Source organism: Patella vulgata, chromosome 6, assembly GCF_932274485.2.
Source record: "Patella vulgata chromosome 6, xgPatVulg1.2, whole genome shotgun sequence".
Taxonomy (NCBI): Eukaryota; Metazoa; Mollusca; class Gastropoda; family Patellidae; genus Patella; species Patella vulgata.
In genome coordinates this window covers 1,117,597-1,261,775 of record NC_065884.2, presented here as the reverse complement: position 1 = coordinate 1,261,775, position 144,179 = coordinate 1,117,597, and the positions used below count along the sequence as shown (strand labels likewise).

At 36.8% G+C, this 144,179-nt stretch overlaps 3 protein-coding genes across 8 annotated transcripts in view; 2 read left to right on the top strand and 1 right to left on the bottom strand.

Annotated features, from left to right (window-relative positions):
• Positions 1-5,173, top strand: part of LOC126824823 (sodium-dependent glucose transporter 1A-like) — a 9,583-nt gene extending 4,410 nt beyond the window's left edge. For 3 of the 6 annotated variants that reach the window (XM_056101912.1, XM_056101914.1, XM_056101913.1), the window contains exons 3-4: positions 15-300; positions 3,634-5,173. In XM_056101912.1, the coding sequence (XP_055957887.1) occupies positions 15-300; positions 3,634-4,736 (1,389 nt within the window). In that variant the 3' untranslated portion in view covers positions 4,737-5,173. The remainder of the gene's footprint in view (positions 1-14; positions 301-3,633) is intronic. The other 3 variants (XM_056101916.1, XM_056101915.1, XM_056101917.1) reach the window with 3 other exon arrangements.
• Positions 5,174-39,988: 34,815 nt separating this feature from the next.
• LOC126824168 (uncharacterized) lies at positions 39,989-41,300 on the top strand. Its single transcript, XM_050553351.2, has 2 exons — positions 39,989-40,033; positions 40,571-41,300. Exons 1-2 carry the CDS (start codon positions 39,993-39,995, stop codon positions 41,298-41,300), a joined length of 771 nt encoding a protein of 256 aa, XP_050409308.1. The 5' UTR covers positions 39,989-39,992.
• A 5,251-nt stretch (positions 41,301-46,551) lies between these two features.
• On the bottom strand, positions 46,552-131,519 carry LOC126823501 (von Willebrand factor D and EGF domain-containing protein). Its single transcript, XM_050552385.1, has 18 exons — positions 131,364-131,519; positions 93,951-94,145; positions 93,063-93,221; positions 92,763-92,783; positions 91,988-92,244; positions 90,571-90,657; positions 84,797-85,138; positions 82,819-82,904; positions 81,396-81,459; positions 78,552-78,734; positions 69,037-69,257; positions 65,512-65,758; positions 62,924-63,079; positions 58,330-58,513; positions 55,663-55,853; positions 55,030-55,293; positions 53,987-54,101; positions 46,552-49,231 (listed from the first exon to the last, which is right to left on the bottom strand). Exons 1-18 carry the CDS (start codon positions 131,413-131,415, stop codon positions 49,218-49,220), a joined length of 2,838 nt encoding a protein of 945 aa, XP_050408342.1. The 5' UTR covers positions 131,416-131,519; the 3' UTR covers positions 46,552-49,217.
• Positions 131,520-144,179: the final 12,660 nt, after the last annotated feature.

The following is a 144,179-nucleotide window of genomic DNA, read 5'->3' as shown; positions in this document are numbered from 1 at the left end:
TTCTTTTGGTTTAGGGTATTCAATTTGGTCAGAGGGGTCCATCATTCTTGGATATCCAACTAATAACTAATACTAATGTGGAGAAAGCTTCCACGTTTTTTACTGCTGCTTCTGTAGGCTATCTGTGTGGTTCCTTACTAGGTGGCGTGCTGTATGACAGATTTAACAAGACGCTTCTACTGTGTTTGATTTTAGTATTCATGGCTGTCACGGTCGCCGTACTACCACTGTGTTCACCATATGGTCTGATGCTGGTGATCTTCTGGGCTAATTCGTGTTTTATGAGCGGATTGGATACAGGTAGGAAGCGGGGTAGATTAATCAGATACAGGAAATAATCATTGATGTTCGTCAAACTTTTTTTAAATCGATGGAATTGGATTTATTAAATTTCATATTTATCGCCCGAACCGCTACACCTATCATTTTGCACTAAGAGATCAGTAGAAATGGCCTCATTAATAAATTAGTAGCTTACGCCCGACAAATAGTCAAAATATTGTATTAATAATAATAAAACAATAATACATATTTTGGTCGATATGTCTATCCATACAAGCAAAGTTAAAACACCGTTCGTTTTTTGTTCTCCTGGGGTAAACGCGACGAGATCAGAAGAATCAGTGAGTACATCGGTGACGTCTGGGCGCCATAAAGGCAGAAGCTATCATCGAATTTAACTGTCCTGTTTATGTTCATCATGTCTATTGTTTTTATCAAACATCTTGGGGTTTGTCTGTAATGTCACTAAACATCACAGAGTAAAAATAACCAAATCTCTTTAATTTCGTAGTTTTATAGTATATTCGGTCACAAAACTACTGAGAATTATCACATACAATCATATGTTAGTTGTGTGTGTGTTTCGGGAATTTTTAAAACTTGATTCATATTTTTAAAACATGGATAAACGCAGCGTGGAACGGCCCGGACTGAAGTGAAAGACGGCAATAATTGTGACGGTTTACGAATTGGTCTAGGCTGTAAAGGTTTTTACTAACTTTAAAACTAATCCACCAAATACTTGTAGTTTCGATTTCTAGATTTGAAAGTAATTTTCATACATCTTAATATGGGCCATTTGAAAATGTTAAAGTGCCACACCCTCCTTTGGATAAGGCCTATTTTACTCAACATGATTTATTCCCCCCCCCCCCCAAAGAATTCTTCTAGAGCTTATTACTGTGTGTTTCTCTTATTTATGTTATGTTAATAAAGTAAGCTTCCATTAAAATATAAAATAATAATTTAAGAATATTAATATTGAATTTCAAATAGGCCTATAACGTTTTCCAATTATAAACAGATTTGAGCGTTGGTTGTTTTCCAAGATTAAATACTCTTGGCTCTAGCTCTTTTAGGAACTGTATCTGATCGGACTATGTCCGCTGACAGTTTCTATCGCTTGCTATATAGCTGCAATATGAAAATAACATATGAATCTAAATTTATTTTATTCAGTAGACTTGCGGTATTATAGAATGTAAAAAGAACATGTGCAGCTAGTTCAGACTTAATGGGTAAAGCTTACTTTTAAAAATCACAACTACACGTAATTCTAAAATTACAAAAATACTGTTATGCTATTCCCCTTTTACTGGTAGGCCTTAATCCGGCGAATAAAATATTTGCTGAAGCACTATCAATAATTTAAACCATTCAGTAATTCAAAATATAATTTTAATCTACATGTACTCTGTGATTATCTATTATGCTGTAATGGTTAACTTCAGTTTGTATGGCAGATAATTCCATAATAGAATACAGTATAAATTAAATTTTCTATTTCTAAATAATCAGTTGACAAAAAATCACAAAAATAAAAGTAACTCTGAACACAGATCAGACCTAATGGCATGGCTATCTAGAGCAAACTTCAGATTTATAATAATTTAATATATTCTTGTGCAGTAGTGTAAAATGGACAATTTCATAGTATCGTGGGGCCTATAAAGGCCGTCAAAATATTACATGACACCCAGAGCAATATGCAAAATATTCATTATCAAGATGTTTTTGGTTTATACTTGTTTGTAAAAAGAGAAACCAATCAACTCAAATAATGTTTATTGAAAAATGTTATAGGCATATTTAAAATAGAATTTTAATATCTTTAATTATTTTATTTTTTACAAATGGAAGCCTACATTAATTAATAGAACAAAAATCATAAAAAGCACACGGTGAGTCAACGTTGGAGCCAAAGGTATTTTATCTTGGAAAACAACCAACGGCTCAAATCTGTTTATTGGAAAACGTTATATGCCTATTTGAAATTCAATTTTAATATTCTTAAATTATTATTTTATATTTTAATGAAAGCTTACTTTATGAAGATAACATAAAATAGAGAAGCACACAGTAATAAGCTCTAGAAGACAAAGGAATTTTTCTTTGGGAGAAAAATAAGTGATGTTTATGTTGAGTAAAATAGCTAGGCCTTATCCATAAAAGGGCGTGGTACATTTTGACAATTTCAAATGGCCCATTTTAAGGTGTATGGAAATTACATTTCAAATCTAGGAATGGAAACAACAAGTATTTAGTGGAATAGTTTCAAAGTTAATAAAACCTCTTAAAAATCGACAGTAATTTACGGCCTTAAATAGACCAATTCGTAAACCGTCACAAATGCCGTCTCTCGTCTCAGTCTCACTTCCTTCATTCCGGGTCGTACCACGCTTTATGCATGTTTTAAAAATATGAACCATGTTTTATAGATTCCCGAAACACACACACAACTAACATATTATGATTGTATGTGATAATTCTCAGTAGGTTTGTTACCGCAAATACTATAAAACTACGAAATTAAAGAGATTTAGTTCATCGATATAGATATTGTAACGTCGTTGAGCGAACTGTCAGTGTGTGTTTATTACAGACAATTCCCAAGATGCATTGCGCGTCACTGTGTTACTGTGGGCCGTAATGCGAGTCGCCACTCTGTGTATTTTTACTCTGTGTGTCTACTCTGAAGAATATGTCTCGATCACCTAGGCCTATATAGTCTTTGTCTGGACGGAATAAAAACCGTTGTTTATATGGTAACCGGGGGGGGGGGGGGTGGCTGAATGGTTAGCGTGCGCGCGCTGTATCATACAGTCTGTCATTGAGTCGACTGGCGTGGTTTCGAATCCCCAGTTGTACGTGACAAGGAGTAGGGTCGCCTGTCCAACCTCGTGGGTTTTCTCCGGGTCCTCCGGTTTCCTCCCACTGCTAAAGACCCCTACGCGCAAGCGAATTAATGAAATAAAATTAAACCATATGTTAGTCCCGAAATGACCTAGTTTGTGTCGAGTGGACGTTAAACCTCATTTCTCTCTCTCTCTCTTTATATGGTAACCGAATGCCTGGCGGATGAATTGGGTTTACAGTTCGGGTGATGACTTATGAGATATATTTTATTTCATCAGTTGACAATGCAGTCTGCATATTTGGAATACAAGGTGAAGGTCAACAAATTGTAAGACTCTGGGGACCCGGATCTCCGAATGACCCTTGACATTTTATATTTTGTTCAAACTATTATCGTTGTAGTCGAAGTAGAGACTATATTCTGGAATAGTCGAGGTAAATAATGTTGCCACCATCTTCGTAATTACATAATCCTGTACTTAATTTGTTTTGCAGCTGGAAACGCTCGACTTATTTCTCTTTGGGGAGAAAAGGAAGGTAGGCCATACATGCAGGCCGCGTCGTTTGCATTTGCATTTGGTGGAGTGATCTCCCCCTTATTGACAGCACCATTCCTTGCACCTAAACCGGAAGAGATATCAAACAACTCATTGTCAATAGGTTTTACAGCCGGGACGACTACGCTATTAGATTATAACATCACCAATGATAATTCAACTCTAGGAAACAATATCACCACCGTTGCTGAACCTATTGAAACTAAATTAATCTATGCTTATATAATATCTGGTATTGTCACCTTACTATCCGCCATTCCTTTCATGGTGATATATTGTCGTTACAAGTCACAGAAGATGAAGAGGAATCAACACAAGAAGAAGGATGAAGACGAACTACCAAGAGATCTTCCTTGGAATTTTTTTATAATGGCCGTTGTCGTTTTAAATCTGTTCTATTTAACGTATTGTGCTGTAGAGGACACTTTTGCATCTTACTTAATGACTTTTGTGGTAATGCAACTGAACTGGAGTAAGGCGAAGGGTACGCAGGTCAATGCCGTATTTTGGGCCGCTTTTGCTGTAGGGCGATTTACAGGAATTTTCGTCATACGTTGTTTTCGACCGGGTGTAATGATATTTATATTCCTAGCAAGTTTAATTTTAAACTTGACGGGTTTTTTACTATGTTCGCATTATCAAATACACATAGGAATTTGGATTTTTGCCATTTGTATCGGGCTTTCAATGTCCGTTATATTTCCTACAGGGTTCACCTGGGCTCACGAAAACCTCCTCAACGTAAATGGTAAAGTCTCATCTATTATATTAATAGGTGCGTCAACCGGTACCATGATCAATCCTATTATTATGGGGTATTTGATGGAAGAGTTAACTCCCATGTGGTACTGTTATCTATTAGTCGGTGAGAGTGTTTTATGTCTTGCAATCTTTGTCGTTTTGTTATTTGTGGCTAAATATGTATCAGGACCCAAACGTATCATCACAGCTACCACAATAGAAGTTGAGTCACCGCAGGCAGAATCTGTTAACAGGGGCACACCTTGCATACCAAATAATATTATATCATCTGAACTATGACATTCCATATTAAATAATTTTAGTAATTGTTTGGTTATTACATAATGTGATATAAATACTATTTATTATTGTTATGTTCAAAATCGATAAATGAGAGTCTGGATGTTCGAGTGTGTCTGAGTGGAAGCGCGTGTTGCTAGGTGATTGACTATTATAGGATGTGAAAGCGGACGCATGGTGACCGGTGAGCCAAGCCCTCGCGTGTGTGTGTAATGGGGGTTGACACTCAACTTTCCTTTATTATAACGGTGAATTGTGAACTCAATATATATTCTGTGTGAATGAATATGTATGGTGAATCTTTTATAAGGTGAATTTAGACCTTTTACTTGGTCATTTGTGTGATGTGATCAAACCGTGAACTGTACTTTTCTCTGAACATTTTCCTGTTTTGTATGACATTTATTTAGTTTATAATATACTATAGTTGGAAATAATATTGGTTTGTTATTGTTGATGTCGAATCACCAGTGATACAGCAAAACTACGCCCTTAACACGACCCACGGCTCACCAGTACTATATTAGGTGAAAAACGTCAAAATCTGGTCATTTTGTAAACACGTGATCATGAAGTTAGCAAGCGTGAAGCGGTGACACTTATCTTATTGTTGTGAGAGACTGGGTGATCATGATACGTGACTTGTGGTTCGAGATGTGTGTTACGTCACTAGTTTAGCCCGCGCTCTGCACGGACTACCGGCGAGATGTAAACATGCAGATTTAGCTCAGTTCAATTTCTATCATGTACGTTTGTTTGATTCCATCGCGGTAAGGGTCTATCCAATTGTGTATGTTTATTCCAATATAACTCTGTGCTCTAAAACTCAATCTGGTTTTGTTGTTTCTGTCTTCGTCGGCATAGTTCAAGGGGATTGTGATAATTCAGTGAATCTAGGGAGGCCCGCCGCTACATGGTCCGACGAGACGGATTGAATCAGGATTCTGGATCGACACTCATTCAAGAATTGAAAATTTGGCTCAAGATACAGTCTTTATTCAAGTGTTCAGTTAGTCAAGTACAACCTCAAGAAAGTCAGTAAGAATTTTCTCGATTTATTGGACAATCGCAGGCTTATTTAAATCATGGCTGAGGAGATTATCAAACACAAAATTGCTCAAAGAAATGGACATCGAACATCGGTCAAAAAGATTATTTCAAACTTAAATGATATTTTGAAACTTGAAGTCGATGATAGTGCATATTTGGAAACCAGGGATACTCTAATTCGGTATAAATCAAAATTGGCTGCGAAGCTTGAAACATTGATAAAATTGGATGAAAAAATCATGGAAATTTCTCATGCTGACAAATTATCTGACGAAATTGAGATCGCGGATGAATTTTCTGAATATATTGCATCATACACTGCAAAAACCAATCGTAGAATTCAAGAATTAGAATCAAAGTTTGAGAATATTAGGCCTAATTCTGTCAAAGATAGCCAAAATTCGCCATCGGATAATTCGGACAAGTCAAATTCTGATGTAATTAGTGTACATGATTCTGATTCGGTTATTGGTGACAAATCTCTAACTCAAAATGTGCCTGGGTCTCAAAATTTTACTGGTAAAGCTACTCAACCTCAAGTTAAGTTACCTAAATTGACTCTCCAAAGTTTTGCTGGGGACTACGCACAGTGGCAACCCTTTTGGGATACATTCGAGAACTCTATACATAATAACCATCAGCTATCCGATGTGGATAAATTTAACTATTTAAAATCTTTTCTGAACGGTGATGCGCGTACCTCTATAGCTGGACTATCTTTAACTTCGGATAATTATTCAAATGCTATAGCCATTCTCAAACGTAAATATGGAAATCGGCAACGTATAATTAGTAGACACACTTCAGATTTGGTTAACATCCCGGTGATATCAGATGTTAACAATTATCGGGATTTGCGACGTTTGTACGATAAACTTGAGGCTAATATTCGAAGCCTAGATGCCATGGGCATTCAGTCATCAGCCTACGGTACTGTTCTTTCTTCAGTTATAATGAGTAAATTACCACATGAATTAAAGGTTGTCATCAATCGGGAAGTTAAAAATGATGACTGGGATTTAGAAGCAGTTATGGAAATCTTTGCACGCGAAATCGAGGCTCGTGAACGCACGGATGTAGCAATGCCATCTAAAAATTTTGAATCTTCAAATTATAACAATCGGTTTCGTGGAAGACATTCAGGCCAAGGAAATTACAACCAATCGCATCGTCCCATTCAAGGCACTGCCTCAGCATTTTTGTCAAATAATTCATATCCGGAATCAACATTTTCCTGCACTTATTGTAGAGGTCCTCATCCATCAAATTCGTGTAAAACCGTATCGAGTTTGGAAGCTCGCAGGGAAAATCTCATAAAATATCGAAGGTGCTTTATATGCCTAAAAAAGGATCATAACAGTAGAAATTGTAACTCTAATAAATTATCCTGTTTCAATGGCATTTAGTAATTGAACTAGAGTATACAGGTCACAATTCTATGGAATACAATTACTGCTTTTTACTGAGCGACGTTTCGACTAGGCTTCTCTAGTCATTATCAAGCTATGATAAAAAATGAAAATATGACAGGACAATATATACATGTACACCACAATGCTAAGTTAATGATGACAATCCAGGGATGTAACTTAATTACGTGTACCTAATGGTAATCTGATTTAATTGTACGCTAATAAGTAATAATACCAATTAACCTAAAAAATTGACTAATTGATTAATGGATAAGTTGTTGTGGAGTATACACAGTGATTAGTGGGTTTTAATAATACAAACGTTGCAAGAAAATGAAAATTGATGAAATGTTATCAACGACCCCTTTCACTGAAATAAATACAAATGGTAAAAGAATAGATTGTTGTGGAGTATTTACAACGATTTGATGAGGTTTTGATAATGACAACATCCCACGAAGATGAGATTTGATTTGTGTTATAACCAAAATAATTGATATGTGGATGTTGATGCGAGTGATTACACTGATATACGAAAAACCCTTAGAACAATGACTGCACAATGATCAATAGTCCCCTGAAGGTTGACAATTTAAAATATTGAGTGGTACTTCACTGGATGTTATGGTGATGTAGAAAAGCAGGGTTAGAAATATTGAGTGCATTAAATTACAATAAATTACAATTACAATAACCGCAGTTTGCGGTAGACGTCATCATGTTAGCATTTGTGAGGTAGCTCACAATCAACGGAATACGAATTCAAGCAATCTTAATCCACAAGCGTCTAACTTCAATCCATCGGGATCAGTAAATCAAAGACAGGATAATTTTCGAATCGCTCAAAGGAATAACCCATCCACTTGTATGTATAATAACTCTAAGCCTACAATTGATCATCGTTCATTAGTACTTCTTCAAACAGCGCGAGCTCAAACTTCAAATATAACTGCTCCTTCTAATAAGATTTGGGCGAGAATAATCATGGACAACGGAAGTCAGAGAACTTACATAACCTCTAAATTGAGAGACGCTCTCAAACTACAAACTATTTCTAAACAATTTGTGAGAATTAAAACATTTGGAACTATGGAGCTAATTGAACAAGAAGTTGACATAGTAAATTGTGTAATTCATAATAAAAATAATAGCTCTACTTTGATTCAAGCCTATGTCGTCCCTTTAATTAGTCATCAGTTAGAATATCACGATGTTGCTACTATTCAAAAAAAGTTTCCTCATTTACAGAATTTAGAACTAGCCGATTTTGCCGAACCTCGTTCGGATGGGACAGTTCAGTTACTCATTGGGTCAGATTACTACTGGAGCATAATTAGTGGCACTGTCGTACGGGGGGAGATGGGTCCCACTGCATTACAATCTTCCATAGGTTGGATTCTTTCAGGTCCGTGTCCTCACAATAATACGGAACACACTTATGTCACTACTTTGTTTACAAATTCAACTTTAGATGAACAGTTACATAAATTTTGGGACTTGGAATCAATGGGAATTGTAGACACCTCTATATATGACGAATTGGTAGAGAATATCGTGTTTGAAAACGGGCGCTATCAAGTAGAATTACCGTGGAAACGACCCCATTCTTTTCTCCAAGATAATTATAAACTTTCACTCAAGCGGCTAAAAAACTTGCGTCAGAGACTTTTATCAGACCCAAAGCTTTACTCAGAATACAACTCTATAATTCAGGAGCAGAAAACCCAAGCGATAATCGAACCAGTTGACATTTTAACTCCAAATGATGGAACTGTCCATTATTTGCCGCATCATGCCGTGCTTAGGGATGACAAAAGTACCACTAAAGTCAGAATAGTTTTTGATGCATCTGCGAAGGTTAATCAGAACGCTAGCCTAAATGACTGTTTGTATGTAGGTCAGTCGCTTAATCAGAAGATTCTTGATATCATTTTAAGGTTTAGGACATATCCGATCGCACTCACTGGTGACATAGAAAAGGCTTTCTTAATGATAACTCTGCCGGAAAAGGATCGTGATGTGTTGCGTTTTTTGTGGTTCGATGATTTCAGTAAACCCGATCCTCAAATTGTGTGTTATCGTTTTACTCGGGTTGTATTCGGGGTATGTTCATCCCCATTCCTTCTTAACGCAACTCTTAAGTATCACGCGGAAAAGTATATTCAAGATAATCCAGAATTTGTCAGAACATTTCTTAGATCAATCTACGTCGATGATTTCACAAGTGGCGCGCAATCAGAAGACGAGGCATTCGAACTATATAAATCAGTTAAATCAAAACTTCTGGACGGAGGCTTTAATCTACGTAAATTCAAAACAAACTCAATTACTGTTCAAACTAAAATCGACGAGTGTGAATCCAATAGCAATAACTCAGAACAGGTGGATAAATCTATTCAAGAAGATGACGAATCGTATGCGAAACTTATGGTCGGATCTCAATCGGAATCTTCGGAAAATCTGAAAATCTTGGGCGTAGGGTGGAATCCGTCAACAGATGAATTTGTATATAATCTCGGGGGAATATCTCAGTTAGCGAATTCAGTTCTTCCAACAAAACGTAATGTAGTTAGCATTAGTGCTAAATTCTTCGATCCTTTGGGGTTCCTTCAACCTCTAATTGTCATGTTCAAAATTCTATTTCGTGAACTCTGTCAGGCAAACTTGGAATGGGATGACCTTTTAGAAGGTTCTTTCCTTCAACAGTGGACATATTTAACTCGGTCATTATCTTCAGTTCGGTATGTTACTATACCGCGATACTATTTCTCGGACATTAATGAAAATATAATTAACTCAACTTTAGTGGGATTTTGTGATGCGTCGATGCATGCTTATTCAGCAGTGGTTTATATTAAAATTCAGACTTCTAATTCATGTTGTGTTCGATTCGTGGCTTCAAAAACGCGGGTTGCCCCCACAAACAAGCTTACGATTCCAAGATTGGAGCTCATGTCGGCCTTGATTCTGTCGCGGTTAATGAACACAATTCAAATTGCTTTGGAACATGAAGCGAAATTCGATAATCTTGTGTATTTTACTGATTCAAAGGTCGCGTTATTCTGGATAAAACAAACGTCTCGCGAGTGGAGACAGTTTATTCAAAATCGGGTAAATCAGATTAGAACTCTATCAGTGGTTGAAAATTGGTATCGTACTCCGGGAAAGGATAACCCCGCGGATCTGCCATCTCGAGGATGTTATTTATATCAGTTCATCGACAACCCTTTCTGGATAGAGGGTCCGGAATGGCTTAAAGGGGAACTTCAACTCAGTTCAAAATCTAGTCTTGACCCAATCCCACACGAATGCTTGGAAGAATTAAAGGCTACCGATCGGCGCGAGTTAAATCTACTGGCTATCAATCAAACTCCTTCAGGAATATCAACAATAATTGATTGTACTAAATTTAGCTCAACTGAAAAGCTTATTCGAGTAACTGGGTACGTCTATAGATTTATACGTGTTCTTAAAGCTAAAACTGAATTTTCTCGAAAATTACATCTTTCAGAACTTTGGAACGCGGAAATCGCTTGGATCAAGGATATACAATCTCCATTACCTAATCATCGGAATTTCGAATCTTGGAGGAACGACTATGGAATTTATTTGGATCAAGATGGACTGTTACGATGTAAAGGTCGTTTAGCTAATGCGGATTTACCTACAACTTCGAAATTTCCCATTCTACTCGACAAGAATCATCCGTTAGTTGAAATCATAGTTCGAGAAAGTCATGTTAGGGTAAAACACTGCAAAGAGAAGGCAACTCTAACGGATTTGAGATCGAAGTATTGGTTAGTCAAGGGTAGACAGTTCGTGAGAAAGGTGATCAATCAATGTATAACATGTCGTAAATTTGATGGTAAATCGTATAATCCCGTTGCTTCACCCCCACTTCCAGACTTTCGTGTAACCAGAAGCAAACCCTTTCAGTATTGTGGAGTGGACTATGCTGGGCCTCTTAAGATTAAAACTGATTCTACTTCTCCAACTAAAAAGGCATGGATATGCCTTTTCACTTGTTGTACCACACGCGCTGTGCACTTGGAGTTAGTGCATGACCTAACTACTACAGCATTTATCAGAGCTTTCAAGCGTTTTTCGTCAAGAAGAGGAGTGCCCCATTTGATGGTTTCGGATAATGGTAGCACATTTGTTTCAGTGGATAAATATCTTCAGACTCTGTTTGATGATGAGGATTTAATCAATTACTTCAACGGTCAACGTATCAAGTGGTCCTTCAATTTAGAGAAGGCCCCTTGGTGGGGTGGCATGTTCGAGCGGTTAGTTCAGACTATGAAAAGGTGTTTTAAAAAAAACTCTCGGAAATGCTTTGTTAACATTTGAGGAACTTACGACAGAATTGACTCAAATTGAAGCGGCTTTGAACTCGAGACCAATTTCTTACGTTTCGTCCGAGGATTTTGAGGAACCGTTGACTCCTTTTCATTTAATTCAAGGGTTCAGACGTACAGACCTGCCCGATTGCAATCAACCTATTGACTCTTACTTTCCGGATCAATCTCAAGATGAAATAAACAAGAGAGAGATCTATCTTAACACATTATTGGATCATTTCTGGAGGCGTTGGACTAACGAATATCTCTTAGAATTGCGGTCATTACACAGGAATCGGAGCGAATCTACTTCAACCATAGCAGTTGGTGATGTTGTTCTAGTCGAAAACAAGGAATCAAAAAGAGGTCTTTGGAAAATGGGTGTAATTTTACAGCTTCTACACAGTAAAGATGACTTAATTCGGGGAGCAGTAGTAAAAACAGTCACACCTCGCGGAAAGGAGAGTATCTTAAATCGACCACTTCAAGCTCTCTATCCTTTGGAAATTAGCAAATCAACTGCCTCAACTACTTCAGCTAACTCGAACGAGCAATCGACAACCGATGAATCTACGGAGCAGCTCAGTGAAGATACTACTGCTGCTGAAGTTCGACCAAAACGGAAGGCTGCGACCGATGCCAACAAGAAGCGTCAAGTTTGGTTAAAGGACTTACAATAATAACTCTTTTGTTTTCAACATTATATTTATGTGTTTTTATTTCAGATCTACAGACTCTTTGTTTCATTGCGATAGTTTTGCATTCCATTCTATTATTTGTTTTTCATGATCACCAGTTTGTATTGTGATGTTTTCGTATTTTGACGAAGTGTGTGTGAGTGTGAGAGACTGGGTGATCATGATACGTGACTTGTGGTTCGAGATGTGTGTTACGTCACTAGTTTAGCCCGCGCTCTGCACGGACTACCGGCGAGATGTAAACATGCCGATTTAGCTCAGTTCAATTTCTATCATGTACGTTTGTTTGATTCCATCGCGGTAAGGGTCTATCCAATTGTGTATGTTTATTCCAATATAACTCTGTGCTCTAAAACTCAATCTGGTTTTGTTGTTTCTGCCTTCGTCGGCATAGTTCAAGGGGATTGTGATAATTCAGTGAATCTAGGGAGGCCCGCCGCTACAATTGTTATGTACTTTCGTACTGCAGCAATTTTTTGTTTTCTACTTTTGTGTATGATATATGGTGAAAGTATTGACTATGATAAATTAACTTTGAAAATGTCAACACGTGATAGTGATCCTCCACCAGTTTTGGAACCGGTGATAAATATTGTGAATGTGAATGAAAATGATACTCCTCCAGTGTTGCAGAGTGAAGTAAACAACACTGAATCGACAGGTAACAATAATGACCCACAGGGGGCCGGTGCGGGTGACAATACAGAGCCACACGGGGCCGGTGCAAATGACCATGAACATTCTATTATAAACATTACCCCAAGTGAAGATAATTATCAATCAGTTGCCAATTTTGTGCATCCGCGAGATGACATTAGACCCCAAGATAGCATTTCTAATGTACCTAGTAATAGATCAAAATCAACAACGTCTTCAACTCTCCGATTAATGAACATAAAAAGACAATTAGAGTTAAAATATCAATTAGAAGTATTTCAAGAACAAAACAAAATCGAAGAAGAGAAGTTGACATTAGAAAGAATACGGAAAGAAGAGCAACTGAAATTAGAAAGAATACAGAAAGAAGAAAAGATGAGATTAGACAGAAAACAGAAAGAAATCGCACTTAAAGCAAAATTGAAAGCTGCTACAGATTTAGTTGAAATACAGAGTGCCGGTAGATGTAAATCTAGTGCAAAATCATCCGTGATCCCTGAACGTTCTGTGACACATAATAAACACAAAGAAAATGTTGATAAACCCTCAGCTGTAACAAATACATCCAACTTACCACAACTTGATCATACACCTACAAATATTACCATGGAATCGGTGTTGAATAAATTAATTGACAATCAAAGGGATCAAGCCTTACCCTTACATGAAATCAAACCATTTGATGGCTTAGATGTTATGACATACAGAACTTTCATTAAAAACTTTGAATTAATAGTGGAAAGGAACACTGAAGACAGTGCACGACGCCTAGAATACTTGTTGAAATACACACGCGGTGATGCGCATGAAATTATCAAGAACTGTTCTTTAATTGATCCGCCTTCACATGCATATAAAAGAGCCAAAGCATCGTTAGAAAGAGACTTTGGAAATTTACCACTTTTAGCAGCTGCTTTTTCGTCGAAAGCTGAAAGTTGGCCTAAAATCGCGTCTGGCGATCGTGTAGCTTTAAGAAAATTCTCAATATTTTTGATAAACTGTACTAATTCAAAAATTAACAATAGCGATATGAACTCCATGGATGGATTTGAATTCCTTCATATATTAGCATCAAAATTGCCAACCGCTTTACAGCAAGCTTGGATAAATAAAGTCGGTGATATTCGTGATAAAGAAGTAAGATCTCCTAAGCTCATGGACTTTGAAAATTTCGTCAGTCATATATCTCGCAATGAAAACGATCCACGAATAACAGGCCTAGGTTATCAACAGAAATCCTATCAGAATAAACAGAATAGTATGAACCCATCACATTCAAAAAGAGCCTACGCAAGTGGACTGCATCCAGTGAACTCCAGTAGTAACAGTACCTCACGTGAACCAATCAACAGAGCTTCAATACACACATGTTTAAATTGTGGTAATAACACAAACCATTCCATATTAGTATGTCGTAAATTTGGTAGTTTAAGTCCACACCAGAAATCAGATGTGGTGAAGAAAACCGGTTTGTGCTTCTCATGTTTAAACCCAGGACATATGAAACCAAATTGCCCTAATCCCCAGTGGTCAAAGTGTATGAACTGTTCTAGGTCACACCCAACAATAATGCATGACCCCACCCGTGATTCTTTTCAAAGTAACAATAGAAGTGATGTTTGTGATAAAGCAGAAAATAAACCAAAAATTACCTCCGGTTGTGCTGAAATAATAGGAAACGAACCATTAATGGCAGTGATTCCAGTTAAAATCAAAACTACATTGAACAGTTATCCGATTACAACATTAGCATTTGTAGATAATGGTTGCAGTGCTGTGTTTATTAGTAAAGTGTTATCCGATGCACTTCGTGTTAGAACCAAAACAACTAAAGTTTTATTAAAAACATTAAATTTAGAACAGTGGACAGATACAGAAATGGTGTTAGATAATTTGATTATTGGTGGTGTGAACAACAATGATTATATAGAATTACCGCAGTCTTACGTTAGAACATCAATGCCAGTGAACAAGTCAGATGCTCCAAGTCAGCAAGACATAAACAAGTATAAACATTTGCGTCATGTACAGGTGTCTGAATTGAGTGGAGAATTTTGCATTCCAGAAGTAACATTAATGATTGGTAGTAAAATGCCCGCAGCTACAATGCCTCTCGAAGTTGCGATTGGTGATATCGGAGAACCGTATGCGATTAAATCTCCTCTCGGTTGGTTATTATATATAGTCCCAGGAAAATTAAGTAATGTAAACAGTTTCAGTGTTAACTTTTGTCAACTTGACTCGCGATTAGAAAAACAAGTCAAGTCTTATTTTGATTTAGAATTTGCTGAGCGCCTTAATGATGATCAAGTGAATTATTCCATTGAAGATAAACAATTTATAGATATTATGGATAAATCTGCAAAACTTGTAGATGGACATTATGAATTAGAATTACCATTAAGAAATAAAAATGTAAATGTACCTAATAACAAATTACAAGCTGAAATGTATGCTGAAAAACTTAAGAAAAAATTGTTAGTAAATGATAAGCGTCATTGTGAATATACTAAGTTTATGAATGATTTAGAATCCAAAATTTATTGTGAACATGTTCCTATTTATGATATTAATGGTTTAGATAAACGATTATGGTATATTCCCCATCACTCTGTCAAACACCCTAAAAAACCTGATAAAGTAAGAATAGTCTTTAATTGTCTAATTGTATATGATAATTTCTCTTTAAACAACCACTTGTTACAAGGTCCAGACCTAACTAATAGACTTTTAAGTGTATTGATACGTTGGCGACAAGAATTATTTGCAGTCATGGCCGACATAGAATCCATGTTCTACCAAGTTAGGGTAGCTAAATCTGATTGTGACATGTTACGTTATTTATGGTGGCCAAAGGGAGATTTGACAAAACCCTTATGTGAATATAGGATGCTTGTACACGTTTTTGGTGCGACCAGTTCCCCTGCATGTGCAAATTATGCTTTAAAGAAAGTAGCATTAGATAATCAAAATGATTATAATCCTTTTGTCATTGATAGTATACTTAATGATTTTTATGTAGATGATTTTCTAAAGTCAGTTAGTGATGAAATTATAGGTATTTCACTTATTCGTGATGTTTGTGAACTCTTATCTAAAGGTGGTTTTAGATTAACTAAATGGATAAGTAATAGTCGTAAATTGTTAAATTGTATTCCTGAGCAAGATCGTATTGAAGAAGTGAGAGATTTAGATTTATGTAATGATTTACCTGTTAAAAGAGCATTAGGTGTGCAGTGGTGTGTGGAAAGTGATATGATTGAATTTAAGGTTGAAATTTTAATTTCATTAGCAACTAGACGTAATATTTTGTCTGTAATGAGTTCTATTTTCGATCCTTTTGGTATTGCCTCCCCATTTATTTTAAAGCCTAAAATTATATTGCAAAACTTATGTCGTGCAAAATTAACATGGAATGAACCCATTCCTTCTGAATGGAATATTAAGTGGTGTGAATGGCTTAGTCAATTAAGTAATTTAGAACAATTAAGAATACAAAGGTGTCTTAAGCCTTATAATTTTGGCAACATTGTAAATACTCAATTACACCATTTTGCTGATGCAAGTCAGGACGGTTATGGTACAGTGACATATATACGATTCTTAAATGACAGTGGTAGTGTGCATACCGCTTTTGTGTTAGCTAGATCGCGTGTGGCACCCTTAAAGCCCCACACTATTGTGAAGTTAGAGCTTTCTGCAGCAACTTCTCTTGTAAGAATAAATACTATGTTGAATCGTGAATTCTCAATTCCAATAGACCGTGAAATATTTTGGACTGACAGTCAAACAGTGCTGAAATATGTAAACAATAATACGTCGCGATATCCAGTATTTGTGAGTAACAGAATCGCTGTTATACGTGATGGATCCAATGTTAGTGATTGGAGATACGTTCCGTCTAAAATGAACCCTGCAGATTATTGTTCAAGAGGACTTGGTGCAACTGAACTCTCAAGTAAAAGGTGGCTTGAAGCACCAGAGTTTCTACATAATCCTGAAACTGAGTGGCCTGAAAATTACAATGTAAATAATGAGACTTGTGACAATGAAATCAAGGTGAACAGTGTGAAATGTGAAAATGACTGTGTGACTCAGTTATTTCAGAAGTACTCTGATTGGGTTAAACTAAAACGTTGCGTGTCGTGGTGGATGCGCTTAAAGGCGATTCTTAAACTTAAAGCAAAGAAACAGTCAATACCCGATGATTTGTGTAAACATTCTTTATCTCATGAAGAAATTGTCAATTCAGAAAGTGTAATTTTAAGATATGTTCAAAACTCATGTTATTCAAAGGAAATAGATGTCCTTAAGAACGACAGCAGTGAGAAGTGTGTGACATCGAATAGTGATATTTCCAGTTTAGATCCCATATTAAAGGACAATCTTTTACGCGTCGGTGGTCGATTACGAAATAGTAATATTCCTTATAATGCTAAGCACCAAATAATATTACCCAAAAATTGTCATATTTCGTGGTTAATTGTGAAACATATTCACAAAGTTGTAGGACATCAAGGTATGAATCATACTGTATCAGAACTTAGACAAAAATTTTGGACTTCTAGTGAAAAACTTTATTAGAAATTGTGTAACATGTCGAAAATCTAATTCCCGTGTATGTGAACAGAAAATGGCAGACATTCCAGTGTCAAGACTTATTCCGGATGAGAAACCATTTAGTAGAGTGGGCATAGATTATTTTGGCCCGTTTTGTGTAAAAGTAGGTCGTTCGGTGAGGAAGAAATATGGTGTAATATTCACCTGTCTCGCTTCTCGTGCAATACATATAGAGGTGGCAGACACGTTGGACACTGATTCGTGTGTAAGTGCAATTCGCCGATTTATTGCTCGACGAGGTTATCCAGTTGAAATATTTTCTGATAATGGGACCAATCTTATCGCTGCAAACAAAGAATTGAAATCTTCATTACAACAGTTAGATCAAAATGTGTTAAATCATTTCTCTGCTAGATATAGTTTCAAATGGAACTTTAACCCTCCTGCCGCATCCCATTTTGGTTGCATATGGGAAAGACAAATTCGTACCATAAGAAAGATTTTACAAGCTATTTTATGTGATCAGTATTTAAAAACGTGTCAAAGTGAAGAACAATTGCGAACTTTCATGTGTGAAGTAGAGGCTATAATTAACAGTCGTCCACTTACCAAAACTTCAGACAATCCTAATGATTTAGATGTAATTACCCCAAATTCCATATTATTGTATGATAATAATGTATTTTTTCACATAGGTACTTTTAGTGACAGAGATCTTTATGCTAAAAGACGGTGGCAACAGGTACAATACCTGTCAGACTTGTTCTGGAAACGTTGGACTAAAGAATATTTACCCTCCCTTCAGAAACGCCAAAAATGGTTAAAACCCCTTAAGAATATTGCAATAGGTGATATTGTCTTAGTTGTCGATAGTATGTCGCCAAGGGCTTCTTGGACTATGGGTAAAGTAGTTGAAACTTATCCAAATAAGCTTGGATTGGTAAGAAGTGTCAAATTGAAAACAGAGACTGGTTTTTTAGTAAGACCAATTGATAAGTTGTGTCTCTTGTTAGAACAAGAAAATTAGTGGTGTAATTGTAATCATTACTAGTATTAGTTATATTTATACATATACATACAAGTAAATGTCTTTGGTGAAAGGTGTAATGTGGATTTGGTGACTATAACTTACATGTAATTAGAATCAGAATTTGAATTATGCTATTAGTATTTTGTAGTTTATTTAAAGGTCAAGTGTGACAGACTTTAATATGATATAAGTGTAAAATAATATCTAGTTATTATTATTATTAACTACAGTATTCATATTTAGTGTAACATTTTGTGTTAAAGGTATTAATATTTGAATTTAGTTTTAAGTTAATAATGATGATTCATTATTTGTTTATATTTGAACATATAAGTATTTGTATCTCATTATGTATAATTCGATAGGGGCCGGTTATGTTATGTTCAAAATCGATAAATGAGAGTCTGGATGTTCGAGTGTGTCTGAGTGGAAGCGCGTGTTGCTAGGTGATTGACTATTATAGGATGTGAAAGCGGACGCATGGTGACCGGTGAGCCAAGCCCTCGTGTGTGTGTGTGTAATGGGGGTTTTGATATCGTTTTTCACGATGAATTTGATGTTGACACTCAACTTTCCTTTATTATAACGGTGAATTGTGAACTCAATATATATTCTGTGTGAATGAATATGTATGGTGAATCTTTTATAAGGTGAATTTAGACCTTTTACTTGGTCATTGGTGTGATGTGATCAAACCGTGAACTGTACTTTTCTCTGAACATTTTCCTGTTTTGTATGACATTTATTTAGTTTATAATATACTATAGTTGGAAATAATATTGGTTTGTTATTGTTGATGTCGAATCACCAGTGATACAGCAAAACTACGCCCTTAACACGACCCACGGCTCACCAGTACTATAATTATTTTAAATACATTTGTACCATCTGGGAATGTTCGTCTTGTCGAGTTGGGGGCACAACATCAAGAAAGTTACGCTTGTTTAGAATCCCCATCTTCATCATTGGTGGTGAAAAGTAAGACGTTAAACCCCATTTCAAGTTTGTTTAGATGTCATGTTGTAGTAATCTAGACTGAATACGACATACTGACCTATTTATCTCCACGAGTAGCGGTGTGATTAATTAAGATATCTTCTTATGTAACCTGGACTGAACAAGACACGCCGAACCATTTATCTCCACGAGTAACCGTGTCTTTAATTAAGATGTCATCTTATGTAACCCTGGGGCCTGTTTCACGAAATTTTAACTAAGATAAAATCCAAATTTTAGTAATTTGATTGGATAATATTAGATTGATTTTAGTGCTTAGCCAATCAAAATTGAAGTATCTACTAAAATTTGGATTTTATCTTTAGTTAAGATTTTGAGAAACAGGGCCCTGGACTGAACATGAAACTCTGAACCATTTATCTCCACGAGTAGCCGTGTGTTTAATTACGAACTATCAGACTATGTGCAGATATTTTAATTAATATGATTAGACCAGTTTTCGTAGAACAGTGGGACTTTAAACCCCTTTTCATTTCATTTTACCCGTTAATAAGACACGAATTGTTTGCCTATTGACGGAATCGTAGCATTACTTGATTGTGGGAAGAGCCATGGGCAGTTTTAGGGCGTCACATTTGTTATATAATTAATGATATGAACTGGGGTTTAACGTCCTACTGTTCTGCTCGGACTGGGCTAATGAAGACCGACAGACGTCATGCATGTGCTATAAGGGGATTTTGCCCGTACAGCAACAGGACGGCCTAATATAGTCTTATATCGAAGTCAAATTCCCAAGGGATCTTTTAGGTACACCTCGGATTTTGTCCCATCCTAACGAATATACGTTTCCCTTGCCAGACCCTCTGTCCTGCACCACTAACAACGGGGAATCACGCTGGAAAATCTCAATGAACTTTCTACAAGGATCGAACATGGGACCTCCAGGGTAGCGAACCAACCTCCAGGTTAGAAGCATCCGAAGAGGTAGGATTGTTAGACAAACATCGCAGCCTTTTGTAGCTCTTGTGTGCCATTGACCCAGAGCTGGTCGACTTTAGCGTCGTGCTTTTGTATGACAGAGTCGACTTTCCCTGTGAGATCATGGCAGCTGATCTACGGGGCTAAGGAAGACTGGGATACGCTATACAGTGCGGTATAAGGACAGTCTTTTCCCGGACAGTAACGCTATACTGCCCACTCATATCGAATTCCAAATGACAAGGTTCTTTTATGTGCACGCCAATGAGTACACGAGAACTCTTGATTTCCGGTCCTTTTAGGGACTTGTATTGTGCTTGAATTTCACAAGATTCAAGTTTTTGAATATATTTATTTGAAAAGGAATAAGAAACAACAATCAAGTGCTACAAATCTTGATACCTGTACGGTGAAAATAAAGCTTGTTGTTACGGTAGGCACTGATTGTTTATTATCCAGGAATATAAATTAGAAAGTTTTTATCAAGGCATTAAAATTAAATATATAAATATATACAGTATGATTCATAAAAAAAACTATATATATACAATAAAATATTGAAGACATTTTAAATAAATTAAACAATAAAATAAACAATAAATATATACACAGTATTAGTCCTGTAGATAAAATACAAATACGTCATCAGTAGTTTTAACTGTTGACTAGAGACAGTGTAATACGTCATCAGTAGTTTTAACTGTTGACTAGAGACAGTGTAATACGTCATCAGTAGTTGTAACTGTTGAATAGAGACAGTATAATACGTCATCAGTAGTTTTAACTGTTGACTAGAGACAGTGTAATACGTCATCAGTAGTTGTAACTGTTGACTAGAGACAGTATAATACGTCATCAGTAGTTTTAACTGTTGACTAGAGACAGTGTAATACGTCATCAGTAGTTGTAACTGTTGAATAGAGACAGTATAATACGTCATCAGTAGTTTTAACTGTTGACTAGAGACAGTGTAATACGTCATCAGTAGTTGTAACTGTTATCAGTAGTTGTAACTGTTGACTAGAGACAGTATAATACGTCATCAGTAGTTTTAACTGTTGACTAGAGACAGTGTAATGCGTCATCAGTAGTTGTAACTGTTGACTACAGACAGTATAATACGTCATCAGTAGTTTTAACTGTTGACTAGAGACAGTATAATACGTCATCAGTAGTTTTAACTGATGAATAGAGACAGTATAATACGTCATCAGTAGTTTCAACTGTTGACGAGAGGCAGTGTAATACGTCATCAGTAGTTTTAACTGTTGACTAGAGACAGTATAATACGTCATCAGTAGTTTTAACTGTTGACTAGAGACAGTGTAATACGTCATCAGTAGTTGTAACTGTTGAATAGAGACAGTATAATACGTCATCAGTAGTTTTAACTGTTGACTAGAGACAGTGTAATACGTCATCAGTAGTTGTAACTGTTATCAGTAGTTGTAACTGTTGACTAGAGACAGTATAATACGTCATCAGTAGTTTTAACTGTTGACTAGAGACAGTGTAATGCGTCATCAGTAGTTGTAACTGTTGACTACAGACAGTATAATACGTCATCAGTAGTTTTAACTGTTGACTAGAGACAGTATAATACGTCATCAGTAGTTTTAACTGATGAATAGAGACAGTATAATACGTCATCAGTAGTTTCAACTGTTGACGAGAGGCAGTGTAATACGTCATCAGTAGTTTTAACTGTTGACTAGAGACAGTATAATACGTCATCAGTAGTTTTAACTGTTGACTAGAGACAGTGTAATACGTCATCAGTTTGTATGAATTATCAAAATAATAACCAGAGACCATAGCATTATGTTGGCTAGTTTACATGAATTATAAAAATGTTGACCATCTATTATCGACTTTTTTTATTTTATCTTAAATTCATTTGATCTGTGATATATTTTACCTTTTCTTCTGATTCAGTGTCTGATTCCCTACAAAAATCTAGAGGTGTGTTACCATCTTTATTCTTGACATGTACATCTAGATGTAAACAATCAACTAGATATTGTACTGTAGATAAAGTACCATCGTAACATGCCCAGTGTAAGATGGTATGATTATAACTGTCTCTGGCGTTAATATCAGCCTGATGCCTGACTAGATATTGTATTTTATCTACAGGACTTACACTTGATCTACAACATCTAGTTATAATAACCTTCTGCATTAACATCCATGCGTAAATCATCAACTAGATATTGTACTGTAGATAAAGTACCATAATTACATACCTTGTGTAAGATGGTATCATTATCGCCGTCTATATCAGCCTGATGACTGACTAGATATTGTATTTTATCTACAGGGCTTACATCAGACATCTGACACTCAAATAACGGTGTACTGTCCCCTTTGTTTCTGGCGATAACATCCATGTGCAAATCAGCAACGAGATATTGTACTGTAGATAAAGTACCAAACCAACACGCCTTGTGTAATATGGTATTTTCACCACAGTCTCTAGCGTTAACACCAGCCTGATGACTGACCAGATATTGTATTTTATCTACAGGACTTACATCTGACATACAACACTCGAATAACGGTGTACTGTCCCATGTGTTTCTGGCGCTAACATCCATGTGTAAATAATCAACAAGATATTGTGCTGTAGATAAAGTACCTCTGTAACATGCCCAGTGTAATATTGTATCACTAATACTGGTTCTAGCGTTAATATCAGCCTGATGTCTGACTAGATATTGTATTTTATCTACAGGACTTACACTTGATGCACAACACGTAAATAACGGTGTACGGTTGTTACAGCCTGCTGTATTAACATTCATGTGTAAATGATCGACAAGATATTGTACTGTAGATAAAGTACCCCACCAACATGCCCAGTGTAATATGGTATCATTACACCAGTCTCTGGCGTTAATATCGGCCTGATGACTGACTAGATATTTTATTTTATCTACAGAACTTACAATTGAGGCACAACAGTCAAATAACGGTGTCTCGTTTCTACAACGTAATGTATGAACATCCATGAGTAAATCATCAACCAGATATTTTACTGTAGATAAAGTACCCCACCTACATGCCTCGTGTAAGATGGTACGATTATCCCTGTCTCTAGCGTTAATATCAGCTTGATGACTGACTAGATATTTTATTTTATCTACAGGACTTACACTTGATGCACAACACGTAAATAACGGCGTCAGGTCATCACCGTCTCTGGCATTGACATCTTTGTTTGCTATCTTTTTTATATCATTCAAAGTACCATTTAGACAGACATCAAATAATTGTTGTTGTTGACGTGTATCTGTAATATATAACATGTTATACTATATTTACAGTTTATCAAGTCATATTTAATATTGTTTCATCTAAAGTAGGCAAGTCAGTCATTGTGACGATGAATGCATAACGTAATATATTTGAAATAAATATCAAACTACCTTCCTTATTTAGGGTAAAAGTTTTAATACATGTCTCCAACTCATAAATTCTCTTTTTTGTCAGCTTTCTCTTCAGTTTGTTTTTTGTATGTTTCTAGTTTTTCTTCAACATATGTTTGGTATCTCCATCTTGCCTTGTTTTCAGTGTTTCCATCTATTTCTTCAGGTTCTCTAATTCCTGCTTAGTAAGGTCGTGATCTTTATGTAAGTCTTCTAGCTGATGTCTTGTCTTGTCTTGTTCTGTCATCGGATTGGTTTTATTTTTACCTGTATGATAAAATTATTTACAATTTATTACTATTACCTGTATGATATAATATAATACACGATTACACAAGACAAACCCACGGACAGTACATGGACAAATGAAATGAAATGGGGTTCACAGGTCTACATTCTATTTCAAGAAGTGTATTGCGAAACGTAGTGAACTATTAATAGTACACTGTAATGGGAGAAGGATCAAGGTTCACAGGTCTACAGTCTATTTCAAGAAGTGTATTGCGAAACGTAGTGAACTATTAATAGTACACTGTAATGGGAAGAGGGTCAAGGTTCACAGGTCTACAGTCTATTTCAAGAAGTGTATTGCGAAACGTAGTGTTCTGTCCCGACTGTTCTGTGAGGGTAATGTTGCACCGACAGCTGCACTACGTCCTGCTCTTATACCGAATTCAAACTGCCACGGGGATCTTTTACGTTGGTCCATGTGTACACGGGGCCTCGGTTTTTCGTCAATCCGAACGAATATACGTTTTCCCTTGCCATGGAGGGTCCATATTAATATACAACAATTAGTGATTCCGAAGACGCACTTGAAATTCGGCCAGAGGCCCGAAAAAAATGTATTAAATTGCACCATTGCGAATTTGAGAATAAAGTAAGTACAATATTAATATCATGTGATTCAACTTACCTTGATTGCTCGACATCTTGGTTATAGTTTTATATTTTTTATACTGGACTTAGATAGGTATCACCTGATCTCAAATTCTAGAAAACAAGACAAACTGACTAAAATGTAATTGGAATTATATTTCATTTATTTCTGATTTTTTTTCTATAAACTGAACTGTGTGTTCTGGGAGAAATGTTGGTGGAGACCTGTCCTCTGTGGTGGGGACCTGGCATGTGTGATACCGACCGGACCTCTGTGGTAGAGACCTGGCCTGTGTGGTAGAGACCTGACCTGTATGGTAGAGACCTGACCTGTGTGGTAGAGACATGGCCTGTGTGGTAGAGACCTGACCTGTGTGGTAGAGACATGGCCTGTGTGGTAGAGACCTGACCTGTGCCGTAGAGACCTAACATGTGTGGAAAGTCAAATTATATATGAAAATCAGTTAAAGTTGTGTGAGAGTGTCTTTCGATGGATTCTTGCTTCATTATAAAACGCCACTGCTCGGAAGTAAATTGATACCATATGTTAGTCTCAAAATATTTTGACAGGGTCAAGGTTCACAGGTCTACAGTCTATTTCAAGAAGTGTATTGCGAAACGTAGTGAACTATTAATAGTACACTGTAATGGGAGAAGGGTCAAGGTTAACAGGTCTACAGTCTATTTCAAGAAGTGTATTGCGAAGCGTAGTGAACTATTAATAGTACACTGTAATGGGAGAAGGGTCAAGGTTCACAGGTCTACAGTCTATTTCAAGAAGTGTATTGCGAAACGTAGTGAACTATTAATAGTACACTGTAATGGGAGAAGGATCAAGGTTAACAGGTCTACAGTCTATTTCAAGAAGTGTATTGCGAAACGTAGTGAACTATTAATTGTACACTGTAATGGGAGAAGGGTCAAGGTTCACAGGTCTACAGTCTATTTCAAGAAGTGTATTGCGAAACGTAGTGAACTATTAATAGTACACTGTAATGGGAGAAGGGTCAAGGTTCACAGGTCTACAGTCTATTTCAAGAAGTGTATTGCGAAACGTAGTGAACTATTAATAGTACACTGTAATGGGAGTAGGGTCAAGGTTCACAGGTCTACATTCTATTTCAAGAAGTGTATTGCGAAACGTAGTGAACTATTAATAGTACACTGTAATGGGAGAAGGATCAAGGTTCACAGGTCTACAGTCTATTTCAAGAAGTGTATTGCGAAACGTAGTGAACTATTAATAGTACACTGTAATGGGAAGAGGGTCAAGGTTCACAGGTCTACAGTCTATTTCAAGAAGTGTATTGCGAAACGTAGTGAACTATTAATAGTACACTGTAATGGGAAGAGGGTCAAGGTTCACAGGTCTACAGTCTATTTCAAGAAGTGTATTGCGAAACGTAGTGAACTATTAATAGTACACTGTAATGGGAGAAGGGTCAAGGTTAACAGGTCTACATTCTATTTCAAGAAGTGTATTGCGAAACGTAGTGAACTATTAATAGTACACTGTTATGGGGGGGGGGGGGGTCTCAGAACATACCCTGGTAATGAAGTCAGATAACAGGAATAATGAAAAAAACAGCGCGATTATATAGGTGGTTATTGTAAATATTAAATTACACATATCAAAGAGTTTGTATGTCATCTATCAAATATCAAACTTTCTACGGCTTAATCTAAAATTGTTTACAAAACATTTAATTAAGTAAACGAAATCAAACTATCAACGGTAGATAATTTTTAGACTAAGATTCAAACGGTTCACTCCAATCTAAACTAAATGTACAGATAAAGTTTAACTTGCCACCCAGACTTTAATCCTCTACAGGCTAGGATTCAAATGGTTCACTCCAATCTAAACTAAATGTGCAGACAAACTTTAACTTGCCACCCAGACACTATGTTCAAATTGCTGGACACGTCCCCCAGGGGCTCATTATGAAGGATTTCCTACTATTTAAACATCCTCAAGGTGCTCATTATGATGGATTTTCTCCTACTTAGACAAATGCAATATTAAGAAGGATTTCCTATTATATAAAGATATGAAATATTAATGGAGTTATTATAAAGATATGAAATAAATATATGAAACTTTGTCTGCTATATAAAGATACCTGTCTCTGTATATAATGCAAATGGTTACTTTCTACTGCCTCGTGGTCCAGACCTAGGTATATATACTAGTCACCGCTAGTTCGTTCGTTCACTTCCACCTAAGGTGATATCCTAGACGGACACAGATCACCAAATATTCCTACGCCCCTACGCCGTCACCCACGAAACAAGGGCCTAAGCTATTTTTAGTCTTCCTCTCCCTTTTCCTTTTTCCCCCTTTTGCATGGCGATTTTTGTTGACTTTTTGGTGTAGAATCGAGGAAAAGGGTTTGAAAATACATTTTCTGCCAGGTTTTGGTGAATATTCATAATTTTGATGCGGAAGGATACAAGAGTTGAGAGGTTGGTTAGGTTGAAATGTAGGGCCTGAAATTGCATATTTATTTGTCTCTACTTCCAGCTTGTGTATCTCAAGTTTTTCATAAAGAACCTCATACGTGCTTTTGGGAAAGTGGTTGCCACATGTTGCTCCATCTGTGGTAGAAAGCGTTCAACCCAACGAAAATTTGGGAAAAAGTTAGAGCCGGTCTAAGATACGAGAATTAACATTGGAGTCAATGGGGAAATCTTTAGTGATCTGTGTCCAGACAAGTCACCGCTAGTAATAGTTCAAACCTTTATATCAGTAATATAAATAGGGCGTGTATTAAACACTGTCCTATAAAATGATTGGTGGATTATTACCCTGTTACTATAAATATGTCTAGGTATATACTGGTTACCGCTAGTAATAGTTCAAACAATAATTACACTGCTACTATAAATATCTCTAGGTATATACTGGTTACCATTGGTAAGAGTACAAACAATAATTACACTGCTACAGGGACTCTTCTGGACGACCTTGACATTGAACTGTTTATAAATCTGTTTTACACGTGGACATAACTTGCGTGCGAAGTTAGAAATTCGTGATTTTTGGCAGTGGCGGGTATTCCATAAGTTAGAAATTAAGGCTTTTTAGCGATAGCCGGTATTCCATAATTTAAGTGTACGGTTAAGTTTTTCACTTGGCCAAGGAGATGTAACATACAGCGTTTGAATACCGACTTAAGGCAACACACTTGGTTAAGTGGAAAAATTAAGTATTTTTACTTAACTTGAAGAAAACTTTTGAATACGGACCCAGATGTAGTGAGGTAGCCCAGCTAAACATGGTACCCCAATAATACAAGCTATTCTATCACTCTTCCCATTCTCTTATACCCTGACTAGCATTGCCTGATATATGACAGTCTGAATTCTGAAAATGTACAATTTGAAATGAAATGAAATGAAATAGGGTTTGTTTAACGTCCCACTTTATCTGATCCATCCTGATTGAGATAAAGATATATATTATTAGTTTGACGAGGTTCGCTACATTGTATTAGTTTGACGAGGTTCGCTACATCGTATTACTTTGACGAGTTTCGCTACATCGTATTAGTTTAACGAGGTTCGCTACATTGTATTCGTTTGACGAGGTTCGCTACATGGTATTACTTTGACGAGGTTCGCTACATGGTATTACTTTGACGAGGTTCGCTACATCGTATTAGTTTGTCGAGGCTCGCTACATCGTATTACTTTGACGAGGTTCGCTACATCGTATTAGTTTGACGAGGTTCGCTACATCGTATTAGTTTGACGAGGTTCGCTACATCGTGTTTGACGAGGTTCGCTACATCGTGTTTGACGAGGTTCGCTACATCGTATTAGTTTGACGAGGTTCGCTACATCGTATTAATTTGACGAGGTTCGCTACATCGTATTAGTTTGACGAGGTTTGCTACAATTATAAGTTTGACGAGGTTCGCTACATCGTATTAGTTTGACGAGGTTCGCTACATCCGAGGTTCGCTACATCGTATTACTTTGACGAGGTTCGTTACATCGTATAAGTTTGTATACGCAAGCAAAACGTTTGATTTCCGCAAAATTGTAGCATTTTCTACATAAAAAGAACCCCTCGATATTAATTTGAGCACGAAACATTGAATGCTGCTAGGTTGCCCCGAGCTAAAAAAAATCTCGAAAACTATTTACAGTTATGACACTATATCTATATAAACAAAACCCCTTGATAATCCTTTTTTATAAACTGTCAAGAAACTGTACCTGCGTGCTATATTTCGCAAGATATATCCATTCGACTGTACGTTAAAATACACTGCTTTTGTGTACCAGCGGCGGACATATTTATTTTTGGGGTTCAATGTTAACGGAGTTATGTTTTCTTGGTCATTTAAAATTATAGATTTCTTTTCCGAAATGAATTAACCACCACTACCACTCGGGACTATACTCGTTTAAATCGTAATTTGCTATCTGACGAAATCTGCTCCATGATTCGATTGAATTTCAGATCTCCGAGCATGCGCAACGCAGCTCAGTTTTTGGATCAGCAATTCCCGTTTACTTAATGTGTGCAGTCCAATTTAAATTTATTTACGTTTTTTGTAGATATATTAGACCAATCTATTTATATTTTCTGTATACCCATAGGTCTATTTATATTGGTATTTATATGTTAATATGCCTTTGTAAATTTATATTTGATGTCCCATTTAAGAAATAATGTTCGGAAGTATGTTTATGGAAAAACCATTCATGGAATAATTAGAGTATTAAATAAATAATGACAGACTATTTTAATCAATCTGAATGACAAACTAATATGCAATAGCTGATCAAATTATGTACAGATTTGAGATGTACATTTACATTTTGAAGTTGGGTTTGAATAAGTGAATACAAACTAGAAGATACATAATTAAGAACAAAATCAAACTCGGGATCACGTTCCTTCTTGTATGATAGCATTTACACAAGAATACATATGCTGATTATATTAATATGTATTTCCTATACCTTTATAAGGACTGAAAGCGATCGATAACATTACCAAAAAAACATCACATCGTGACCAACGTCCTTTAAATCAACATGCCTGTATGTTAGATCTTCTTTCGTAACGGTATGTCGTCTATTACAACACCCTTAAATCATATACATTTATATTATGTACAGTAGAACATCTGTCTTAGCAGATATTTTTCATGAAACAGTCAATATTATCATGTCAGCTATTATACGACAGAAATACAGGTTTTCCCAAAGATAAATAGGTTAAAAATTAAGGTAATCAGCGCAGGTGTATTCACTTTATCAAACAAAACATAAATCAAATCTTACCCAAAAACACGATCTGTTACGACATTTCACAAATTGATTGATAATAAATAATACATAGTCATTATTTACCAAACACAGATATGTAATTTAGAACTAATCTGTAATAAACATATATTCTCAATTATTCCCCTTGGGACATACTTAGAGTATGTCAAAGCAAACTTTTCAAACACGATATCAAAGCAGATCTACAGTTGTAGGCGTATTTTGTAAAATAAATTGCTACCCGAAAGTTAACCGATTGGTTTAAAGAAAACAGTTATTAAATAATGATTTGTTAAAATACTCTGAGAAAGTGTCGGAATGTGGGTCTGCTGGGACGTCTGGATTGACAAATAAATTAGAAACGAAGAATGAAGAAATTGTATTTTTTACAACCGCTAAAAAGGGGTATTGAAAGTTTATTTCGGTTAGGTAGGATCAGCCAGGTCAATAATTTTTTTTTTGTAAATTTTCTTTTAAAACTGGAATTGAGTGTTCCTTACCGGCGACAGAAAAATAAAATATAGACTTTTTGGAAACTTGCTGATTTAAAACATACCTACGAAACTGGAGCCGTGCCTTCAGTGCCTCTTTCATTTCCCTATCTGTAAGTTGTAAAAGCCCATTTTCCATACCCTCTTTACTTTTCCAAAGACCCAACCCGACAATTTCTGTTGTTAGTCGCTCTTTTTTCCTAATCTCACGTTTCCCCATTTTCTATTAATTCATTCTTTTTCGCAAAAGAACCGCTAGCTTTTTTCTTTCGATTTCTTCCCGTCTTTGCCTAAATTTAGAAAGTTGATTTTTAGTTATCGTTTGAGCATTCATTAAGACCAAATTACGTTTATCAGGTGAAAGACTTTTTATTCATCAGATTTATTCATTTTATATAAAATGGTCGCTTCGTTACCAAAAATATTAGACGAGGGTGCGATCCTCATTAATCTATCGAGATGACTGAACACGGTTTCTGGTAATTTGTTGTGAGGCATGGCAGAACTCGAACACGAATGATTAAAGTCATCTCGATACTCAACTAAAATTTTTGCAATGTACTTTCTGTCGAGATAATCTTCATATAATTTTAAAGATTTATTACAATTCTTTATATGTTTACCCAGCTTTCTAGTCTTCGTCTTCAGTCTGACCTGCCTACTTCGAATACAATTGTCGTCAAACTTCACGCTGTCGTCATGTAAAGCAGTAATTATAGACTGGTGCTCTGTATTGGTTGGAAATATATTATTGATGTCTAGTACCAGCCTATTTGTAATTCTTGCAAAGGGAAGTTTAGTTATTGTACCAAGATCATTGTGATCGCCCAAACCAATGCTGGATAGTAATCCATCGTTGGACGTCATGCCTGCTGATTGAATCGATTGACAACAAATTAAGAGTTCGTCGGTCAATTCCTAAACAAAATAAAAAAAATTGTTTCCCCCTTAACCATAAAAGCCATTTGTCTCGAACAGTAAATCTGGTAAATCGACACTACTCTTCGTTTTGATTAATTCCCGGTAGCAAATTTAAAATACGAAACACTTTGTTAAATTTCCTAACTTGGCAAAACTCGTTTTAGGCAATTTAACGACGATTTCACGAACCTTACAAAATTAAAAGAACAATACCGGTTGTACTCTTATCTTGCCCAACTGGCATATTTGGGAGATGTGAAATCGTCGAAACTAAACGACAGTACTCGGTAAATAAATAGCGAATTGAAAAATAAAAACGACAATAATTTTTAGAATTTTTAACGTAATTAGCGATCGAATAATATTGAAAGACAAACGCGTGATGAAAATATTTTTAACATGTCTTTATATACCATTTAATGTTGTGACAATACCACGTGCATGGCAATATAAAGTAAATATTTGCTCCGAGCACGTGCTCCCAGTGTGTCCGAGCCAGTTTCGTCATCATTGAGAAATTCGTCTTTGCACAGTCAACGCGTCTCCAGGTATGACGAAATTTCTTAGGGGCTAAATTGGACTGCTCGGAACACCCCGATGATGCATTGAAATCGAAAGATAAAAGTTGCGAGGTTAACTACATACACGTATTTAATAACTGACCTTTAACCCTATCATCAAGTGACTCATCATCGAACTACCTTTGTAACTAAGCGCATTGACATCCTTTCCCTATCTGTTGTTTATTGTGATTCAGTGGCCTAGATACTACTAGTGTCAAATTGACATGATCAAGCAATACATTAAAGTGGATGGGTATCTCCGTATTGGTATCATACATGTATATATCTGGCCATGTGGGTGTTGGTATTCACGAGAGATCCTGTTTCCTTTTATCTCAAATTTTATAATTTACATTTCGTTAGGAAATGAAATGAAATGAAATGAAATGAAATGGAGTTTAACGTCCTACTGTTCTGCTCCTAACCTGGGCTAATGAAGACGGGCATACGCCATACAGTGTGCTATGAGGGAAATTTTGCCCGGACAGCGGCACTACGGCCTACTCTTATATCGAATTCCAACTGCCAAGGGATCTTTTACGTGCACGCCAATGTGTACACGGGACCTCGGTTTTTCGTCCCATCCGAACGACTAGACAGCTTTCCTTGTCAGCCCCTCCGTCCTGCATCACTGACAAGGGAGAACCACGCCGGAAAATCTGGATGAACTTTCTCGGCCAATGCAGGGATCGAACACCCGACCTCCAGGCTAGCGAGCTAGCGTCTTACCCACTTAGCCACGTGATCCCCCATTTCGTTAGGGAGGCGGAGTAGATGGCCGAATAGTTAGCGGGTGCGCGTTGCACCATATGGTCTGTCATTGAGTCAACTGGCGTGGTTTCGATTCCCCAGTTGTACGTGACAAGGAGAACGGTCTCCTCCGGGTCCTCCGGTTTCCGCCCTCTGCTAAAGACCCCTACGCGCAAGCGAATTATTGTAATAAAATTGAACCATGTGTTAGTCCCGAAATGACCTAGTTTGTGTCGAGTGGGATGGGAGTCTGACACACTGAACATACGGGTCTGACATATCGGATTAGGGTCTGACAACAGCGATAGAGATCTGACATACGGGACAGGTGTCTGACATACGGGGCAGGGGTCTAGCCTGACATACCCTCCTTATTCATAGTGAATCAAATATCGCTTATAAAAAATAAAATAAATGTACATATATAATTATGTACATATATTATTATCTTGGCTTGATATGGCCCCAATTCTTGGGGAAATCACTGCTACATTGAAATGACTGATAACAGACATGAAATGTTTCCTGTAGATATAAACTGTCTATGACTTCTGGGAAGTCAATTCCCCAATAATTTGCTGATATTTTTGCTTACATACCGTAAGCTCACCACATTCAGATTAGTTGAAACTTTTCACCGGAGAAGAAACACCAAGTGATCTAATCTTCTAACAAGTCAAACGACAGGTAATCATTTATATTTTTTAAATCATTTTTTTTACCATTAATATTTTATACTATTATAGTCCAGGAGTCAACGGATGTTTGCATGCAAGATTTGACGTTTCCCCTATCCTTGTTTGGGGCTATTTTTTCGAGTCGGAACAATTTCGACTTATCCATGCAAGCAAAATTATTGCCGGGTTTCAGAAGCTGCACCCTCGAAAAAATAGTGTGCCGAGTGGCCCTCTATCGGAATCCGGTGAGAAAATTAGGGATCCTTTTATGCCTGCCAACACCTCTTGGCTTCACAGGGCTATTATTATTTTATACCATTTATTATAAATCCAAAATCTAATACCTATATTTACGGTGGATCGGTGAGGTCCCGTGTACACATTCGTTTGCATGTAAAAGACCTCCTGGCAGTTGCAATTCGATATAAGAATAAGAGTAGGCCGTAGCTCAGCTGCCCGGGCAAGATTTCACTCAGAGTACACTACATGGCGTATGTCCGTCTTCATTTGCCCAGTTGGAGCAGACCAGAAGGACCCCATTAAAGTCCATTTTATTTCATTTCTGTGTTTACGGGGTTACTTCAACCCCTCGGTTACTTCGGATTGTATATTTTCGTCGAGTTTGTGGGCGCAAGATTTGATGGAACTAACTGAACGATAAAATAATCTTTTTAATCACCTACATTGATACTTTCAGTCTATAGTCGTTTATATACCGTAAAGTGTTTATTACGTGTTTCGAGCCTTCGGTCAAAACACGTATTGCTTTTTTTTGGGGGGGTGGGGGGATTAGTCAGTTTGTGCAGCCAACACTGTACATGGTGCAAACATTCTGCCAACTTAGATGTATGTTGTTTGCAGCCTTGGATCTATTTATTAATATTTGCATCAAAGATTTGCGAACGTTTTCTTCGTCATATTTTCGACAGTCAAGATAGCGTATCTCCGTCACTATGGTAGGAATAACGAACACATCGATGCCTTTACAATGGGATATTAAAAACTTTTGTGACGGTTTCCGGAAACTTCTGGAAATTACCAAGGCCTTCGAATTTTCTCGAACATGAATAGTTCTCTCCATTTTAAAAATAGACAAAAAATGATATATGGTGGTGTTAGGCCCAGATATTATCTTTCATTTTCAGAGACCTTGTTCCATAATGTTTTCAACCGCTTGGCCGCCATATTTTACAAAAAAACATTCAAATTGATATTCAGCCGCCATTTTAATATCGAATTTTGAAAACTTTTTTTGTATTGAACCTACTCCAAATGGCAACAATTCTTAGAAGGCCGATTTTTGAATTTCGATTTTGTTTACTTCCGGTTTCACTTTGAATTTTGTTCGATTTTTCAACTTCTAGATGGTGACCTAACCTTTCCATGAACCTTGACCTTTGTATGTATGATGACAATAAACAAGGTCTACTAACAATTAATATAAAAAAAAGTTCGGTCATGAAGTATAACTTCCGGTTTTTATTAAAGAGTTCAAAATGTTAACTCGAATGTTAATGTGGCAAGGCATGACGTGACGTGACATATCGAAACACGCCAGTACTTCTTAGGAGTTCTAGTTATTTATGTCCTAGCATTTCTAGCTTAGGAGTCATTCCATGAGAAAACCATGCAAAATCGTGCAGAATTGGGAAGATGGGGGGTCGGCAGATCGAGTTCATCTCGGGGGGATTTTATGGACTCCCCTGACTACTTCACACCTGTCTTCAATCAATAAAAAATCATAAGTCAAATTTTCCCTATTGTATATGTCTCATTCTCTATGAAATGGCCAACTACTTTAATTCACGGTAAGCCAGCTCTCTCTGTTTCTTCACCAAATCTTTCGCCCGCTCTCACTGGTAGCAGATTGAAACCCCCTCGAACAAAACTAGTCTCTTTGATGAGGCTTGGCATCCAATCCAAGATGGCTGTGCCCAAAAACGCACAAAATTGCGTTTTTTCTCAAGAAAATCACTTCATACGATTGAAAAAAATGTATTAAGGACATTAAGGCGCACCTTTTAACACATCACATAGCAATAAGTGATGTGAGAACTGAACGGGAGCCGATTTCTTGACGAAGCGGCATCAAACGGAATATTCCAAAAGGATGCATGATGTCACATCTAAGGAGAAGCCATACAAAGACCACGGTGTGTCACTTATAATCAGTTTATTCCTATTGGAATGGCTAAGTGAAAGAAGATACTATTGAAAAAAAAGAGGGAAGAAATTGTGTCTTTGAATTATCGATGGAAGCCTTGCGTGTGTGCTCGACCACTATCAAATTAGCAGGAAACAGTTGTGCGGTGATACTCCAGTTGATTAAGTTAAGCGGTGGGCTTCTGAAGTCCTCAAACCAGCTGCATTGAGTCTGATATAGCTGTAATACCTTTACTAAAGGCCAGCTCTCTGCTTTTTTATTAACTTACGCAGCATTACAAAATTCTTGTTAAGTTCATCTATTTTGTTCACCTATTCTATGTATATGCCGGAAATATTATGCTTCCCATAATGAGGAAATGGGCTGTCAAAAGAACAAAGTTCAGGGTAGTTCCTCAAATAAATAATATGGCAAGGGTTAAAAATTCAACTACATCATATGATCATTTTCGGAGCCCAAAATGGATCTTACTGGGCCTTTTAAAACTGAATTTGTACATGAGGACATTTCTATCAGGGGCCACCTCTCAAAATATTCTTAATATCAACCCCAGCGTATATGGGCAATTGAAAAATCTCTTGTATCGAGTCTCCGGATGATGGATTGGCTGGGACCAGGCCAGTCAATCAATCGTAGACTTGATTTCAGAAATTTTTACAAATGTTGCACCTTGCAAATACTTAGAAAATAAGTTTAGTAAATTATTTTATGTGGTTTGGTTGTTTCGGGTTACTGTTGGAACTGATGACATCTCTCCCACTGCTACATCATCTGCAGCTACTGGTAGTGCTGCTTGCATCCATCATCAATCTACCGCTACTACGTCATCTGCAGCTATGGATAGTGGAACTGACATACAGCCTCCTCCTGCAACAGCTATTGGTGGCGAAACCAGTGACAGTAGACTCGATACAAGACAATTTTCAATGGCCCATGTAGGCATGTACGTTGGGGTTGATTTCAACAATATTTTGAGAGGCGGCCCCTGATAGAAATGTCCATATACAAATTAAGTTTATAAGGGCCTGGCAAGAACCATTTTGGGCTCTGAAAATGATACTATGATGAATTTGAATTTTTGACCCTATGTCATACATTTATCTGAAGAACTAACCTGAGGCGGTGTAGGAACTTGGCTCTTTTGACAGCCCATTTCCTCATTATGGGCACCATATTGTTTACATTCTTTTGGAATATTCCATTTGAGACCCAGGCGGTAGCGATGGGCAGCACAAATCACTTTTCCATGTAGAATCGACGAATTTAGATCTAAAATCCCACTTCGTCAAGAAATCGGCCCTCATTCGGTTCTCAATTCACATATTGCTATAAATAAAATAAAACCAAGTACGAACAATCCAAACCATAAGACAGAATTCGAAGTCCTAAAACACGTTATAGGCAAAATAGTGTATTCAAGCAAAATAGTGTAATCAGCAAATGGACTGCTCCTCGTGTACAAAATACACGACAAACAGTGGTAACAGGTGTCCGGAAGAGTAAGCTTACCCTGCCTGGCGCCACACCCGCCATAGCTGCATCCAAACTATTAGGCGAAATGTCGGTAAAATAGCGTGATTGGCCAATGAACTATCGGTATGCAAAATGCACGCGATGAACTGTGTTAACAATGTAGTAGACATTATCAGGGAGATATTAATAGTATACGTGTCAATTAAATATATGTAGAATAATAGCCGAGAGAGACACGTTATATTTATCAATCAAATCAATATGACGGCCATAAAGTTTAGTGCGCAAGTGTCCTTGTAGTTGAAGCTTAGATGTCAAATGCCTCGATCTACTTAAAAAATAACGAATTAGCCGAGACACAAACACTCCATAAGCTGGTGATATTGGAATGTTACTACTAATAAATGGAAAGTTAACAATCGGAAAGTCAAAGTCATCACGTTTATCGTACAATTTAACACTCAGTTTATGGCAATTGTCAAAATCGAGACGCAGATCCAAGTAGGAAGCGTAATTGTCACTGTCAGTGGTGTTTTTAATTTCGAGCTCATCAGGATATATGAATTCTACATAATCACTAAATTTAGGATTATTAAGTGATAAAACGTCATCGATATATCGATAAGTGAAATTAAAAAGTCTGACTGATCGTTTATTACTTTTTACGAGCGTCTGTATGTAATCGGCTTCGTATGAATAGAGAAACAGATCAGCAAGCAAAGGTGGACAGTTGGTGCCCATGGGGATGCCAACCACTTGCTGATATATTTCCCCTCCAAATTCAACAAAGATGTTATCAATTAAAAAATCCAACATCTGAATTATCTTGATGGCCGTGAATTTGTTTTTGGAATCACTGTGATTCTTAACAAAATATGTGGAATTGTAATTGTAAATATTGATATCTAGCAGTACCTGATTTAGAGGAAAAGACACTGTGAATAATGTCTTTCAACCGGGCTTTTAATTTACTATGGGGAATTTTAGTGTACAAAGTAGTAAAGTCAAACGTTTGAATAGATGAGACTGAAGCAAGGGATCTAGATTGCAAACCATCAAGTAATTCTTTGGAATTTTTCAATATCCACATTTGATTTATACCACTACGAGAGTATATTTTGTCACAGTATTTTTGAATACCCTCTTTAACAGCCTTTAGTATAGTTAAAGGATGGGCCTTAATGTCCCTAATACCCTCTTTCAGTCTATGAAGTCATTTTATTGCTCATATCCGGGATATGTACCACAGTCTATGGCCAAAAATGAAGAAAAAAACACAATTTTCTGCGGTCTCGGGCTCTGCCATCATGGACTGGATACCAATCCTCATCAAAGAGACTAGTTTTGCTGGAGCGGGTTTCAAGCTGCTACCAGCGAGCGCGGGCGAATGATTTGGTGAAAAAATGGAGAAAGATGGCTTACACAGAATGGAAGTATATTTGGCCATTTCATAGAGAATGAGGGATTTACAATAGGGAAAATTCACCAACTTTGACTTATGATTTTGCATTGATTGAAGAGAGGTGACAGAGATTTTATTTTTTATATCGATAGAGGAAGTCGATTTGTGCATAAAACCATTTCGATATTTTGACCTACCCCCGCATCATAGACAATAGAGCTAGTCTTCGCAGGTGTATATCTTCTGTTTTAGTCACCATATGTTACAATTTTGCTGATCATTACTCCTCGAGAATAGATGCGACTTTATGGTCTTCACACTGGGGCACAGGAAGACCCCCACTAACATCACCAATCATCACCATTTCCATCCAAATCCTAGACTCGCAACAATAGGTGTCTGAAAATTGACCAAAAATGACCTGAAAAATGGGAAAATTGGCCAAAAATCACCCAGAGATTGTTTCTCAATAACGGTGAAATTCTGAGATCGGCCCTTTGGTTGTGAAGTAGTCTTGAGGCGTCCATAAAATCTCCCCGAGATGAACTTGATCTGCCGACCCCCACCTTCCCACCTTCTGCATAGTTTTCTCGTGGAATGACTCTTAATTCATTACTGAGAAACTCTTTATATACCGTAAAGTGTTTATAATTTATTTCCTAGTATTTTTGACATTTTTATGATTGTGAAATATGATTGTTGTAATTCAGTGTTGAATTTGTCTGCAGGAAACCACCCCAACCGTATATAGATTCCGTTGGGTAACCGTAAACACCGTTAGTTTTGAGGTCTGATATTATTAGCAGATAGGTGTTGAGTGAATTGCATACCGTATAAATATCTCGCTGCTTACTCTTTTTATTTGGTTCATTCTACTTTGCCCATTCATCATTTGAGGTTAGTCGGGGTGGAAGGTTGGGTGGCCGAATCTTTTAATGCGTGCATGCTAGATCATAAGGTCTGTCATTGAGTGAAACGGTGTCGTTTTGGCCCTCCGCCTGTACGTGACAAGGATTAGGTCGCCTTTGCAACCTCATGGGTTTTCTCCTGGTCCCCGGTTTCCTCCCACTGCTAAAGACCCCTATGCGCAAGATAATTACTGAAATGAAGTTGACCTATATTTTAGTCCCGAAATGACTTAGTTTGTGTCGAATTGACGTTAAACCCCATTTCTCTCTCATTAACTGACATCCACGCGTTTACAAAGTATATCACGTGTATCCTCCCCTCCTCGATGTTGGCTTAGAAAGTACATGGGGAGTTTCCGTCTACACATTGTGGTGCATGTGAAGGATCCCTTCTTAGTTGGAATTCGACATAAGAGTAAGCCGTGATGTTTGCTGTCCGTTCAAAATTTCTCTCATAGCACACTGTATGGCGTATGCCCGTCTTCATTAGCCCAGTCGGAGCAGAACAGTAGTGATTAATGGTGATCTGACTCCATACACTATGCCATGGATTACCCCCCCCCCCTTCTTGTTTGTTATACACCATCTGATATTTTTTACAGAAATATAACAGTCTTATATTGGACAAGATGAATAGAATGACCAAACAAGAGTCAAAAGATTTCGAGAGGTAAGAACTGATTTGCTCTGATTCATATCAATCATGGGATATCAGAAAGATGTGGTGTCCTTAAAGGCATGATGCGTCATTTAGCGTTATAGGAATCCCTTGCAACATGAATCTGTCCATCTATGTTGTCAAAGAGTAATAAGGCACTAGTTTAGCACAAATCCAATTGAATCTAAGCCAGGAGATTTTGTCTTTTTGTTTTACTTCCTTTATTAAAGTACATATTTTATTCAGTGTGTATTAAGCCCTGGGAGATTTGATATATTAGCAAAAATTATGCATCGAGTTAAGAGTGAAGGAAACACTAAAACGTGGATGTTAGAAGTTGACCACAGCCTAAATAAAACCGAAAGTCAATCGTTTGTCTGTATTTAAACCGACTAATACAATGTAGCTAGTCCCGTCAACTTTCATCTAGCTGTATGTAAACCCACTAACACGATGCTGCTAGTACCGTCAACTTTTATCTGGTTGTATGTAAACCCACTAATACGATGCTGCTAGTCTCTTATCTCCATTCATATTTTATATTTTCAGAATTTCAGCTTCCATAACTGAGGCATTGCCGATGTTGACGGAAGTAATAGACAATAGAAAGGCCTTAGTGAGAATTCTTCGAGACGAAGCAGAGAAATTGAATAAATTGGAAAAAGGCGTACAGAAAAGTGAAATAACCGGAAGCGCGGTTGGTGTTATAGGAGGCGTGATGATTTTAGCTGGGGTATTAGGAGCACCCTTCACTTTCGGTGGCTCTTTATCTCTCACATCGGCAGGGGGTGCCCTCGGTGCGGCAGGTGGCATAACTGGTGCTGGTGCGGCCATCGCAAAATCAATTATTACTCGTAACAAACGCAAAGAAATTAACAAACTTCTAGAAACAGACGAAAGGTTGATGGGGAAACTGAACGAAAAATTAAAGCTTGTTCATGCTTCTGCGAAATTAGTTTTTTCCGGAACTAAACTAGTCGCAAGGCTTGCTAAATCCGTGGTAAAAACGCTCCGCGTTGGGGATGTTGCAGCAGATGCTGCGAAAGTCGGTGCAAAAGGTCTAAGTAAATTTTCTAAAACCATAAAAAATGGTGGCGCTGTTCTTACAGCCATAGCAATACCCTTTGAAATATACAATATTGTATCCAATTCAGTAGATATTCACAAAGGTAAACAGAATGAATTGGCCAAAGAATTTAAGAGGATAGCGAATGAGATCGAAGGAACTGAGAAACATCTAAATGAAATGAAATCCAATCTGTCAAACTCTGTACAATAAACCAATCTTTAATTGCGTTATGAAAAATGCCTTGATATATTTTAAATATCCATTGCAGTATGATAAACAACCCCACTGACGTCATATTCGTCACACCGTCCGATAATAGAGACGCCATGATAGACCTACCTAATCAATCTCCCAATCTTGCAGTCCAAACTATCTCTGCTAACGGCTCATTTGACTACGCCACAAAGATTCTTGGTGTTGATGGACAATGATAAGATAAACAATACGATTTAAAACAAATAAATGATAATAATATATTTAATACATGGGCGTCACACATGGGGGGGGGGGGCCGATCCCCCCCTCTCCCCCCCAAAAAAAGTTTGGGGGGGGGGGGGTCTGAATATACTTGGATCGAACCAATAATGTGAATTACCAGATATTTGAAGCCACTGAACCAGTTCATTTCCAGGACACCTAATTAACCGAAAATGTCACACACATCCCAAACAATGATTATGGGTGAGATACAATGATCTTTGGCATTGTGCAATTATACAATGACCGTATGGGTAAGGTGCACTTATACAATGAAGAGATTGGTAACGTACAATTATACAATGCCCGTATGGCTAAGGTACAATTATACAATGACCGTATGGCTATGGTACAATTATACAATGACCGTATGGCTATGGTACAATTATACAATGACCGTATGGCTAAGGTACAAAGATCATTCGTAAGGTACAATGATTGAGGGTAAGGTCAAATGATCACGGATAAAACCGAAACAAGAGTAGGCAGTAGCTGCACACTGCCTGTCTTCATTAGCCCAATCGGGGCAGAACACTATGACGTTAACCCCCATTTTATTTCATTCAGTTAACTAACAATCTGCTAGTCGTTGCGCTCCTCTTACTCCAACATACAATTTGATATTTGTGACACCCTCTTTACACTAGCATACAATCTGATACTCGTGACACTCTCTTTAAACATACACACAATCTTATACCCGTGACACTCCTCTTTACACTAACATACAATCTGATACTCGTGACACCCTCTTTAAACTAATATACAATCTTATACCCGTGACACTCCTCTTTACACTAACATACAATCTGATACTCGTGACATCCTCTTTAAACTAATATACAATCTCATACCCGTGATCCCCTCTTTAATCTAACATATAATCTTATACTAGTGCCCCACCCCCGACCCCTAGAGCTTAGTCATAGGTTACGTATTTAGTATATCGTACCATAAAGTAATTATACAGCATATTTCTATTTTCATATACGATGGTCGTAATGAAATGAAATGAAATGGGGTTTAACGTCCTACTGTTCTGCTCCAAAACTGGGCTAATGAAGACGGGCTTAAGCCATACTGTCTGCTATGAGGGTAATTTTGCCCGGGCAGCGGCGCTACGGTCTACTCTTATATCGAATTCCAACTGCCAAGGGATCTTTTACGTGCACGCCAATATGTACACTGGACCTCAGTTTTCCGTCCCATCCGAACGACTAGACAGCTGTCATTGTCGGGCCCTCCGTCCTGCATCACTGACAAGGGGAAATCACACCGGAAAATCTGGATGAACTTTCTCGAACACCTGACCACCAGGCTAGCGAGCCAGCGTCTTACCCACTTAGCCACGTGACCCCCCTGGTCGTAATGACTACAATCACCATACAGTGACCGTAACAGTGATATAAACGTTAACATACATTAGGCAAAAATTGTTACACAATTCGTTCTTCAAGACTCAAAGACCAAACTCTTTTTGTAACTGCATGTTATTCTTCAAACGTATCAATTACAAAACATCTAAGAAATAGCTTGTGTTGAGGGGGCCATGGTCCTAGCCTTGCTTAGATCCCTCAGGTGCCAACTCCCAACTAACTTATATGGCCCCTCTTAGACGCCATCGCCTGAATAATCTCCTTTGGATTCCCTCTTATAATCCCCCTTCTAGACAAAGGATCTTACAAGATTACACATATGGCTATTGCATTATACCAGAGTTCGCGTTTAGTACAAATTGATTTACAAAACGAAGGACATTGTCTATTATGGTAATGACTAAACGAGTGCCATCTAGACAACCATGGGTGCCAGTTAGCCGACATAAGAATATTTTAATCATTTTCGCTTTCATGTATCATGATACGATAACGTATCCATAACATCTGCCATTATGAAACAAAATGTACATTGAATAAAAGCGATTTCAGCTAATATCTGAATGTGCAATATTGAATGTTCTTTTTCCATTCGGGAGATGTGGATATCTTTGTAATCAACTGATTTCCAATGCATGTAATTACATCTCGGGTTTTAAGAATATTTTAATTGTACCAGAAGGAAAAGTAATTGTATGGTTCAGTTGCAATTTCAATGAACAATTAGCGAAAGGCCTATAATTGTTCCCTATAATTACTTCTTCGAGTTATTGTACATGTGAAAGTTCTAACTACAAGGGGTATTACAATTTCACTGATCCACAAACTTGAGTGACATCCATATTCCCATAACGAAATGATTTGAACAAATATAAATATTTAGAAAGGAAAGCACGACATCAACTCTAAATAAAATTTTATAATATCCGAAAGGAGTTATCTCCCATATGCTGTAAAATAAGCTGATTACCGCCTGAACTAGAAACAAGGACAAATGACAGGTGTTTGAAATATGATAGACAATTAAACTGAGGAAAATGGACACAATACAGATAAATTAATACTTAAGAAAAGATTAATGGAATATAAACCCATGCACAATGCTATAGAAACCAATACATGACATTGCATCGTATCATAAATACAGCTCAAACATCAAAGTTCACTCCATAGGCATACGAGCAAGGCGGGTAAAGGGGGGGGGGGGTGCAGCTGCCCCACTAACTTTCGGGCAATCTGACTTTTGGGTCAAGTGAAAAAAAAAAATATTTCATCTAGTTGGCAAAATAAGGTGCCCGAAATCTAATAAAACACCAGTTTTACTTTTCTTTTAATTGAATACCACGGATTTGTACTGAATTGACTGTGGATTAAAACATTTTCGGGCATCAATTATTATTTGTGAATGCAGCTGCAACAGTCTGATTGAATGGTTGGAATTCAGGTCGGCATTGAGTGGGATTTCGGTTACAAAACCATTGGACAACATTGGAGTTGATTATCTCACGGGCTAGAAGAGCAGAAAACGCATTTGCGGCGGTTACATTTTCAAAATTTTCACCAGGAGGGCGCGGCCCCCATACTCCGCGATGATTGGTTGTTTGTTTGGGGTTCGGGTCAGCCACCTAAGGTAGGCTATATTGGACCACATTGAAGTTGCTGTATTCATGGACTGGAATAGCAGGAAAACACGTTTGCGGCAGTTAAATTTTCAAAATTTTCTCCCGACGGTCTCGTTTCCATGAACTGTAAACGATTGGTTTATTAGGTCACTTTGACGTTGCTGTGTTAACGGGCTACAATAGCAAGAAAACGCGTTTGGTCGTCAAATGTTCCCAATTTTCTTTTGTGTGTGTGTGTGGGGGGGGGGGGGCTAACACAAATTCTTTTCGGGCATTTCTGGTTCTGCCCCCTAACAGTCATCCAGCCGTACGCCAAAGATATATATAGAATTAGAAATGAAACCATGAGTTGCTGCAGGATTACAAAGATTGGTTTAGTGTCTACAATATGTCTGCATCACACACATCAACAGAATCTGATACAAGATAGTGTTCTAAATTAATGCCACACGAAGGGAGAGTAGTGATCCTCTCTACAAGGCTTTCAATAAACTTGTTGAATTTACTGTTACTTTGTTTATAAATATGCGACAGTGCATCAGGTACACACATTTGAACAGCTGGGATGTAAACAATATCAAAGTCAAAATGTTGTAAGTTATTGCGATCCACCGTTCATAAATTGCTCCACGTAATTTTTTTTTAAATAAAGCTACCACTATCTTATATAAGCATTTGCATGATAATAATCTGTACATTTGCATGACAATAATTTGTACATTTGCATGACAATAATCTGTACATTTGCATGACAAGAATCTGTACATTCGATGAAGACACGGACGATGATGATTTGCATGATGAGTTTGAATCTTCAAGGGGAATAAACTTTAAATAATGTCATAGAATTGTTAGTAGTATTCAACATTCTTAAAGGTAGAGTATGGGTTTTAAAATTGCACACAAACTTTTACACAAAATAACGTTATTTCGTAGTAAATTTTGAAATGCAAAACACAAACTTTGAATACCAAATTCAATTTGCTCCAAATCATAATTTCTTTGCCAACAAGAATTAGTACAGTTTCATGACAAGAGTGGCATTAGAAACATTAGAAACGTCAAGAATACGGTTTGATTTCTTAAAAAACACTCAAAATGACAGGTTGGGAGGTTTTTTTCAGTATATGAAATTCACAACAATAATTCACATCAACAGTAGTTCGGAAATCTAAAACAGAAATGCAACTATTATCTGCTGAAACATATTGGTGTCAGACAGTATTACATAATTATGTGATAGAACTGGTTAAACACGTTCCAAATATAATTTTAACACAGAAATCATTGCTGCGATAGATGCGTTACGCAGATTTGAAGAAAAATTGTCCTTTAATAGAATCGGACAATTTACAAAATAAGTCATTAGAATAAGTATTAATTGAACTACCAGTATCTAATATTGCACATAATTTGGTAAGGTGGAAATAAAAAAGAGATACAACAATTTACCTTTGGGTTGTTGTGGCCTTTGACGAGTTGTGGAGTTTGGTAGTTTTCCGATCCACTAAGTTTACATTTGAAGAGACCAGGGGATCTAAGTCACATTTTCCATGAACTCCAGTTCATGGCGCCATCTGGTAGCAAATTGTATAAGCTTTGCACGGACAAATCGATTTCAGGTAAAAACGCTTAAACCGACGAGTGCGAGAGAGGACCGTCCCGTGTACGCCAACAAACCAGTCAATACCCTACTCGCTTGACAAAAGGTCTCCTTGCTAATCGGCCACCCAACGTTCACTTACACCTTCGGTCGGAGCTAGCGAGAAAATGGTCGAATGGAAAGTAGGCGGGGCTGTGTTACTGTCGAATGCCGAATTATAACGTACAGGCTCCCCGTACTGCGCCACTGACAAGGGGAAAATCCCGAGGAGATTTTTGGCCAACAACGTCATAAAAGTAACCGTTTCATTTTCTTTATAAAATGACAGATACGTGCTTAGGATTAGTTTTGTTAATCAGTAATGGATAACATAAATACATGAAAAAAATTATATATTTATTAAAGAGTTCAAGATCAAAAGTTATGAATACAACTATCTAAATATATAGTTATTTAAAAAATTAAACATTAAGTTATGAAAATATGAAGAAAAAAATCATACTATAAATCAATTAAAATTTGTTGGAGATCGGAGCCTATATTAACAAAACTTATGAAAACATGTATCTAAATATATAGTTATTTAAAAAGTTAAACATTAAAAGTTATGAAAATATGAAGAGAAAAATCATACTATAAATCAATTAAAATTTGTTGGAGATCGGAGCCTATATTAACAATATGAAACGAACGAAGTCAATGCAATTTGGCTGGATTATTTTTTTGACATTACCGACTAAACTCGAAGAGGGATGATTTGATTTGGCGTTGGTAGATGGACCAGATTGGCCAAAATGGCTCAACTCAAACATGATCTTATTTTTTAAAATTTAATCTCGCTTTTTTTTTATCAAAACTAAAAGTTGCCCGAGCCATACAAATGTTTACTTAAATTAAACTAATGTTAATAGTTAACAGTGAAATTAAACCCAATTTTCAAGAAACTTCTTTAACCAAATCTTTATTATTTAACTGAATTAAACAGTAACCCCACTTTCAGTAACTTACAACTTGATTACATCTTTAATATATTTCATTCTTTTCAGGTAGAGTTAATAAACATTAATTATGCACAGATAATTAATAAAATATAATTGATAAAGTATAATACAATAACATTTTTTTCCCACAAACAATGTTTGAGTACATGTACATATAATGAATAAAATATAATAAAATAACAATTGTAAGTGCATTCGGTTCCAATTATCTATTTAATAAGATGTACTAGTGGTGTGATCATAAATTTATATACTCTAAAGATACTTTCCACACAATGTATATAATGTAGCGCCATATAAGACAATTATTATTATTATTATTATTATTGTAGGGCAGTGGTCTGGTTATATAGGCTGGTAAATATAGAAAAGCACAAAGAAGACATTGCGCCGCAAAGGTTATTTTTTGATTAACATTCATTTGGGTATTCAGCATGTAAAAACTAAAGTCTTCAAAAATTGGACATAAATTCAAGATGGCCGTCAATTTGAATTTAATATTCAAATAACGGACAAATCGTATTATGGACAGTTAGAAACATGTATCCAAATAATTCGAAGATGGAGTCAAATCATGTCTGTGACGTCATTTTGATGTCATAACGCAAAAATAGCGTCATTAGAATGCATTAATAATATAAATATGACGGCCAGTACACGAAGATACGATTTTACGATCATTTCTTTGGATATCCACTGATACATAATGCTAACGGGGGTAGGAATCAAGATAGAACAGAATATATATGACCAAAACCTCACAAAATGTGTTGGTTGATATCATTATTTCCATGGCAACAAGTGTCATTGAAATCGGACAATGACCACAACCTAAGAAAGTGCAGTCTAATACAGACTTAAATCAAACTCCTTCAAGATCTTGTGATCTTTAACATATGTTAGGTTACTTCATAATCTGAGCAATTGGGGGCTCCAGTTGGTCCAGAAACCCTGTACAAGTTCACATTTTGTACAAGGTCCATAACCTAAGAAGTTGCGGTCTGATGCACACCAAAACAGATCCTTTGATTCTTAAGATATACATACAAACATTAATATGGCTATATTGGACTACTTTCTAGATGCCACGCTCACAGTCCGCAGGCCCGGCATAACCCTCACCGTAAATTTGTGGGACATTTCACCCCCACCCAACATCTGAACTAATTGTTTTAGTAGTACCGCTACATCATGCTTCGATGTTCCTTGGTACCTATCGTGGCTCAGTGAGTAAGACGTTGGCTCGCTAAACTGGAGGCCGTGAGTTAAATTGAATGTTCCCCCCTAGTCTGTGTTGTCGGATCGCACGCAAAAAGAGGCTTCATGTGCATATTGGCGTGCACGTGAAAGAACCATTGACGGTTGGATTTCGAAAAAGTAGGCCGTAACGCTGCTGTCCGGGCAAAATTCCCCTCATAGTTCTTATATTTATTTCTAGTATCACTAACATTTCATGTCAGAACACGACGGCGAGTATTACAACATCTAGCCGTTGCTAGATTGGTCTGAAAATCCCAAGCTTTTAAGTACGCTATCTCCCTTTACCGCAGCCATGTGAATAATAACATTCCCAAACCAGAGGTCGTGATACAAACACATAACGCTGTATGTTGAAAAACTTAAGGAAAACAAAAACCAAACACACGCATACTTCATAGCTTAATGGAAGAACAGAAGTGAATTAGTTCCAGCAACTTTGACATTGAGCGAATCTTGAACCTTGCAACTTGGTTATCACAGGAAGGCATTTCAGTTGGAAATAGCGAGACTTGGTATTTGCGATATTTTTTTCTAACGTTGAATCTGAGGGGTTTTGAACTTAGTGACGAAACCTGTAAAGTATTACGTTGAAGCATTGATGACTGGTACGGAGTTAAAGCAAGATGAAGCCTTCTTTGGATACTTTTGCTTTTTGGTTATTCTGCAGAATACCCTACTTTATGATAATCAAAAGATAACCTTTCCGGTGCATTTGGTTTCGGGTTATGGCTTTTTGTTAGCAAATTTTACTAGCCAGATACCAGTCTTTGCAAATTGAGGAGAAGCTGTTACTCTTCGTTTACTGAAATATAAAAACATATACATATACAACAATTGTTAAGGTTATCTTTATACCATAGTAATGAGGATCTGAGAATATTAACCAATCATATTAGTTGTGTATACATAGACCACAAGCTCGGTAAGCAAGTCATGCAATCAGCCCTTTCGATTTTCTATACTCCACGCCCATCTCTTGTAAAAGTTGATTATCTGGCATGACAACTTCGTGTGACCCTATCGATATTTAGCGTTCCGTGAATACGATGGGGGCTACGGTTTTTATCGGGTTCTTTTCATATTCAATGTGAAGCATTGGACAATGCTAGGTAGCTGTCTGTTTGTTATTCCAAACGAGGTATCAATTAACACCGGAATTGACCATTTCTGCCGTAAATATATTAAGATATTATGGTGTAGTGCGAGGTAGAAGAATATTTCTCGGCTAGCGGAGTTTTAGCCGAGTTTTTTTAATCGCAACATGGCATTGTTCGTGTACGTATCCAATCCGAACAAGGTGAATTTTTCTTTTTCGACGTTGCAGATGCCACTCCCAACGAATGAGAACCGGACTTGTAATATCCCAAAGATTTGACCCATGCTTACTCTAATAAGGCAATTAATCTTTAACCACAATAATACGGCCATACATCTTGTTGGTGATGCACCAAAGGGCTAACAGAAACACACAGAACAACACTACAATTCCAAGTACTACACCCACTATCCATAGTAGTTTATCTTCTCTTGGCTTTTCATCTTCGTCATTTACTATTTGACATTCGGTGGCTTATCCAATTAACAAGCGGTTGCCATTCAAGATACGCCCACATTTTGCAAGAGATGGACAGAGAACAAGCTCAAAAAAAGAAGTGATTTTTTCGTACAATCAAGGGCCATAATTCAGGAAGTTACAATCCGATATGCATGAATATTGAAAGGAACCAAGATCTTTGGGTTATAATAAACATGTATTTTAAGTTACATCAAAATCGGATCAAAATTGTGTCCACTCTCTTAGAGGGTCCAAAACCTTGATATACCATATATTTACAATATTTGCGTACAGCCATTTTGTCCAGCAGTGTTGGTCCGATTTGTACAAAATTCAGACTCAACCATCATAAGGGTTTAACAGTGATATATTCAAACGTTTTTTAAAATCGGATAAAAATTGTGACATCTAGAGGGATCACATCCTAAAAACGTGACTTTTTGTACAATCAAGGGCCATAATTCAGGAAGTTATGATCCAAAATGTGCGAATATCGAATGGAACCAAGATCTTTGGGTTATAAATATGTATTTCAAGTTTCATCAAAATCGGATCAAAACTGTGATCCTATAGGGTCCACAACCATATTTTTACGCTATTTAAAAACGAACGGCGGCCATTTTGTCTGTCAATTTTGGGCAAATTTTCACGAGTCGTCCTTAGGGTGTAACGGTGACATAATAATACGTTTTATAAAATCGGATAAAAATTATGACCTATATAGGTCCACAAGCTAAAAACGCGATTTTTCGTACAATCAGGGGCCATAATTCAGGAAGTTACGGTACGATATGCGCGAATATCGAAAGGGACCTAGATCTTTGGGTTATAAACTTACAAGGTCCACAACCTTGATATACCATATTCTTACGCTATTTGAGAACGAACGGCAGCCATTTTGTCCGTCAATTTTGGGCCGATTTTCACAAAATTCGAACTCAGTCGACCCTAGGGTGTAATGGTGATATAATAATACGTTTTTTTAAATCGGATAAAAATTATGACCTCTATAGTGTCCACAAGCTAAAAACGCGATTTTTCGTACAATCAGGGGCCATAAATCGAGAAGTTACGGTCCAATATGCGCGAATATCGAAAGGAATCGAGATCTTTGGGTTTTAAACTTATATTTCAAGTTTCAACAAAATCGGATAAAAATTGTGACCTCTATAGGGTCCACAACCTTGATATACCATATTTTTACGCTATTTGAGAACGAACGGCGGCCATTTTGTCTGTCAATTTTGGGCCGATTTTCACGAAATTCGAACTCAGTCGTCCTCATGGTGTAACGGTGATATAATAATACGTTTTTTTTTAAATCGAATAAAAATTATGACTTCTATAGGGTCCACAAGCTAAAAACGCGATTTTTGGTACAATCAGGGGCCATAATTCAGGAAGATATGGTCCGATATGCGCGAATATCGAAAGGAACCGAGATCTTTGGGTTATAAACTTACATTTCAAGTTTCAACAAAATCGGATAAAAATTGTGACCTCTATAGGGTCCACAACCTTGATATACCATATTCTTATGGTATTTGAGAACGAACGGCGGCCATTTTGTCTGTCAATTTTAGTCCGATTTTCACGAAATTCGAACTCAGTCGTCCTTAGGGTGTAAACGTGATATAATAATACGATTTTTTTAAATCGGATAAAAATTATAACTTCTATAGGGTCCACAAGCTAAAAACGAGATTTTTCGTACAATCAGGGGCCATAATTCAGGAAGTTATGGTCCGATATGCGCGAATATCGAAAGGAACCGAGATCTTTGGGTTATAAACTTACATTTCAAGTTTCAACAAAATCGGATAAAAATTGTGACCTCTATAGGGTCCACAAGCTAAAAACGTGATTTTTCATACAATCAGGGGCCATAATTCAGGAAGTTACGGTCCGATATCGAGAAGAACCGAGATCTTTGGGTTATAAAATTACATTTCAAGTTTCAACGAAATCAGATAAAAATTGTGACCTCTATAGGGTCAACAAACTTGATATACCATATTTTTACGCTATTTGAGAACGAATGGCGGCCATTTTGTCTGTCATTTTTGGGCCGATTTTCACGAAATTCGAACTCAGTCGTCCTTAGGGTGTAAACGTGATATAATAATACGATTTTTTAAATCGGATAAAATTATAACTTCTATAGGGTCCACAAGCTAAAAACGAGATTTTTCGTACAATCAGGGGCCATAATTCAGGAAGTTATGGTCCGATATGCGCAAATATCGAAAGGAACCGAGATCGTTGGGTTATAAACTTACATTTCAAGTTTCAACAAAATCGGATAAAAATTGTGACCTCTATAGGGTCCACAAGCTAAAAACGTGATTTTTCATACAATCAGGGGCCATAATTCAGGAAGTTACGGTCCGATATCGAGAAGAACCGAGATCTTTGGGTTATAAAATTACATTTCAAGTTTCAACCAAATCGGATAAAAATTGTGACCCCTATAGGGTCCACACCCTTGATATACCATATTTTTACGCTATTTGAGAACGAACGGCGGCCATTTTGTCTGTCAGTTTTGGGTCGATTTTTACGAAATTCGAACTCAGTCATCCTTAGGGTGTAACGGTGATATAATAATACGGTTTTTTAAATCGGATAAAAATTATGACCTCTATAGGCTCCACAAGCTAAAAACGCGATTTTTCGTACAATCAGGGGCCATAATTCAGGAAGTTACCTTCCGATATGCACGAATATCGAAAGGATCCGAGATCTTTGGGTTATAAGCATGCATTTCAAGTTTAAACCAAATCGGATAAAAATTGTGACCTCTACAATGTTCACAAGCTAAAACGTGATTTTTCGTACAATCAGGGGCCATAATCCATGAAGTTAAGGTCCAATACATACCAATATCGAAAGGAACCGAGATCTTGGGGTGATAAACCTATCTTTCAAGTTTCATTGAAATCGGATAAAAATTGTGACCTGTAGACTGTTCACAAACAATTGTGGACGGACGGACGTCCGGACGGACAGGGGCGACGACAATATACGTCCACATGAAAATCTGGCCAAGACAGAACTCAATAATTTACCCACGAGGTTGGACAGGCGATCCTACTCCTTGTCACGTACAGTCGGGGAATCGAAACTACGCCAGTTGACTCAATGACAGACTTTATGATACAGCGCGCACGTGCTACCCATTCAGCCCCCCCCCCCCAATGATAAGACCAAGCCGCAGTACATATATGTTAACAATTTTAAAATACCCCAAATTAAGTAGTAATAACAACAATAAGCTCATATTAGACACATTTAAATGAATACCCAATTTTTCATAACCAAAAAATGTTTTTGTTTAAGACTTAATTTGTTATCAAATTATGATTCTTATTTCGCAATCAACTTTCTTCTAGACGGGTAAAAAAAAATCATCTACATTTAATGCTGGTTGTCGAATCATATTTGGGCATATGCAACCAATCAGTTAATTACTACCTTGTTGCTGACCACGAGATACCAGGGGTATAAAAAAAGACCAGACCCCGAGGTCACAAACCATTCTCAGACTAAAGTTAAGAATTTACTCAACTTTCAATCACTGTTTATGAGAAATGTCTTTGATCCAGAAACACAAAACTTTGCACCTAGTTTCTTATTGATGTATTTGATACACTAAAATAATAAACGTTTTATTAGGGGCTGTAATTTCGTTAAAATAAGGCGAACAATTTTGAGTAAGTTCTTAACTTAAGTCTGAGAATGTTTTGTGAACTCGGGATAAGAACTCGCTCTAACTGACCAGAACCTCGATGAAATTCTTAGAGATAGATGGCATTCTAGAGACCGGGAAATATTGTTATTATCTTGCTTAAAAGAATAAAAGTTAATCATTGGCCACTGAGAAAATCACATCAAAAGAAATCCAAGCGGCGGAACAGCTCAATCTTAGACGTGGGATAACAGCGTAAGGATATTGTCCATTTATTTTTTCTGGGCTTACTGATTAGTGTATATATTATTTACCTGTTGAATAGTTCCACGATCTAGAACCGTTGTTGACGGAACAAACATAACATTTATGGCTAGCATGTGGTTCACCATTTTCATAACAAACCCCTCCAGACATACAGAAATCACCCTAAAATTAATGCACATCCAGAGAAATCACCATAAAATTAATTCACGTTATCAAATCAATTGCAAAATCGATATCAAATAATTTCGGTCCCTTTTGGGTTGTTTTAATAGATAACGTGTACGGGATAGAGTATGGGCATATACAATTACCAATGTGTACAACATTGTGATAATTTATGCCAAGTTATATCACTGCATTTGTCATCTGACTCGGATTAATTCAAATCGTTCAAGGGCAGTTAATTCTTATCCACAACTTCACGAGAAAAAAAATACTCCACAACTTCACGAGAACAAATATTCGATCGCTGTATTATTTAGACTAATCGCTCTCCGGAACTGAACACTTATAAAGGTGTCGCCAATTTCAATTAAAAAACCGTAGTGTCCTACCTAAATATGACACGCACCAACGGACAGACAGGGTATCTGTATAAATATACTGAGGTCTGTAGTCTCTATCATTCAGAAAAATGTTCTTCGAATATTAATTTGGGTGGGTTGTCAACATTTTGTGAACAACTAGGTCATTGCATAGATTATCCTGTCTTTTAACATAAAATGTAAAATATCTACCCTTTCAGCTAGATAGCGTAATAAGGAAGGAAGGTGGATAGCCTTTAAACAAGATGTCGACGCTTGTAAAAAGTATCCTTCTACAACGATCATATCTATGGTTTTTATTACCCCAATTTGTCGTCACGGTTCACGTTTGTTTATAATGAATGAATTATGAGACTTATTTCGGGAAGGGACACAACTTAATCTTTTCTTTAGCTATAAAACAGTTCCATTGTATACGCGTACCTGGGTTTTTTAATGTGGTTGATTATCCTGTAAAATTTCATCAAATGCGGACAACTGTCCCAGAGTTTCGGTACGTTAAAGACTGAGTTTCAGCGACTATAAGATCTACTATTATGACTTACTGTAAAGGAACAATTGACATCTAGACCATTTATTGTACAGTATTGACATCTAGAGTTAAAAATAACCATCAGACCTTCATCACTGTAAGCTATACCATTATTAGCTACAGATATTTTGTAAACTTTCACAAATTCATTTTCTGGTTTCTCCGTTTCCCGCCGATTGCTATGATTTGGTAGGAAACAAATTGCTTCACTGATACTTTCCACATCCGGCCTGTGAATTGTTTCCTCTTCATTCTGGACTGTGTTGTTTTCAATCATCTGGAACAATCAAGGATTTTGTGAAGTAATGTTGTCTGTTTTATTCCTGATATTTTTACAAAATATTGTTTAACTTGAAAGGAGACGTTTTATGGTTATAAATATGTCTTAGGATAGATTTAGTCAATGCGGGCTCCACTATTATCTACATGCATGATGTCTTGTAACTATTTGGGTTTGACTATACGTTTGTTACCAATGATACAGCTTTATAGCTTTAGACCTTGTGACCTTGTTTATTATTTACAAGGTGCTTTCGTATCCATTTTAAAAAAAAATATGGTTTGGTTAATTCTTTATAAATGTTTTGTTTCCAGCGTACACCAGATATTTTGTCTTGTTTTCGATTTCTGTGATATGCAATTTTACCTGAATATAATTGATTTTACAAGATGTATTTTCAGTTTCTACGAAAATTCCACCAAAAACAGAAACTTCAGAACATTCATCATCTGATAAATCACAATATCCATCTTCTGAGAGATATTCCATTACAGGTGGGTCGCTGATATTCACTGAACAATCACTACCACCATAATTCTTCTCACATATACATATTCCTGAAATTGTGTTAAATAAAGAAATCTTGAACATGTCTCAATAACTCGCCACATGAAGATACCCGGTATGATGATTATGAAGAGGGAGAATTTCAGTTAATACAATGAGCTCGCAAACAGAAAAATGCACACATAAAAAATGCCATAAGATGCGTAGAGATACTATTTAAAATCATATAGAGTTTCCATAGCTGATATCGGTTGTTTATTTCTCTCCACTGAAATGTGTAACTAATTATGAATGGATTATTTTTACATGTCCAGGTATGACAATATTGAATCATATAACGACGCAATTCTATGATATGTGAAGATATTTTCAATTGTGCTTAATGTGCACATCTTTTCAAACATAACCAATATAAATCCTGAATTTATTGTGATGATGTCATGATAATACATCGAAATCTATTGTCTATTACTATTTTAGGCAATCAAACTTCTAGAAACCCAGGAAACAGTTTAAAAATAGGGGGGTTGGATGGCTGAATGGTTAGCACGTGCGTGCTGTATCATAAAGTCTGTCATTGAGTCAACTGGCGTGGTTTCGAATCCCCGGTTGTACGTGACGAGGAGTAGGGTCGCCTGTCCAACTTCGTGGGTTTTCTCCGGGTCCCAAATTGACCTAGTTTTTGTCGAGTGGACGTTAAACCCCATTTCTCTCTCTCTCCCTTTTAAAAATAATTGGAAGGTAGAAAAAGTTGAAAGGTTCTGGAAAATTGTGGAAAACTCGAGAATGTTCCGGAAAGTTCTAATATATTTCTAAAACTATATAAGTCGGAACAGACCAGTCCGAGGGCAAAACATCTGAAAATTATTTCGAGAACATTTCATAGCACTTTGTACAGAACTCTATGTTGATCGTACAAGTTTCTATTTGAGCCATGTGGACTGTGTTCTCGATTTATTACCATCCCGTTCTGTGCTGTTTGAGAGAAATTATTGTTGTTCTAATCAAAGTTTAGAATTATTTTTGTAGATTATTACCACGTCGGATTATACCGATTCAATGATTATTACCAAGATCCTGTGTAATTCTGTCAACTTTGGAATTACTAAAGCAACACAGAGAAGACATATGTAACCGACTGTCAACAAATTACTATATCAAAGCCGAGGGCGAATAAGACCTGTGAATTTATGAAACCAAGTTTTTCTAGACCAGTTTTTTGCGTAGATTCCTAATCTGGGTGGTGATCAGGCGTTTGAGGGGGCGTTTTCGAGATGATCCTAAAAGACACATTTTGATCGATAATGAGACGGGGAAAGGTAGGAAACATCGCGGAAGGCGACTTACATCAGTAGATGACACTAGAAGAAAGATTTTCTGGGTGAAAAAATAACATGGCTAGAATGAAGATTTACAATGTGAAATGGTATATGAAGCATATCCAAATGACATATGCGAGCTGTTGGTAATATCTCGCTCATATTATAAACTTTGATTTCGAATCTTCTGATGAAGACTAAGAATAAACTAATATCTAAACATGTCTCTGATTTACTTTGTTTTTGATTTACATTTCCAGATCTCTTGCAACATACCATCATAATTTAATAATTTGAATGACCAAATATAGGTACTGAATGAAAAGCTAACGAGAAACCACTTTTAAGGTCAATATTGAACCAGATGATTTCTGTCCACAAAAATACATGTTGCCCCCCCCCCCACACACACACACAATGGGAATCTTATACATATATTTATAGAGATGTTTCATCAAGTTCTAAGAAACTCATCATTTAAATCAACGTGAATTCATTTCCAGCAAATTTACTCCCCCCCCCCAACTCCACACAAGCACACACGCAACCACCCACCAGTCTCGCCACAAATCAAAACAGTTGTCCAGGGCCATCATATATACTTATTTAGAGATGGGCAGTCCTAGAAATCTATGTTTTATTTATATATAACATGGTCACCATTAATGTCAACATAATCACATTTTCCCCCAAGTAGTGTAGACATTGGAACCCCCATATCTCTCAAACGCCCACTCAAACGCCTGATCACCACCCAGATTCGGAATCTACGCAAAAAACTGCTTTAGAAAAACTTGGTCTCATAAATTCACAGCGCGGGTGGCGACCCCCCCCCCCATCTTCAGCCAGTTTTTATATTTGTACTTATACTCATTATGTGTAGATGTTATAGTTGAATTTGTACTCATTTGTTCTAATATTATATCATTATTATTAATATCATTAGATTATTAAATCTGTTGTGCAGATTTGTCTGAATGTGTAAATTACAATCAATAATCGAAGACTGTAGCATTTATAAACATCGAATTTGCTTGCAATAACTTCCCCAAAAACATCAGAGCCATATCACGCCATTGGTGAAGGCGGTTATTCGGTGGATCCTCTTTGGTACGCATAAATACTTTCTAGTCTAAAACATCAGCACGGGATCTATGGATATTTCACCCTCCCCCCACCAACGCCATGATTTTGACAAACATCTCACCTTCAACACAATCGCCTTTGTTTGAACATTCATATGGACAAGCTACACGTTTAACTTGATTAAATACAGAAGGTTTTCCTGGTTCAGTTTCTTCTTGTAAAGTTGTATTAAATTCAACCTCATGATAGCATTGGGTCTTTACTGATTCTACAGCTATGGGTGAACATCTAGCATCTCCCATAGACTGAAATACACGTACAATACATTAAAATAAATAACTAAACACATATAAACTGGTTCGGTTAACCCCATGCATGATTACGAGATGTACCCAGGGCTAACCCTCACCCTAACCAACAATCATGTTCCCTAACCTTTTTGTCATCGGCGAACTTGACGAATATACTCCTTGAGAAATCTGCATGAAGAAATTACCAAAAGTGCCATTAAGACTCGGATTTCTGCTCTTTATATTTCGTGGTTGTAAATAAAATGAAAGAGATTATGTCACTGAAGCCTTCACTTGGTAAGCGAGGAAATGAACCGTATGCACCACACAATAAACACAGACATGCTAAGTAACAAACAACAAACGTATAGATCTAATCAAGAGAATGGGTCCGTGGGCTAACTGTACGTAGCGGTTGTGCTGTACAGTAGCGGTTGCGCTGAAATGACGTGATCGGTCCAAACGATACCTAAAAAAATATTATCAACAGTAGGGGTAATAATGTGATTAGAATTTCGGAATGAGCTAAAATGACCAGTTTAGAAATAAAATTAAATAAGTGAAAAAGCAATGTATTATTCATCTGTATCATTACACACATTCTTGATATAAATTGTTTGTTATCGTAATGCTCAGCTTTCACGTGGTCTACGAATGCTACGAATCACCCGAATATTGGCAAATAATCAAAAAGATCGTAAATAGTCTGGAGAAGCTACGAAACACTAAACAGTTACAAATAGTTTACAAAAGAGTTACGATAATTCGTAGGTTATCGGATGAAAAATATTCCTGATGTGTCTAGGTAGGTTTACGTTAAAGGTTCGAAATGAAAGAATCATCTATACAAATTGAAGCGATTCAGTTACGAATGAGTTACAGATATGCCGAATTGCTTATTAATATGCTACGAAAAGTTTACGACATTTGACACAGTTCATCAAAGAATCGAATAGGGGAGCTGTTACGGACAATTAGAAAGGGCTACGAAGGGTTTACGAATTCCTGAAACGAAAGATTTTGACAAACAAAAACATTCGTGGCCGAACTATAAACAAGACGATTGTGTAAAGCAAGGCTGACACTTGCACGATTCCGTGGTACGCATTGGCACGACTCGAGTCGTGCCAGTGCACAAACTAGTCGTAAACTGGCGTGAAGGTTGCGTAAACCCGTCGTGACTGCGTGCCATGTCGGGACGAGAATTTTGAAATGTTCAAAATTTTGTTAACGACAAAATTTAGCGACCGGGTCGTGAACTATGCGCAAACTGTTCGTGAACTCGTCGGGACGATGCGGGAGGATGCGTGCCAGTGCGTGGCAGTGCGCGCCATGCCACGACTGTCATGAACTGCCACGACTAGTTCACGAATAGTTCACGACTACTGCGCGACAGTGGCGTTCTCGTCGGTGCAGGTGTATATATAGGGCTCCATCCACCAGGGATCAGATCATGTGTGTCCGGATCTTGGCGTTCCACTTCTAAAATTGCGTGTGGGTATATGATGAGGATGAGGTTGTGCAGGACACAGGCGCACATGTTGATCAGGTTGATAGTGTCGGGGTGCTGATGCATCGTCGTCAAGAAGCAACGGAACCTTTGAGACGATATTCCAAAGGAATTCTCCACGACACGTTGGTCACGAGACAACCTGTAGCTGTAAATGCGTTCTCGTAGGACCTGTAACCGGTGGGAGAATGGTTTCATCATCCAGGTTTGGAGAGCAAAGGCGTTATCCCCTACGAAGTGATAGGGCAATGGCTGGTCATCTTTAGGGAGTGGTTCTGGTTGAGGCACTCCAGCTCTGTTCTCTTCTACAGCATCATGCAGGGAACAGTTACTCCATGTTCCTCCATCCGACGCACCACCCTCTGCCCCAACATCCACATAGAGGAACTTGTAGGTAGCATCTACCACTGCCATCAGAACAATGCTGTGGAAGCCCTTGTAGTTGTAGTAGTAAGAGCCAGCATTGGGTGGCTTCATGGCGATGTGCTTGCCCTCCACATCCCGTCCACAGTTGTGGTAGTTCCATCTGGAGCTGAACCTGGCAGTAACTTCCTCCCACGCCTCTTCAGTTTTGGGGCAGCGCAGCACTTCGTCTTGTAGACCGCGATGGTGGCTTTACACACCTCGGGTATGAACTTGCAGATGGTACTTGCTTCAACCCTGAAGCTGTACTGCAGACTTGGATAGGACTTTCCAGTGGCTAGGAAGCGGAGGGTGACAGCTAGCTTGAGTTCAACTTGAAGCGGTTCCCTCATGAAGGTCGACTGCTTCTGGAGGCGAGGGGTTAACTTCTCAACCATCTCTTGGAACAGATCAGGTGTGGTTTTGAGGTAATTTTTGTAGCCCCTTTGATCTTCCTTGTGGAGTTCAGTCAGTAAACTGTCATACTGTCCAAACTCTTGCCTTTTGGTCAACCATTCCCTGACCCACACTTTCCTTTGTGTCTTTCTTCGAGGTGGGGTTGCCTTTTCTTGCTCTTCTGCCTCTTACAGCCTTCTCTGCTGCTCTTGAACAATGGCTAGAGCAGCTGCCAGGTATAGGCATCTTCTCTTCCCAGCAATGATTGTGTCTCTGACATTCAGCATGTTGTCTCTTCCACAGCCAATCCAAAAATGACCAAGGGTTGGGGAGACCCCCTTTTTATATGGTGTGCCCAAGTCGGCACGACACCGTCCGAATTGCGCAAACTCGTCGTGCCAATGTGGGAAGTGCGTAAACAATGCGCAAACTATACGTGAACTCGTCGTCAATGTTCGTGTCAATGTGGACACTGATGGACACGCATTCGTGAACTCGTCGTGAACTAGTCGTGAACAATGCGGGAGCCTCCGTTCGTGTCCCAAAATGGCACGAGTTGCCACGACAAAATCGTGGCCAAAAGTCGTGCAAGTGTCAGCCTGGCTTAAGAATCAAATAAGAATCACTCACGAACTTCAACAACCGTCTGCGAGTTATCTACGAATCGGAAAAAGTTTGGAAAGCGAGCACAAAGGATTTGTGTCCAAAATCACTTACGAATTTCAAGAACCGTCAATGATTTATCAACAAATTGTAAAATCGGGGCGATTCTTGGCATTCATAACCCACGTGAAAGCCAGGTATTACCGACCGCACAAGAAATCGAGCAACATCTTGTAGGTTAATATTAAGTAAGGTTGCCTGATTTGTCAATAATACCGATATTAATCAAGAACAGGGCAACTGGCGTTCACTGGAAGATCGGAATCCACCGGAACTGGATTGCTGGGAGAAGGACACTAAATTGAAAACATTACTACCTGTCAACTTGCTCAGGGGTCTGCCATGTGGCTCATCAAAGGTTGCATCCAAAACCACAACTAAATTAAACTGGATATTACCTAGTTTCGTGGAGGTTATGTTCCTGTTTTGTGGGTAGAATTTGTTTTTGTTTAAAATACTATGGGAGTTATTTGAACTGGCGGCCGTCTTAGACGTCATCTTGAATTACTCAAAACGCTTAAGGGTGACGGAGGTTCACCCGGCAGATTCTAAACGAGGACACCCTAAGCTACTAAAATCAACCCTAACAAAATCTGTGTAAACAATTACCATGTTCAGTCATAGTTCGGTCGGACTAATTTCTTGCTGTATTACTGATCCCGAAACTATTGATGCTGTCAATATGTAATTGTATTATGCTTTGGGGAGTAGTTTTTTTCGAAACTAACAGAATCAGTATTCCGACGTTTGATTGACGATTTAGCTTCTCGAAAGTGAAAAGCCCAAACGTTTTGCATAATGTTTATCACATATGCTTTATTAATTATCTACAAAGAGTTGGCTTGGCATAATTTGAGTTAGTCAGGAAATTACTAGAGGATATGATACATCGGGACTTTGCCGGATTTTTTTTTTATGAAACTAAATAAATATATGATGCTGCATCAATTTAATATTATATTTACTGTTTTTCTTCATATTGGAATTATATTGCTTTTATAAAATGTCTAGTTCCCTTATGGATTTATAAGTGTCATCATTAATTTAGTACGGAACATAAGTCGAACTGTGAAAATGTCGATCGCAGTATATAGGTATTTGCGGATTTGACGTTTAAGAAAATAAACCACTTCCAAATCCACACACAATTTAGTTTCAATCGCTTATCTCCCCACGAATACACTATTATAGCCTTTGCTTGATATTCAACGAACACATCAAATTGATTTCTATTGGCACCTTTCTGGGTGAAATTATTGATGTCAGTAATTTTCTGAGAGATAATCAATATTCTGTTGAACAGTCAAATACATAATCCGAACGCACTAGACCGACCGTTCTGTCTATCAAAATATGAACTGCTCCCAACCAACCCACAACTTAGAACAAAGTCTAAACACATGCGTGTGTGTGTGTTTATAAATTATATAAATTATACACAAAACAATTCCTACTTTAATATCTGCGATACAGTTGTTCATTGGACCATTTAAGTCAACCGTTGGTATATCTTTACAAATCTGTACAGCTGAAGAATTCTTAAACAGCTCTGTACAATATGATATGGCCCTTTCTTCTGTCCAACCGCTTCTCCACATATCTTCGACACTCTATAAATAGTCAATCATCATATAAATAGGAAGAATTATATTTTGGTAATATGGGGTGCCATACAAGACATTACTGAATCCCACAGGGACACCAGTTACTTTGGTGTATTCTACTAATTTGTCATCTGGATGTATCGACTATAAATTTCATTGCCCTTGTAGGATCGGTATAGATTGCATTATTCGCCATTTGTTTAGACGCTGGTATAATCTGCATTACTCGGTGAGTCATGCAGCTGGCCTGCTAATCAGCAATCAGCGGGGTTTGCTTCCTCTGTGGTTTCCCCTTGTGAAGACGGAATACCTGACAGGGAACATTGTTTAGTCGTTAGGATGGTACGTACGATAAACCGAGGCCTCGTGAACGTATTAGCGTGCGCGTGAAAAATAACTTGACATTGGAAATCATATAAGAGTAGGCCGTAGATCCGCTGTCCAGACAAAACTGAATGGCGTTTGACCTTCTTCGTTATCCCAGTCGATGCAGACAAGTAGGACGTTTAACCCCATTTCCTTTATTGAGACCGGTAAGGGAGCTCAATCTCTAATTTTTGGGACCTAAGAATTGACACAAATGAGTCGCAACGCATATAATAATATAATATGAAAGTATATAAACTGATTTACATTTATTCGTTTCCGTTTTTACTCTTAATTTCAAATTAGTTATTCCAGTCTACACTGATTGTATTTTTTGTACGTGCTTTTCAGATAAGAATATGACGTCATCGTTTAACATGACTCGTGGAATATGTCTAACCTCGTTCTTCGAGTCCCTTGTTACAAATGGCGTTGAAACGCATTATAGTACACGATTCGTGTACAATGGGCTTTTACCGTTAAGATCACTACATGAATGTTGATTTAGATTGACAGACAATTCGTGTTTTCAATGTCGAAGACTTTAGGTGATATTGAGTTAGAGACTTGGCTATATTTTAAATTAACAAAATATTGTCGCCTGACATGTAAAGATAATACATGTACACCAGTTCAAAATCTACAGCTCTCTACAAATCTCCAATAATCCCTTTTAGATCAAAGCTGAGTCGGCGTATAATTGTCCGCGTTAGCTTGATCATCAGCACGTTTAATTGCCAAATAGCTCTAACCGGTGTATTGGTCATACTCTCCGCAGTTTTTCGTTTGATTAGAGCTAATTCCACTAAACACTGCTTTAATGGAAGCACATTTCTGTTCCAAATTATGACTAGTCAATAGTCCGATTAACAACCAATACTTAACTGCGTAACAATATGATTACGCTTTACACAAAGCTCCAAATTTGGCCAAACGTGTTTACATAACGTTACGTCATGACTCACGATTTTATTATGCCCAATTAACCAGTGCATAGCAGAATATTGCAGACAAACTAATTGCGTGACAAACGAGGCTATCAAAACGGATACAATGTAAACAATACTTTATTTAGGCGAACAAGACTTTCACCGTTTTTAATACCTTAAATCACTGTAAAAAGTTTAAGGGAAGACCTCAGATTAAACAAATGGCTATCATGTTGCTGTACTACGAATAGATTTGATTGAACGGGAAGAATAGACACACTCCCTCAAAATCCCAAGTATCAGAAACCAATCCAGCAATGGCCAGAGAGGGATGTGTATCGGTGTGCGAGTAAGCTTTGTAAACAATGTTTCGAGAGGGAGAGAGAGAGAGACAGAGACAGAGAGTTGGGGTTTAAAGTCCACTTGACACAAACTAGGTCATTTCGGGACTAACATATGGTTTAATTTTATTTCAATACTTTGCTTGTGGCGTAGGGGTCGTTAACAGTGGAAGGAAACCGTAGGCCCCAGAGAAAACCCACTAGGTTGGACAGGTGACCCTACTCCTTGTCACGCACAACCGGGGATTCGAAACCACGCCAGTTGACTCAATGAAAGGCCTTATGATACAGCGCGCTCGTGCTAACCATTTGGCCATCCAACCCCCCGCCCCCACAATGTTTCTGGTAGTAGTGTTCTGAATATCGTCTAACTTATAATTGGATCCGGGGATCACGTGGCTAAGTGGGTAAGACGCCAGCTCGCTAGCCTGGAGGTCGGGTGTTCGATCCCTGCATTGGCCGAGAAAGTTCATCCAGATTTTCCGGCGTGGTTCTCCCTTGTCAGTGATGCAGGACGGAGGGGCTGACAAGGAAACCTGTCTAGTCGTTCGGATGGGACGAAAAACCGAGGTCCCGTGTACACATTGGCGTGCACGTAAAAGATCCCTTCGCAGTTGGAATTCGATATAAGAGTAGGCCGTAGTGCCGCTGTCCGGGCAAAATTTCCCTCATAGCACACTGTATGGCTATGTCCGTCTTCATTAGCCCAGGTTAGGAGCAGAACAGATTCATTTATAATTGGATCCTGTAATAATGGTAATACTCGTATTTTTGAAATAATATACATATATATGATATTTACCCGTACAATCCTATGTTTTACTTCACGGCGAAATCGGTATTCCTTTACAGACAGCTTTGTGGAACACTCCCTTATGGTAGTGTGATTCTTAAAAGCGGCACCACAGTTTCGCCTACACGTTACATCATTTGTTGCATCATTTGTATCATCTTCGTTAGGATTACAATTACAGTAAAAGTCTTGGTAGTTGAGAGAAGTGAGATTATCTAAATCATCGCTAAACAGATCTGTAATGTTACCTGTAACTCTAATGTAAAAAAAGTAGATTTGCAGAGTAAAACTGACGTGAGCGATGTTCCATTGCATTTCTTTAAATAAAATATAGTCATTGGTTGCCGGTCAAGATACGCCCACATTATTCAAGAGATGAAAAGAGAATAAGCTAAAAACAAAAACGATTTTTCGTACAATCAGGTGCCATAATCCAGAAAGTTATGGACTGAAATTCGCAATTATCGAACGGGATTAGGATCTTTGAGATATAAAGATACATTTTAAGTTTCATTAAAATGGGATAAAAATTATGACATCTAGAGGGTCCATAACCTTTGTATTACATACTTATACACAATTTGAGTACAATGAGCGGCCATTTTGGCGGGCATTTTCGTTTCGATTTTCCCGAAATTCGAATTCAACCTTCATTATGGTGGAATGGTGATATATTTAAAAGGTTTTTAAAATCGGATAAAAAAAAATTGTGACCTCTAGAGAATACACAAGCCGAAAAGACGCTTTTTCGTACAATCAGGGGCCATAATCCATGAAATTACGGTCTGATATTCTCAAATAGTGATCTCTGGATTATAAACATATATTTCAAGTTTCGTAAAAATAGGATAAAAATTATGACTTCTAGCGGGTCCACAACCTTGATATACCATAATTTTAGACTATTTGAAGCGATTTTGTCAAGCAGTTATGGCCTGATTTTCACGAAATTCAACCTCAACCATCATTAGGGTGAATCTGTGATATATTCACACGGTTTGAAAAATAGGATAAAAATTGTCACCACAGACTAAAAACGGGATTTTTCGTACAATCAAGGGCCATAATTCAAGAAGTTACAGTCAGATATGCGCGAATATCAACAGTAAGCAAGATCTTTGAGTTATAAACATGCATTTCAATTTTCATCAAAACCAGATGAAAATTCTGACCTCTAGAGTGTTCACAAGCTGAAAACGTCATATTTCGTACAATCAGGAATCATAATCTATGACGTTATGGTCCGATACTTTGCAATATCGAAAGTTTCGTCAAAATCGAATAAAACTTGTGACCTGAAGAGTGTCCGGACGAACAGGGGCGACTACATAACACGCCCACATTTTCATGTGGCGTACAAAAACAACACTTCGTTAATGGTGACCAATCGGTGACTTACCACGGCGGCTTCGTTTAAGCTGATTACGACAATGCCATATATCTCCAATATAGCATTCCCGACCCAATCATTATACTATATTTGATAAGAACACCCCTTCGATCACAGAACAAAATGATTTATCAAAAGACCTAGATCACTATCAGATTACTGACAGGGTATTGTATTATCAAGCTCCATGGACTTTATTAAACCCAAACTATGATACAAGCCTAATTGATGTTTTTAAGAAGAAAGAAAATCCACAATATGCTCAATGCTGTCGCAGGATTTTCTGAAGGATAGTCAGACGGGTGTCAAAATCCAAACACAAACAAAACTGAGTTAGGTGTCCACATTCCAGAATTAAATGTTAATAGATCAAAAAGCTTACCAGATAGATGTTCTATCTATACAGCAGAATAAAGGGCAATGTCCACAGCTCTTAACTGGCTTTTATCATGCACCATTCAAAGAGCCGTCCTTGTCTCAGACTCCCTTAGCAGCATAGAGTCAATAATACACGACACAATAACACCAAGATCAGAAATTATTCACAATAGTCGGACAAAACCGTAGAATTTACATGGATACTATCCCATTTCGGCATAGTAGGAAATGGGTCTGCAGAAAAACTTGCTCGCAAACGACTCAACTCTCAGCGAGATCCAAAATTTAAAATATAGCACACAGGAATTTAATAGCATTGATAAAACCAAAATTAAATCAGAATGGAAAAATAAGTTGGCCAAGCAAAGAATTTTAGATTCAAATTAAATAACGATCTAGTTGTAAAGAGGGAGATCAATATCCCGCCGCGCAACATAATTATGTGGGTTAATCACAAACTGAGAACTAAGGAGTTAATAACCCACCAAAACTATAAACCAGTGAATTGCGAATGCAGTCGCATTTTAACCTTTACTCACATTGTCACCGCGTGCAATACATTGGAAGAGAACAGACTCCCTGCAAGAAATTTAATGGATGGTGCAAAACTTCAATATATCCTCCAAAATGTACTCTTTCCTCTCGGGATATGTCATATATTACATTTATGAAGCGATCTCAAAATTCATAGAATCGGGCATTAACGGTTAAACTAGTCTCTCAAAATAGAGTACTATATGACTAGTCATGGACAAATACTGGTTTTTGTATGACCAAGTTGTCATCCAGATCATAGAAAACTTTAGGGACTGCAGACTATATATAAATCTAAACGTTCCACTGTTAAAGACCCATACGTGAAAGCGAATTATTGAAGTAGAAATTGAACCATATGTTATCCCGAAATTACCTAGTTTGTGTCGAGTGGGCGTTAAACCCCAAGTGGCTATCTCTCACCATTCTACCAACAGATAGCGGAAGTTCTATTCGCACATGCGTGTCTGAATAAAACGGAAACCGAAATCATTTACCAGTTGTCAAAATTTTATAACTGTACGAACAGTTTTTAATATGCAAATAATCCACGGGTCCAGCTATGTGATTTTTCAATGCGTGAACTTCGCTAACTGCAAACGTATCCTATTTCCCATGTGTTTTTTTTTTCTATCCGGACTGATGACGCCAAATATCAATCCGTAGAACTTCCTGTTTTATTATGACAAAGGGAGAAGAAGATGACCAATCCTCTCTTCTCACTTGCGAATGTTAACACCAAATTAACATACAGGAACTAATTGTTCATGATTTTAACCATTTTTCTTTTTTATAATAGGTCTGGATATGTAAATAACTTTATTGTACGTTAAGTTTGTAGTAAACAAAAACGACAATCCTTTGCTTGATGAATGATGTTAACATTTTAACAACAACGGTGATGTTTCTTGCTTTGGGGCAGTTGAGGCTATCCGACGAGTTCATGTTGATGGTGTCTTTGGCATATTAACAGCGAGGTTAGATTTTACGTGAAGATAGTGGCCTTTGTAGGTCGTATTCATGTAGACACAAGTACGGATTAGGTTGTCAACGTTTGCGACAGAAGCGGTTGTCATGCACGGAAAATTCTAACAGTACGTCACCCAGTTATAAAAATTAATAATATTCGACCGAATTGTGTATTTCCCGTTCTATTACTAAATAATATTTGCAAAACAACAAAAGAAAGGTCATTATAACTTATAATCTACAGCAAGTCAAGTCATACTTACTTCCATGACATTGAGAATTCTCTAGTGGTCCTTGAAGCTTCCCCATTTCGAAGTATTCTTTCATTTGCGTTAGGGTTATATTTATAGTGATTAACATTTCCACACAAACCGCGGGAAATGTTCACATCAGCATACGATGGTGTTATGAATACATTTGTAAAATTCCCACCATGTCTATTTATCAGGTTGACTGTTATTAACGTTGAACTTGGAAGTACAATCTGTAATTTGATAATAAATTAAGCAGATATCATGAAGAATGGCCAACAGATTTAGTGTATCCTAACTAATTAGCACGCTGTAGACCCATATAAGTAAACCTGTAGTTGATGTCAAATGTTTTATAATGAAAACAAACTGAATTTTGAATATATCAAGACATCACATGAAGGGAACGATTGGTATGTGTTGATCATAACTGTATGGCTAATTGTTGTGAGAGCACTAAAACCTTATGCGTGTGGACGTATAAAAGGGAGTATAAGTCCGGGACGTATGTATGTAATTAGTTTATATTGCTCGTGACATCAATGAATCCATACAAAATCCCCCCCTCTCTCTCTCACACACACACACACACACACACACTTTTTGGTCAATTACAAATACTAGAGATTGGAGAAATTCGTGTGGCTGTGAGTAAGGTAAGGGACCATAAATCGAGAGAGAGAGAGGGGGAGGGGGCTAACGTCCACTCAACAAAAACTTTGGGGCTAATATATGTTTCAACTTTATATCAATAATTCTCTTGCAGTGGGCAAATGAAATGAAATGAAATGTGCTTTTATGGCACGTCAGCTCCAACCGGGCTATATTGCGCCAAACATATGGTGAATATTACGAGACAGGCTAAATTATAATGCAGAAAAACATTATATGCATAAATAAAAAAAATATCACAGTTAGTAAAAATAAAATGGTGAATATTACGAGACAGGCTAAATTATAATACAGAAAAACATTATATGCATAAATAAAAAAAATATCAGAGTTAGTAAAAATAAAAATAAAATACAACTTTCATGCATATAAATATTAAATACAAAAATCAAATGATACATTTTAAAAAGTCTAACACTTTACCATATAAACCCGGTTGGGCAAACCTGTGATGTAATGACTGACAACGGAAAAAATTTGATATAATATCTTTGAAATGCTTGCACTCAATCAAAATGTGTTTAATTATCAGAGGAACATGACAGTGTTCACATTCCGGTCGAGGCTCTCTCTTTAAATTGAAAGTATGAGTTAAAATAGTATGACCAATGCGAGAGTAACACAAAACATATATCCTGTTAGTTCTATAGGAGTTGGGCTAGTCTCCTAGGAGAGGCTGAATGTGATGAAGTTTGTTCGTGTCTGCAGGATGCCAAGACCGTTGCCAGCCGCCATAAGTAAAAAGATTGATTGAAGATTTAAAATCAGAAAATGATAATAGAAATTGTGATATGGGAAGATCTAAAGCAGACTTGGCAGCTAAGTCTGCTTGATCATCCCCTTTAATATCAACATGACTGGGGAGCCAGCAAAGGACAATGTCCTTGCTGACGAACTCATGTGATAGTAGCAGACGATAAATGTCTTCTACTAAATGTCTGCTGTTTGTTGTTTATTGCCTGTAAAGTGGACAAAGAATCAGTAAATATAACATGAAGGGGATTGAATGAACTGAAATGCCGGAAAAATGGTCTACAGCAGTAAATATGGGAGCAGCAGGTGGAAGTCTAACAGTAATGATTCCAGATGGCGTGACGGTAGCCGAAGATACCCGATCACCATCTTTGGAGCCATCTGTGTAAATGGGAGCATAATCACCTTATTTAGAGCACAACTCTCGAAAGAGAGATTGAAACACCGTGGAGCTAGTATCTTTCTTTTTATTTTTTGTTAGATCTAGATCGATCTTCGGTGGAGAAATAGTCCAGAGTGGCGTTCTAAACAAAGGGGTATTCGCAATACTGTCATGGCTGATGCCAGCCTCTGACAAAAGCGGTTGGATGCGAATACCGAATGTTGGAATCACGCTAGTTTTCAGTAAATAAAGATGTTCATGATATGGTCTAAATATGGTGTTATATGAAATATGATGAGGCAGGGATGCAGTTTTTGTAGCATACTGCAGCGCCAGTTTATCACGTCTGTCGTGCAATGACGTATAAACTCTGCAATGGATATATACGGAATGCTTCTAGACTGATTCGCAGTCCTTGGTTGTGAATGGTGTCAAGCTCTTTGAGATAAGAATCACGGGCTGACTTATACACAATACACCTAAAATCGTGTTTGGATCTTATTAATGCTCGACATAATCGGAACAAGACCGAGGTTATGCAGGTCGCGCATGATACCATATTACCATGTGGTATCATAAGTTTTCTCCAGATCAAAAATATAGCAACAAAATGTTGTTTCTAGATGAAAGCATCCCTGACAAACGTTTCAAATCTAACGAGATGATCAAGAGTGCTCTTTTGGGACCGAAATCTGCATTGGAGGTCTGTAATGAGGTTCTTGGACTCTTGGCCTTCAATTGACAAATCTCTCCATGGTTTTGCAAATACAGCTAATTAAAGCGATCGGACGATAATTGGTAGGATTCGTAGGATCTTTACCTGGTTTAGGGATGGAAATTATTATGGCTTCATGCCACGAAGGAGGGAAAATCCCATCAACCCAAATCCAGTTATAAAGATCTAATAGTATTAAGAGGGTAGAAAACGGTAAATGTTTTAAAATTTGGTAGTGAATTTCATCTGGACCAGTTGCAGTATCTCGAGCTCGTTTAAGAGAATCGCGGAGTTCAGCGATAGACAACGTTTCATTATAACATTCATTATTACAGGACTTGAAATCAAGTCGCCTTTTCTCCTGCTGATGTTTAATGACCTGAAAGACATCAGAGGAGAAATTGGATGATGAATTGAATGAAAAAGTACTGGCCAGGGAATTAACGATATCAGGAAATGTTGTTAGGGTGGAATTATCAACATTTAGATGGTTAACTGTTAATGCACTACTTTTACCTTTAAGTCTACGAATCCTATCCCATACCGATTTGGAAGTGGTACGGGAATTTTTCCCTGAGACATAACCTTGCCAGGAATACATCTTTGCTTTGCGTATGGTTCTACGGGCCTTCGCCAGAACCATTTGGTAGGCTGCAATATTCTCCATGGAAGGGTGATTCTCAAGGGGTCTTTAAATACGTTATTATACCATGGTTAATTGAAACGTTTGGGCTAAGTCATGGTCTTTGGAATCGCCTCCTCAGCTACATCTTGAAGAATTGAAGTGAATAAGGCCATGAGTTCATCTGCATCTTCTAACACTTTTGCATCAAAAGAGAAGAGACACAAAGATTCAAAAAGGGCCCAATCAGCCTTATGAAACTTACACCTCTGAAACAGGACCGGAGAGCAAATGGTTAGATCAAGGGAAGAAAAAGAAGCTGTAGCAGGATGTAGATAAGTAGGCGGGTCATCATTTAATAAGCACAAATGTTTAATGATAGTGAAGTCCGCTATTTGTTGACCTCTGTTTTTATCATCTGGACTACCCCAGAGTGAATGATGACCATTGAAATCTCCCGTAATCATAAACGGGAGGGGAAGTTGTGCAACAAGGTCATCAAGATCTCTGGGGTTCAGATGTAAACTAGGTGGTAAATATACCGAGCAGAGTGTGATAGGAATATGTAGAGTCTCCCTCACTGCAACTGCCTGTAAAGGTGAGTTGAGGGCGACTTTACTCTGCGGAATATTTCCATTAAGGAAAATGGAAACAGCACCGTGTACCCTACCATCATCGTTAGGAAAATGATGGTAGGTAACAAAATGTCTGAGTGTTAAGACATCTTAATTCGTTAAAAATGTTTCTTGTAAACAAATAGCTAAGCGATTAAATTTTTGAATTAAGATTTGAACTTCATTAAAATTTGATTTAAGACCACGACTATTCAGGGAGGTTTAACAGGACTTCTATGATGTTGCTTGGGGTCATGTACTTCAACAACAACATCCATTAGATTGTCCTGTATCCCGAACCTGTTAATGAGTCTGGGGAGTCTGAGATTGAGGAGATTGTGCCCCCCACTCATCAGGCAGTTGGTGGAAATCCATCCAGGTGCGATAACACCAAGAAACGTTTTGATAAAAGCGTTCCTAGAGGTCCCGTAGTAGGAGGGTAACGAGGATCCTGTCCGAACCTTTAACAGTCTGGGTGTTTTACGGGCTTTGGAGGAATGGTGGGTTTCGGTTTTGACGAGGAATTCCGTCGCAGCTGGAAATTCAGCATGTGTTTGAAAAGCAATGGAAGTGGTCTTCAGCTTGACTGCATTTGCAAAAGACATTGCAAATGTTGGGGTTCCAGCCTCAACCAACTTCCTTGCTTCAGGGTAAGGTATGTGTTGGGTTAGGGTTAGACGTAGTTTTTGATATATGCTAAAACATATAAAATTAATGATGATATATCCCACCCACTGCGGGGCTGAGGACAATTCTATTAATAATGGAAGTTGAGGACTACTAATACTAATATTTGGTTTTGGCAAAATGACTGGCGCGGATTTCTTTCGTATTAAATTTGATGGCCGAACTTGAAGAAAATGATTTAATTTTTGACATCGTTTTTCCAATAAAATCATTCATTGCCTGGATTATTAGGCCTGATAATGCCCCATGCCTATGCAACTGCCTTCCAGCAACCCTGTGTAGGGTCGGTACAGATGATTCTGGTGTTCTGCATGGATCAGCCCTTGGACCTGTCCTTTCTGTAATGTATACTAAGAACTAAGGACAACTAATCGATAACCATGGTTTCTAGGACGACATTCTTATGCACATATTACACAGCTGATCGCAAGTTATTCCCTTTCAAAAACTGTTTCATTCCCTAATTATTCTGACATCAAATTGTGTACTCATGACATTAAAGATAGGATGACAAGAACTATGTTGAAATTAAATTTAATTGTATTAAGTAAATCAGAATGTATTTTATGAGGTCCAAATACACATCTGAAAAATACAAGTTCAAATGATGTGGTTGTACGAGATGCAATATTTGTACCATGAGACACTGAAGAAGGTAGGTGTTCTCTTAGGGTCCAATTTGAGCATGAACAGTCAAATTAGTGAAATTTGTCAAAAACTGTTATCTTATGACTAATAAATACTCATTATATTACTACATTCAATGCATATTTTATGTTTGAGAACCATGTCCCAGAAATAGGACGCTGTCATTTAATGCGGTTGTCCTGGATTTAGGCCCAAGTAAGATTTGCACTCAAGCATCCAAGATGGCTGCTGCAATCAGCTGTTCATTGTTTACATTGTAGTCGTTTTGATAGCCGCGTTTGTCACGCAATTAGTTTTTCTGCAATATTCTGGGATGCACTGTTTAATTGGGAGAAATAAATTTCGTGAATCATGACGTAACGTTATGTAAACATATTTGGAACTCTGTTAAACCCGAATGATATTGTTACGCAGTTAGGTATTGGGTGTTAATCGGACTATTGACCAGTCATAATTTGGAACATAAATTTGCTTTCATTACGGCAGTGTTGAGTGGGATTAGGTCTAATCAAACGAAATACTGCGGGGAGTATGGTACAATAGTGACCTTACTCTCATATACTATTTGCTTTTGTCTTTTTGAAATATCGCTTGATTCGTTTGTCAAGTATAGACAGATGTAAATGACTACTACAATGTTTTGTTTTTCGATTTGCTGTTCAAAAATTCACCATCCTTTTACTAGATCATGTGATTATATTGCCGAATTAATAAAATGTTGAAAAATAGTTTAGATAGATTAATTGTATTTACCAAGAACAGCTCTTTTGGCAATTACTGTAAATTAAGCTTTTCAAACGTCATCGTTTGAAAATTTTAACGGTGTCATTGTGAGCTCAGTTTTCGTGATTAGATACTTATTAGATAAATATATGTTTAGATAGATTGTAGACAGTAAAGTGTAGCGATATTTTTTTAATTTGAAATACTTATTGGTAATAGGTATGTGTAGTTTTGATAATGTAACATTTATTAAACGTGAATTATTTGATTTGCTCTTAATGGAACTGGAACCCACGTTAATTTGATTTCCAGTGCCATGTGACATTTTTCAGTGTGTAAATAAAGCGGTTTATTTTAATCATTTTTGTTGAAAATCGTTATTTTTGGACAAAAATGGAAATTATTTACTACTAAACGGGTCGGGTGTCACCCAATTTTTTCTTGATCTTAATACTATAGATCATTGCCTTTTTAGTCAGCATTCCAAAAAAAACCCTTAAACCCGCAGTGGGTGAGATATAGGTGGAATAAAATGACATACCTAAATTGAGCTATTTTGGTACCTTGCAGCACTAAGTCCCTTAACCAAAAAACGCGCGATGTAAGTTCATCAAACTTTCAGAATGTATAGCCATATCTGCTACCCTATAAAGTTTCCTTAATCTACTTGCCGTAGTTTAGTTGTACGCCATAATTGAAAAGTGGCCTGAAAATGACGATTTTTTGGCTTTTTTCGGTCTTACAATTTCAAATTCTTGTCTACACTCTAACCAGCGGCTGCCAGGCAGGATACGCCCACATTTTCGAGAGATGGATAGCGAACAAGCTAACAAAAAAGTCCCTATACCAAAAAACGCGCGATGTAAGTTCATCAAACTTTCAGAATGTATAGCCATATCTGCTACCCTATAAAGTTTCATTAATCTACTTGCCGTAGTTTAGTTGTACGTCATAATTGAAAAATGGCCTGAAAATGACGATTTTTTTGGCTTTTTTCGGTCTTAAAATTTCAAATTTTTTTCTACACTCTAACCAGCGGCTGCCAGGCAGGATACGCCCACATTTTCGAGAGATGGATAGAGAACAAGCTAACAAGAAAGTGATTTTTCCTACAATCAAGGGCCATAATTCAGGAAATTACAATTCGATATGCGCAAATATCGAAAGGAACTGAGATCTTTGTGTTATAAACTTACATTTCAAGTTTCAACAAAATCGGATAAAAATTGCGACCTCTATAGGGTCCACAACCTTGATATACCATATTTTTTACGCTATTTGAGAACGAACGGCGGCCATTTTGTCTGTCAATTTTGGGCCGATTTTCACGAAATTCGAACTCAGTTCGCCTTAGGGTGTAACGGTGATATCATAATACGGTTTTTTAAATCGGATAAAAATTATTACCTCTATAGGGTCCACAATCTAAAAACGCGATTTTTCGTACAATCAGGGCCATTATTCAGGAAGTTACAGTCCGATATGCCCGAATATCGATAGGAGCCGAGATCTGTGGGTTATAAACTTACATTTCAAGTTTCAACAAAATCGGATAAAAATTGTTACCTCTATAGGGTCCCTAACCTTGATATACCATATTTTTACGCTATTTGAGAACGAACGGCGGCCATTTTGTCTGTCAATTTTAGGCCGATTTTCACAAAATTCGAACTCAGCCATCCTTAGAGTGTAACGGTGATATAATAATACGTTTTTTTAAATCGGATAAAAATTATGACCTCTATAGGGTCCACACGCTAAAAACGCAATTTTTCATACAATCAGGCGCCATAATTCAGGAAATTACGGTCCGATATGCGCGAATATCGAGAGGAACCGAGATCTTTGAGTTATAAACTTACATTTCAAGTTTCAACAAAATCGGATAAAAATTGTGACCTCTATAGGGTCCACAACCTTGATATACCATATTTTTAGGCTATTTTAGCCCGAACGGCGGCCATTTTGTCTGTCAATTTTGGGCCGATTTTCACGAAATTCGAACTCAGTTCGCCTTAGGGTGTAACGGTGATATAATAATACGGTTTTTTAAATCGGATAAAAATTATTACCTCTATAGGGTCCACAATCTAAAAACGCGATTTTTCGTATAATCAGGGGCCATAATTCAGGAAGTTACAGTCCGATATGCTCGAATATCGATAGGAGCCGAGATCTTTGGGTTATAAACTTACATTTCAAGTTTCAACAAAATCGGATAAAAATTGTTACCTCTATAGGGTCCCTAACCTTGATATACCATATTTTTACGCTATTTGAGAACGAACGGCGGCCATTTTGTCTGTCAATTTTAGGCCGATTTTCACAAAATTCGAACTCAGCCATCCTTAGGGTGTAACGGTGATATAATAATACGTTTTTTTAAATCGGATAAAAATTATGACCTCTATAGGGTCGACAAGCTAAAAACGCAATTTTTCATACAATCAGGCGCCATAATTCAGGAAATTACGGTCCGATATGCGCGAATATCGAGAGGAACCGAGATCTTTGAGTTATAAACTTACATTTCAAGTTTCAACAAAATCGGATAAAAATTGTGACCTCTATAGGGTCCACAACCTTGATATACCATATTTTTAAGCTATATTAGCCCGAACGGGGGCCATTTTGTCTGTCAATTTTGGGCCGATTTTCACGAAATTCGAACTCAGTTCGTCTTAGGGTGTAACGGTGATATAATAATACGTTTTTTTAAATCGGATAAAAATTATGACTTCTATAGTGTCCACAAGCTAAAAACGCCCACATGAAAATGTGGGCGTATACAAATGGTTCGATTGATCTAAAATTGTGGCAGTGGGGTTTGGAGGGGTTACTCATCATACCTAAAAAAATGGTGAAAATCGGTCACCCACCATGTGCCGGTCCCTGCATGGTTCTCTCGCAAACGCATTCTTAACTTGTTTTCTTTTTTCCATATTGGGCACTCTCTAGAATACGCAAAATGAGGCACTTGGCAGTTAATACAGTGGTGGTCGGGTTGACAAGATGTACTTTCCTGACCATTTTGTCCACATCGAGCACACATCGCTTTCCCCTTACACACGTTTTTACTGTGTCCAAAGCGTTGACCATGCAAGCAACGCAATGGATTTGGGATGTAAGGGGTTACTGGTATGGCAAGAAAACCAGCTTTGATCATCCTAGGAAGATCTGATTTATCAAAGGTCAGGATATAGGTGTTTGTTTGAATAATAATACCATTACGTCTGATAGAAATACGTTTGACGTAGGTAACACCTTGTGAGGCGAGATTTCAAGCATCTCTATCTCAAAGCTGCCTTCTAAATCCTGAGACCGTATAACACCTCTTGAAGAATTAAGAGAGTTATGCTACTTTGATTCAGTGACAAACCTTGCACTTTCACGTACCAGACCACATACCCCTCCGCACTAAGAGAACTCTTGACAGTCGGAATCAAATGCTATCAGGGTAACATTTACCTCATAGCATACAGCACGGCATATGCTCATCTTCATTAGCACATTCGGAATAATAAAACGGGACGTTAAGTTCCATTGATTTAAATCTGATTTTGAAGTTGTAAAATTGGAATTCAGATTGACTGATCCGAAAACATATTGTAGTTTATATAATATTTTACTTGCATTACTGAATGACACACTACCAATCCCACGGTCATAAAAGCAAAGTTATTTACTTCTGAAGTTATGGAAAATACTTACCGTATAGGTCTTATCATCTTTTTTTTTGACATCAAGTAAATATTTTCTGTCATCACAATGCCTATAGTTTATTTCCCAACTACCCTCACAGTGATTCAGGATGTAGACGGCTTTTCCAGCTCTAATTGCCGTGCCACAGCTACAATACGCTTCACCATTACACGATTTTGTTTGAATCTGAACCTGATAATAGCAACGTATTCATAATTACACATGTTTTCTATCGTATTTTTTGTTTGCTAAAGCAATAATTGTATTGTTTGTAAACAATTTTTGATTCATTAAAATAAAACAAAACTAGGTTTCCATTATCCGACTATCTTTTTAACTGACTGACTTTCATATGTGCTGACACATATTCAAATTTACCAACGTGTTATTGGAAAAGGAGTATACACAGGTTTCCTGTATTAGCATGTGAACTGGCTAAAGTCTTACAGACTGCAGCACAAATAAATGACTACAATCTGCATTAAATCTGGCCACAAGAATTGATATTAAAGTGGCTAAATCGCTAATATTTGGGACCTAGAAATTGACACAAATGGGTCTCAACGCATATAAAACATGTAATGTGATATGAATGTATAAACTGATTTACATTCAATCGTTTCAGTTGTTACTGTAATTTCTAATCAGTTACGTTCGGCGAGATACGCCAGAAGTCTCAATCGAATGCCAATCTCTAGCGTCTGGTTATTCCAGTCTACACCGATAGTATTTATTGCGCATGCTCTTCAGATACGAATATGACGTCACCGTTTGACATGACTAGTGGAAAATGCCTAGCCTCTTTTTTGCGCGTCCCTTATTACAAATGGCACTGAAATGCATTATGGTACACGATTCGTGGACCAATTGTGAAATGTTTATTTTTATCTTAAATATTGGAAAACAGAAGCCCATCGTTTCCCGGTAAGATCACAACATCAATGTTGATTTAAATTGACAAATAATTCGTGTTTTCAATGTCTATGATTTTGTATTAATATTAATATTAAAAAGAACCAATTTCCTTCGGGTATAAACTTATATTTTAAAGCTGAACTCCGATTTTAAAACTACAGATATAATTAAATAAAAAAAAAGGTTACGCCTAAAACAACCGCCATATTTGTTTTCAATTTCTTGAACTAACATGGCGATCGTTTTGGGTGGACAAACACATAGGCAGGCCACGCCCACCTCCAGTAATTGCCGTGTCAACCGAAGTGTCCACATCCGGTTATTTATAGTCAACTACCAATTACCTCCTGACTGATTGAAGTCTTTCCACTAGTTTTTATGACGCAGAAAAGTATTCGGTGTTTCTACTCTGTTGTGCACAAATTTCACAAAATGAGAAACAATTGGTTGGTGTTGGTTGATTTGTTATTATTTGGGATAAGACAGTTTCTCTGTTATTTTTAGAGCAAAAGTACTCCGTGGTTGACTTTTTTCGTCTAATTAGTAAAATAATATATACCTAATCAGACATAATAATTGTACTAGCAATAATATTTTCTGTGAGCTGATAGTGGAAAGACTTCAATCAGTCAGGAGGTAATTGGTAGTTGACTATATCTAACCGGATGTGGACACTTCACTTGACACAGCAAATACTGGAAGTGGGCGTGGCCTGTCTATGTGTTTGTCCGCTCAAAGCGATCGCCATGTTAGTTCAAGAAATTGAAAACAAGTATGGCGGTTGTTTTGGGCGTAACCTTTTTTTTATTTAATTATTTCTGTAGTTTTATAATCGGAGTTCAGCTTTAAGTTCATAAAACTGTGACGTCTAGAGGTCCCATAGTCTACAGCCGCATTTGTGGTATAAAAGGGGTCATAATTCAAAACTTACGGTCCCATATACGTGAATATCGAAAGGATCCTCGATCGTTCGGTAATAAACTTAAATCGGATAATAAAAAAATGTGCCCTCTAAAGTCTCCACAAGCTAAAAACGCGAATTTTCATACAACCTGGGGACATAATCTGATACGGTCCTATACATGTCAATATCGAAATAAACCGAGATCTTTGAGAGATAAAACCCATAATTAAAAGAGCCAAATCGCTAATATTTGAGACTTGGAAATTGACACAAATGGGTCTCAATTACTCTAATTTCAAATCAGTTATGTTCTGCGAAATACACCAGAGGTCTCAATTTAATATTATGGGGACAGATGATCGTCTAAGACTCAGGAACACCGTTTATGTTGTTACTGAGTTCAACGAATACAGGAAACTACAAAGTTTACATACACGAAACTACAATATCTATGGGGGTGGGTTATTCTAAGTCTAGACTCTAAGTTAGTAGTAGGATAATGCAAGCTACTTTATTGCCCTAGTTTTCGTCACACATCATGTAGGTAAAGATTTCTATATTAAACAGAACACTTTTCACAGACCTAAAATAACACTATAGTGTTATATCAATGACAATATCTAGCGTCTGGTTATAAGTCTACACCAGTAGTATACAGATAAGAATATGGCCTCACTGTTTGACATGACTTGTGTAATATGTCTAACCTCGTTCGTCGAGACCCTTGTTACAAATGGCGCTGAAGCGCATTCTGGTATACGATTTGTTTACCAATAGTAAAATGTTGATCACAACATCAATGTTGATTTATATTGACAAATAATTCGTGTTGTCAGTGTCGGAAACTGTGGATGATATTGAGTTAGAGACTTGGCTACTTTAAAGTCGCCTAGATCGGATACAAATTGTGATCTGTAGTGTGTCCACAAACCAATTGTGCACGGACAGACGGACGGACGGATTGGGGCGACCATAAAATACGTCCATATGACAATGTGTGCATATAAAAATCGTAGATGATTAATCCAGCTTACCTCTTGTAGCCACTCTTTATTCTCGTATAAAGTAAAAACCCCTTCGCGCCTGTGCTCATAATAGCTACAATTATATACATATTTATACAGAATACAAAGCTCAGCATTTTTGTTTGAGACGAATAATACACATTGATTTCTAGCTGACGGGGGAAATAAAATTACCCATATACACCCACCAGTAGCTTAGGTGAAGGTAGAGACACTAACTCTGTTTAAAACTGAAACACGATTCGGAATTTCAATAAGGTTCCTTCAATCGGATAGCTGACTATTTCCAGCAAGTTCGAAACTAAATCTCACAAATTCGGACTTGCAGAACGTATACAGATATACAGAGTTGGTGCGACATAAATTAATGAGAGATTATTTGTCCCCACGCTTGAAACAATACAGAGAAGGTGTTCTCTTTCTCAATGACATATATATATATATATATATATAAGGATTGTAAAGCTAGTAGTTAGTAGTTAAACAATCTGCCTGTTGCTGGTCTTTCTTTATGCCCTAAATGTTACATTAATTAACTGACCAAGACCCTAATCAACTCTCGATGCCATCATATAGCCCTTTTTTCAACAGATCGAAATTCGTTCTGTGATATTTAGTAACTGGGGAGATTAATAAAGGTCGCCTAAATAAATAGGTATGTATTATTGTTTATAGATCTTAATCCGATTTGCTGTTGATAATCCAGACTTTGTTTATTATCGTCATAACGGCAGTAATGACAATCGAGGCTACACTGTTATTGTAATGACGATAACACGGCTCAGAATGAAGTAATTGGACTGAACTTTTAAGCATATTCACTCTGGATTATCTAATTGTAACTGGTATAGCGCTAACTGTCAGCTCTTTACCTAATCTTACATAATGCCTTGTTAATAGGCAACACTCACTAACTCCGTTTACATTACAAATTCCAAGCGTGCCAGGAACCGCGCCGAATACGGAATGGTTAATTCTTTATAGTGTAAATCGGTCAAACGTAAGCATTCCGTACTGTAAACCGTTCCTGTGTGGTCTCGGAACCGTTGTCAGTACTGTATGATTGTATTTTCGTTCTCAGTACAGTTACCAGTAAACATTTTAACGCAAGAGTCAGACCCCTCCATCCCCCACCTCAACTTGTAGTACAAGCAACGCAGGTAATTTATAAACTATATAGCAATTCGCTTTCGTTTCCTCTCGTAGGGCGATATCATTTTGATGATACTGCTAACTCTTTCACGATGAGCACCAAATCGGTGGGAAGAACTCATTAATTCATGCGGAGTTGACCAACAGATGTAACATGATCGCCGCATTTCTTTTCACTCGTGTAACATGTTGGGTAACGAAAGTTTCACAGTTTGCAGGCCAGACACGGTTCTGAGATCTATCATAAGATTTTAACAATTGTGATATTTAGTTTACCCACTTGCTTTCACTTGTGAACATATGCGGATCAGTTTCGGCCTTGCACATTTTGGTTTCAATTGAACGTGTATCGGGTACAAGATGAATCTGAAATTAAATGAAAGCTAAATGAATATGCTTTCTTTTTTTGCCAGTGATTTAATAAACGAGTTGTAATTGGCTGTAGTCACACGAATCAATATTAATTTTACGACAATAAAGTTTACGACATATGTCGTAGACCAGTATAACAGTCTTTGCCAAACGTGCCAATTCACGGGTGAAGAACGCAATGTGTGATGAAGACAAAATTAATGATTTTTTGATAAAATGAGACAGCTATGTAAGATAGGGTCTAGTCAAAGGGAATTCGAGTCGTTAAGAGATTCCCTTAATGAAGGGAAACTTCTAGACAGCCTGATCAGAATCATTTATCGTCAATTAGTAAATCAGCCTGATACACCGAAACAGCGTTCTGTTGGCTACACACCATAGACTTAAAAGTTAGACCAGTCACTGAAGTTGATTTAACCAATTTATTTGTTATTCTCTCAACTCAAATAAATTACTTGCAGTCCGCTTTATTAGTTCAAAAGTTCAGAACGAAATTCATCAACATTCACACAAGACAGTCTAAATAACTTAAAAAAAACTGCAGCCGAAATATCTGCAGCTAAATACCAGTACAGTCAATCTACTAATCCTGTCAGCTCGAATTGTTATAATAGAGGTTATTATAATAGACGTGGTCTACCCTAGCGAGAAAGATTTTCTCGATGAAGGTTTACGAATGCATCATACGGTATGTCATTGAGTCAACTGACGTGGTTACGATTCCTCGGTTTTACGTGACAAGGAGTAGGGTTGCCTGTCCAACGTCGTGGATTTTCTCCGGGTCCTCTGGTTTCCTCCCAATGCTAAAGACCCCTACGCGCAAGCGAATTATTGAAATAAAATTGAACAATATGGTAGTCCCGAAATGACATAGTTTGTGTCAAGTGGGCGTTAAACCATATTTTCCTCTCTTCCCATTTCCTTAAACATACATTATGCAAGAGGTAAATCTATCTGACTATTGCGGATCTTTCTTTAGGCCTGAAATGTTATCTAAATTATTAATTAGACATTAATTAACTTACTAAGACCATAATCAACCCTCGATGTCATCGCTAGCCTTCGCTATTTACTGGATTAAAATCATATCTGCTGCTTAACGCTCATTGATAATTAAATCAAAAAATGGATAATCGAGACTATGTTTTTTTTATCGCACTGACTTTAGTAATGATGATCGAGGTTAGGGCCAAAATTCAACCGCTAAAATCTCAGAGTGGATTAATTTCACTGAAATTTACAGCAAATTCCCTTTACAGTATCTAGTTTTTAACTATTATAGTGAGAGCTGTCAGCTCTTTATCAATCTCCCATAATGTATCTTTAATTAAATCATTCAAGCGTATCAAGTCTGATACAATTAATCAAATTCGTGCTTAGTCAATTCGTTTAGCAGGTTTTGCTATTACTGGTTTTACTCCGAAATGTTTTCGACCTACTGTTGCCATTAAGTCGGGCTGTGACCCCCTTGCTGCTACGCATCTTGTGCGGCGGAAGATCCAAGAGGTAAGTTATGATCATTGTGTCCACCCCATGGCACCGTCTGATTTTACATCCAAATCTTACAATCTCAGGGTTTGAAATATTAGTGTATTAGTTTATTTTAATAAACTACGGTATATGTGATTAACATTGCAATTTCTTACAAGGGTACTTCTCTGGTCATATCTCGCTAAGAAGGCATTATTTTGTTTTAATAGAAGAATAGGGTTTGATGTTAGTATGTTTATATTCCAAATGTCAAGGCATTGATGAGAGCGTCGAACCAATATTAACCATGAAAATAAATAAATATAAAATCAAAATCGAGCAGAGTCAAATCAAAGGTGTACATATTAATTTAAAACTTGTTAGGATATGTAAGAGTATTCATTATGGTAGCTCACCTGTATATCACCAATACTACTGTTCCCCCAAATACGGTGAGGTGGAAACAAAGCCACTGTTCTTAATTTTATATAATGGATAAATGATCTGTCAACATAGATTTGAGCAGGGGATAATTGTACTTCCATTTCAAATACTTGATCCCATTCTGTACCAGTAATATCTAAAATACAGTTACTGTGCCCAAACATTGCCCGGTCATCACATTTATCTACTTTTGGATAGTTAATCTCTACATTTAGCTGACAATTTGCTTCATTTGAATGGCAAATAGGTGCAGTTGGTCGAAGTCTGATTGAATCCTTTTGGTTAGGACCAATGGTTATTAACGGCGTTAGAATCTGGAATTAAAAGTATAACAGTTATAATTGATTGCTTCAAAAATATATCTCCAGAGCCAGCTGTTGAACTCGTAAGATAGTAGAAGACGATAAACATCTGCTACTAATGGATGTTTATATATTGTAAATTGCTTGAACCGAGGACAGAGAATCAGTAACGATGATATGCTTTAAAGATGAAGAGGATTGTATGAACTCCAAGGCCTGAAGAATGGCCCGGAGCTCATAGAACCATCTGTGTAAATATGAGCATAATCACCATACTTAGACCTTAACTCTCTAAAGAGAGATTGGAACACCTTAGAGCTAGTATCTCTCTTTTTATGTTGAGTAAGATCGAAATCGATCTTTGGGGGAGATATAGCCCACGGTGGAGTTCTAAAGACAGGGGTATTCGCAATACCGTCAAGGCTGATACCAGACTCAGACAAAAGGGGTTGTATGCGAATACCGAATGGTTGAATAACATCAGTCTTCACCAGATACAAATGCTCATGAAAAGGTCTAAATATGGTGTTAAATGAAATGTCATTCGGAAGGGATTCTTTTTTCGTAGCATACTGCAGGGCCAGTTTATCATGTCTGTTGTGCAGTGAGGGCTCATGCGCCTGGATGTATAAATTGTCCACTGCAGATGTACGAAATGCTCCCTGGTTGTGTATGGTGTCGAGCTCTTTGAGATAAGACTCGCGGGCAGACCCATACACAATACACCCATAATCGAGTTTTCATCTTATTAATGCTCGATATAATCTGAACAAGACCTTAAGGTCTGCTCCCCAGTCAGTATTTGATAATACTCTCAATATGTTGAGGGCTTTCAGAAATTACTTTTTTAGGTTTTTATTGTGGGGAATAAATGATAATTTTTTTTATCAAATATCAACCCCAGAAATTTGGTTTCATCCACAACTGGTAGGCGGTTGCCATCCAAAAATAGTTCTGGATCGGGATGCAAACCTCGTTTCTGACAGAAATGCATGCAAACAGTCTTGGATTTCGAAAAACGAAATCCATTTTCGGTTGCCCATTGTTGAAGTGAATTCAAACAAAGCTGCAACTTACGTTCGATTATCCGCATGTCTGTAGAACCATAGCACATCTGAAAGTCATCAACATAAAGAGCGCCGTTTGTACCTGGTTTAAGGCACGCTGGAATCGTGTTAATTTTTAAAGCAAAAAGAGTAGGAGATAAAATACTTCCCTGTGGAACCCCCATTTCCTCAGGAAATGGGTTAGAGAATATTGATCTCAGTCGTACCTTAAACGACCTATCTTCCAGGAAATTTTTAATGAAGATAGGTAAGCGACCTCTTAGGCCGAGGTTATGGAGGTCGCGCATGATACCATGTTTCCATGTGGTATCATACGCTTTTTCCAGATCAAAAAATATTGCAACTAAATGTTGCTTCTGGATGAAAGCGCCCCTGACGAACGTTTCAAATCGAACGAGATGATCAAGAGTGCTCCTTTGGAACAAAAATCCACATTGGAGGTCTGTTATGAGGTTGTTGGACTCAAGGTACCAAACAAGCCTTCGATTGATCAATCTCTCCATGGTTTTGCAAATACAGCTAGTTAAAGCGATCGGGCGATAGTTGGTAGGATTCGTATGATCTTTCCGGGTTTAGGGATGGGAATTATTGTGGCTTCATGCCACGAAGGGGGGAATTTCCCATCAACCCAAATTCGGTTAAAAAGATCTAGTAAAATTAAGAGAGTGGAAAAGGGTTTTAGAATTTGGTAGTGTATTTCATTTGGACCAGTTGCAGTATCCCGAGCTCGCTTTAGCAAATCCCGGACCTCAGCAATGGAAAAGGTATCATTATAGCATTCATCATTGTTGAACTTTAAGGCCTCGAAAGGCATCAGAGGAGAAATTGGATGATGAGTTAAATGAAATTGTACTGGCCAGAGAATTAGCAATATCAGGAAATGCTGTTAAGGTGGTATTATCAACATTTAGATGGTTAACTGATAATGCAATACTTTTACCTTTAATCCTACGAATCCTATCCCATACTGACTTCGATGTGGTACGGGAATTGATCCTTGAGACGTAACCTTGCCATGAAGATTTCTTTGCTTGACGTATTGTTCTACGAGCCTTCGCCCGGACCATTTGGTATGCCGCAATATTCTCCATGGTAGGGTGGTTCTTTAGTCGTCTCAGGATACGATCACGCTCTTTAAAAGCGGATTTGCAATATCGTTATACCATGATTTATTGAAAAGTTTTGGTGTAGTCGTGGTTTTTGGAATCGCCTGCTCAGCTACATCTTGAAGAATTGAAGTGAATAAGGCCATGGGTTCATCTGCATCTTCTAACTCCTTTGTATCAAAAGAGAAGAGACAAAGATTCGAAAAGAGCCCAATCAGCCTTATGCAACTTGCACCTCTGAGGTCTTTCGACCGGAGAGGGAACATTATCATCAATCAAGATAGGAAAGTGGTCACTACCACACAGATCTTCATTTACTCTCCATGTAAAATCCTGAAACAGGACCGGGGAGCAAATGGTGAGATCGAGGGAGGAAAAAGAAGCCGTGGCAGGATGTAGATAAGTAGGCGAGTCATCATTTAATAAACACAAATTATTAATGTTAATGAAGTCCGCTATTTGTTTAACTCTTTGGTTATCATCTGGACTACCCCAGAGCGAATGATAGCCATTGAAATCTACCCTAATAATAAAAGGGAGAGGGAGTTGGGCAACAAGGTCATCAAGATCTCTGGAATTAAGATATAAACTTGGTGGAAGATATACAGAGCAGAGTGTTATAGGAATAAGCAAAGTCACCCTAACTGCAACTGTCTGTAAAGGCGAGTTGAGGGCGACGTGACTCTGAGGGATATCCCCATTAAGAATAATAGAAAGACCCCCATGAGCTCTACCATCATTAGCTGATTATTGATGGTAACTAACAAAATGTCTAAAAGACAAAGTGTCAGAATTCCGCAAGAAAGTATCCCGTAAACAAATAACTAAAGGATTGAAATTTTGAATTAAAATTTGGTTTCAAACCACGAAAATTCCATTGAATAAATCGAATTGACCATTGTCAGGGATAGTTAATTTTTGGCGGCTTACCGACGGGTTCCTTATGAACATCCGCGACGATAATACCGTCTATCAGATCATCCCCATATCTATTATAGAGAGAGATGGGATTTTGTGAACCCTTTTTCTCTCTCTCGCGCATCTTTGCCAATTTCTTTTCTTTTTTTTTTGGAAAGACCTTCTTGTGTTGGTAGAATACCCTTTATCTGCGAGCCTGACCCAGTAGACCTGGAATCAAGCGTGACAGTTTCAGGGAGAGGCGAGATAGATGACTCCTTGTCGTTCTGAGGGGAAGAGTTAGGAATGATCCCAACATCTTCAGTTTGAGGCAAGGAAGATGAACCCTCGCCAGGCAAAGAATTAATCATTTGAATCGAGCTCTCACTGGTTTGCGATCAGCCCGATACCCCTTTTACATGATCTGATGATATTATTTTAGGCATTTTCTCTTTTTTATGCCAGGTTAAATCTGTCTGAACAGAAATGGTTCTAGTAGAAACTTTGGCTACACTTGATTAAGATTTTCCTTGTGGTGCAATGGGAAAAAGTGTAGAAAGTTCTACTTGTTTTTTAGCATCAAAATATTACATTTTACGTTCAGACATAACCTGTTAGACTCGTTTCTGTTTTTTCCAAATAGGATATTCGCGAGAGTAAGCAAAGTGCTTAACCTTGCAATTAACACAACAGAAATCCATCATGGCCACACCGAGCGCAGGTGTCTTTACCTTTGCAGACGGTTTTACTGTGTCCAAATTTTTGGCATTTATAACATGTATACATCGAATTACTCTTCTACTTGAATTCAGTGTCCTGTGTGGAGACACCTTGATGGGGATGTCTGCCAAAGATGTTGATTTAAGCAGCATGGTAGCATGCTGCTCCTTGGCACATTTTATCAAGAGTGTTCCATTTTTAAGTTTTTTAATAGCCCTGGGCTCACCAGCTAAGCCAGCAATGCCCTTGGTTATTAAAAATGGTGAAACTTTGGACAGGTCTGTAGAGGGAATCTAAATCAAGAGAAACCTCGGCCATGCCTTTGAAATTTTGCTTTTCAAATTAAATAAATCAGAGACGTCCTCTGTATTAGGGCGTTTCTGTTTTGTTTTTCGTTCTTTTGTTTGTGTGCGTGTGTGTGTGTGGGGGGGGGGGGAATCCATGAAATTTACTAAGGGGAGGACTAGCGCGGATATCCGACGCATGGTCTCAGGGCTCCACGAGGGGTATACTCAAGCCAGAAAGTAAAACTACTTATCTAACCTGATTGACCCAAGCCGCCACTCTGTAGAATGTACTCAGGACACAAAGGTAATTCTGCTGAGTATAGAAAACAACTAAGCATTGAAATTGAGAAATGTACATTCTACAGAGCTAAAACTACCAAAGCCGATTGATCAGAGTAGGCCACACCGACCTCCCGTCTAGGTGAACCATGGGCCAAAGTAATGTGTTGCAGCGAAAGGGCTCGCAAGCCAAATCCCCACTCAATTACCAGGATTCCCCTCTCCACCGACACGGGTCGCAACGCACGGCAAACATGTTGCCCCATTACAAGGATCCTTTCAGTCGCCTCTTACGACACGCAGGGCATAGACATAGGAAGGGTATATTCTTAACACCCCCTACACCCCAGGGGGCGGGAGGGGGGTAAGAATGAAAGGACGAACAAATAATTCACACACCCCATCACTTAGCTAATGGCACAGTCATTCACTTTGAGATATAATGCATTGCATTAGGATCGTTAGGATAGAGGATGGCATGTTTTACTGATCCACGTTCCCCCATTCTTTCCCATCAAGGTGGGATCGTAACAAAGAGAGGTCAGGCGCAGATTGACAAGAGACACAGTTTTCTTCTACGATCCAATGCATTGCTACGGTAAACAAAGTAAAAATAATAAAGCCTAATTAGGGTGAGATTGTGACCTACGCGGCCTCCATCCCCGAGGTTATGCTTTGACTGACGGTGGGACGGCAGGGTTACTGCAGCCAGTCCCACTGTAGGTGTTGACTTACGTAAACTTCAACTCATCTCAAAGTAGAACATTCCCCATTTCCCGCTAGCATACTAGTGATGTAAGCCAAAATCACACACGAACTTGGGACATTTCTTGTCTATTTGTTCTCGGGTAAAACGGATTGGGAACACTGCCATATCTTAAAGATTATCCCTGATAACTTTCTTTTCGACCAGTCAGAATATGTTTAGAAGAAACCTTCATGCCACAGCTGCACGTAAGCTTAAACGTTATTGTTCTTGGTTTCTCATTCACCTGCAGATAATCCTACGTGGAAGCCTTGTAATCAACTTTGCTTTAAAAGATCACACGAAATTCTCCCAGCCAATGATTTAATCTGAAATACTATACCTCCAAACCGATAAATGTAGCTTCACTAATGGATGATAAACACAGTGGTCCATCATGCTCAAAGCTGGCTCTCACGGCACACTTCACCTGAAACATTTGATACGATTAGTATTTTCCTAACAATTTAGGTTAGTTGACCACGCGATGCATTGATTCATCCAGTGCTACACTTCAATTCAGACATCTGTTGATTTCTGTCTTATCAGATCAGTTTCAATTCTACTACACTTTTACTGTTTCAGTAAGTAAGCGATCAAAGTCTTAAGTTGACGATAAGGTAGCTCATAACCAGTAAGACAAAATTATGGGAAACAACTGACATAGAGAAACCGCCCCGGAAAATCCCGATAACACCGGAAGCGAACCCGCCATCTCCAGACTAGCGAGCCAGCGTCTTACATGGACATCATGGTGTCGATCGATGGAAACAACACCACATCAGTTCGAGTCGACACGCTCCGAATTAAGGTGCTCTCAGTTGATGGTTTTATCGACATAAGCACCGCTTCACATCTAATGGGAAGGGACGCACAGCTGAAATACTTATGTTTTGTTTTAAGTTTCTAAACAAAATCTATAACATTTATCCCGGTGGAAATGTTTCTCGTTAGTTTAGTTTACGATCTCTACAAGATTTGATTGTGATTTATATTTTGTAATTTTATATTATCTTTCTAATTTGTGTAAATCATTATTATTATGACAAGACAGGGATCCATATCATTTCTTTAAATGGTTTCTAAATAGTAGGCCCCTAGGCGGTCAGGTCATCCATTTGCAAGCGTGCTTCGCCAGCGTCATACGGACTTTATCCAGATAAATGGTATGGCTAGTATCTGAAACTTTCACTCGGGGATTAGATGAAAGTGAAGTTGTTATTAACCCAGAATTAAATGTTTACCAAAATATAACTCTTTTTATGTTTAAATCCGCCACTCATTATTTGAGTACCTGAGATCTGACTTCTATACAATGTGTGAACCAAATAATTAGTAAAGAAACGATATAAAGCCATTATTAATTTAAAGAGCAAAAATTCTACACACTAAATACGGGAAACCACCCTAAATAGGTAACCCGGGGAAGGGCTATACTATAAACCGGAAACTAATCCTAACCCTAACCCTAACCCAGGCACACAGAGGATCAGGCTCCCGGTTACCTATTTAGGGTGCCAGTCTCCGGGTTACCTATTTAGGGTATTTTCCGGTATTTAGTGTGTTTTCCGGTATTTAGTGTTTTTCCGGTGTTTTCCGGTATTCAGTATAAAATGGTGTTTTCCGGTTGTTTTCAGGTGTTTTCAGGTGTTTTCCGGTATATAGTATTGCCTGGCTAATATCAACAGTTATAAACGCAGTTTTAACATGGGATATCGTGATTTGTTGTTTTTTGTTGATGACAGAAAATCTGTACATACCTTAAAGCCAACTGATGTTATCCCTTTAGCTTTAAGGGTTTGTTCTTCCAGCTTGGTTTCGTTTATTACAGTAGGTGACCCTATACTTGAGTTGGATTTTGCTATTACTCGATCGTCGACATACCAAAATACAGTATACCACAATATTTCAGTAGATTGTTTAAAGTCACAGTAAAATAGGAAAGGCTGGTCAGTTGGTGAGATATAATTTATGTCCACTGTAACGTTTATATTTGCTGTCTTGTAATCGGGATAATCTATAAAGGCATTTATAGAATTGCAAGGCTAATCGATGAGATTGTCTGGTATTGGTTTCAATTAAACTCATGACATTTGATAATTTATATGGGAATATTGAATTCAAAGAAGTCAACTGATATTCAAAAATAAACCAAACGATAAAGGAAAATTGATTTGAAAGTACCCGAATTTCTGGATCTGACAATGAACCAAATAACGATAAAACAGAATAATTTAAAATATTTGAATGGTATTCCAATAGAATAAGCAGCATTATGTTGCATGAAGGGTCCAGCTAAAACCTGTCTATTTGTAACGTTTTTACATTTTACAAATCGGATAAAAACATTGAGCGGATTTTTTAAGTCATAAAAATTACAGAGTGTATCGTGGATCATTCAGTGCAAATCGGGTGTTTGTTTGCTAGATTGACAGATTAGACTAGCAATTGTTCTGATTTAGATTTAATTTTGTTTAAGTTTATCTACATGGAAACAACAGGCTTTACATCATATTAAGACAAAAATTATATTACCACTTTTATTTCCTAGCAAACCTGAAAAGAAACAAAACGGTTTAGTCTCAAAAGTTTCTTACATTAATTATCTACACGAATTGCTAGACCTTCGGTAAATGACACTGACTTGATATTTAATAGGAATAATACGAAATAATGTCGGTGTCTGAATATATAAATGAAAACAAAATAGCACAAAATCCATAAAGACCGACTTTTGATTTTTCGGGTGTTATCAACTGCCCTTCAAATTCTGTCGGTAAGTGTGGTCGTTTCGACGTAGTAAATATTGAAAATACGTTAAAATGAAAATCTTACCTGCACAATAACCTGCAGACGCAAGCGGGAGTCTCTTTAAATAATAAACAGTGATAAATTCACAGCGTTTCATTTTTGTTGTAAACTCCAAATCACATTCATTCGAAACATGGATACATAGATTAACATCCTGTTCATTATCTGATTCTGTAACATTATCTGTTGACAACAAAACATGTAGATTGTAAAAATTGATGTTTTGATAGATGCTTCACTTTGTTATACGTTATTGTCGTTTTCTGTATGCATGTTTGTTCCTACTGGCATGATATTGGGATATATCTAGAATAACTAAATGTTAAGCCAGAACGAAAATGCCAAACATGTATGAATGATTGTTTCAAATTCTTCCTTCATGGGTACATAGAGAAGACAAGATGCGGATTTACATCGTCGGGGTTATTTTATCCTGTGTTCGCATTCTCTCATTGGAGATATAAGATGACGGTGTCCAGCATTCCATAATCTTTCGTTTCTTAGTATATCGCCGTTTCCATAAACTTTGTCAGGGCGTAGAAGCTAATCGGACTGTGAGACAATGGTCACGACATCAAATGTGAACTTATACAAACTTAGCAGATATGACAATCTGTGCAACTTAATCTTAAATCGAATTCCAACTGCACGCGAGTGTGTACACGGGACCTCGGTTTTTCGTCCCATCCGAACGACTAGACAGCTGTCCTTGTCAGGCCCTCCGTCCTGCATCACTGACAAGGGGAAACCACGCCGGAAAATCTGGATGAACTTTCTCCCCCAATGCAGGGATCGAACACCCGACCTCCAGGCTAGCGAGCCAGCGTCTTACCCACTTAGCCACGTGATCCCCGTAAATCGTAGCCTTTACTGGTGAAATACATACAAGATTCTTGTCTATATATATATTACCTTTCAGATATACAGGATAAACTGTACCACATTTGTTTGGACCTGGACTGTTTTCGCTGTGTAGTTCAACACCCAATTCTCCATACCACCCCTCTTCTATGTATTGGTCAGAAATAGGTGTTTCACCTGCTTTCAAAGCATATGTTGGAGATCTTTTGTTAGTGTCAGGAAAAGACTTCGCATATGTACATGGGTCTGAAAATAATACAAAATTATTCAGCAAAATCAAATGAGAATTTAATTTAATAGTAGGTGGGGTCTTATCACAGGAATCAACCAAATAATTGTCAACCATAGATTATTATTTGAATGAAGTTTTTAGGGGCCATACTATATACCGGAAAGCACCGGAAAACAACCGGAAAACACCGGAAAACACCATTTTATACTGAATACCGGAAAACACCGGAAAAACACTAAATACCGGAAAACATCGTAACTACCGGAAAACACCCTAAATAGGTAATCCGGAGCCTGGTCCTCTGTGTGCGGTTTTGGACCAAATGAACGCCGATGAAGGAAGGTCAAGGTCATAACGATGTTCGTTTTACAAATAGCCCCCCCCCCCGCCAAAAAAACCAAAAAAATTCCGATTTTTTTTTCTCCAAAATTTTTCCGAAAAATTGGTTTTACAAAAAAACATTCCGTAGAAAATAATTTTACAGAGAAAAATACTGGACAAAAATTTAGAATTTTTTTTTTCAGAGAAATTTTGGAGAAGAAATTGTTTAAAAAAATCTGAAAATTCCAATTTTTTTTTCTCCAAAATTTTTTTGACGAAAAGATTTTTCTGTCACAAAACAAAAAATTCGAATTTTTCCGAAAATTTTTTTTTACAAAAAAACATTCCGTAGAAAATAATTTTACAGAGAAAAATACTGGGGGGTGGAATTGTCCAGTCACGTGACGAACATAGATCTCTCGTTCCTCAAGCCATATTATTTCTACAGTCATTGTCATTAATCACAAATTACGGGATGATATACGAAAATGCAGGTTTACTTTGAAATAGTGCAAATGATACTTTTCCATCTACAATCTTCAGATCAAAGGATGCAAGTTCTTACACAGTGCAGTATAATTTGTGCAACAGAAAACATCTCGATTATCGATTGTCGGAAAAAACATTTTCTCGGGGACATTTTTTTCCGAATACGCATTCGGTGTAAGTCTTCAGCCACCAGGAAGTGGTTAACATAGTAATGTTTTATTACGATAGTAGTACATAAAACAAATTGGTTGCCGGAGGTTCTCTGGGAGAAAGTAGCCTCATCGGCTAGAGTCCTCTATTTCACAAACAAAAACAACAATTGCTTCCTTGAAAATTTATCGATCAACCCTTTTTACAGACGTCCAGCTTACCACTTCCCATCAATGTAGTAAGATAGAATATGTACTTTTCTCATGGACAATTGGGCGAAAGTTGGGGTTTTCTCAAGAATAAATGGTCAACAAGTTGGGGAAAAAAGCTCGAAAAGTAATCCAGAAACAAATACTGTGTGCAGCAATCGAAATATGATGTAATATGTTGAATATTATTATGATTCAATATTAAGAATCACGAGACCGGCGCAACCGGCATATAATGGGGCCCTTCGAGGGCAGTGTTTAATCTACTGAAATACTGAAACATTGAAATTTACTGAAATTTACTGAAAACAAAAATTAAAATACAAAACATAATATGGTCAATGATGGAGGTAGACTGATTGCGTCTTTTAAAACATTCAAAACATAATAGGCATCAACAAAATTTTGGAGAAAAAAAATCGGAATTTTTTTGGTTTTTTTGGCGGGGGGGGGGGCTATTTGTAAAACGAATATCGTAATGACCTTGACCTTCCTTCATTGCCGCTCACTTGGTCCAAAACCGCACACAGAGGACCAGGCTCCGGGTTACCTATTTAGGGTGTTTTCCGGTATTTAGGATGTTTTCCGGTATTTAGTGTTTTTCCGGTGTTTTCCGTTATTCAGTAAAAAATGGTGTTTTCCGGTTGTTTTCCGGTTGTTTTCCGCTTGTTTTCCGGTATATAGTATTGCCGAGGTTTAGTGCAAGTTGATACTGGGGTATAAATAGGGTACAAAAGGTCAAGTATATCATAACGTTTTGGGTTTGTGCAAAGTGTCCTAGTCGTTGTTTATTGTACCCCTAAATCACAGAATTATCTAGCAATCAAACATGAACAATAACATGCAATTCAGTAAATCGCTGTAGAATGTAACATAGTGTATCCCCAATGGTATTGCTCTGTTCTATTTACGGGGGAGACACATAGTCCAATCATCCTCTCTTGATAACTGTACTATTGTTATCGACTAATCAAAAAAGTCCATATATAGAAAGCGGTTGGCCATGGGTGAAGTGAAGTGACTCGAATATTTCTTTTCAACCAAGATCGCAAACTTGTTGTAAACGTTGTCAAAATATTTTAGAACATCTCTTTGTGTGCATGTCACTTCTTTGATATATCCTTTATTGCAATCTTACTGTTCTAGTTGAACGAAAAAACTGCTATAGTCTGGTTAACGTAACCAAATACACCAAGACGTGTATGTAAACTCTTTTAATTGGTTCGTAGAGTTAACCTACGAGACCAATGAAATCATCAAAGGCAAATAATTTGAATTCGTGAATATAGTGGAGTAGCACGGATTTCTGGTTTCTTTCTTTCAAAAACAGGCTTACTAAATTTCTCAACTGTGCGTTTCAATGTAAAGAAAATACATAACATGTAATAATTACAATTACGTCTATTTTATTTACCATATAATGACGTCGTCGGATTTATTCGCTATTTCAAATCCATATTGCACATTCATAGGTCAGATAACCTCACACCTTGTTGGGCATGGCCATTGATAAAAAAATAGTGTGATGATCCTAAATGTTTGTAATCAGGTAAGTTTGGCTTTAAGTTTTATTACGGTTTTCTTTTGGTTTCAAAGAGTTTCTGTTTCGGATATTCTGTCTCACCTTGACCACGACAAAGTTAGTTTTGTTTTATTTTTAAATTAAATTTGGATGTAATCATTTTCAATCGTCTGTGTTTTTATCGTTAGTAAATTCTGCCAGAAATATTGGTGTACTGTTTAATAGTCACCCATAAGGTAGCTCTGAAAGGAAATCCTTTGATATAGACACTGAAAAAATCTGGACGTGTGTGAAAATTACTTTACACAAGCTTGTGTTGTTTTGCATTCCATAAATCTTAAATATATATTCATATGTAATCCTATCTGTAAAACAAGCAAAAATGTTATTGTAAGCGAGAAATTAATATTTATTAAATCCGGAAGTGACGTAGTTGGTTCAACACGCTCATTGGTCTCTATAGTATGCATACATATTTGGCATAAGCTTACTGCTGTATTTTGTTCACGCATCGTCCTTTTGCCAAAAATCAGAACAAAAGGGCTGTTTATTGGGATATTAAAAAAAAAGCACGAATTTATGTTTTTTAACGTATAGTACCCAAAGCCATAGCGTAAATTCACTTCTACTGAAAAGTACGTTCTGGCCCAATTGCTGCCACATGGCTAATTGGTTACTTACATCATGTGTTTTGTTTGACAGCTTGCAAGTGACATGTATTTAGTCTGCATCGATATTTTTGTGCTTGCTGACAGTATTTTTCAACAGAAACAGACCAAACTTATGGGCACGTGAGACATATAATATAGTGCATTTTGGCACATAATGTTGACGTGAACGACTTTTCCTTTTCTTTTCGTTCATTTCCTCTTGCGAATGGCTCGAATTTGTATACGGCATTACTGTAGACCCATACAAGCGATATCTTATATTGTGATACGTAGGTGTCTGAGGTTGACATACTTTGGAAATTTATATATTTATGTGAATGTGTATGTGCCAATAGTCCGTTTAAATAAATATAAACACTGCCAGCAGACTCGGCACGCACAAAAACATTCCAGCTGACAAAATATCTCCCACTTGCCGGGTGTCATACAAAACACGTGATGTAAACAATTAGCCGTGTGGTGTGAAATGGTCCAAATCGTACTGTTCAGTATGAGTGAATGTACGCGTCGGATTTGTATATTGAACAGTCCCTTTGGTCGGATTCTCATTCAAACACGACGCGTGAACAAATTACAGCAACACACTTATGCCAAATCTGTACGCTTACTATAGAGACCAGTGAGCGTGTTGAACCAACTACATCACTTCCGGTTTACAACAAATCAGTTTCGTGCTTATAAAAACATTTTTGCTTGTGTTACAGAGGGGATTATTTATCAATATATATTTGAGATTTATGGAAACCTTGTTGAAAATCGTTGGTCTTCTCCTGGTAAAGCGTACCATCAACACATATTTTGTGTTTATGAAAAATGAACTCCATACAAAACCAGTTGGATTGTGACTATAAAGAGCCATTTCCATTCATTCGTGGTGTAAGTAGAAAGGAGTGGGAGATTCTCGGTGGGATGTGGTCATAACGGACATAATCCAACAAAGCAAAAATTCACTTTGGTCTAACGGCCAAAAATATAAGTAATTGCAATAACGATATATTTACATTAGTGTTTCCTTGATAAAAATAATGTATCATCAGAATTCAACTGAAAAAGTACCCTATAACAGTAAATTAAGATAAAGTTGTCGAATTATTACTTCTTCTTTTTCTTGTTTTTTTTTAAAAAAAAAAATGCTTTAGCTACTTTAACAGAAGATTATTATGGCAATATCTGTTATTTATTTTTACTCAGACAGGCTTGTTCTTAGGTGTCTGTTGTCAAATTTATGCAGTTTGCTGATTTTTATTGACCCACTGTAGATCAGAAGAATACATAATCTACGTATTGATTTTAGTTTTTAAAAGTTGATTTAATGCGCGTTGGAAAAATGAGTTAAACTCCTATTTAATTTAATTGGTTAATCAAATCGAAATTGGACATTATTGGTTAACTGGAAACCCAGGAAACACAAAAAGTTTTGGTAACATTCGTAATTGGTTCTAATATGGTTACGGTCAGAATGTTTTCTTAAGCACGTTCTCCAAACGTTCGAAAAGGGTTCAGAGATAGACTGTACTTTTTATAAACGTTCCAGAAACATCGCCAGAATGTTATCTTTTGACGTTTTAATTTTACTTTCATTCAACAATGACCGAACGTTATTTTGAATGTTTATAATGTTTCATCGGCAAACATTGCATTAAAACATTAGATTAATATATACGTTAGTAATATATATGTTTGTGACGTTATATTGATTTCAGTTTTTAAAACGTTCTGTTTTTCTAATCTAAAAACGTTAAAATTAAACGAAAAATAAACCCTTCCAATAAAGTTCGTAAAACGTTGTATTTCTATTTTACATATGCTTTACATCTTACATCATTAGCAAAAGTTGCATTGAAACATTAGATTAATGTTCCAACTCCGTTTTTTATGACGTTATATCGTTGATACTGTGAACTGTTACTAAACATTAATTAATATCGTTCTAGTGACGTTTACTTAAGAAACGTTCAGATTGGATGTTCCAAGAACGTCAACTGAACCACCCGAATCAACGTTATTTCCAAAGACTGGGCAGACAACCTGTAAACGTCAGTAAATTATGTTCTTCTAACGTAACTATTGTAGCGTTTTAACTTATAATTCTTTGAACGTTAGTAATATATTTGTTTGTGACGTTATATTGATTTCAGTTTTTAAAACGTTCTGTTTTTCTTAATCTAAAAACGTTAAAATTAAACGAAAAATAAACCCTTCCAATAAAGTTCGTAAAACGTTATATTTCTATTTTACATATTCTTTACATCTGAAATCATTAGCAAACGTTGCAGTAAACATTAGATTAATGTTTCAACCCTGTGTTTTTATGACGTTATATCGTTGATACTGTGAAACGTTACTAAACATGAATTAATATCGTTCTAGTGACGTTTACTTTAGAAACGTTCAGATTAGTTGTTCCGCGAACGTCAACTGAGCCACCTGAATCACCGTTATTTCCCTAGCCTGGTCGGACAACTTGTAAACGTCAGTATATTATGTTCTTCTAACGTAACTATTGTGGCGTTTTAACTTATGATTCTTTGAACGTTAGTAATATATTTGTTTGTGACGTTATATTGATTATATCGGACTTCAGTTTTAAAACGTTCTGTTTTCCTAATCTAAAAGCGTTGAAATTAAACGAAAATAAAAACCTTACAATAAATTTCGTAAAATGTTGTATTTCCATTTTGCATCTTTTTTTTTACATCTTACATCATTGGCAAACGTTGCATTAAAACATTATATCAATGTTTCAAACTCGTTTTTTACGTTATATCCTTGATACTGTGAGGCGTTACTAAGCATTAATTATTATCGTTCTAGCGACTTTTACTTCAGAAACGTTGGGATTAGTTATTCCGAGAATGTCAATAGAACCATCTGATTCAACGTTATTTCCTAAGCCTGGTCAGACAACCTGTAAACGTCAGTAAACTATGATCGTTTAACATAACTTTCGTAGCGCTTAGCTTATGATTCTTTGAACGTTATTAATAGATTTGTTTGTGACGTTATATTGATTATTGGATTTTAGTTTTTAGAACGTTCTGTTTTCCTAATCTAAAAACGTTGAAATTAAACGAAAATTAAAACAACCTTACAATAAAATTCACAAAACGTATTTCCATTTTACTTCTTTTTTACATCTTACATCATTAGCAAACGTTGCATTAAAACATTAGATTAATGTTTCAGCCTCGTTTTATTATGACTTTATATCCTTGATACTTTGAAACGTTACAAAACATTAATTAATATCGTTCTAGTGGCGTTAACATTAGAAACGTTCAGATTAGTTGTTCCAAGAACATCAACTGAACAACCTGAATCAACGTTATTTCCCAAGCCTGGTCAGACAACCTGTAAACGTCAGTAAATTATTTTCTTCTAACGTAACTATTGTAGCGTTTTACCTTATGATTCTTTGAAAGTTAGTAATATATTTGTTTGTGACGTTATATTGATTTCAGTTTTTAAAACGTTCTGTTTTTCTAATTTAAAAACGTTAAAATTAAACGAAAAATAAACCCTTCCAATAAAGTTCGTAAAACGTTGTATTTCTATTTTACATATTCTTTACATCTTAAATCATTAGCAAACGTTGCATTAAAACATTTGATCAATATTTCAAACCGGTTTTTTTACGTTATATCCTTGATACTGTGAGACGTTAGAATTACATGTAATTATTATCGTTCTAGCGAGTTTTACTTCAGAAACGTTGGGATTAGTTGTTCCGAGAACGTCAAATGAACCATCTGATTCAACGTTATTTCCTAAGCCTGGTCAGACAACCTGTAAACGTCAGTAAACTATGATCGTTTAACATAACTTTCGTAGCGCTTAGCTTATGATTCTTTGAACGTTATTAATAGATTTGTTTGTGACGTTATATTCATTATTGGATTTTAGTTTTTAAAACGTTCTGTTTTCCTAATCTTAAAACGTTGAAATTAAACGAAAATAAAAACAACCTTGCAATAAAATTCGCAAACGTTGCATTAAAACATTAGATTAATGTTTCAACCTCGTTTTATTATGACTTTATATCCTTGATACTGTGAAACGTTACACAACATTAATTAATATCGTTCTAGTGGCGTTTACATTAGAAACGTTCAGATTAGTTGTTCCAAGAAAGTCAACTAAACCACCTGATTCAACGTTATTTCCCAAGCCTGATCAAACAACATGTAAACTTCAGTAAATTATGTTCTTCTAACGTAACTATAGTAGCGTTTTAACTTAGGATTGTTTGAACTTTATTAATATATTTGTTTGTAACGTACGTACTATTGGTTATATTGGATTTTGGTTTTTAAAACGTTCAGTTTCCTAATCAAAAAACGTTGAAATTAAACAAAAACAATAACCCTCAATAAAGTTCGTAAAAACGTTATATTTCAATGTTACATCGTTTTCCTGTAATTCTATTGACGTTTACCTTAGAAACATCCAGATTAATTGTTCCAAGAACGTCAAATGAACCATCTGATTCAAGGTTATTTCACAAAACTGGTCAAACAGCCTGTTAACGTCAGTAAACTAATATATGTTTTTCTAACTTTTGTAGCGTTTTAACTTATGATTCTTTGAACGTTATTTATATATTTGTTTGTAACGTTATATTTATTGTATTGGATTCGAGTTTTCAAAATGTTCTGTTTTCCTAATCTAAAAATGTTTAAATTAAAAGAACAAAAATAATCTCCAATAAAGTTCGTAAAACGTTCTATTTTTATTTTACATCTTTCTCCTGTAATTGGACAATGACTTAATGTTATTTTAGATGTTTTTGTAATGTTTCATTGACAAATGTTCCATTGAAACATTAAATTTATGTTTCAGCCTCGTTTTATTTGGAATTACATCGGTGATACTGTGGGCGTTATTTTACAATAATTAAACTTGTTCTATGAACGTTTACATTAGAAATGTTCAGATTACTTATGCCAAGAACGTCAAAGGAACCATCAGATACGGCCTTATTTCCTAAGTCTGTTCAGACAGTCTGTAAACGTTAGTAAACTAGTTTCTTCTAATGTAAATAAGATTGAACATATAATCCCGAATTATTTCCGAATTATAATAATTATATTGGATCTTACTTTTTAAAACGTTCCGTTTTCCTAATCTAAAACCGTTTAACTAAACAAATAAAAATACCCCCCTCCCACCAGCAAATTTTCATTTAAAGTTTAGAATAATGTTTCAAACGCGTTTTATTAGACGTTAAATTGTTGAGACTGTGAGACGTTACTAAACAGTAATTAATATCGTTCTATTAACGTTTACTTTTGCAACATTCAGATTAGTTGTTCCAAGAACGTCGAACCATCTGTTAACATGTTATTTCCTAAGCATGGTCAGCCTGTAAACGTTAGTAAACTATTTTCTTCTCTTTGACGTTATATCATTGATACTGTAAAACGTTACTAAACATTAGTGACGTTTACTTTTAAAACGTTAAGATTTGATGTTCTAAGAACTTCGGATGAGCCATCTGATAAAACGTAATTTCCTAGACGTAATATTGATATTACATTTTATACTTACTTTGAAACGTTCCGTGGTCCCCTTTCCAAAAAGTTTAAATTAAACGAACAAAAATAACCCTCCAATGCTTTTTTGATGTTACATTAGACAATCGTTGCATAAAGACTTTAGATTAATGCGAGCCGTTACTAAACATTAATTAATATCTTTCTAGTGACGTTTACTTTAGAAACGTTCAGATTAATTGTTCCAAGAACGTCAAATGAACTGTCTGATTCAACGTCTGCCAACTGTCTGCAAACGTTAGTAAACTATGTTCTTCTAGTGTATATTTGTACCGTTTTAACTTATGGCTCTTTGAACGTTATAAGTATATATTATGTTCGTGACATTATATTGATTATATTGGATTACATTCTATGTTCCTAATATAATAAACGTTTAAATTAAACGAACAAAAATAACCGTCCAAAAATGTTCGTAAAACGTTTTATATTTAGATGTTTTTTTTTAAATATTTTACTGACAAGAACTGCATTTAGGCTTAGATTGATGTTTCAAGCGCGTTTTATTTGACGTTTCGTCGTTGAAACTGCGAGAAGTTACTAAACATTAATTGGTATTGATCTATTGACGTTTACTTTACTAACGCTCAAATGTCAAGAACACCAAATGAACCATCTGATACAAAGTTATTTTCTAAGCCTAATCAGACCTCCTGTGCACATTAGTAAACTATTTCTTATAAAATAAAGTATGTAACGTTTTAACTTATAATTCTTTGAACGTTATTAATATATTTATGCATGCCTTTATGTTGATTCTATTGGATCTTAGTTTTTTAAACGTTGCGTTTTCATAATCTAAAAACGTTAAATTAAACGAAACAGTCGAAAAATCTTAATGTTTAATGTTTTATTTATCATTATTATTATTATTATTACAGCATATTTATATTGCGCCCTTTCATATAACATGTTCAGGAGCACTTTACAAAGTGACAATGTAAATAATACATAAACAACAAGATTATAGACATGTTAACGATTGTATCCTGATTAAATAAATGTGTTTTAAGTTGTGTTTTTAAAAGAATATAGAGATGTACAACATTTTAAACTAAATGGTAGATTATTCCATAAAACAGGTGCTTGATAAATAAAAGAGCGCTGACCGTAAGAGACTAGTTGAACAGTTTTGGGCTTTAAAAGTAGCTTATCTGATGTACGTAATGTTCGGTCAGGTGTATACAGTTCTTAAAGATCTGAGAGGTAAACCGGAGCTAAATTATTTAAACATTTAAAAGTAAGTAGTAAAATCTTAAAATCAATTCGATTTTTAACAGGTAACCAGTGTAGATTATATAAAACAGGAGTTATGTGGTCACATTTCTTAGTTAAAGTAACAAGTCTAGCCGCAGCATTCTGTACTTTTTTGTAATTTATCTATAAGCTTTAAAGGTAAACCAACTAAAAGTGAATTAAAGTTATCTAATCGAGAAGTGGCCAGAGAATTATCAAGTGACTTAGTGGCCTCTACAGTTATACATTTACGTATTTTACCTATATTTCTGATATTAAAATAGCACAATTTACAAATATTATTTACTTGAGCTCCCATAAGCATAAAACTATCAAAGATTGCGCCAATATTACGAGCAGAATAAGATGAAAATATATCAAAATTACCAATTACAACAGGGGGGTTATCATGTGCAAATTTACTTAATTGATGCCCTGAGCCTAATAACAAATATTCGGTTTTATCAGCATTCAATTTTAGAAAGTTCTTTGACGTCCATTTTCTAATTTCACTAATACAGTTCTCAAGTTGTAATTTTGATAAATTGAAAGAAGATGGACAATTAGGTGTAAATGAAATATATAATTGATTATCGTCGGCATACAAATGAAAGCTGAGACCATATTTTCTGACAATATATCACCTAATGGTGACGTATAGAGGGTAAATAAAATCGAACCAAGAACAGAACCTTGGGGAACCCCAGATGACAAAACAGATTCAGACGACGATTTACAATTAACTATAATACACTGCTTTCTACCCACAAGATAGCTTTCTAAAAGATTTAATGCAGAGCCACCAATACCGAATTTAAATTGAGGTCTACGTAGAAGAATGGAAGGGTCCATCGTGTCGAAAGCAGCAGATAAATCTAATAAAATTAGAAATGTGCATTTCCATTAAAATATCATTTGAAACCCGGGTTAAAGCTGTTTCGGTACTGTGAAATTATTTATAAGCACTTCGAAATGGTTCATACAAACAGTTATCATGTAGATGGGCCTTTATCTGAGAAGCAATACATTTCTCCAATATTTTAAAAACATTAGGATCTAGTTTTTAATTAAAGGGGTAACATAAGCTTGTTTGAAAACGTTGGGAATAGTAGAGGATGATATACAAGAATTAATAATATTGGTAAAAACTGGAATAACTTCGTCTATACAGTCCTTAAGAACAGAACCCCAATTTTACTTGCTCAAAGCCTCGAATAGTGTATCAATTGTAGTCGTAGATAACACGGGTGAATATACAGATACATACGAATTAATCACTACTCTTATTATTTCAAAGAAAACAGATGCATATTAAAACAAACACAATTATCAATTTATTAAAACAAACACAATTATCAATTTATTATAACAACAATTAAAACAACACTTTATTATTGGTTCGAGTAGTCATATTAAAACAGTCTTTTTTGTTTGGTCCGAGTGGTCTACCAGTTGGTCCGACTGATCTTGGCCCGAGTGGTCTTTGGTCCGAGTGGTCATGGATTCTTGCGAAAAAAACCCAATGTGTACCGAATTTCTCGTTCAAAAATAAGGCGGTATTTTTGTCACAGTTAGTGAGTTACTGTCGAAGTTGATTAAATTTGACCAATATCTAATGCGAAGACATTCCGAACAGAAATTAGACGGTGATTACAATTTATTTATTGTTAAACCATAAGTCATTGCCAATCAAATTGCGTGTTAGTTTTTTTACGTGGGCTTTTGTAGGCGCTTGACAATCACAATGACAGCCTTGTGTAACAACAAACACTTCGTGACTTACTTATAGAAGTCAGCAGGCCTAGCCCTAGCCAAAAAATAATAAATAGCCTAGACTAGATGATGAGTATTAGGCCCTATAGAGTATTACTAGTCTAGATCTAATACGAATAGTAATGGTTTGAAATCTATGTATATTATAAACCCATAACCTAGGCCTACCCTTTTTGTAGGTCTATTCTAGATAGGCCTAGATCATACTGTAGAAGTGGCTAGTTTCGATTTGTTTTTATTAGTAGTAGTTTATAAATAGTACGTATTAACTAGATAACCAAGGCTACGGTCATCTATATTTAGATTTAGGTCACATAGTATTAGCAATAGCCAGTGACTGGGTAATTAATCTAAGGTCCCTGATTTTACGCTGCATGCTGACAGTTTCTTCCTAAATTTAGTAATAATAATTATAACTGGTAGGTGTCTTATATATTCTATTTTTGTAGTTTGATAGAGAATTATATCTTGTATATTTTCATCGTATTGTCATGTGCATATATATTCTTATAAATCATAATATACTATTCAAAAAAAGTAGGGGATATTTGATTTTGGGGGCATAATACTAAAATATGCAAATGACTACGAAATAAGTCACTATAGAACCTAACAGAAGAAACATTTCCAGTTACATGTGACGCCCAAACGCACCAATAGCTACCGCATGGAATGCAGGTGATGCTTGGGATCATCATGGGGGTCCAACCCAAGATTTGCACGACTCTGACTGTGAATGTTACAGTCATTGTGGCATTGAATTTCAGGGTGGAAACATCAGTTTAATTGTTTTAGTGACCAGAAAACAAATTTTGATATGCGTCGGCTTACCAAAAATGAAAGGTTACGTGCCCTTGGCATGCTACAGATCGGCACAACACAGGCGGTTGTGGCGCGGACGATGAATGTTTCTCAGTCTGTCATAAGCAGGCTATGGTCCAGATACCGTGATACACAATCTGTACAGGACAGACCACGCTCAGGTCGACCAAGGGCGACAACTCAAGCCCAGGATCGATTTATCCGTACCTTGGCCTTGAGAAATCGTGTCATCACAGCAAATCAGATCAGCGCTCGTCTTCAAACAGACACTGGTGTGAGAGTGAGTGGCCAGACGATTCGGAATCGACTGCATAGGGGTCACCTTCGCGCCCGACGTCCTCGCGTGATCCCTTGTTTGAGAGATCATCACATTCAGGCAAGACGTCGTTGGTGTAGGGATCGTCAACACTGGGATAATCGACGCTGGAGCAATGTGATGTTTTCAGACGAGTCAAGGTTCACTGTTGATTTTTTGGACAGACGTAGGAGGGTGTGGCGTCGTCGAAACGAGCGCTTCCAAGACGTTAACGTCATCAGACATGATCGATTTGGGGTGGTTCTGTTATGGTGTGGGGAGGCATCACTGTTGCTGGAAGAACGGCTTTACATGTTGTTGCAGGGCGTGTTACAGGCCAGTACTACCGGGACAACATCTTGGCAGTCCATGTTGTACCGTTCGCACGACGTCATGGTCGCCGTTTTAACTTCCAGGATGACAACGCAAGATGTCACAGGGCCAGGATCGTTACAGGTTACCTCCAACAACAGAACATCACCACATTACCTTGGCCAGCACTGAGTCCCGACCTCTCCCCCATCGAGCATGTCTGGGACATGCTTGGACAGAGGTTACGTCAACGTCAACAACGTCCTGCCAATGTCCAAGAACTTGCTGCTGCGTTGCAACAGGAATGGGACAATCTGGACCAAAATGACCTTAGACGTCTCATTAGGAGTATGCCACGTCGGATCAATGCTTGTTTGGCAAACAGAGGAGGATTTACCCGTTACTGACTTGGTTGTGATGCTGTGGTAACTTTGCTGTTTGACCCCGGGTATCATTTTACCCTTATAATGGTCAGTCTGTGCCTTACTTAGTCTAACGATCATTTGGAATAAATCGATGAATGTGAACTTCATTTCATTTTGTCATTTGTTTCTTCGTCAGTTTCATTAGGTGACTTTAATAACACTTAAAAATCAAATATCCCCTACTTTTTTTGAATAGTATATTAGCGAGTTTGTGTTCCTACTTTATAATATTGTTTTTGGAAGAAATGCTCCATGATACCTTGTCCAGTAGTGTTGAATATTATTATCTCCCTTTATGTAAATAACTGTATTTGAATGTATATCATACAATTATAGTTTATAGGCATATTCTATGACAAATTTAACGTAGCTAAAATATACTTTTCAAAGTCAGTCTTTTCAGTAATCACATTGTGTCCATCTGGTAAATCGAGTTGAATTGATATTGATGACAATGTATACTTTGTTTACATAAGGCCAGTATACTTTATGAGATTGCATGACTAGGTAATGGAATATCCGAATCATTGCCATCTTGTCGAGACGGCCAGGCGAACGTGTTACCCCGCATTAGTACCCTGGGTCAGTTGTTCCCACTGGGATATCCATTTCCAAGGTCGTAGCGAAGCATTAGTATTTACACCAATAATTCTTGGTAATTGCTCCTAGAGTGCACAAAATTTAAACTGCTTGCAGTTTAAACACAGAAACAGCCTTTAGATGCTTGCGTCTAATGAAAAGTTACAGACCATAAACTGCTTGCAGTTTATTAAACAGATACAGCCTTTAGACGCTTGCGTCTAATGAAAAGACACAGCCTTTAACTGCTTGCAGTTAATGAAAAGCATAGCTTTTAGCTATTTAACAGAACAGACTACAGAACAGAACGGTTTGAGCTGGGACAGTTCGCCGCTTTTTATCAATATTATAAAAGAGTTTTCCAAGCCCATAAACAACACCAACCTGATATTTTTATACTTAATAAAACTTTGAAAAGTTTTACACAGTTTGTTCCATTTATTCCAAGAGAGAGTGAGCTGAATACAGCACACTACTTTTCAGCTAGTACGCCTTCTCTTCCGAAGAAGTTCTACTAAACAACGGCTTGTGGTCGGCCGATAGACCAATGGTGGCAGAGAAAAGGGTGTGGGTCCTGATCAACTAATTGCAACAGAAGTCCCCCAACCAACTTGATTGCTGCTCAATTTGTTGGCAAATCGCTACACAATTTGGTGGCAGAGGTGGGATGCTATAAAAAGCTCTCCCTAAAATGAAACCTCACACAGATTTAAAGATATTTAGAGACGGTGGCCGAATCAAATTCACATCGTACTCGCACAGAAAGAAAAGAAATAACCCCCGCCGAAATTGAAAGAAGACAGATAAGATTGACAGAGCGATCTAGAGAACTAGAAGATTTAACTTGCAGTCTAGAGGACAGTATGTCTCCACCAGTTTTAACAGATGAGAGGCGCAACAGGGTGGAGGACAGTTTATACCCGGAGGGCCCCCCTACAAGACGTCGACTCAGTTATAGTGATGGCCGGACCCAAGAAGAACCATCAAGTTTCACAGATTTGCCAAGTCGGTATCGACAGTCCAGACCTCCATTACATTCAATGTCTCAGCCACAACCGCAACAACAGCAAAGACCAACTTATAGCAAGCCGATATTGCCGGCGGGGAAGTATGATGGCAGTACACCATTAATGGACTATAAAGCCCATTTCGAGACATGTAATATCCTTAATGAGTGGACCAGGGACGAAAGAGGGTTACATTTAGCCGGAAGTTTAGTTGGGCCAGCTCAACAAGTATTAAGCTCTCTTCCCACAGCAGAGAGGTACAATTATACCCACTTAATGAATGCCCTCGAAAGAAGATTTCAACCCACTAACCAAACTGAGTTGCACAGATCTGAACTGAAAAATAGGCGTAGAAGGATTAACGAAAAGCTAACAGAGTTAGGCCAGTCAATCAAAAGACTAGTTATCCTTGCATACCCTACCGCAGAACAAGATTTACAGGACATTCTCGCCATAGATGCTTTTCTGGATTCCCTTCAAGAAGATTCAGACATGGTTTGGAAAATCCAGCAGACCAGGCCCGTAAACCTAGAGAATGCAGTTCAAGTGGCTATTGAGCTAGAGTCGTTTCGAAGTGCCGCTGAAAACAGAAGAGGCCGGGAAAAGTATAATAGGTCAGTACAGGAAAGAACTAAGCCAGACGAAGTGCAAGACTTAAGGAAGCAAATATCTTCTCTGACACAAACAGTTGAACAGTTACAAAAACGAATGAGTGCCAAGGAGGAACCGAAACCACCAATTATTTGCCAGAAATGCAAAAGGTCGGGTCACTTGACTATTAAATGTCCACTTAGAGATCAACCGAAGGAACAGCCAAAAGAATCAAAACCAAAAGCAGAAGGCTCAACCAACATCCGACCGATCAGAAAGTCCAGTGATAAGGCTCAAACAGCACCTTTGAAAGATCCATTCTCCAAACCAAATGAAGGTGGATTGCATGTTTTAGCTAAAGTGGGTGACGTTCCCAGCCATTGCCTGGTTGATACAGGTGCTACTATTAGCATACTGGACACCAAGGTTTACAATGCCATGGAAGACAAACCACCACTCGACGCATATGACCAAGACCTCAAGTTAGCTAACGGGAATATTATGAGAGCTAGGGGAACGATCCTAACCAGTGTTAATATTGAGGGAATTGTATGTCAACAGAGATTGGTTCTTGCTGATATCGGATCACAGTGTATTTTGGGTTTAGATTTTCTTCAAAAACATAGATGTAAAATCAGCGTTGCAGAACAGATTTTAGAGTTACAAGAGACAGAATTGCCTTTGCACCTTGAAGGAGATGTTTGTGTTTTCAGGATCGTAGCAGAAAGACACGTAGTAATACCGGCTGGTCATGAACAGATTGTTCCCGGAAATGTTAAACATGACTTATCATTGAAAGGACATACAGGATTGATAGAACCACATCCAAATCTTCTGAGAGGAAATTGAATTTTGGGAGCTCACGTTCTAACCAAAATCACCGACGACAATGCTTCTGTGCCAGTTAGAATCATGAACAATTCATCAAGCCCAGTTACCATACATAAACTAAGTTCAATTGGAACATTCAATCCCGTAGAGGATTCAATGATAGAGCCGTTACACACAGAAAAGTCTAATGTTCCAACCTTTAACAAGAAACTACAAGATCTATATGAAAGGTCTAAATCAGAGTTAACCAAATCGGAAAAAACGGATTTAAAGACCTTACTCGTAAAATATGAACACTTGTTTGCTAAAGATGACCTAGACTTAGGCCGAACTGATGAGGCTAAACACAAAATCAATATAGGCAATGCAAATCCTATAAAACAGAGTCCACGGCGTATCCCTTTACATCAGAAACACGAAGTGGAAGAAATGCTACAGAAGATGTTGGAACAAAACGTGATTGAACCATCAAAAAGTCCCTGGGCATCACCCATCGTGTTGGTAAAAAAGAAAGATGGGTCAACGCGATTTTGTGTGGATTACAAGAAACTCAACAGTGTTACAGTGAAAGATGCATACCCGTTACCCAGAATTGACCAGACGCTTGATGAATTAACAGGTGTACAATGGTTTTCTACACTTGACTTGGCTTCTGGTTATTGGCAAGTAGAGATGAAGATAAACCAAAAACAGCATTTACTACTTTTAAAGGATTGTACCAATTCCGAGTAATGCCATTTGGATTATGCAATGCTCCATAACGTTTGAAAGGCTTATGGATTCGGTGAAGAGATGACTACAATGGGACATTTGTCTCATATACTTGGACGACATAATCATCTACTCTCGAACTTTCACAGAACACATAGAAAGGCTAGAGCAGGTCTTCCAAAGATTGAAAAGTGCCGGGTTAAAACTCAAGCCAAGTAAATGCACCTTATTACAGAAACAAGTAAAGTATTTGGGACATTTAGTATCCGAGAAGGGAATATCGACAGATCCAGACAAAGTGTCGGCCGTAAAACATTGCAGTCCACCACAGAACCTTAAAAGTCTTAGCACCTTTTTGGGATTGTGCTCATATTATAGACGTTTTATAAAAGGTTTTGCACATATTGCCTCACCATTACACAAACTTACTCAGAAGGATGAACCGTTTCAGTGGAATAAAGAACAAGAAGAAGCTTTTGAAATACTGAAGTCAAGATTAACAACCAGTCCAATCCTTGCATATCCAGACCCAACCCAGTCATTTATCGTAGACACTGATGAAAGTGGATATGGCATTGGATCGGTCTTGTTACAAAAGATAGATGGAAAGGAAAGAGTTATCGCCTACGCAAGTCGCACATTATCAAAAGCCGAGAAGAAATATTGTGTAACAAGAAAGGAACTCCTTGCATTAGTGACCTTTATACGACAATTCCGACCTTATTTATATGGTAAACGATTCACTGTTCGCACAGACCATGGCGCCTTGACATGGCTATTAAATTTCAAGAACCCCGAGGGACAGATAGCTAGGTGGTTACAAATATTAGCTGAATATGACTTTCAAATCAAGTATCGCCCTGGATTAGTTCATAAAAATGCACCATGTGTACAGTGTGATAGAAGTAATTGTACACTGGGTAAAATCGAACAAAAAGTAAAAAGAAGAATCCGACCATAAATGTTATCGAACCAGATCCACAGACTTTTATACAACTACAGAAGGATGATCCAGAGTTAACCATTTTCAGGAATTGGTATGATAAAGGGATAAAGCCAAGCTGGGAAACGGTATCACCAGAATCAATCCTAGTGAAAAGACTTTGGACTCAATGGAATTCGATAACTGATATTGGCGGCATTTTATGTCGGGAGGTACATAATTCTTCTCTTAACCGTACCAGACACCAGAAACTGCTTCCAAAGGATTCTGTTGAGACCATTTTAAGGTTAGGGCACGATGCACCAACTGCTGGTCACTTGGGGTTTCGAAAGACCTTAGAAAGAATCAAGAAAGTTTACTACTGGCCAGGAATGCATGCATCAATTAAAGACTACATAACAAAATGTAAAATTTGTTGTAAAAGGAAAGGTACCAAGAAGAGGGCACAACTTAGTTCATATTTGGCTGGCGCTCCCATGGAAAGAATGGCTATTGACGTGATGGGGAAAATAGAACCCGCTACATCAAATGGAAATTGCTATATATTAGTCATATTAGACTATTTCACCAAGTGGACTGAAGCTTTTCCAATGCCGAACATGGAAACTAGAACCATCGCCAAAATACTGGTTGAAGAAATCTTCCTTATAATTGGGCTACCACTGCAACTTTTCTGCTGAACATTATATGGGGGGGGGGGATTGGACCGGCCGTGGAGCGATGATGATCATGTTGTATGTGGCCGGTGACTTTAACTGGCCGCCACGCCATCACTGGGGTCTGGAATGGGCTGGTATAATAGACTTAAGTTTCTGGTCCGGGTGTGCTGGGTGTGGGCCGGAATTCGGAATCCGATTCACCCGACGCTGTCGCCAGAAACGTCTGCCGATGGTTCGTAACTCAACAAAAAAAAAATCAATTTTAAGGCTTCAGCAAAATTTGATGTTGCTGGTCTTGACGATACAATGATAATACGTTAATTAATATGACGATATGATAATTTCACAGGTTGATGTTTGTAAATTACTTGCAGGTTGGGGTTTTGGCCTAAATTAATCGATTGATGAGATATATTATTTGACAGAGATTATAATCAGATATGCCACCAAATCGCATATTTGGGGTTCCATTTTTCAAAATTTAATGGGGGAGAGCCCCCGGACCCCCCATCCGGGCTCCGCGGTCAGTAAAAGGGGCCGCTCATGCGCCCATGAGTAAATAATAATATTAATCTAATATATACACCTCACAAATTTAACAGATACAAATAATGTACATGTTATTCCACAGGTAGACATACATTGAAGGTGCCCAGTGAAGGAGACACAGTTGCTTTAGTGTTTGTCCGACACCTTTGGGTATTTGCGTCCCATACCCAGTGAAATAATCATGTTTTTCTGATGCTCAACTAGTATCAAATATATACTCTTCATAAAAAGTAGAGGATATTCAGAAACAATACAAAACTGTGGAAATGCACTGCTGTTTTTATTAGAGGTAACCAGTGTATGTTAATAAAAGGCCAATGCCCTACACATGAATATAAACATTTCATATGGGCGGCTTATCTGACGGTCCCTTTACACTCGCAAATAGATACACCGTCAAAAGTGAAAATGAACGTTTTTGATGTTTGTCTTAAAAATGAGTTATTGCTCCACCAATCCTCAGGCATTCAGCAATTCGTCGTGGCATGCTCTCAATGAACTGTCCAGTCACGATTTGGGGCAATCTGACCCACTCCTCTTGCAGTGCGACGGCTAATTCTTGCAGTGTTGTCCGTTGACGTCGACGAACCAATCTCCAGATCAAATTAAACATAACACACTAAAGCAAAGATACGCTAAACAGTAAATATTATGCAAGAACCGATGGGAAAGCAAACATGGATAGATAAACCAGCACGCGGCAGTTTTCATCAACCCTTCCTTGAAGTGTCAAATTTGACAATGAACCCTCGCGTATGGCGCTATTGCGTGTCGCATGTGCCGCTCAGTGGTTCTGTTGGGGCGATTAGTCCTTCATACGTGAACATACTCTCAAAGCATGTCTAGTGTCCATAAATACACATATTACAACCTGCATAGGTATTTGCATTTTAATATCCCCACATCTCAACATTTATCAGCTTTTTGTTTAATCTATAAAAACCTACATTCCTACACAATGTTTTGTTTAGTCAAGTGAAACAAGAAAATGTATAGGCTAAATGGAACTATAGAACATGTACATCTTAATGTCGACAAATACGTAAAACTATCAAATAAGATATTCCTATGATATGATTCAACCGAAAGGTCCTATATATGCATGATATATCTACATTCAAGTTAAACGAACCGCATCTATTCATTTCAAATCTTGCGTCGAGCTGAATAAATTGTGTTTTATAACATCAAGTTTTTACACCTTGTCTTTTGCATCTAGATGTTTAAAGCGCGTTAACAATATATTCATTTAAGAGCAACTATGTCATTTCGTGACTAATATACCACATATTACAAGTCATAACCAACGGAAAGAAATGACGATTAATGAAAATTCCACCATTTTGAATTTCTACCATCAAGAATTCTCGAAATTAAATTTTTGAGATTATCGCTGCCCTTTTATTACCAAATTAATGGGGTTTTATTTTTCATTTTTTTTTAATTTGGCAGTTACTTTGAAAGAAATGCCCGCCATCAAATGAAAAATACATTTTTAAATTGATGTTTGTCAAATTCGATTTTTCGACACACTTCGCTTGCATAACCACTCTGTGTTTGAGGAATTTAAAAATAAATTATTTATCCTACCACCACTGAAAGACACTGATTACGATATAGCGCTCTCGATAATTCCCGAAGAACGCCAAATTGAATTATGTTAATCATGTCATTTTGCCTTGGCCGATTTTGAGTATGATTTTGTCTGACATATTATCATTGAACCAAACCGCATTGATTTCTTTTGCAATTTGTTAAGTATAAATTGTAACCCGTAAAACGTTAAACCAAGAAAAAGTTTTTGTGGCGTCATAGTTGGGACCCAAAATGGCGCCTGTAAATGAGTTGTCGTAACTTTCCCTATACAGGGCTTTGATGACGTCAAGTGCAGAAAGGCGCCATCTTGGGTCCCAAGTATTTGTACCTATTCACTATCTATTTTATGTGCTATCATCAATGATCTATATATTATAATAACTGGATATATAGCTCATTGGATGAGATGTGTGAAGTCACCGGAAGTACCAATTCCGCCACGTTACCACTCTCAAAACAATAGAGACGTTTGGCAAGCGTAAATTTCTGGTCCGTATCACGCATTATGCTTGTGACGTCATCAATGTATGTGTTTTTCTCATACGTGATACGGCACACGGATACGGCAGCACGTATCGAACAGCTTTCATACGGAAAAGGTCCGTATAACATCGTCATCTTTTTACCGTCTTGTTTGCTACTTTTAGACGCTGAAATGTTGTGGTATAGCGTGTTTATGAATCTATGTGTATCCTAGAACACAAAGGTGAATATTTGATGTGATTGTAACCATGATAAAGACTGGAATTTATTCATTATATTTGATGAGCTTTAAAACGAAAAGTATAACTGAACAAACTATTATTATTATTATAATATTATACAAAAAGCGCACAATGGTGACATTATTGTTATAAGAATATACAGTAGTCTTAATTCATAAGAAAGTGAATTATACAATTTACAACACATAAAAGCGCTATTAAATATATTTAACTTCCATACGCTTTTAAAAATCAATTTTTTTGTGCAGACGGGTAAAGTGAAAAATGAAAATTTAAATAGTAATTTGAGAGATACAACCTTTTTGCCTTCTAGCCGGCAAAATAAATGCCTGAAATTCCATGATATTTTGGTCTGAAGCCATTCCGGATTGTGTGTCAGTTTTCGGTCATCGATCATTAATCGTATCCTCAATTTTCCGAATATAGAAATATCTTTAAATTGACTAATGGATAAAACATTTAAAATCAGTGTAACTTAAAATCAGTGTAAAATCGGTGTCTAGCGTGACATGCGTTTCGGGCATATGTTTCATCTGGTTTCTTTTGTAATTTGTTTGGGGTAAGACGTTATCACTCCCCGCCCATGTATAAATAATAATATTAATCTAATATATATATAAACCGCACAAATTTAACAGATACAGACAGACATTGAAGGGGCTCAATGGAGGAGACGCAGTTGGTTTAGAGTTTGTCCAACTCTTTTGGGTATTTGCGCCCCATTTCCAATGAAATAATCATGTTGTTCTGATGCTCAACTAGTATCAAGTATATATCGTGTCTGAGATTTGTTACAAATCGCCTCGAGCATGTTCCACACATCTCAATATTTATCAGCTTTTTGTTCAATCTATAAAAGCCTACATTCCTACAAAATGTTTTGTTTAGTCAAGTCAAACAAGAAAATGCATAGGCTAAATGGAACAATAGAACAAGCACACCTTAATGTCGACAAACTATGAAATAAGATACTTCTATATGATTCAACCGAAACGAACAGTATCTATACATTTTAAGTATTGCGTCGAGCTGAATAAAGTATATGAGTTATTGTCATTAAAGGATCTATGGGTGGGTAGTTCACAATGTGTAACTAAAAACTATGATATTATGTTTATTGCCAACATTTCAATGCATCTAGAATTTTTTCTATACCAAGTCTATTGCATCTAGATGTTTAAAGCGCGTTAACAATATATTCATTTAAGAGCCTCTATGTCATTTCGGGATTAATATACCACATATACCCAACGGAAAGAAATGACGATTAATTAAAATTACACCATTTTGTATTTCATTTTGCCGACCTTTTTCAATTTCTACCATCAAGATTTCTCAAAATTAAATTTTTGAGATTATCGCTGCCCTTTTATTACCAAATTAATGTTTGTTTTTTCATTTTTATTTTATTTTTTTTTAAATGGTATTCTATTACCAAATTTGGCAGTCATATTGAAAGAAATGCCCGCCACCAAATAAATGACAAATACATTTTTTTAACTGATGTTTGTCGAATTCGATTTTTCCACACATTTCGCTTGCATAACCAATCTGTGTTTGAGGAATTTAAAAATAAATTATTTATCCTACCACCACTGAAAGACACTGATTACGAGATATCGCTCTCCGATATTTCCTGAAGAACGCCAAATTGAGTTCTGTTAATCATGTCATTTTGCCTTGGTCGATTTTCAGTATGATTTCGTCTGACATATTTATCATTGAACCAACCTGTACCGGTTTCTTTTGCAATTTGTTTAGATGAAGTCAATGGGCGTTATAGTTGGGACCCAAAATGGCGCCTGTAAATGAGTTGTCGTAACTTTCCCTATACAGGGCTTTGATACCACTTAGGTTTTTTTAAATGGGCTATAATAACTGTTACACCGTATTATTAACCGTATAAGATAACTTTGATTCTGTCTGATATAAATTGACGAAACTTAGTGTATAGTTGATAATCAGTTTGATTGCTTGATACTTTTGAAAAATGTGCGATTAATTAATATGTGTCCTCTATTTATTTTGGGATTTCGGCGGGGGACATCAGCCTCACCGTTGGCTTGTTATCATAAGTTTGGAACATAGCTGGTAAGAAAAAATTGGTATTGTTTTGGTGATTAATATGTAGTTTATCACCCCATGTAACAAAAGATGTCATATCTTATCAACAAAAATTACAGTGCTAGCTTTAAAATGTGCATTTTAGACTGCTCAACGCCCTTAATTGAAAAATGCGTCAAATATGCCCTTTAAAATTTTGGAGCAAGTTTGGAAGTTGTAACCAAGGTACGTAAGTGGTAACTCGTGTTTTACATGAAATCACTTGCTTGGAAATCACATTTTGAGGGTCTTTTTAACACAGAAACATGACGGCTTTCAGTTAAAAATGACTATTTGGCCTGAAAAGTGGTATTAACTATTATTATCATATCCTGTATTATTGTGGTATTTTGTGCATGTACTACGTTCATGGAGATGTTCGCACATTTGTCTCACGATATTCGCTTTCCCACTGCGGTATCACAGCTCTCCAGGTAAAATTGCTCGAAACAGACCCTGTGACTCGGCATTCATGGTCTAATATTGGCATTTTCAGTCCGTAACTTGTGGAATCCAAATAATGGCCCCTTATTGAACGAAAAATCATGTTTATAGCACGTGGACCCTCTTGTAGGAATCACAATTTCTATCCGATTTTGAGGAAAATGGAAATTTTATAAAGAAAAATTCTTGGTTCCTTGCGATAATTAAGCAAGGCAGTATGGATTACCTGGATATTTACCACTGGGTGTATGGAAAATCTTGTTTTTAGCTTGTGGTCTCTCTAAAGGTCACAATTTTATAGGACTTCAAATATCGTTCAAACATATTACCATTTTTAGCTTGTGGTACCTCCAGAGGTCACAATTTTTGTCCTGCTTCAAAAATTGTTTACACATAATCACCGTTACACCCAATTACAGTTGAGTTTGAATTTTGTGAAAATCAAACCAAAGCTGTCTGATAAAATGGCCGCTCTTCATTATGAAATTTGAAATGTATGTTTATAACCCAAAGATCTTGGTTCCTTGTTTGCGCATATCATATTGTATCTTCCTGATTGTTCGAAAAATCACTTTTGTATTCAATTTTAAAAACCATTTAAATATATTATATCGCCATAACATCCTAATAGTTCCATTCAAATTTCTTGAAAATCAGACTGATACCGGTACTATATGTACCTGACGAAATGGATACTGTCCCTCTGTATGCAAATTGTGTAAAAGTTTTTTTTTATCTGATTTTGATAAAACATTAAATGTATGTGTATAACCCTAAAATATTGGTTCCATTTGGTTATGACCCCTCATGTTTTTAGCTTGTGGTGCCTAAGGTCACAATTTCGTGAAAATCTGACCGAAACTGTCCGACAAAATGACTGCTCCTCAGTCCTTGTACACAAGAAATAGTATAAAAGTATGTTACAATTTTTATCTGATTTTGATAAATCTTTATATGTTTCTATACCAATGATCTTGGTTCCTTTAGTTATTAGTGCATATCGGATTGTGACTTCTGGGATTATAGCCCCTGATTGTACGAAAAATCGCGTTTCAGGTTGTTGGCCCTCTGAAAGTTACAATTTGTATCCGATTTTGATGAAACTTAAAACGTGATTATTAAATATCAATATTAGCGCATATCTGACCATAACGTCCTCGATTATGCCTCCTGATTGTACGAAATATCATGTTTTTAATTTGTTAACCCTCTAGAGGTCACAATTTTTATTTGATTGTAAAAAACATTCAAATATATCACTGTTACACCCTAATGACATTTGTGTTTGGATATTGTGAAAATGGTACCGGAACTGCCAGACAAAAAACAAATGACTGCGTCTTGTACATCAATACTGTAAAATTATGTAACACCAAGGTATTGGACCACCAACATGTATAGATGTACATGTATGTCACAATTTTATATCCTGAAACTCGTGGTTCCTTTTGGATATTGTCGCATGTCGGACCATATCATCCTGGATTATGGCCCCTGATTGTATGAAAAATCACTTTTTTAGCTCTTTCTCTGTCCATCTCTTGCATATCTTGCATGACAACCCCTTGTTCCTTTTACAATTTTGTATTCCAGAGCATACATGATAAGCTTTTTAGCTTGTACAAACATAAACCTATTTATTATAGTGGTAGTGCATTTTGCTAATTAGAAGTTTCTTAGAAACAAATTTCTCTGTTGAATGATTTTTGTATTTCTACCACAACACCTAGAAGAAGGCCTATTGATTGTCAACAAAATCATAATCGGATTAAGTTTATATATCATACACACCGTTTAAGGTCACGAGATGAAGAATTCTATTGAGTTTCAATGATTTCCGATAATTACTGCCCAGGTTATTGCCCTTGATAACTTTGAAAAATTTTGTGTAGGCTAAGGTTTTAACTTGTGACAATTGCTATCGAAACATAAAGCTTTAGTAGAAGTTGAGCAAAACATGTATTGTCTCTTCTGTAAATAATGAAAAAAATTAAATTTGTTGAAGTAGAAAAGCTGTTATTAGAAATATTGGTTAAAATGCACTCTAACACTAACACATGTTTAACTAATCTTAATTTTGATTTCAGACGCCTTTAGAAAATTACATATAAACAGTACTATTAAAGAGATCAATGATTTCATTGGAGATACCCTCAAATATGCTCAGGTAATCAACTTTATCATATTTTCAATTTGAGAGAATATTGTTACCATAAAAGTCAGTCCATCAGTCTGTAAAATTCCAGTATTTGTGAAACTTCATTGGGTCAGAGAAAATCATATGTCCAAAACTTAAGTGTGACTCTAGTCCAAAGATTTGTCTTATCTATGACGAGGATATCTAAACAGACTTGCGAAAATCTTAGCTGAGAAGTATCTAAAGCATTTATCAGGAATCATAACACATATTCAAATGTTATTGCGGCCATGGTTCTCAATATTTTTTGAACATGATTTGCAGAACTGTCAATCAAATGAGGTAAATTTAGGCAATTGATTAGCAATTTCCGGTTTTGATTAGCAATATTTTGGGAAAATTGTGATTCAATAATGTCTTTAAATTGTAAATTGTTGAATTTACAATATAATTCTAAGATTTATTTAAGTATAAATATTTCAAAAATTATTATTATAAATATAGATTTCAAACTTTGCCCACTGCTGTCTATACGTTCATGTCTTACAAATACTTTCTTCAAAGCAGTGCCAGTTGAGACACTGGTTGTAAACATATCGGAATAGTTTTGATATGATATTTCGGGGTTGATTGTTTTTTTTGAAATGACATGAAATAATATGGGGTTTAATGTTCTGCTCCGAATTGGGCAAATGAAGACGGTTGTATTTTGGACACAAAAAGCAGAACCATATTATGTGCTGCCATCCACTCATTAGTTTACTGGATATTTGTATAGACATTTCATGCCAAAGCTAACTTGCCTCATTTTGTTTTATAATTACAGAAGAGTTACCTTACAAGATACAAATGATAGTAATGAGTCATAATTATAAACTGCATGATTATATGCCGATTCTGTGATACTGTATGACAATATATATACTGATTCTGTGATACTGTATAATAATATACTGATTTTGTGGTTCTGATACTGTGATATATGATTGTATACAGATTTTGTGATTCTGATTACTTTGATACTGCATGATTATATACTGGTTCTGTGATACATGTATATGATTATATGTACTGATTCTGTGATACTAGTTGATAATATACTGGTTCTGTGGTTCTGATTACTGTGATACTGTATGATTATATACTGATTCTGTGATTCCAATTTCTGTGATACTGTATGACTATAATAAAATTCTGTGATAAAATATGATAATACACTTGTAGTTATACTGTGGTACTGTATGATAAGATAGTGATTAAAGAGATACTATAATAATATACTGAATCTGTGATACTGTCTGATAATATACTGATTCTGTGAAACTTTGATTATATACCGATACTGTGATACTGTATGATAATATACTGATTCTGTGATACTTTGTGATTATATACTGATACTGTATGATAATGTACTGATTCTGTGATACTTTATGATAATATACTGATTCTGTGAGACTGTGATACTATATGATTTAAATACTGATACTATATGATTATAATACTTATACTGCATGATTATAATACTGATTATACAGGTATACTGATTCTGTGATACTGTAGGATTGATTATACATTGATGCTGTGATGCACTGATACTGTATGATAATATACTGATTCTGTGTTACTATATGATTATATAGTGATTCTGTGATTCTGATTACTGTAGGATTATTTAATGTTTCTGTGATATTGATGTATGATTTCTGTGATATTGATTTAGGCCTATACTTTTTAATTTATTGTTATCATTACTTATTAAATTTATTTTTAAAAAAAATTCTGGTTAATATTCATATTTTTGATGATAGAATTAAGCTGACCTTTGAAGAAATGATATTACAGGTTATACTTGAGTTACACATTATCTGTAACGTTTAGGGGGAATAATTTAATGAATGCTATAGACGTTATAGAGAACGTTTCCGGGAGAGAATTGAAAACCTGCTATATACGTTATCGGTAACGTATTAGGGTGGGGATTTAGCATATGCTATTGACGTTATAGAGAACGTTTTAGAGGGAGAATTGAACACCTGCTATGGACGTTATCGGTAACGTTTTAGGGTTGGGATTAAAGACGTGCTATTGACGTTATCGGTAATGTTGGGGGGGGGGGGTATTTAACACATGCTATATACGTTATCGAGAACGTTTATGGAGGGGGATTTCACGCATGCTGTAGACGTTAACGGAAACGTTTACGGAGAGGAATTTCACAAATGCTGTAGACGTTATATGTAACGTATTGCGGTTAGAAATTAACACATGCTTTAGACATTATAGGGAACGTTTACCGAGAGGATTTTAACACCTGCACTAGATGATATCTGTAACGTTCAAGGAGGGAAATAAAACACATGCTATAGACGTTATCTGAAACCTTACAATGAAGGGATTTAACACATTCTCCAGAGGTTATCTGTAACGTTTAGGTTAGGAGAATTTAACACATGCTATTGACGTTATCCGGAACGTTAAAGAGGTGAAGTGTAATACATGCTGTAGACGTTACCGGTACCTTCCCCATAACATAAAGCGAACCGAAATAAAGGTTTAGATAACGTCCTGGGATCATTTTATGAAAACCTTTTTAATCCGTGCCACGAGTACATTTTATAACATTCTTTTAGAAAGTTGGGAGAACGACAAAAAAAAAACTTTCCCGGTTCACGTCAGATGAACATTCAAAACTAACGTGAAATAACCATAATAACTAATGTTTTCAAAACGTTAACATTAATGTTCAGTAAACGTATCCTGTAACGTTTGTAAAAACGTTAACGTTACGACAACAACACTTTCCTGGGTCACGTGCCACAAACATTCAGAACGAACGTGAAATAACAGAATAACTAATGTTTTCAAAACGTTAACATTAATGTTCAGTTAACTTATCCTCTTACGTTTGTAAAAAACGTTGGCCTCACGACAACAAAACTTTCCTGGCTTACGTCAGATGAACATTCAAAACTAACGTAAAATAACCATAATAACTAATGTTTTCAAAACGTTAACGTTAACGGTTTCAATACGTTAACATTAATGTTCAGTAAAGGTATCCTGTAACGTTTGTAAAAACGTTAACGTTACGACAACAAAACTTTCCTGGGTCACGTGCCACAAACATTCACAACGAACGTTAAATAACGAAAAAATAATGTTTTGAAAACGTTCGGAAAACTAAATTTTGTTAGCTGGGAAGTAACTATTCAAATTCAATTACTCTTACATCAATTAGAAATCAATATCAAATGCATCCCATAATCTATTTATTGTTCGGACACCATGTATTGGCCTCTAAGTTTGCTCTATTTTATTCTGTGTGGCAAATTCTTTCTTGGGATATATTATATTATCGACGTTCAGTCAGATGCCCCGAAACTAGTAGGCTACATTTAGAGTGAAGTTAGTATCAAGCAGTGATATTTTTGAAAAATAAACAGGTCACAGAGATTACAATCAGCAGATTTGTAAATATTAAAAATAAAAAAAATACCATGCATCGATATCGTTTCTATGTATATTAATAATTCGTTTCGTTTAAAACATACTACACCATCGATACGTCTTTACCGGACATGTATATTCTAATGGCGGTAGAGGAGAAATATACGGTATGGATCAAAAGCGTTCCGGTAATTTAAGAGGGTAAGTGTTCAATTCTACTATAAAAGATATTTGTTATGGTATTTTGAAATCTACAATTCTATCTTGTTTATGGCATGTGTTTGGTAGACTAAATAAGGTAATGTCCCCCCCCCCCCGGTCTTTGGAGAATGGGGATGTTTATTCCACATTTGGGAAGGAAATTGGGGGGTTATTAAAGAGGATGTTGATCAGATCTCACCAAGGTATTCCCAATAGTCATCATCTTTGCTTTATTGAGAACCTGTAATTTTATTTACGATCATAAAGGAAACACCACAAATAAGTCCGATATTACTACATTTGTAGGGGTAAAAGTGGTAAAAAAAACCCTAAATAATATCATATTAATATACTGTTCGCAACACTGTATTTACAATCTGGATTTGGAGACAAAATAGTATCCAGGTGAATAGATGACATATTATTAGACTAGTATAAAGCTTATTGCTGAATTGGCGTACACGTAAACCAGACGCTTTAATGACGTGACGTGAAAGAGCGGCAGTCTCTGGTAATGCGATACCATGAATTGGACTTTAGTTTAACAAACACGCTGGTCTTGGGCCAAATGTTGGTCATGTACAATCCATATTTGGCTTATTCGTGACGTCATTAGGCTTAGTAGCCAACCATCATAGTTAATTACGTCATATTTGGCCAAATAAATAATAGATACCCGAAACCCAAGCATATAAAATCACCAGAGCAGTGGGTGATTTTTAGACACCCAGGCAGATTATAAGAGGGGCAAATGTAGCAAATTTTATCAGCAGACTCGCACGAACGAGTTTGCATGGAAGTGGGATAGAGAGAATGACATTATTTTTTATCCATGCTTGTGACCTATGTATCCAGTGCTTGATACAAAAAAATGTAGAACCTAACCGAAATATTATTCATGTGTGTAACCATTAACCGAATAATTTGAGCAAGATGCACATTCACAACGTGAGTGACATTTAAAGAAATGTTTTAACGGCTGAGATAAAGATGTATACACAATCTTTAAAGTGGAGTCGTAGAATAGAATAAAGAATTACCAAAATAACCAGAGACAATACTAACCGAACACAAGGCTATTAAAACATGAAACATAGGGGAGAGTTACGTCACACGTGGGATTTGGAGAGATTTTTTGGGTAGAGCGCCTTTCAACATCTAACCACAACTCATAGCAATGCATATCACTATATATGTGATTTGGGTTACGAACTGAATAGTGCTACACCTTGACAAAAGGATAAAACACTTACAATTAGTGTAATAAACATTGCTTGGCGCCTCATGTATTTGCTTTATCAGTTTTTCGTGATGTAAATTTCTGTGAATGTGTGACACTATCCTGTGTCTTGGCAGGACTGGATATCATTTAACACCCCGAGATAAATGGTAGCAGGAACTGTCTGTGACTTAATCTAACACAAAGTTGGATCGTGCAAAATACCTACTTAGCCTATTTCTCGTTGTCATCCATTTGTTTAAAAACCCTTTATATATTAAACAGAGCACCATTCAAAGAGCCAAAATAACCCCTTTAGTATTACAAACGCGACAGATTGACTTCAGATACGCAATGGCTTGTATTCACTTTGCAAAACCATATAATTAAGGCTATATTTGGGCACCTGTATTCACGGACTGAATTAGCAACCCCAACATATACACCGACGGCTGGCTTTGCGAATTCTTGCGACTGGCTTTGCCTGCCGTGGGCCCGAGGAATCTAATTGGGAATTTCATTTGTCATTTCATATCTGCCCCCCTCCACCGAAATACAAACGCTAGATTAACTCCTTGCTTGGATTCAGACCGATTAAAAACCTACCCATCAATCTGGTTCACAGTAAAAAAGATGGCTAAGGTCTTGATAGATAGGGTATGACACAGATTATTGGAATTGGGCCGTTCCTTGACTTGTATGCGTATCAAAGATTCAATTTTTTACAATATAATAATTTGCAGAGGATTCATGTTGCGCAAGAATCGAAATCAATGTTTAATAGAAATAAATGTAATGTAATATTCTGCTTAAATAAACTTTAATTTTCTATGGTTGAAACATCACATAAATTCTCCATTATTTGTAATAAATTATCTCTGAGGCCGGTGACCGACAGTAGGCAGATCGAACTTCAGGAGGTGTGTGTCGGGGGGGAGGGGGGCACATGCTAGAATGGATTTGACGTATATCTGAGCCATATCATATGATTAGGAGTATGTCACGACGATTTCAGCATGTCATGGGTAGCAATAATATTAAGAATTAAACGACCCACGAGTAGAGAATAACAAACTTTTTAAAATATTTTGGAAATATTAATCCGACTGTGGAATCAAATCTGTCAATTATCAGTGGAAATCTGTGGAAGCTTGCATGGTTCCCTTGGCTTAAAATGGCAAGATTATATTCAATGCAATGTGTATGTCAGTATGGTTGATATATAGATGCATTTGGCACAACAACATTTTTTTAGAACTAATTTGGGGGACTCCTTTAACATTGGGACTCTTAGCTAGTCTGGCCAGAACCCCGCTTTATCCGTGTCTGCTGGAAATGGCTTACAAACCTCCCAAAATATGAAGCTCCGTCGTTTTCTCCACAAAGTTGTGCCAAAATCAGACACTTTTTGTTTGGTCAAGGGTAAGTTTTTCTAATGATAAACAAGTACAATTACTACTCATCTGTTGTCATGGACTGACTGGGCCTCGGGCCGCCATACTCGGAAAAACATAATTTGGCATACATACATTTATTTTTTCAAAATAACTAAAATTCATGTCGTATTCATTTAAAAAAATATGGCCTCAATCTGAGGAGAGAAATAATCTGTGAGGTGCAGTAATAGTGAATCAAACTTGTTCCGTTTTCTCATCATGTCACTTATTGTACCGCGATGGGCCCAGCGAAACCAATTGGTCCGAGGCCAAAGAGCTACCCAGTCCGCCCCTGACAATTTTAATCCGTGGCTGAATGATCATAAGTAGTTGCAAACTCCAAACTTTATGAATTCGAAACCAACATAAGAGGAAATTGGATACCAGCCATACAATAAGTCGATCATCAGCTGCGTTAACCGGTTTCCTGTCCCATTGAGAATTAAAGCCAACGAACAAGGTGTATCGTTTAATAGTGTGTGTACGTACACTGAGAGGGCATTTTTTCGGAACAGAGGATAGATGCACTCTACACACACACACACACCCCAACGCACCACCTATACCCTGGTTGTATTAACCATTCCCGGTTTCTTTTGTTTTTTTGCAAACACTATAGCACCATGGGCCTTCTGTCAGACGTGGAGAGCGGGCGATGGGAACCGGTCGCCACATCCTACGTATGACCCATGCAGCTTTTCTTACTACATATTTTAATAGCCCTGTGATCGTCTAGAATTTGTCTCTAGCTGTCTTTGCTTATGCTTCACGTTGTGTATTTACTTCTTCCTGTTTTCTTAAGACGTTTGTCTTCTCAGCATTTAAAACAATGCAACCGTTCGTTTTTACATTTTATATATCATATAGCTGCTTACATGGATATAGGCATAGTTCAGATTACAATACTAACTAAAGTCATTCTCAAACAATAGCCAGCCAGACTCGATTTGGGCGAGTCTGCTGAATAGAAACTTCTACATCTTTTCACGTCTAGAACCAAGTTGCTGTCTAACGAATTCTCACAAATATGATAGTTTTGTAGCTTTTGGCTTTGGATCTTCAATTATCTAATTGTTCAAATATGATGTAAATAATTACAGAGATTGGTCAAATAAGCCAAATGATGCAACCGTAGATTTCCGTCACATGCTTTTCGACCCAATCTATCCTTGAACTTAGAACCCCTTTCCTGTTATTCTCACGCTATTTCACAAACAATTAATTTGCGTTTTAAAAAAACTCATATAGCTACTATACTGACAATAGAGAATAATTTGTAAAGATAAAAAATGTTGTTTAACCCATCTCTATTCCTTGTCTATAAATTTAAAAACAATGTCGCAACGACGATAGTGCTACAACACGACCTACCCTGCTTACCCGTCCAGCACGCCTTGATGCAACCTCTGATATAATCTCTCTTGTATAATATTCTAAGAACACGGTATTTTATTATAGCAATCATTCGTTTCGTTTTATTAGATATGAAATATATTATGTGTATTGTAATTTTCTTAAGTTTATGCAATCTGTTGTATATAGGCTTTCTTGATTTAATGATTTATTATAACTGTATATTCATAAATCTATACAATCTGCTGTATTTGGGCTACTTTGTTTGAGATGATATTTTTAGTTCTATAACTTTATAGACATTACATGATTTATTATAACTTATTAATATATTATTTACATCGGTATATGTGTTGACTTTTACCTTGTAAAGAAATTTCCTCTAGAATAATTAGCTATTGTGCCATTCTCGTTTGGTTTTTTTAACAAAAAAATGAAGTTTTATTTACTCCACACAACCAATTAATTTGCTTCATAATCAAAGTCGTATATAGATAAAGTTACGAAGCCAGAAATTTCATATGATGTCGTGAAAATATGATGTCAAGTGTACAAAGACGCCATCTTGGGTCCCAAGTAATTGTACCTACTCACTATCTATTTGGCTGTCCCGACAAGGATGTGGATAGATATCTCATAGATTTCGGTGAAAAAGAGTCTATAGGAGATAAAACATACATTTTGTAAACGAAAATTATAGCTGAACATACTATTATATATTATTATTATTATTAAACAACAAAAAGCGCACATTATCGTTATATAGCCTCATTCATAAGAAAATAAAATGAAAGATACACCAGATAAAAGCGCTATTAAATATATTTAATCAACCATTACAGTGTAACCAGAATAAAAGGGGTTGTGCTGCACAGTAAGGTCAGTGCGGGTGACACAGGCATGCATACACACTGAGCTTTTTAAAGAGAGCAATCCAACACCCCATATGAAGTCAGTTCTTTTTTTATTCCGAATTAATACGATCACATTATGATTTAATTTCATTGATGCAAAGTTTTAATTGTGTTGTAATATATGTCTGTATCATTATCTCACGCTTTGAATGCCGATTCCATCCCACCATCTGATGATAAAGATGCACACGACCTCGACACTTTTCCAATAAAAAGTGTTGTTTTACCATTCTATTTATGTAGCTGAGCAGCCCGGCAGTGTGAAGTTAGATCGATTTTCGTTTTTCGATATTGGTGAATATTGGCGGATAAGGAAAAACAAGTAGCTCGATTTTCGATATTGGCGAATTCACATAAAAACTGCACTTTCTGCTTGTTTTTGGATATTTTCGAATGTCGAAAAGCGAGTTACTCGATTCTCAAAAAAAGCAGTTTTGATGGATATGTATCTACAGAATGTCTCCAAAACACATTTGATTAAATAAGTTTTCTAAAACGAACTAAAGATATCATAAATGAGGATGCCTGAGCAGTGAATTCACATAATTTTTATTTTTTTTATTTTGATATTTGCGAAATTCAGACATGAATGTAAAAATCGAAACACATTGAATTGATTAAATCAGTTTTCTAAAACGAAGTAAATATATCATAAATGAGGATGCCTGAGCAGTGAATTCATATAAAAACTGCAATTTCTCCTTGTTTTTTGATATTGGCGATTATCGTTTTTCAGACTTGTAACTGATTTGATGTCATAATTTTTATCCGATTTTCATATAGCTTAAAACAAAGGTCTGGCTTCTCGATTTTGACAATTGCCATAAACTGAGTGTTAAATTGTACGATAAACGTGATGACTTTGACTTTCCGATTGTTAACTTTCCATTTATTAGTAGTAACATTCCAATATCACCAGCTTATGGAGTGTTTGTGTCTCAGCCAATTCGTTACGCGAGAGCTTGTTCCTTTTATTCTGATTTTTTAAGTAGATCGAGGCATTTGTCATCTAAGCTTCAACTACAAGGATACTTGCGCACTAAACTTATTAAAACCTTTAAAAAGTTTTATGGCCGCCATATTGATTTGATTGGTAAATATAGCGCAGGCAGGGTAAACTTACTCTTCCGGACACCTGTTACCACTGTTTGTCGTGTATTGTGTACACGAGGAGCAGTCCATTTGCTGATTACACTATTTTGCTTGAATACACTATTTTGCCTATAACTTTTTTTAGGACTTCGAATTCTGTCTTATGGTTTGGATTGTTCGTACTTGGTTTTATTTTATCTCAAAAGTTGCGCGTATCGAACACTCACTTTCTGGATTATGGCCCAAGCTTGTATGTCGTTTTTAGCTTGTTTTCTGTGCACCTCTTGCAACCGCATATCGTGCATAGCAACCGCTTGCCGACCTCCGTTGGCCCGGTGAACGCGTATGCGATGATTGGTCACTCATGCAAGAACCGCCTATGTCATTCGTGGGGGAGGGTCGGGAACGGCAACATGTGAGCGGATCGTGCATAGCAACCGCTTGCCGGACCTCCGTTTGCCCGGGGAACGCGTATGCCTTGAATGGTCACTCATGAAAGAACCGCGTATGTCATTCGTGGGGGAGGGTCGGGAATGGCAACACCTCAGCTAGTGAGCAAGGCGGTCGCCGATAAACGAGACTCGGGTATAGCCGTGGCATTGTGGCACACCTGAGTTTGCACACAGGGAACTATCTACCTTTAACAATAATAGATCTCGATCCTGAATGAACGCGATATTCACAAATTATTCAAAACATATACTATGTATTCTGTAATTTGGTTCTATTTCGTTTTACACCTTTTATATACACACAAAAACTAAATAAACATTCTTAATTTTATGAAATGTAAACACTGTGAAACCTGTAGCCCACCAGCTTGTTTTCTAGACTAAATGTTAGTATTTTAATATCTAAATCCATTGGCGGCCGGTATCAAGGACTTTAGACTTTCTTATATAAATAATATCTTACCTTGGCCATTCACTGCAGCAATAAAGACGATACAGAATATCAGTTTTTTCATTTCGAAGTTTGCTGTCTTTCACTGTAAGCGTCATCTACAAACTGTAGATGTAGCTCGGCGCTTAAGCAACCCACGTGACAATAGATTCACGCAGTCAAATATCCAGAAATCAGGTGTACATTTGTGAATATATTACGAGTGAAATATACCTAACCAAGATATTTTATTGGCCAAGCGTAGCCGTCATTCAAATGATACCCTGCTTACACATGTGTCAAACACTGCATATACTTATTAAAGGGGCATTTTGCTGTTAAAAATTAGTCAATATTTCGTAAATACAGATCGTTTTTATATTTTTTAAAAGGTTAATAGTTATGTTACAGCCATATCTACTAATACAGGTGTCTTTGTAGCCACGATATACCATTTAAGACACTTTGCTCTGGAATGGTATATCGACTTTATCCTTAATATCTCATCCAGTTTGTTATTTGCTGTGGAGGTTCACACAGAAAGGTAGAACGAACTGACACGCCTCCACAACAAAACAAAAAAAATTCCAGCAGGTGCCCTGTTGGAGTAGATGGGGAGGCTTCTGCTCTGCCGAGGCATCGTGCATATAATAATTACTTGTGTTAAGCAGAAGCTTCAGATGTAAGGGTACTACTAAACAGGATCATATCACACCAACTATTAGACTAGATCAAAATACATTATATTAACAATTCACGCGTTTATCGATTTAAGGGTCGTTTTATTTACACAATTTAAAATATTAGCAATAAAATTGTTGTGCATAAAAAAGAAACACTCCCACGACACATACTGGTGTGTTGCATTACTTCCTTTCTCACATAATCAAAATGTTATGTATAGTAGTCCCCTTCTTCTCAACCGAGAACAAACTAATATTAATGGAAACAAAATGGGGAAATATTTCCCAAACGTTGTATCATACTGATGTGAGTCATGTCTGATTTATTTAGTAAAAGCACCAGATAGTGTAGTTACGGTGAATTTTATTATTTGGGCAAACTTTGTTAGATAATTGGTGGAAGTACAAGAAGACATAAAATTGAAATGGCAGATCTTCCAGTTTATGACTTGGGAAAATCAGTTTGCAAGAGCATAACTCGCAGTGGTGTCCAATTTTGTCATAGGGTAGTGGGGGCCCGGCCTTTAAATAATATTAGATTCACTGGATTGCCTAAGACGCCCGACTAATGACTCCCTACGAACCAACATGAAGATATCCGCTTTTTGATATGCGAGCTTTAATTCCTTCTAAAGCGCTCATTGCAAGAGTGGGTAGACAAGTGTTAAGTTTATTATGATCAACCACTATCCTGCCATCAGTATTAAAAATAAAATTTGTCCGACCGCATTTAAAGAGAACAGTAGATATACTTTAATATCATGGTTAAAATTACTGTATCTGTGACTTATAATGTAAACACAGAGAAAATAAAGTATCGAATGATTAGCACAAAAGAGAAATGTATTATAAACTGGTTAAATTTCCGGAAAAAAGCCTTCCTTAAAAATCAAGGAGCATTTTTTAGTATAAGTGGGGAACATGACTTTTCTTAATGATTTTGGTGTGCTGAATATGAATCTCCATGTTCCCAAGTCTAATTAGCATAAATGCTGCTAGATTGTCAGATATCTCGTTAACTATCGACTTTTCGGCCTATAAATGTATTACAGACTAAGTGAAATGAAACGTTTGTCGTATTCTGGCCTCCGTACATACCACTGACAGCTGCCAGTCCAGTATTTAACAGACCTACGGCGTTAGGAAAGCTCTCAAGGCCCGTGTGTCATTAATGTAATACTACACAGGACAGACCTTGCAAGATTCTACAACTTTCACAAGTATTGTCCTTCAAACATATACTTATTTCTGCTAGCTGGGTATCACTTGTACATTGTTTGCAAGTTCTTGTCGTTTTTGATTTATGTCCAGTAGTGGTACATCTACACCAGCTTCGTATAATCTAGTGACTTCTGTTGTTCGAAGGGAGTGGGAAATAACAGAGTTAAAAGGCGTCGGATTTATTTACCATTTTTAGGTCTGTAAATATATAAATTGCTAGTAGTCAATACACATTTATTAAAGTAATTATCAACGTATATCTAAAACAGTATAGAAATAGGGTGGAGAAAACGTTTTTTGTAAAATTGAGTTGCAATATCTGAAGAATGGAAATTATTAATTAAATAAACGTTAAATTATCTAATGATTCAGTTTTTGAATCTGTGTAAAACCTTGTTCTGTGTCTATAATTTACCACAAGCTCTTATATTGCTCGTATTCGACACCTATCCGGTCGGGATGAATTACAATAAGCCTTCGTTACTTTAGGATGATATTTTCTGTGCAGTAATCCGCCTTGATGTGTTTTCGATACATCTTTATCATATTCTGTATATCGTCTATTATTGAAGTCAGTTTGCACAGAGAGCTGAGAGTGTTCTCATACGCGACAATTTCGGTGTTCTGGATCGGCTCTAAGGTACAAATTCAGTCCAAAGTTTCCTAAAATTAAATAAGCTTGATCAGACCAGTCCAAGGGCAGAACTTTCTTAGCACTTCGTACAAAACTTAACGTTTGTCGTAAGTTTCTATTTGACCCACGTGGTTTGTGTTCTCGATTTATTACCATTTCGTTCTGTTGTACTTATTGTGCTGTTTGAGATAAATTGTCTCTCTGTTTTACATTGTGCTGTTTTAAGAGACTTGGTCTCTATTGTAATTCAAGTTTAGGATTATTTTGTTGGATTAATATTACGCCGGATTATACCGTAAATATTGAGGATTACCAGATGCATATTATAATTAATGGTAAGTGTTTGCAATTGTTTTTATCGCACCAAATTAATTCCTCAAAGCGAATTGGGATTACCAACGAAAAGTACATTTAGATTAAACGGGCCAATATAAAGGTATTGAGGAATATTCCATATTAGTCAATCCCGTGTAAGCATGGACATAACCAAATAAAATAGGAATATCCACCTTTAATATTGAGATATAATCAAAACACTGGAACCTCGAGATAGTACTTACCAGTTTCGGTCCATGTAGTTCCAACAGTTAGTCATCAAATTCTGTCATGTCAGTCCACTGGCGTGTCTGTATCGAATATGCATATATTAACTTTATTATTACTTATCACAGGTAACTTTTAACCAAAACAAAATTGATATAGTTTTAATGATATATCAACCGAAAAATATAATCTTTAAGTGGCATTTAGCGATTGCGAAACACATAACCAGAACACAATTGTTATGGGAAACGATCACTGGTTTCATTCTAAAAGCACGACGTTTCGACAATTATCCTCTTATCGTTAATCTTTGTAAATGGCTTCATTATGAACTCGTACATATTAAACTCAGGTTTACTAAATGTCATTGTGCTTGATAACGATAAGACGATATATATCGAAACGTCGTGCTTTTAGAATAAAACCAGTGATTGTTTCCCATAAAAATTGTGTTCTGTTAACGAAAAATATGTTTTTTATTAAATGTATGTATATGTGTATGTATGTGAGAGCGTGTGGGTGTGTGTGTGTGTATACAACTGGCGGTACTTTTTCGTTGATGTACATATAAGTTATAGCTCATATCAACCTGTCATGACGTCTTTGTAAGTTGATATATTCGGTTCATATCAACCTCTGATGACGTTGATGAAATATTACAAACAACACAGAAATTACTTTTTTATTCTCTTGACAATTGAAACTGGATTTTATTTTACGGGGGGGTGATTTCAAATACATAGGCAAGTTTTAATAGCCATAATTAATAAGTTCATAATCGAAGAAATTCGTGTAAAATTTATGAAGATTCAGACAGTAGTTGCATTCAGCACCAAAACAAAAAGGTGCACTTGTCGGTATATTTAGATCGGATAATTTTTACATCAGTTGCATCGCAGGAACTCGACCCCCTTTAATGTAGCAAATCACATAAGTGGCTATTTTGATCATCTGTCGTTCTTTTGCATACTCTGGTACCTGAAAGATATGTATACAGTAATTATAGGTTACCAAAGTTTATCAAAAACATCAGAAGAAAAATTCAACTTACCTTCAATACTTCGATATGTACATTTACAAAGTAACTATAGGCTTATAAACATATCTGAATGAAACTTTAGCTTACCCTCAATACTTCTAAAATATTTTTCAGAACTTTCTCTTCGTTCACATGTAGTATTATTTTTCAACACACTCCAAGATTTAAATGTATTTATAGCCCAGCAGTCCTTTCGTTAAATTACACTCTGAACATACTGAAAACCTCCCAGGTTCACAGTCAGAAACATTAGAACACATTGACTTCTTCTGATCAAAATGTTCTTCAGCTTTTTGGCTAGCAACTAGTATAGCCTCGTGGGAATTTACATTCACATCTATTTCCCCTTCAATCTGTTGGCTAAAAGTCTTCGACCATCCATTTCATTTTTGATTTCAATTCAAATGAACTATAGAGGCTCTAAAATGTGCGAGAACGTAGTTTGAAAGAAACCTGCACGTATACTCAAGTCATTAAGTTCGGTAACCTTCGTCATTTGGCGAAAATTATCGAGACATTATTCGATCATTATTGACTTTTAATTGAAGTGCCCATTTAATTTAAGGGTGATTAAAACTATGACGTTGTATTATATAATAATAATATCAGTATTCGTATAGCACATAAACACTGCTTCCACAGTTTCTAATGAGCTTCGATTTCACTAGATTTGTTTTCGATGTCAATATCATAAAGGACTTTCAAAAAGGAAAGTTTTCAGTTAGACGTATGTGAAATGGGAGCTGATTCCAAAGAAATGGCGCTGGGTATGAAAATGCACGGTTTCCAGTCTCAAGTGTTACACAAGGGATCTTTAATAAATGTTTATCAGATGAACGTAAATTTCGGCTTGTAGTAGAGGGTACTGTCATATCTTGGATGTAGGTAGGTGATTGTGAATTTAGAGCTTTAAAGGGTAATAATAAAATCTTGAAATTAATTCGCTGTTTAACGGGTAGCCAATGTAGTGCTGATAATGTAGCAGAGATGCTGTCAAAACGTCCTTTCCCAGAGAGTAATCTGGCGGCTGAGTTCTGAACATATTGTGGATATCCATGTGGATCCACTCAGTAATCCGCCAAAAATTAAATTTCCCTGACAATTTTCAATTCCATTATTCAGTGTAATTGTCATGGTGTAAAACCAAATTTTAACTAGACTTGCTTGCAAGACTGAAGGCTTTCACCGTGCCAAGGCGTCACACGATCGCCAGATGCATGACAAAAGACTTTCCTCACCACTCCCCCACACCCCACCCCCAAAAAAACAACCCAATACACTAACATAACTCAGATATTGACACGTTCTTTGTATTCGCATTGCGATAGAGAAGGTAATTGAAAAATAGAGTTGAACAATTCACATTATGATAATCCCAGATCGGTAGAATCGAACAGACGCCGCCAATCCAAATATGTAAGCGAAAACTCAAAATTCCAAGAAATAACAATTTTAGTAAATTTTCAAATTTTGAAGAAAAAATAAGAACGACATGGTATTTCAATTCGGCCGTTATCGCATCCGCAATATCCCAAGCTGTACAAAAATATTACTTTTTCGAAAATCGGTTGGGAATTCACATAATTAGGGACGGTTTTCAATTTTCGTGCACGTTAAAGATTTACACAACTTACGGTCTGTCCACAACTTTCGCAATAGTTATAAGTAATAATTGTTAAAAACAAGGGAAAAATCAATATTCAGAACACTATCTGTTAGTTTCAGAGATCTACACGAATTGTAAATGGAATAATAAAAACAACAAAAAATAGTTTTCCGAATGGTACAAAAACAGTCCTTTAGTCTCAGATAACAAATAAAACCCGAAATCATAATTATCAACCTCAACTTTCCTTTATACTAAAAAAGGGTCGACTTTCTTATAAATAGCTGCAGGAGGGAGCTTTATTTTAAATGGTATAAAGAGATGACGTCATGTACACAAAAAAACGGTGGTTTCATACCGGGGGGGGGGGGGGGGTAACACGCGCGCGCGCTGTATCATAAAGTCTGTCATTGAGTCGACTGTCGTGGTTTCGAATCCCCAGTTGTACGTGACAAGGAGTAGGGTCGCCTGTCCAACCTCGTGGGTTTTCTCCGGGTCCCCCGGTTTCCTCCCACCAACAAAGACCCCTAAGCGCAAGGGAATTTTTTAAATAAAATCAAACCATATGTTAGTCCCAAAATGACCTAGTTTATGTCAAGTGGACGTTAAACCCATTTCTCTCTCTCTTTCTCTCTCATACCTTTCTAACCAGGGTGGGGGGTTGGATGGCCGAGTGGTTAGCGTGAGCGTGACGGATTTAGCCATCTCAACTTTTTAAAATGGATTTTATTTAGCTATAAGTTGTCTACTAGCCAAAAAATTAATAATATTTTGAATATTATATTAGCATGTGTTCGTTTATCTATTTTTAAACGTAGAAACCTCTGTGTTAAGAAAAACATAAAGGTAGATGCTGTAGAATTGTTTAAAAAACTCTTAAAAAACCATGTTGACCATCTGTATTTTCATTATCAAGACTCAGAATTCAAAAAAATGCTACACTACCCCCCATATATAGACATCATAGATGCCAAACCTGTCATATGTCTAAATATGTAAAGGGTTAATAGGAATTTAATCCCTCAAGGGTTTTTTTTCCCCTTTTTTTCGAACCGAAAAATGCCCCATAAAAGGGAATGATTTGTGAAATACCCATCAATAATTTTTATAATACTTGTATTTATTACCACATCATCATACCAATGATTAACGATTGCATGTACACACTGGCGTGCTTGTAAAATATCCCTTAGCAGTTAAACTTTGATATAACAGTAGCGCCACTACCTGGACAAGATTTCCTTAATAACACACTGTATGTTTAGTGCAGAACAGTTAGCCATTCATTTCCATTTCATACCCCGAATTAATATATTTCTTTGTTCTCCGCCGACCTCCTTTTTCCACCCTTATGAAGAACTTTGAAGCTTGCATGTGAAAGATCCCTTGACGTTTGGAATCCAATATTGGAGTAGGCAGAAGCGCCGCTGCCTGGGCAAAATTTCCCCTATAGCACACTGTAAGGTGTTTGCCTGACTCCATTGACCCTGTTTAGGAGCAGTAAAACGTTAAACCCCATTTCATTTCGTTTCATTTTTTCAAGTGTCCTGATCATCTAACAATTATCCTTCGAATACCTTTTCCAAAGAAATTAAAATATTTTATCCATCTTGATCTAATACTGACCAAATTCTTTTATTTAATATTCTCCTTGAATTGGATTTTATATTGAAAATCTGAAATGCTAACACCTTGATAATTACCTTTTTCACATACCCATTCACTAATCCCCAATGACTTTTTTCTTTTTCGAATCAAATACAGACAAAACCCTATACCATCAAAGACTTATTCATTTGATAATTTAATTTTTTTTTGGACAAAAATGTCCCTTTAAGTAACAGATAAGAATCACAGCCTATAATTGCCCAAGGTATTAATGCAAATAAAAAGAATAATTCTTTTTTTTGCTTTTTTAATTCTACTGCTATCCTTTGCCAGACTGTTTATAAATACTGATGAAATTGTAAATGTGAGCACACCTTTTATAACAATATTACAGCATCTTTTTCGGTATCAAAACCTTTATTAAAAAGAACAGAATTTTTAACGATTTAATATGTACACCAAATCTTGTACATGTATATATATAGAAATTAATGAAGTTAAATTATGTAATCTGACGTATCTATATTTGATTAGCTCAGTTCATAAGCCTCATTCAGTAGCAGACGATACATCGTCACCTGCGCGGTGTTTGACCTAGTTATTAACATTTAATATTCCCATTTTTCCAGTTATAATGCTACTGTACGAAACTCTATAGACTAGACCATCCAGTACTTTTTAAACTACAACATGTAAAATGCCTATTGTAAACCTGTTTCAATCATTTCCTCTGTAAATTTCTAATTATATACAACTTTTTTGTTTAAACTTTCATTATTGTGTATCAGAGCCACCAAATATAGCAATATCTGATACTTAAAGATCATATTTTAAATATAAAGCCCTATTTCCTGACAGACACTGCTCAGCCATTACACAGAATTTTCTACATTGAAATAACTCATTGCAAACTTGTACTGAACATTTTCTATATAAAATCCTAATTCAATCCAATTTACCTTTTCACACAAAGTCCACTTAGTAAGATTTATTACTACGAAATATTTATTTAAAATTTAAAAGACTTTCTATCATTGTTAGTGACCGAACTCAAAATCTGAATATTTTTAATATAGTATTAGTGTATAAATCCAGGCAATGTTTTTAACTGTACATAACACATTTTACCTTTATACTTTTAAATAACCAAAAATATCTGCTTTTATTTTTGTAATATAATTTTTTTGCCTGGGCGTATATATATGTTAGTATTATAGTTTTGCCTAATTATGAAATATATCTAATACCTGATATAATTGTAATATTTAATGTTTATTTTTTCTGGGAATAAATTTATAAAATAAAAAAAAAAAAAAAAAAAAAAGCGTGAGCGCGTTGTATCATAAAGTCTGTCATTGAGTCGACTGGCGTGGTTTCGAATCCCCGGTTGTACGTGACAAGGAGTAGGGTCGCCTGTCCAACCTCGTGGGTTTTTCTCTGGGTCCTCCGGTTTCCTCCCACTGCTAAAGACCCCTACGCGGAAGGAATTATAGAAATAAAATTAAACCATATGTTAGTCCCGAAATGACCTAGTTTGTGTCGACTGGACGTTAAACCACATTTCTCTCTCTCTAACCAGGGTAATTATCTAAGGATTGTTGTTTTGTGACATATATAGTATAACCAATATATAAATTATACTTTTATAATCAATATGATACTGTGCATTAGTCGTGTTTATGTTCTTATGATTTGAATTTCTTCATGCAATATTTGTAAATCGCCAGTAGGAATAAATGTCTCTTATATAGATACGTTATGCTGGCTGGAATTTGCACGGTAGGCTATAGCCTCTGGGACTGCGCTGTATCATATGGTCTGTCATTGAGTCAACTGGCTGGGTTTCGATTCCCCGGTTGAACGTGACAAGGAGTATGTCGCCTGTCTAAACTCGTGTGTTTTCTCCGGGTCATCCGGTTTCCTCCAGCTGCTAATTGTTGAAATAAAAAAAAAATAAAGCATATGTTAGTCCCGAAATGATCTCTAAACATGCTCGTACAGCGGCGCTAGTCTTCTTTTATATAGAATTCCAACCGCCAAGGGATCTTTTACGGTCACACCAATGTGTACACGGGACTTCGGAATCGCGTTCATGTCAGCTACTCAAATATGTAACTGGTTCAAAAATAAAATTCCCAAAAATAAAAAAATTAGAAAATTTTGAAAATTTTCCATTTTTCACCAAAAAACTTAGAGCGACAAAGTTTCTAATTTCCACAGTTTTGAACTGCTATCTGCTCAGAAATGTCTCCAGCTATCCAAAAATGTAAATATCTGAATAATCCATTGAGAATTTAGAGAATAATGGCCGATTTTCAATTTTCGTGCACGTTAAAGATTTGACTTCGGAATCGCGTTCATGTCAGCTACTCAAATATGTAACTGGTTCAAAAATAAAATTCCCAAAAATAAAAAAATTAGAAAATTTTGAAAATTTTCCATTTTTCACCAAAAAACTTAGAGCGACAAAGTTTCTAATTTCCACAGTTTTGAACTGCTATCTGCTCAGAAATGTCTCCAGCTATCCAAAAATGTAAATATCTGAATAATCCATTGAGAATTTAGAGAATAATGGCACGTTAAAGATTTGACGCATTTCCGCTATGCGCACAAATTTCGTTTTACATTTAAGCACTAACTACCCCCCACTTTCCTGAGAGAAAATCAAACTTCAGACCTCTATCTCTTATAGTTGCTGAGAAATAGGCAAAACGGAAAAAAAAAAATAATATTAATCTTAGTAATAACAATAGTCTTTCACCGAGTGAAAGCCTAATAATAATAATATTAATCTTAGTAATAACAATAGTCTTTCACCGAAGGTGAAAGCCTAATAACGTTCAATTATTGTTTCAAAAGTACAATACTTTAGCTATTTGTTTACAGGAAACTTTCTTAAAGAATTCGGACACTTTGTCTTTTAGACATTTTGTTGGTTACCATGATCACTCAGTTGGTGATAGTAGAGCTCATGGGGGTGTTTCGATTATTCTTAATGTAGATATTCCTCACCCTCAACTCGCCTTTACAGGCAGTTGCAATTAGGGTGACTTTGCATATTCCTATAACATTCCGCTCTGTATATCTTCCACCAAGTTTACATCTTAATCCCGGAGATCTTGATGACCTCGTTGCACAACTTCCTCTCCCGTTTGTTATTATGGGAGATTTCAATGGTCATCATTCACTCTAGGGTAGTCCAGATGATAATAACAGGGGTAAACAAATAGCGGACTTCATTAACATTAATAATTTGTGTTTATTAAATGATGACTCTTCTCCTTATCTAATCCTGCAAGCTTCTTTTTCGTCCCTCGATCTCACCATTTGCTCCCCGGTCCTATTTCAGGATTTTACATGGAGAGTAAATGAAGATCTTTGTGGTAGTGACCACTTTCCTATCTTGATTGATAATAATGGCCCCAGTTGTGCAGTGAGGGCTCGTGCGCCTCGACGTATAAACTATCCACTGGAGATGTACGAAAGGCCCCTAAGCTGATTCTAAGTCCCTGATTGTGTTTGATGTCGAGCTCTTTGAGATAAGACTCGCGGACAGACCCATACACAATACACCCATAATCGAGTTTTGATCGAAATAATGCTCGATATAATCTGAGCAAGACCTTATGGTCTGCTCCCCAGTCAGTATTTGATAGGACTCTCAATATGTCGAGGGCTTTCAGACATTTCTTTTTTAGGTTTTTAATATGGGGGATAAATGATAATTTCTTATCAAATATCAGCCCCAGAAATTTGGTTTCATAAACAAGTGGAAGGCGGTTGCCATCCAAGAAAAGTTCTGGATCGGGATGCAAACCTCGTTTCTGACACAAATGCAAGAAAGACAGTCTTGGATTTCGAAAAAAGAAATCCATTTTCGGTTGCCCATTGTTGAAGTGAATTCAAACATAGCCGCAACTTACGTTCGATTATCCGCATGCCTGTAGAACCATAACACATCTGAACGTCATCAACATAAAGAGCGCCGTTTGTACCTGGTTTAAGGCACGCTGGGATAGTATTAATTTTTATTGCAAACAATGTAGGAGATAAAATAATTATCCGAGGAATCCCCATATTCTGAATGGGTCAGAGAATATTGATCCCAGTCGTACCGTAAATGACCTATCTTCCAGGAAATTTTTAATGAAGATAGGTAAGCGAACTCGTAGGCCGAGGTTATGGAGGTCGCGCATGATACCGTGTTTCCACTAGGTATCATATGCTTTCTCCAGATCAAAAAATATTGCAACTAAATGTTACTTCTGGATGAAAGCGTCCCTGACGAACGTTTCAAATATAACGAGATGATCAAGAGTGCTCCTTTGGGACCGAAATCCACATTGGAGGTCAGTAATGAGGTTGTTGGACTCGAGGTACCACACAAGCCTTCGATTGAGCAATCTCTCCATAGTTTTGCAAAAACAGCTAGTTAAAGCGATCGAACGATAGTTGGTAGGATTCGTATGATCTGTACCCGGTTTAGGGATGGTAATTATTGTGGCTTCATACCACGAAGGGGGGAAAATTCCCATCAACCCAAATCCGGTTAAAAAGATCCAATAAAATTAAGAGAGTGGAAAAAGGTAAATGTTTTAGAATTTGGTAGTGAATTTCATCTGGACCAGTTGCAGTGTCCCGAGCTCGCTTTAGCGAATCCAGAAGTTCTGCAATGGAAAACGTATTATTATAGCATTCATCATTGCGTGACTTGAAATCAAGTCGCCTTTTCTCCTGCTGTTGTTTAATGCATAGAAAGGCATTGGAGGAGAAATTGGATGATGAATTAAATGAAATGTACTGCTAGCGAACTAGCAATATCAGGAAATGTTGTTAAGGTGTTATTATCAACATTCAGATGGTTAAATGATAATGCACTACTTTTACCTTTAATCCTACGAATCCTATCCCATACCGATTTGGAAGTGGTACGGGAATTGATCCTTGAGACATAACCTTGCCATTAAGATTTCTTTGCTTGACGTATGGTCTACGAGCCTTCGCCCGGCCCATTTGGGATGCCGATCTTGCTCAACATAAAAAGAGATACTAGCTCTACGGTGCTCCAATCTCTCTTTAGAGAGTTAAGGTCTAAGTATGGTGATTATGCTCCTATTTACACAGATGGTTCTAAAGATGGCGAACGGGTAGCTTCGGCTACCGTGACGCCATTTCTGTGTCTTCCACCTGCTGCTTCAATATTTACAGCTGAGCTCCAGGCCATTCTTCAGGCCTTGGAGTTCATACAATCCTCTTCATATTTAAATCATATCATCTTTACTGATTCTCTGTCCTCGCTTCAAGCAATTAACAATAAACAGCTTGAACACCCATTAGTAGCAGATGTATATCGTCTGCTACTATCTTACGAGCTCAACAACAAAGACGCCGTCTTTTGCTGGCTCCCCAGTTACGTAGATATAAGGGGGAATGATCAAGCAGATTTAGCTGCAAAAGCTACTTTAGATCTTCCCCTATCAAATATTTTAATACCATATAAAGATTTTAAAACTTG

What these genes read in the sequence shown, in the direction of transcription:
- LOC126824168 (XM_050553351.2), top strand. Translation starts at nt 39,993, where the DNA reads ATGAATAGAATGACCAAACAAGAGTCAAAAGATTTCGAGAG. An exon ending in GAGTCAAAAGATTTCGAGAG is followed by an intron (nt 40,034 to 40,570) that starts GTAAGAACTGAT and finishes TTATATTTTCAG; the next exon opens with AATTTCAGCTTCCATAACTG.
- LOC126823501 (XM_050552385.1), bottom strand. Translation starts at nt 131,415, where the DNA reads ATGAAAAAACTGATATTCTGTATCGTCTTTATTGCTGCAGTGAATGGC. An exon ending in GTCTGCAGGTTATTGTGCAG is followed by an intron (nt 92,784 to 93,062) that starts GTAAGATTTTCA and finishes GTTTCTTTTCAG; the next exon opens with GTTTGCTAGGAAATAAAAGT. An exon ending in GTAAAATCAATTATATTCAG is followed by an intron (nt 55,294 to 55,662) that starts GTAAAATTGCAT and finishes TGATTGTTCCAG; the next exon opens with ATGATTGAAAACAACACAGT.